This window comes from Elgaria multicarinata, chromosome 20, assembly GCF_023053635.1.
Source record: "Elgaria multicarinata webbii isolate HBS135686 ecotype San Diego chromosome 20, rElgMul1.1.pri, whole genome shotgun sequence".
Lineage (NCBI taxonomy): Eukaryota > Metazoa > Chordata > Lepidosauria > Squamata > Anguidae > Elgaria > Elgaria multicarinata.
In genome coordinates this window covers 9,981,331-10,124,866 of record NC_086190.1, presented here as the reverse complement: position 1 = coordinate 10,124,866, position 143,536 = coordinate 9,981,331, and the positions used below count along the sequence as shown (strand labels likewise).

General features: G+C 46.5%; 3 protein-coding genes across 4 annotated transcripts; 2 read left to right on the top strand and 1 right to left on the bottom strand.

The window, feature by feature from the left end:
* The first annotated feature begins 17,718 nt into the window (after positions 1-17,718).
* Positions 17,719-19,231, top strand: LOC134411460 (transcription factor HES-5-like). The gene is made up of 3 exons (XM_063145279.1): positions 17,719-17,802; positions 18,304-18,484; positions 18,952-19,231. The coding sequence occupies exons 1-3, from the start codon at positions 17,737-17,739 to the stop codon at positions 19,182-19,184; spliced, it is 480 nt and encodes a 159-aa protein (XP_063001349.1). The 5' UTR covers positions 17,719-17,736; the 3' UTR covers positions 19,185-19,231.
* Positions 19,232-37,526: 18,295 nt separating this feature from the next.
* On the top strand, positions 37,527-67,463 carry TNFRSF14 (TNF receptor superfamily member 14). Its single transcript, XM_063145536.1, has 8 exons — positions 37,527-37,735; positions 48,588-48,696; positions 49,916-50,041; positions 56,019-56,177; positions 56,968-57,058; positions 59,906-60,087; positions 61,313-61,329; positions 64,878-67,463. Exons 1-8 carry the CDS (start codon positions 37,688-37,690, stop codon positions 64,971-64,973), a joined length of 828 nt encoding a protein of 275 aa, XP_063001606.1. The 5' UTR covers positions 37,527-37,687; the 3' UTR covers positions 64,974-67,463.
* Positions 67,464-80,369: 12,906 nt separating this feature from the next.
* On the bottom strand, positions 80,370-126,968 carry MMEL1 (membrane metalloendopeptidase like 1). 2 transcript variants are annotated; one of them, XM_063145024.1, is made up of 23 exons: positions 126,839-126,968; positions 126,499-126,662; positions 120,182-120,241; positions 119,290-119,451; positions 115,007-115,087; positions 112,506-112,601; positions 110,310-110,428; positions 107,794-107,859; positions 106,894-107,028; positions 103,756-103,845; positions 102,436-102,572; positions 101,532-101,625; positions 100,649-100,777; positions 96,287-96,385; positions 95,015-95,098; positions 93,869-93,972; positions 91,213-91,271; positions 88,439-88,558; positions 87,572-87,705; positions 86,014-86,079; positions 82,553-82,648; positions 82,107-82,183; positions 80,370-80,612 (listed from the first exon to the last, which is right to left on the bottom strand). In XM_063145024.1, the coding sequence occupies exons 1-23, from the start codon at positions 126,886-126,888 to the stop codon at positions 80,513-80,515; spliced, it is 2,322 nt and encodes a 773-aa protein (XP_063001094.1). In that variant the 5' UTR covers positions 126,889-126,968; the 3' UTR covers positions 80,370-80,512. The 2 variants fall into 2 exon arrangements, with proteins under 2 accessions (XP_063001094.1, XP_063001093.1); XM_063145023.1 differs by lacking the exons at positions 82,107-82,183; positions 120,182-120,241; positions 126,499-126,662; positions 126,839-126,968 and having other exon boundaries at positions 119,290-119,441.
* Positions 126,969-143,536: the final 16,568 nt, after the last annotated feature.

Genomic DNA, 143,536 nt, shown 5'->3' with positions numbered 1-143,536 from the left:
GGGCGGGAAGACTCTGCACAAACGTGCCTCTAGAAGCCGTCCCCCCACCCCCAAGCCCACCCCGCCTTTTCTCTGCTGCCTCGTGGAAATTCCCACAAGTCCCCTCTATCGGGTGCACAAGAGGGATTTATTATTTCCTGGTTTATTGACTCTGAAAAGCTCAAGGGATTATGGCTGCTTTGCACATGAATCGCCGGAGTGTGTTGTACAAAGGGCCGGGGCTGTGGGATAATGTATTTGGATGTGGGAAAGAGCTGACCCTCAGGGATAGCAGGCTGGTGTCTGATGGTAGGGATCAATTACCTTTCAAAGGAACACACATTGCCCTGGGTGTACAGGCCAGGCCAGGCCCCAGCCGACACACTCACAAATGGCGGGGAAGGGGGGCTACCCCCATGCCCCCCCCAACTACAAAAAAAGAGAAGAAGACAGGTACACATAAATTGCAGGATCTCTCAAAAACTCTACTGAAGCAAAGCTGGTGGAATATCACATTTAAACTAAAAAAAGTAAAGATGGACAACCCAACGCATCCTAAAGAGCTTGTTAGACTCCCCCATCCCTTCAAATTCATAATCTAGCCTGTCTCATAGAGTTACAATATTTATGTGTGATGGTGGTCCAAATACCAGAACTTGACGACAGATGTCAAAAGAATGTGGAAGCTCAAGAGCATGTACAGCAATACCAACATTTATTTTTTTAAAGAAAGAAATCTTTATTTCTTTTTTATCCTATTGCAAATAGGCCTTGGTGCGCCAGAAGGTTTGTATTTGTACAACCCGAGTCACTAGCCAAAAGCTGAGGTCTTATAAAAGTAGAAACCTTTTATAAGACCTAAGCTTCTTTGGAATTTAAGATGAACTTTGCTAAACCTGAGAAGTATCGATACAGATGTAGATAAAAGCTGCAGTCTTAAAAAAGTAGAAACCTTTTATAAGACCTCAACTTCTTTGGGATTTAAGATGAATTTTGCGAAACCTGAGATGCATCAATACAGATGTAGATAAAAGCTGCAGTCTTAAAAAAGTAGAAACCTTTTATAAGACCTCAACTTCTTTGGGATTTAAGATGAACTTTGCGAAACCTGAGATGCATCGATATAGATATATCTTCATCCTAACTAGTTGCAGCCTTTTCCCACCTAGCACCTTGCAGATGAATCGGACAAAAACTCTCACCATCTTCTTCCAGCATAGCAGTTGTGGGCTATGAGGTTGGGGATGTTGTAAGAGAGAAGTCTCTTACAGTCTGGTGAAAGAGAATAAGCAATGTATGATTCAGCCTAAAAATATGCCAGCACACAACTTCTTACCATTCTTGCCTTTTAACACGCATTACGGAACAAACCAATTAATGCAAATACTTACGTATCCAGAATAACAGTCTATCTCAAGGCATGGAGCAGATATTTGTGGTGGAGGCGGAGGGTGAGAATCACACCTAGAGTCCCAAAAAGACGTTTATCAGGCAGTTTGAAGCATTCTCCTCACCACACCCCATCAGCTAAGACATAGGTATTTGGGGACTTCACAATTGATTTTGGAAGCGCATAGTTTCACACAGCGCATAGTTAAGTTATGGAACTCACTACCACAGGATGTGGTGATGGCCACCAATCTGGATGGCTTCAAAAGGGGGTTGGATAAATTCCTGGAGGCAAAGGCTATACATGGCCACTAGCCCTGATGGTTGTGTGCTATCTCCAGTATTTGAGGCAATAAGCCTGTGTGCACCAGTTGCTGGGGAACATGGGTGGGAGGGTGCTGTTGCACCATGTCCTGCTTGTTGGTCCCTGGCCGATGGCTGGTTGGCCACTGTGCGAACAGAGTGCTGGACTAGATGGACCCTTGGTCTGATCCAGCAGGGCTCTTCTGATGTTCTTATGAAGAGCTATCCCCACTTGTCCCTAGCACAGGATGGAATGCCTCTTCTAAGGTAGGGTTGGAAAAGGTTCCTGCCTGAAATTCCCAGAGAGTTGCTGACATTCAGTGTGTTGGACTACAACTCCATCACCTCTGGTCTAGATAATACCAAGACAGATGTATCAATAGTCTGACCTGGTATAAAGCAGCTTCCTATGTTCCTTTTAATCTAGATCAGAGAGATTCAGGTGGGATCAGCAACAAAATGCTGTAGTGTACCTAGAGTCCCCCTTCTTCAGACATCCAGCCCATCATTCCCTCCAAGAAGAGAACGTTATTGTCTCCATTTCTTTGATTCTACATTCTGTGGCTACTGAGCATGCTCAGACCTCACTGGGCTCTATTTTGGGAGGGAATCCCCTTACGTTTTTATTTTTAAACTGCGGGTTTTCCAACGCACGCTAATACTTCCCTTTTATTTTTCAATGGCCTTGTTTTGGCTAAAATCTTGTCGGTACTCACTGCCCGAGTTAGCAATTAGAAGGAGGGATAAGTGTGTGTGCATGTGTGCATTGGTAAACTGAACCTGACTTATCTCCTCATGCTCCTCTTTGGCCTTGCTGGCGTCTGTCTGGGTGTTTGTGTGCGTGTGAGTCTCTGCGTCCACGTTCTGCGCTTGACCATCAGCACGCCAGCCAGAACAAAAGGTATGCGTCTTGGGTAGGGTGACCAACTGTCAGGATTTCCCCGGATTTGTCCTGGTTTTTGTTCTTTCCATGGTGTCAGGGGGGATTTTCTATAATTTTCAATAATGTCCTGGAATGACACACCTTCCCCTTTAAGGCTGCCATTGGCATGGCAGGAGGGAATGACATGCTTTCTTGAGGCACATCATTCCCCCACCCCGAGCTCCAATTGAGGTCTTAAAGGGGAAAGTGGGTCATTCGTGGACATTATAGAAAAGGCCCCCATTGGAGTGGATGGTGGTGGTGCAGAATGAAATCCTTTCCCCTCCTCCACTCCAATCGGGTTCTTTAAGGTGGCGGGGGAAGAACGTACTTTCTGCAGGACTCAGAAAGCTGCTTCCCCACACACACACTAGGTGTCCTCTTTTTGGGTTTCCCAAATATGGTCACCCTAGTCTTGGGAAACCATCTTGGGGTGCTGGGAGGTGATGGTTTCTGCATAGCTGGACAGGTGGGTCTTGGAGGGACGCTAAAGAATCTGTGGATGTGTTCAGGCATCAAATGGCAAAATGAATCCCATTAAAGCCAGCTGATGGCCACAAATGAGAGGCCTTTAAAAAAAAAAGTCAAAAACCTGATCCTGAAGAGGGCCAAAGGTACGACACCACAGGATGAGGACAGGGAGGTTATCTAGCACAACTCCTTATTTTCTTCCGTGCTAAAAATGGCTGACTGCCTTTTTAAAAGAAACTCCCCAAACCATCGCTTTTGCCGATTAAGGGCAGAACCCTATGCATGTTTAGATGGGGGGTGGTGGTGAAACACTGCCTGACCAGGGAATGCTGGGTGTTGTAGGACTTTTTCTATCTAAACATGCCCTAAATCGTCATCTTCCCTCATCACACTCTGACGCCGTTGTTTTTTTTTAATTTTGGTGACGTTTTTATTTTATATTTGTACACAGCTTTGGAAGCCTCTCAGCTTACAGAAAAACAAGAATAAGCAAAGAAATGAAAACAGTTCTGCCGGTATCTCAAAAAGGCCCACTTCATATTAAGAATGTTGCTAATATGATCATAAGCAAGTTGACTCTGAAGTAAATTCCCAGTGGGCTTATTACCCCCCACACACACACCCCACCCCAGTATGCAGGGGTGTCTCCTACTGAGGGGTCATAGGCACTTTCACCAAACATTCCCCATCCCGTGGCCCTAATTTCTTTCCCCGCTTACACTGGCAGTGTCCCACGTATCCCCTAAAAATAGTTTTCATTCCCCCTTTGACACCCTTGTGCCCCCCAAGCAAGTTTTTTCCGGAGTCATCCCTGAGCAAACATGCTCAGCAGGTTTTAAGATGCTTTCTAGTTCAACCAAGTCAGACCATTGGTGCGCCTAAGTTCAGTATTGTCTGCACTGACCGGCAGCAACTCTTCAGTGTTTCAGGCAGGATTATTTCCTGGCTCTACCTGGAGATGCCAGGGATTGAACCTGAGAAGTTTTGCATGCAAAGCAGGTTGCTGTTAATTAACATAGGAAGCTGCCATTGGTCCACCTAGCCCAGTATTGCCAACACTGACTGGCAGCAGCTCCCCAGGGATTTCAGGCAGGATTCCTTCCTAGCCCTACCTGGAGATGCTGTGGATTGAACATGAGACCTTCTGAGTTCAAACCATGTTCTACACCTGAGCTATGGCCCTCCCCTTAAAGATTATTCATTTGATTAATCATCCAATTAGCAGATTGGTTCAGTTGATTAACCTATTAATTGGTTAGATTAATTTAGGATGCATCCTTGAACACAAGACAGCAATTAGCTAGCGAAAGTCACACTGGCTAGTCCTCCCCTGCCACCATGGATGGGCGCACCAGTCATGCTCCCATTGGCTGCACATTCAGCACCCGTGGAAAGAGGCCCTGTGCACATCCGGCGCGTCCCACAAGGGGGCATCTGTGCCAATCAGGTTTCCCCCTTGTGGTAGAGAAGCGCAACGTTGCACACGGCCACCAAATGCACAGCCGGCAGGGTCTGTGGCCAGTGCCCCTAATTCTAGCAACGGGCTATGCAGTGCAACTCCTCAACCCCCATGGGAGCAGGTTCGATTGCAGCGTGCTCCCATCAGGCAGCCTCACATGGTCATGATCAATCAGCACTCATGTGGGGCTGCCATGTTGGAACCAATCCTGTACCTTTAAGCTCAACTGATCTGATGCCTCCGATATGTTGTATCGATAGGCCAAGAATTCAGGCTTGGCACATCCCTTTTTGACAACACCTGAAATCTAAAAGAACCTGTTAAACTGTTAATGGATCTTTCTTTCTTTCTTCCCCCCCTGTACCCGGCCAGATGTTAAACCCTCAAGAGATAAAGGAATTACTTTGCTAAAATGTCTCAGCCTGGCTTGACAGCTCTTGATCAATGCCTCTTGCCCTGCCACAAACAGTAAATGCTATGCAGATGGCCTGCCCCAAGTAATGCCCCCCCCCTTCCCCGGCACAAAGGAAAGTCAAATAGCATTTCTAATTCAGCTTGTAGCTTGGCACACTTCCTTTCTCCCCAGCCTTCAATGCCTTGAATAGGGACGCAGTGTGGGAAACTCAAACCAACGCCACACTCACAGTCCACGTCTCAGCCCCACATCTGCCTGCGGCTGACAGACATGGATTGGGGGGGGGGGGGCGGGAGGGAGAAGGGGGAGCCAGATTAAACGGGCAACGGGGGAGAAGGGAGGCTCAAGAAGAGAAAGGGCACCGCTGTTAAAAAGGGAAATGGAACTGCAGAGGAACCTAGCAAGAATCATGATGGCTACTAAACTATAATGAGTTGTTGTTGCTATTATTATTACACAACACTTTTCACATACATGTATTTCCCCCCCTGATGTTTAAGATTCCTGTTGTGTTTTTCTAATTGAGGTTTTTTTTTAGTGTATATTTTTCTGCTGAGTGCATCACTTGGTAAAGTAGAAGCACACTTACCGTATTTCTTCGATTCTAAGACGCACACTAATTTCAGTACCACCAACAGAAAAAAAAAAGCTTTGATTCTAAGAAATAATAAACGCATCTGCGATTCTAAGACGCACCCCGGTTTTAAAGATGTTTATATGGGGGGGGGGGAAAGTGCGTCTTAGAATCGAAGAAATACAGTAATCTTGTTTGGTTCCCTCCTTTCTGTGCAGTAGGCCTGTGTTCTTATTTATGTATTGCAGATGGGAGGCTGAGGCCGCCTAGCAAATTTGTAACAGAGGTGAGATTTCTGTAAGAATATTCTGCTTGAGTGATTACTCACTGCCATAATGGTATATACCCTTATATTATATGCAGGAGATCTTAGTATTAGCCTGTATTTGAAGGTTAGGTGAAGAAGGCACAAGCAAAGTGCCTCCCTTATACCACCTAGGATATGGACTGAGGTGTAGGAGTTTCCCATCCTAATGATGGGAAAGGCCGTAGGTTAGTCCCAGAGCACCTGCTTTGAATGCAGAAGGCCCAGGTTCAATCACTGGCATCTTCTGGTAGAGCTGGAAAATCCAATATACTGAAACCCTGGTAGGTTTGCCATGTGTCTTAATTTATAGAAGACAATCCTCTATTGGAAGCAGGGATAGGTGAGTCAGTCTATTTTCAGGCCATGTCAGCTTTGTACGTGTTCAATCATAACGTGTTCAATCATAAGTTTACTCCACCCTGCTTCTCCATCAGACTGTGATTTTTTTTAAAAAAAAAAAAAATTGCATGAAAATTCGTTTATCTTTGTACGCGCTTTCCTCTAAATTCCCGACTCCCCAATTTCCCTTTTTGTCTGCAGAGGCCACCAGTGAGGGAGGAAGCAGCAGCCAGGCACCTCTCCACCGTGCCTGGGTCCAGCTCCAGCTGAGAGCCCCCTCCCTCCTGCTACCAACTGTCTCTGCAGAGGCCACCAGTGAGGGAGGAAGCAGCAGCCAGGCACCTCTCCACCGTGCCTGGGTCCAGCTCCAGCTGAGAGCCCCCTCCCTCCTGCTACCAACTGTCTCTGCAGAGGCCACCAGTGAGGGAGGAAGCAGCAGCCGGGCACCTCTCCACCATGCCTGGGTCCAGCTCCAGCTGAGAGCCCCCTCCCTCCTGCTGTCATCTGTAACTGCTGAACTTTACAACTAAGATTGTAGTGCCTGAATTTGCTTTCCTTTTCCCCCTCCTCCTCCTCCCTCCCAGTCCCCTTTCCTTTTGTGTCATGCCTTTTAGATTGTAAGCCTGTGGGCAGGGACTGTCAAGAAATACTTTTGTAAGCCGCCGTGAGAGCCTTTTTTGGCTGAATGGCGGCATAAAAATCCATAAATAAATAAATAAATAAATAAATTTTGTTTTTGTGCTGAGAACGGCATCACAAAATTCTGAGAAATGTGCAGCCTGAAGGATACCTGAATTCCAGTCAAATTTTGGTTTGATTAAAAATGAGGACCCAATAAAACCCTGCCCCAACCCTAATTTGAAGTGCTGCCAGAGGGCATCCTCTGTCCAGCCCATGTTTACTTTAAAGATAATGAACTCAAAGGAAGGGCACTGAAGTTACCCAGCAACAATTAGCATCTGGGCTGAGCAGGTTACCTGGTGTCTTGCCCTCTGTGGTGAGATGTGTTGCCTTCCTATTTGAATTATAGTAACGGATTCCAAATTTGCTCTCTGCATATAAATTAGCAGATGCAATTTTCATCTGTGCCCTCTTATCTGAGGACGTTTCCTCTTTTTTTTTTTTTTTTAGTGAGGAGTGTGTGGCCACCGTACACCCCAGAGAACCACTACCAGTCAACAAAGATTAGGGATATTGAAATTCTGTTTCAGAGAAGCTCTCAGAATATTATGGCCTGTAACCCAGGAGGAGAGACATTTCTGCCTTTTAGAATGGGGGAACAACTGCACAAAATTCGGTGGAAGGGAGAGGAGCCAGAGGGGAATCCCAGAAGAACAGATTGGGACCCCAGGAGAGCAGCGCTGCACCCCTGGAGTAGACATTCTGAGCTGCATCTGACTCAACCTAAGATGGCTTCCCATGTTCCCCCTCCCCCAAATCGTAGATCCTTAGCTTCCAACTGCCCCAGCCACATGGCTAAGTAGCTTATTCCTCTCCGGGCTGAGGACGTTTGAAATCCTCTGAGTTTCCCACACATTTTCTTAATGACATTCACCCTCTCCACAATGGGCGTGTGCCTTCCCACAAAAAACACATTAGCCATGGTCCTTGACTAAGCATTGTGTTCAGTGGGAAAGACCCTGCTCCCAGAAGGCCATCTGGGGAGCAACTCCCAAGGCGCCAGCCGCCCAGTTAAAAAAATGTGCGGAAAGTCTTCTTTTTAAAAAAAGCCAACATCTGGCAGCGACTTTGCAGAGGTGCCTTGCGAGGCCGGTATCTCTCTCTCACACACACGGCCCTAAGGAAGGATGTAATACTGAGACATCACTCTGAACAAGCTAGTTATTCAATTATTGTTATTTATTACTTTTATATCCCTCCTTTCATCCAAGGAGCTGCAGGCAACACGTCAGTCACCTCATCGGGTTGGACTCGATGGCCTTGTAGGCCCCTTCCAACTCTGCTATTCTATGATTCTATGATTCTATGATCTCCGGTCCTGCTCCGTTTTATCCTCTCAACAACCCTGTGTGGTAGGTTAGGGGGAGAGAGGCTGACTGCCCCCAAGGTCACCTGGCCAGGGCGATTTGAACCTGGCTCTCCCATAGCAGTGCACACTAGTAGTATTTATTATTATTTATTCAATTTATAATCCGCCTATATATACACAGAATACCCTAGACGCCACCAACTACTGGAAATCTCAAAACAATAGCAACACCCACATTTAAAAAGAAAGAATAGTTAAAAGGTGGGAATTGCTACGGCTGAATGGATGAATTATATAAAGGTTAAAAAGAAAAAGACAGGCCAAACTGGGATCATAATTTTTTAGTGACTGGTTATAGCATTTGTCAATTTTCTACCATTAATCTTTTGCGTACAACTTTGTTTTAAGATGCTATTAAATCTTTTTCTGTTAATGCCGACGTCTGACTATTTTGTAACAGAAGATCCTTCTTTGCTGTCTTTGCTGTGCAGTGCAATTCTGCATATCCAGATATTGTTCAACTCCCATTGGGCATGTTGGCTGGGGTTGATGAGAGTTGGAGTCCAACAGCATATAGAAGGCCACAAGTTCCTGACACATACGATACACACTTCCCTGAATTCAATGGGGCTTACTCCAGAATAGGCAAGTATAGATTTGCACTGTGAATCATACTTGTGATACATTTTTCTTTTTAAAAATTTTAAAAAATCACACAGACACACCCCAAGTCCATTTCAAAGTGAACCAAAATCTGCAACCTGAACAACAATTCTCCTTAATTTGTTCTGCTTTTCTTATTTTGGCTAGCCTAGGGAAGAAAGACTGCTTCGCCATGGCTTCTGGTGGTGTATCAGTCCTACAGATCGAATCTGTTTTAATAATCATTCTTCTCCCTAGGGAGCCATGGGAACTAGGGCCGGTCCAACCCTTAGGCAGAGTGAGGCAGCTGCCCGAGGCTGCGGCAGGTGCTAGGGAACAGTGAGGTGTTAGAAGACGGGGCTCTGTACCCTCTCCGCCCACCCAAGCTAGCTGTCTGTCCTCAAGTGAGGTGGAGGACACTAGCCCATTGGCAACGTTGACCCAAGATTCCACAGTCACCCTCTTTGGCTTCTGTATGTGGAAAGGGAGCGGGTGCCATTTTATCCTTCGCTTCAGGGAGCAAAATGTCTTAGGCCTGCCCAGCTGGGAACTATAGTTCTGTGAGGAGAGAGGCTGGGGGGTCTTTGTTGAGAACCCTCCGCTTCCACAAGCTACAACTTTTTTTGGGGGGGGGTCTTTGAGGGGCCTGCTGCCAGCAGAATAGGTCTAAACCCAGTTAAAATTCATAGTATATATTAGGGATGAGGCTAAGGGATCGACTTCAGGCAAGTTGCACCAAGGGTCCCTGACTAACTGTACCAATAGCAACCCAAAAAGTGTTTCAGTCCTGAACACACTTACTTGTGGTAAGTTGTATATTTTATTTATTTATTTATTTATTTATTTAAGGATTTTTATGCCGCCATTCAGCACAAAAAGGCTCTCACGGCGGCTTACAAAAGTATTTCTGGACAGTCCCTGCCCACCGGCTTACAATCTAAAAGACATGACACAAAAGGAAAGGGGATTGGGAGGGAGGAGGAGGAGGAGGGGGGAAAGGAAAGCAAATTCAGGCACTGCAATCTTAGTTGGAAAGTTCAGCAGTTACAGTTGACAGCAGGAGGGAGGGGGCTCTCAGCTGGAGCTGGACCCAGGCACGGTGGAGAGGTGCCTGGCTGCTGCTCCTCCCTCACTGGTGGCCTCTGCAGAGACAGTTGGTAGCAGGAGGGAGGGGGCTCTCAGCTGGAGCTGGACCCAGGCACGGTGGAGAGGTGCCTGGCTGCTGCTTCCTCCCTCACTGGTGGCCTCTGCAGAGACAGTTGGTAGCAGGAGGGAGGGGGGCTCTCAGCTGGAGCTGGACCCAGGCACGATGGAGAGGTGCCTGGCTGCTGCTTCCTCCCTCACTGGTGGCTTCTCCAGAGACAGTTGGTAGCAGGAGGGAGGGGGCTCTCAGCTGGAGCTGGATCCAGGCACGGTGGAGAGGTGCCTGGCTGCTGCTCCTCCCTCACTGGTGGCCTCTGCAGAGACAGTTGGTAGCAGGAGGGAGGGGGCTCTCAGCTGGAGCTGGACCCAGGCACGGTGGAGAGGTGCCTGGCTGCTGCTTCCTCCCTCACTGGTGGCCTCTGCAGAGACAGTTGGTAATAATAATAATAATAATAATAATAAATGTATTTCTTACCCGCCTCTCCTTTTAGATCGAGGCGGGGAACAACATTAGAACAGGAATCAATACATCTTAAAAATTCATGATTTAACATTGATCTGGATAGGCTTGCCGGAAAAGGCTAGTCTTTAAAGCTGCCTTAAAATCACACATAGAGTTAATTTTACGAATCTCCTCCGGCAGGCCATTCCACAATCTGGGGGCGACAGAAGAAAAGGTCCTCTGGGAAACTGATGTCAGCCTAGTTTTAGCTGACTGAAGTAAGTTCACCCCAGAGGACCTGAGTGTGCGGGGCGGACTATATGGGAGAAGGCGATCCCGCAAGTAACCTGGACCCAAACCATTTAGGGCTTTAAAGGTAATGACCAACACTTTGTACTTTGCCCGGAAACTAATTGGCAGCCAGTGGAGTGATTTTAATGTTGGTGTAATGTGGTCATCCCTAGGTGTACCGGTGACCAACCTGGCTGCCATATTTTGAACTAGTTGAAGTTTCCGAACTAGGTACAATGGTAGCCCTATGTAGAGCGCATTGCAGAAGTCAAGCCTTGAGGTTACCAGCGCGTGCACTACTGTCTTTAGGTCTTCTGACTCTAAGAAGGGGCGCAGCTGGCGTATCAGCCGAAGCTGATAGTAGGCACTCCTGGCCGTCGCATCTATCTGGGCTGTCATTTGGAGTGACGGATCCAGGAGCACCCCCAAACTGCGAACACAGTCTTTCAGGGGGAGTGTAGCCCCATCCAGAACTGGCTGACACACCTCCAAACCTAGGTCAGAGCCCTTGACAGCAAGCACCTCTGTTTTGTCTGGATTCAGCTTCAGTTTGTTTTTCCTCATCCAGCCCATTACTGCCTCCAAGCATTCATTCAGAGGAGACACACTATCCTTAGCTGATGCTGTTACTGAAGGCATAGAGAAATATATTTGGGTGTCATCAGCATACTGATAGCACCCCGCCCCATGCCTCCGGATGATCTCTCCCAGCGGTTTCATGTAGATGTTAAACAGCATTGGGGATAGGATGGCACCTTGTGGTAGCAGGAGGGAGGGGGGCTCTCAGCTGGAGCTGGACCCAGGCACGATGGAGAGGTGCCTGGCTGCTGCTTCCTCCCTCACTGGTGGCTTCTCCAGAGACAGTTGGTAGCAGGAGGGAGGGGGCTCTGAGCTGGAGCTGGACCCATATATTGTATATCTCCGAGCTTCAGTCTTCCCCAGTTGTTAAACAGAACTTTGTGCTTAATCGTGCCGACATAACTTGCTGTTCCTTAATTCTGCAAATAAATATAAAACAAATCCCTGCCCTGGCTTGTGCTAACCACTTCTCACTCAGACTCCTCACCTATAGAATCTGAGTGTTAATTAGTTGCCTTTGACGAGGTCTTTGTGCAGCTCTCCTGGCCAGTTGTATAGGTATCTGCCTATGCAGTTCACCCTATTGTATGGTATCCAACATGATGCCATTAAATCCCTCTACTGACTTTCTGACTGCTCCTAGATCTAGCAGTTATGACCCCAGAAAAGAGCGGATGCCCTTTCTATGCCGCTATTGGCAGAATGCAGAAATAGCCTTCTGGAACACAGCCCACATTCAGTCCATCATTACCAGCCTTCCAACATGGGACACTATTGATTGATTGATTGATTACATTTTTATACCGCCCAATAGCCGAAGCTCTCTGGCCTCAGCTAGATGAGGGGGGTCGGAGGGAGGCAATCTCATGATTTTATGATTGCGAGATCGTCGCCCTGGTTCACACGCGGCGGACAACATCGCGTCCGCCATTTTGTTTTGTTTTTGTTAAAGGGGATGGAGCACACGCGCACTCGTGCACAAATACCGTATTTCTTCAATTGTAAGACGCCATCGATTGTAAGACGCACACTAATTTCAGTACCACCAACAGAAAAAAAAAAACCTAAGACAAACCTGTGATTCTAAGACGCACCCCATTTTTAGAGATGTTTATATGGGGAAAAAAGTGTGTCTTAGAATCGAAGAAATAGGGTAGTATTTTTTTTAAAAAAAATAATAATTCCCCGCTCCCCCCCCACCCTCAATGCCTGGCTCCTCGAGGTTACTCACGAGGAGCTGGGGCAAACCGCGACACTGGACCACACATTCCACGGTCTCAGGATCATCCCGAGACCGCAGAAAAAGTGGCCAACAACTGTAGGGCGATATCCTGGGCCAAGGGAGGGATCATCCCTCCCTACTCCCGGGATGCCCTGTGCGTCATTTGGGCATGCTCAGGAGCCATGGTATGCTGAGTATCGATCGGGGGGGGGGGGAAGTATGCAAATAATATGGTATATACATGTTAATACATAAGGAGTGGAGTGGGGAGTGGACCTGCTCATAGTGTGTCTTGCTCATAAAATTTTGAGTAAGAGTATAATTGACTGATGGCCTTAACCAGCCTGGACAGTGCTGGGAGATGAGGATAAACTGAAATGCTGTGTTCTGATCCTAGTTGTTTTATCATCATCGCTATTCCACTCTTTATCTAGGAAACTCCGGCCTTAGCTAGACCTAAGGTTTATCCCGGGATCGTCCTGGGGTCATCGCTGCCTGCTCCCGGGATATCCTGTGTGTCATTTACATGAACAGGGATGACCCTGGGACGATCAGGGCCTCAGGCTGAGATTCATAGTTCTTTCCCCCTTTTATCCTCAACAACAACCCTGTGAGGTAGGTTAGCATGAGGGATAGGTCCTGGCCCAAACAAAGTCACCCAGTGAGCTTCGTGGCTAAGTGGGGAATTGAACCCAGGCCTTGTCAATCCTAGGCTGACTCAACTATGGCACCACTTGGGGTTATATGAATGCCTGGATAGGGAGGGAGGATTGCAAGAAATTCCATACATTCATCATAAGCGCTGAAAAGACTTACAAAGTCACATACAGGCTTTTGCAACTTGGAGGTTCTCTGCACAATTCCAGTGGGCCAACAACGCATGGTAGAAAAATGCTTCCTACTCTTGCTGTAAATGTATCAAAGTGGGTTTAGAAATGTGTGTTTTGAAAGAAAACACATTTGAAAATACATATGTAGATAAGAATTTTGAGAGAAAGGACAGATTTAAATATGTATTTAAATGCAGGTTTTCATGGTGATTTTTTTAAAGGTAGTGGATGAAAGCAGCAGGACGGAACCAACTTCTGGGTGACCATATGTGAAAATGACATGGACCAGAAATAGGATGACCCACCAATTCCTTGCTTAAGTTTAAATAAGACGAGCCACTGAATAGAACACCTTTTCTTTCTGTCTTCTTTCTCCTCTCCTCCATCTTCCTTCCTCGCCCACTGTGGCCAATTTTTGATTGTAAGCTACTTGAGGGCAGGGACCTTTTTGCACTGTTAAATATCGCACACATTGATGATGCTTTATAAATAAAGCACACAAATAACAACTGAACTTTCCTTCTCTTTTTCCATCTGTCTTCTCTCTCTCTCTCTCTCTCTCTCTCTTTTTCTCTTACAAACATCACATCCTAAAGGAAAAACACCTCAATGACTTTTATTTGTTAAAAAAAAAGTTACAAGATTCCTGTTCTAAAGTGAGGCAGGGGAGAATGGAGGGTAAACAGATTCTGGACGTGTCCCCTAAATAAATAATAAAATGCACACACGCACACAACCAGAACACACGCACAGGGAGATTATCCGCGTGCTTTTGGAGGGGGGACATGGGAGGTGAGGTTGTATCAACTTTCCCACCACTTGACATAAAAGCCTTTGAGCGGAACAGCTGCCGCTCTATACAAAAGGTGGCCAGGCTTTTCAAGGCAAAAACAATTGGGGTGGGGGTGGCGGGGGGGGGGGCTGAGAGGAAGGAGGAAGGAACCTACTCCAGAGAAGAGACACATGCTACCTTTTCTCTTACCTGAACTTGAGGGAGAAGAGAAGAAAAGACCAAACTAGAATGACTAAGCTTGTAACTTGCGTGCAAACAAGGCTGGTGCTGATGTGGTGCCATGGGTCGAACCTGGACCTGGGTTCAAATCCTCCTTTCAGCCATAACATTCACTATTATTTATTATTTATTTATTTATTTATTACATTTTTATACCGCCCAATAGCCGAAGCTCTCTGGGCGGTTCACAAAGATCTGATGGGGGACATCAAACAGAGCTGAGGAGGGCACAGAGCTTAGCTGAGGGAGACACTGAGCTTAGCGAAGTGGGGTGCCTAGCCGAGCTGAGGGGGGGTACCGAGCTGTGCTGCTGGGACACCAACATCACACCTGCACCATTATTATTATTATTATTATTATTATTATTATTATTATTATTATAATAGAGACCCTTGGGCAGGTGAGAAACATGGCATCAGAGGAGCGAAGAGCACGAGCGGGGCAAGAGTGTGAGATGAGAGAGGAGAGATAGGAAGGAACTAGACCGTGAAAAGCTTTGTAGGTCAACAGGAGAAGTTTATATTGGATTCTGAAGTGAATTGGAAGCCAATGAAGAGATTTCAGAAGTGGAGTAACATGGTCAGAGCGGCGAGCCAAGAAGATGATCTTAGCAGCAGAGTGGCGAACAGAAACCAACGGATTGATGTGAGAAGAAGGAAGGCCAGTGAGAAGAAGGTTCCCATAACCAGGCCCCATAAGCCTTCTGGGTAGCCCTGCAAAGGTGACCACAGTGGGGAGTGGGCATCAAAGACACTCCTCGCCCAGAGTGCAATTTATCCTAAGGCCGGCCTTCAGTGACTCCCTTGGAAGGGTCTGTTTACTGCAAGCAGCACTTTAGGTGGGTATATAACAGTGGGGTGACGGAGGATTGTTTGGCCCTGAGATGAGATTTGAACGAACAACTTTCTAGATCACAGTCTAGATCAAGTTATTTTGGAGTGATTTCTCATTGAAATCAACGAGAGCTATGAAATCATTAAAAAACACACACACTAAGCAATAAAAGTAAAAAATATAATTGACCAAAACAGCAGTAAGTATTAAACCATTTCACTTCATTCACGAACAAATACAAAGTAGTAGTGACAGTTCAAACTATAGCTTGTAAAAGGCCTTAAAAAAAAAAGGGATTGGACAAATTCCTGGAAGACAGGTGGCTATAACTCAACAGAGCTGCCACGCTTGTGAGGACTTGCCATCACTTTCCTTCTGAGTGAATGGTTTCGTAAAAGAAACAGGTAAAAAAAAATACAAATCTGAGCCGATCTTAACAGTTGGAAACTGTAACCAGAAAATAGTAGTAAAAAATAACTTTTTGAATGCACAAAGTGCACCACATCTCAGTCATCCTTGCATCAATCCTACAGGGCAGGCCGCTACGATGACTCTCAGGCTGCAGCAGACTAGGGTGGACTTGCTGAGAAACAGCAACCCACTTTCTTGGCTACTGTACTTCGCAAGGGCATAATCCTTATTGAGAGTAACTCTGCTTATTGGCTGTGTACTGGGGTGGTGGTGGAAGGGTTATTATTATTATTATTATTTTATTATTACTATTACTATTATTATTATATTTGTTTGTATCTCGCCTTTTGCCCAATACTGGGTTCACTTGATTGAATTGCTCCTCCATACTGGGGGTGGGGGGGATCCACCTAAAACCAAATTCAAGGTGCTGGTTTTAACCTATAAAGCCTTACATGGCTTGGGACCACAATACCTGATGGAACGCCTCTCCCGACATGAAACTACCCGTACACTGCGCTCAACATTTAAGGTCCTCCTCCAAGGTCCTCCTCCGAGGGAAGCTCAGAGGGTGGCAACAAGGGAGAGGGCCTTTTCAGTGGTGGCCCCCAATTATGGAATGATCTCCCCAATGAGGCTCGCCTGGCGCCAACGTTGTTATCTTTTCGGCACCAGGTCAAGACGTGATAGCACTCTTCAAATACTTAAAAGGTTGTCACACAGAGGAGGGACAGGATCTCTTCTCGATCCTCCCAAGCAGGACACAGAATAACGGGCTCAAGTGACAGGAAGCCAGATTCCAGCTGGACATCAGGAAAAACATCCTGACTGTTAGAGCAGTACGACAATGGAATCAGTTACCTAGGGAAGTTGTGGGCTCTCCCCACACTAGAGGCCTTCAAGAGGCAGCTGGACAAGCATCTGTCAGGGATGCTTTAGGGTGGATTCCTGCATTGAGCAGGGGGTTGGACTCGATGGCCTTGTAGGCCCCTTCCAACTCTGCTATTCTGATTCTATGATTCTTTCCCCAAGCATTTAACAGCATTTAACAACGCTAAGTTTGTTTTTCAACGTACCCCAGAACTGTCGTTTTTAAATGGATACCGTTGTTTTTATACTGTTTATGTTGTTGATGGTTTAAAATGTTGTACCCTTTTTAATGTTCACTGTTTTTTTAACTTTAGTAAACCTAGGGTCACCATATGAAAAGGAGGACAGGGCTCCTGTATCTTTAACAGTTGTATTGAAAAGGGAATTTCTGCAGGTGTCATTTGTATATATGGAAAACCTGGTGAAATTTCCTCTTCATCACAAAAGTTAAAGCTGCAGGTGCCCTGCCCTCTTTTAAATCTGGTCACAGTTTAGCTGCAGTATAGCTCCTGCAGCTTTAACTGTTGTGATAAAGAGGAAATTTCACCAGGTGCGACATGCATTCAAATGACACCTGCTGAAATTCCCTTTTCTATGCAACTGTTAAAGATACAGGAGCCCTGTCCTCCTTTTCATATGGTCAACCGCCCAGAGAGCTTCGGCTATGGGGCAGTATATGAATGTAATAAATCAAGTCAAATCATCCCCCCCTAGACAGCACGGGGATAGAAGTCTACTCCCTGACACGCTAGCTTTCTACGGGCCGTGATGATGGTGACTGCAGACCGTTTACTGCCTCGGTGAGAACGAGGGGTTTGTCCAAGCAGTCCGTGGCCTGCATTTGGGCGCGTGCGTCCCCTTCGGTCAAGTGAAGGCTCTTTGCTGCCGGCTTGGCATAGCCCCCCCCCAATGGCTTGCGATGGCTTGGAATGCGGTGGCTGTTCTGCAGCCTTGGCGAGCGCAGGGCCAGCCCGTTCCCAGCGCCCTTGCATGCGCACGAGCGCGTGTGCGTAATCCCCGGCTCCGGCCTTTCACGTACCACAGCCTCCCCACCTGCTCGTTTTTTAAAAAGAGGTTCATTATCCCGAGGCTATTCACCGCCAATGGAGCATGCAAGAAGAGCCGCTTCTTCTATTGTGTTTGCCGACTCCTTCTGATTGGCTCCGGAGTGTGGGAAACTGGAGTGAAGCAGAGACCCACAGCGTCTCAGGGAGCCAGGGCGGTATAAATAGAGGGGTGGCGGCAGCCGCCAGGCACACAGCAAGAGCCCTCGGCCCCCGGCTCCTGAGCCCCAGCTGCGGCCTACGAAAGGATGGCGCCTTCAAGCATTATTTTCATGGATCAAAATGGTCTCCTCACCCCTAAAGAGAAAAATAAAGTAAGTATCTGGACGGGCGTGCTTCAGTTCAGCTTCTGATGATGCATCTCCAAAACCGGCTTAGGGTGCCATCCTGTGCCTGTTTAGACAGGAAAAAGAAGAAGTCCTGCAACTCCCAGGAATGCTAGGAATTGGAGGACTTTTTCTGCCCGAAGATGCAGAGGGTTGCATCTTTAAACTGGTTTAACAGTCATTTCCACCAGAGGACACGGGGGATTGTAGTTGTGGTATGGAAAAGAGAAGATTCACTCTCTTTAACAGAGAATTCTCAACACCTTTACCAAACTAACATTCCTAGGCTTCTTTGGGACAAGTTGTGACAGCTAAAAGTGGCAATGCAACTGATATAAGTTTGTCCTGGAGATGCCATCTTCACTCTGATGAATTCCGTCAACTGCCACAGATGAGCTGGGAATCTCTACTACAAGATTACGCAGGAAACGGGGCTCTGTCTGAATGTCTCCTAAAGGAAACCCCCTTTTTTCCCCTTTTTCTTTGCAGCTTAGAAAGCCAGTGGTGGAGAAAATGCGTCGTGACCGCATCAACAGCAGCATTGAGCAACTGAAACTCCTGCTGGAGAGAGAATTCCAAAGGCACCAACCGAACTCCAAGCTGGAGAAAGCCGACATCCTAGAAATGACCGTGGACTATCTGAAACAGCAAAGTCAGCTGCAGGCAAAAGGTGGGTAAAGCGATGAAGCTTGGGGGGGCCTAAAGTTTTCTTTGATGATAGTGATTGCCAATGGGACAGTCAACAAAACATTGCAGTGGATCCTCACCCCCTAATAGAAGTGGGGTTTTTTCTGGATGCCAGACACACCCTTCTCCAGAATGCCATTCCGTCATCACCTGCCACCATTTTTCTTGGTTATTTCCCAATCAACAGTTAACTTTCTGTGCATACTGAGCCTTAAGCTCTTTTTGTCTCTGTGTAACCCCATTGGAGATGTTTTAAATTATTATTTTTTGTACTTCCACAAACTCCAGGCATACAGATACTTGCCTCTTGCTTCCTTGTGGCCCCATTTTGACTACAAGTCCTGTTGGCACACACTGACTGACTTTGCTATTAGACGGAGTGCTTTAAGGGTGTTTCAAGCCGTAGTATGCCTATTAAATGGTCTCTTCTTTTCTCTCCTCTTTCTCTAGTGGTAGGACCTGCTCATACAGACACGCAACTTGACTTCAAAGAGGGCTACTCCAGGTGCCTGCAGGAGGCCTTCCAGTTCATGTCACTTCACAAAGTCCACACTGAGACTCAAGCCAAGCTAGTGAGCCATTTCCAAAGGAACCAGGTCTCCACACCTGAAGTTATCGGCTCGCCTTCCACCTTGAAGCACTCGTCGTCCAAGAACGTCCACACGCTCTGGAGGCCCTGGTAGACAGCTGGAAAAGGACGGCCAATGGACTTTCATTCCAGAGGGAGGGTTGGACCTCATCCAATCATCCAGCCCTGTTCCTCTTCTTTGTAGGGAATATTATTTCCCCCTTTTAAAATTATTTATTTGGGGGTGGGTGGGTGGGGGAGGATGGACTACTTTGGGCTCATGGAGTCTGTCGAACGGTATTTGGGCTGCACTTCAGTGAGGTGAAAGCAGCACGTGGCCCTGGTCCAAATTCAGGGGAGGGCAAGTACCTTCATAATGAAGATGGTGTGTATATGTGTGTGTTTAACAGCACATTATATGTTGTCAGAGTATAACAGGATGTTCACATCTTGAGGCTGCTAGAGGTTGCAGCGGTAAGAGGTCATTCTCCATACACCTGTAAAAAATCTTTTGGCTTTGCTCTGACGAATCAGGTGCCTGGTTTCTTGGTGGGAAGTTTAATTTTCATCTGGTCAGAAGACTTCAGGGCCTCTATTTCTTTAGAGAAGACCAGATCGAATACTCTGACATTTCACTGATTCCACCCCCAACCCTAATCCTACCCCAGTACTGTTTCTTAGGGAAACCATACCCCCTTGCTTTATATTAAAGAAGAAAAGGTTTGCCTCGTGAGGGGTCCTCATGATTTGATGTCGTACATTTTGCGAGTAAGAATGATCAGCTCTTTCTGGTTTTGTGTTTCATTGAAATAAGGCGTGTTTCCTCTTGAAGGGGGATTGTTGCCATTTGCGATGGGTGGCATATATTTTTTATGTTCTCCTGGACTGCCGGGATCTTCGTGTGGGCTGCATACTGTGTATGCCTTTTGTATGATATAATTGAATTTACTGAAATAAACACATGCGGTGCAATTTTCTGGACTTGCTTTACTGTGACGGCTGAGGGGAAGGGAAAGGCAGCCTAACCATGATGCAACTGTGTCACTGCTGCCCTACTACTTGCAATAAAACTTTGCAATGGGGAGTGGTCCTCCCCAGGGCTGCAGGTAGACAGACAGACACACCCATGCTATCCCCTCTCAGACACTCAGTGATCAGTCCCCATTGGGCTGTTTTGCCCCCACTACTAGGTTTTTCCCCCTAAAGTTTTTTTTTTTTTGTACTTCAGCAAAATTTCAAGCTCCCTTGAGCCTGTTAAGACTTCCCTCTCGTGCATGGATGGTGCTGTTTTGGCTATTTAAGTATCAGCACTCAGAGAACATAGGATAAATGTTTGTTGAGCAACATTTATTACTATTATTCCATTTATATGCTGGCTTTTTTCTTCTTGCAAAGAACCCAAGGGGGCTTATATAGTCCTCCTCCTCCCCATTTTATCCTCACAACCTTGTAAAGTAGGGTAGAGGCTGAGAGTCAGTGACTGGCCCAAAGTCACCCAGTGAACTCCTTGGCTGAGTGGGGACTAGAACCTCGATCTCCTGAGTCCCATTCCAACACTCTAACCACTACACCACACTAATGGAGAGCCATAGCTCAGTGGTAGAGCCCTTGTTTTGCATGCAGATGGTCCCAGGTTCGATCCCCGGTTTCTCCAGGTAAGGCTAGGAAGGGAATCCCGCCTGAAACCCTGCAAAGCCACTGCCAGTCAGTGTCAACAATACTGGGCTCAATGAACCAATGGTCTCTCACTGAATAAGGCAGCTTTCTATGTTCCTGCATGCTACGATGCCATCAATGTGTTAAAGAGGACAGGTCCCTGCCCTGAGATGTTTACAGTCTGGAAAGAAAATAGGAGGGGAGGGAAATGGAGGCAAGGTAAACAGGGAACTCATGTGTATGAGTGCCAGTGGGTTGTGCCGAAGGCTTTATGGCAGTGTTCTTCACTGCAAGGCCTGAGGGCCACTGGTTGCAGTAGCTGCTTACTCCCAGCAGGGGCTCCTTAGCTTGCCCCTGTTGTTTGCTTTAGTCATGGGCCGTCCGCTGTGATCTGGGCTACTGGAGGAAGCTTTGGGGGTGGGGAGCCAGGAGATGAGGGGAGAGGAGAGGGCAGGAGCAATCAGCCAATGAGCTGTAGTGGCGGAGAAGTTTAAGAAGCAAAGAGCGATAGGATTGGCTAGCTGCAGTGCCCCCACATGGGCACATGCTGACATTTTTCAGGGTGTGTGTGGCAAAGCTGCACAGCAGTTTGTGGTGGCAATTTACGCACATAGTGTGCACCCTTACAACACACCTGTGCACTTTCCTTGTGCCTGCCCTTTGTTCCTTAGCAGCATGCTCAGGATTTTCTGCCGTGTAGAAACCTACACAGAGTAGTAGAAGGTCCTGGGACCTCAATGGCACTGAGGCAGGAGAGTGTTATATTCAACAAACATCAGGAACTCGAACAAAAGTTTATTTGGAGTGAGGGATTTACAACGCCAAGGAAGAAGTGGCGGGCAGGGTGGGGGAACGACACGAATACCCAACACAGTACAGCTGTCTTTAGAATACCATCTCGTATATTTTATGTCATCGCTGCCCTTATCGTAACACTGACAGCTTCACATGACTCAACCTAGAATGATTTCCTTCCTCTTGGAAACATTGGCGAACACTCTCTAGAACAGTCTTCCCCCAACCTGATGCCCTCCAGATATTTTTGACTGCAACCCCGGCAGTCCAGACCATTGGCCATGCTGGCTAGGGCTAGTCGGAGTCACTTTGCCGGTCATCCCCTCAAATCTCCGCGGCATCACAGCTCCAGAGTGGGAGCGGCAAATCTCCATGGCAACACGGGCTTTCTGGGCAGTGCTGGTGGCCATTCAGCTTATTGAGCCTGCCCCCGGCCCGCTGCCCAGCCTTCCCGCGAGTCCCCCCCGGCCTCCCCTGGGCCTCGATATGCCCCTGGAACGCCCCCAGTCTCAATACAAAGTGAGGTCGCCACCGACAGACAGAGCAAAGTCAAGGAAAAAGCTGCAGTAAGTCTGCTGCTTTATAAAAGCGCAGTGCTGGGGGGGGGGGAGGAAGCCTGTGGTGCCTGCGAGTTGGTGGCTGAATCGTGTAATCAATCATAGAATCATAGAATAGCAGAGTTGGAAGGGGTCTACAAGGCCATCTAGTCCAACCCCCTGCTCAGTGCAGGAATCCACCCTAAAGCATCCCTGACAGATGCTTGTCCAGCTGCCTCTTGAAGGCCTCTAGGGTGGGAGAGCCCACAACCTCCCTAGGTAACTGATTCCACCGTCGCACTGCTCTAACAGTCAGGAAGTTTTTCCTGATGTCCAGCTACAGGAGCCCTGTCCTCCTTTTCATATGGTCACCCTATCTGTACCCAAATGACCATAACCTAGAGTGACCATATGGAAAGGAGGACAGGGCTCCTGTATCTTTCACAGTTGCATAGAAAAGGGAATTTCAGCAGGTGTCATTTGTATATATGGAGAACCTGGTGAAATTCCCTCTTCATCACCACAGTTAAAGCTGCAGGAGCTATACTAGAGTGACCAGATTTAAAAGAGGGCAGGGCACTTGCAGCTTTAACTGTTGTGATGAAGAGGGAATTTCACCAGGTTCTCCATATATCCAAATGACACCTGCTGAAATTCCCTTTTCTATGCAACTGTGAAAGATACAGGAGCCCTGTCCTCCTTTTCATAGGGCCACCCTATTTTTACGTTCGAAAATGTCAACACTGACACCGGGTCATCAACTCTCTACTCTCAGTTGGTGCCAAGGTAGTCATGGCAACATCTTGCTTCCCTTAACGAATATCCAATGCTGTCCTCTAGTGGCAAATGCTGGGATATTAAACCTGATTTCTTCAATTTCCATGGGGCTTTGATGATGATGATGATGATGATGATGATGATTAGGGTTGCCATATCTGAATCCACAAAACTGGGACCATTTGTAGGGGGTAGGATTTTTTTTTAAAAAAACCTGAGCAATATGTAACGAAAGAAAACTATCTAAGTTTTAGTTATCTAACATTGCAATCCTATGCGTGTCTACTCAGAAAGAAATCCTATTAAGTTAAATAGGACTTATTCCCCGATAAGTATGTATAGGATTGCAGTCTAAAGTACTTAAGCACCTGCAAATAAATAATAGGCAAAGAACAGTTTAAGCAAGCAAACAGAAAAAAAATGACACTAAATTACATTTCTCTACTATTTATTTATTTATTTATCTATCACATTTTTATACCGCCCAATAGCTCTCTGGGCGGTTCACAAAAATTAAAACCATGAAGAGCATAAAAACAACCAACAAATTTAAAACACAAATACAAAATACAATATAAAAACTTCTCAAAAGCTAGAGGAGACTTCAGTATGGAGACCTACACTCCACTGAGCAGGCTCAAGGCACCATTTCGGAGGGTGGGATTCCTCCAGCCAGCTGGAACAGGAATCCGGGATTCTTGACTGACTGGCCGGGGCATTTTGGAAATGCTTGGAAACCGGGACATTCCTGGTTTCCCTGGACGTCTGGCAACCCTAATGATTTATTTATTTGAAACCCCCTTTTCAAATAAAATTATGCCATCCTTCCTGCAAAGTGCTTAGAGCAGCATGCCTGGTTCTTTCTACCCTTTATCCTCAAAACAACCCTGTGAGGTAGGCTGAGCTGGGAAACAGGTCTTGGCCCATGAACTTCATAGATAGGTGAGAATTTGAGTTCAGGTTCCCTGCTCCTAGACCAGCACTCTAACCGCTACATCACACTTCACTCCCCCACAACCTTCAATCACACACACTCCCACCAATAACATGAAGTGGATCCTACCCTAAAATATTACTGCCGCTTTATGGTCTATGAGCAAATCTGAAATGTACCCAGTAAGCTGTGACGAAAAACGGAAGTGCCCTCAATGCCTCATCAAACCAAAACAAAGAATTAAGAAGATGTTTCGGTTTCCACAGTGAAATGAGCTAACCTAGATTTCCACGGATCAAATCCTGACTGTAAAGACTGTATGTTTAGTCCATGTATATACTTCCGTCACCATACTATCCTCCCAACATGAAGATTTGATCATGGGTATCTCGGATCCTAGTCTGACCCTCCTCAAAGTGGCCTTTGACCAAGATGAAATAATAGGCGGCATAGGACAAATAACAGGGAAGGGAGAATGCTTCCATGTCTTTGCTCAAGGATCATTTTTAGGAATCAAATAGGTTGGGCCACAAAGTCATTTATTTATTTTTTGCTTCAAGCCGCTATACCTCATGATCAGAGAGGAGTATACTTTATCTTCGCTCACAATGTCACAAAAGATTTTGGGGAACGCCACTCGGCCTTCACATTGTTTTGTTGCTACCCGTAAAAAAGCCTTGCAGTCAATGGAGTGGATTACTTGGTCTAGATCTAGCAAGGTACCTCTTAAGTTCTTATGACAGTGAGGACCTGTTCAGACACACTAAGCTATGGTTAGGCTGTTAACCCTTTTGCAGCAAATGGTTAGTGGGCATGTTTAGCCTGGAGAAGAGAAGATTGAGGGCAGACATGAGAGCACTCTTCAAATCCTTAAAAGGTTGTCACACAGAAGAGGGCCAGGATCTCTTCTCGATCATCCCAGAGTGCAGGACATGGAATAATGGGCTGAAATTACAAGAAGTCAGATTCCGGCTGGACATCAGGAAAAACTTCCTCACTGTTAGAGTAGTATGACAATGGAACCAGTTACCTAGGGAGGTTGTGGGCTCTCCCACACTAGAGGCCTTCAAGAGGCAGCTGGACAAGCATCTGTCAGGGATGCTTTAGGGTGGATTCCTGCATTGAGCAGGGGGTTGGACTCAATGGCCTTCCAACTCTACTATTCTATGATTGCATGATTCTCTGTTTAAACCATGTTTATGTAGCTACTATGGTTAGGAATGGTTCACATGATACACTAAATCATGGTTCACACGACATGCTAAGCCATAATGTTTGGCTCAAAATGCTTAGCGTATCTTCTGAACAGGATCTGACAGAGTAACCAAAGGCATGACTGTAAAAAAGCTGGAACAAAAACTCACATGTATTCTAAAATAGAAGAAGTTAGAGAGAAATTTCTCCAGCAACCCAAGGTCATAGAGGAGAGTATCTATCTCACTCCGAAATGTCCCCGAGGAGGAAGTACAATGAAAGGGAAATTATTTTTACATACTCTGGAATGCCCTTTCAAGGCTAAGATGACTGGTCACAACCTTAATATGACTGGAGCCAAATCAAAACATTCCCCTTTGCCCAGGAATTTTAAATTTTACGTTTTTAAAAAAGCAATCCATTTATTCATTACTTTGTTTGCTGGTGGCATAGATTTTATGTCTCTTATTTTGTATTTTGGTTGTTATGTTTTATTTGCCTTTTTATACTGCTATCTATACTGCTAACAACTCCTTGAGGGCGAAAGGCAGTTTATGTATTTTGAAAATAAATTTAATTTATTTATTATTGCATTTATATCCCGCCTTTTTTCCTCCAAGGACCCCAAGGCGGTGTACATAATCCTCCTCCTCCTCCTCCTCTCCATTTTATCCTCACAACAACAACAGCCCTGTGAGGTAGTTTGGACTGAGTCTGTGACTGGCCCAAAGCCACCCGGTGGGTTTCCATGGCCGAGTGGGGACTGGGAGTCAAGAGATCCGAGGCCGTCAAGGTGGGGGCCAGTTCTATAATTTGATGGTTCTAGGTCCGCATAGTTAAAGCAATGGTATTCCCCGTAGTAACCTATGGCTGCGAGAGCTGGACCATAAGGAAAGCTGAGCGAAGGAAGAGAGATGCTTTTGAAATGTGGTGTTGGAGGAAAATGCTGAGAGTGCCTTGGACTGCAAGAAGATCAAACCAGTCCATACTCCAGGAAATAAAGCCAGACTGCTCACTCGAGGGAATGGTATTAAAGGCAAAACTGAAGTGCTTTGGCCACATAATGAGAAGACAGGATACCCTGGGGAAGAGGCTGATGCTGGGGAAAGTGGAAGGCAAAAGGAAGAGGGGCCGACCAAGGGCAAGAGGGATGGATGATATTCTGGAGGTGACAGACTTGACCTTGGGGGAGCTAGAGGTGGCAATGGCCGACAGAAAGCTCTGGCGTGGGCTGGTCCATGAAGCCACGAAGAGTCGGAAACGACTGAACGAATAAACAACAAACAAATTCACCACTGGGTTTTTCTTCAGTTTGGCCAGCAGATGTCACAAAATTCAAAGATCCCAAGAAGTCACAGAGTGCGTTCAGATCTCCTCGCCTCTATCCTCGTTTGCAAGCTGACTGTCAAGTGGGACAAGTGTTTGAATGTTGCTGCAGATCCTTCCTGAAGAGCCCATTCCCCACCCGTCACGTTTGTTTATCGTTCCTCGATTTACTCTACCCAGGGTCCCAGTCCTCCTCAATTCCGGAAATTAATTCCAGAGGCAGTGCATTAGGTCTCTCTCTCTCTCTGGAAAAGAAACGCTAAAATTCATGAAGAAATCAGGATGAGAATTTAATTTCCCACAGTCCATGGCATTGCAGGTAATTAAAATGGCAGCCCACAGACCAGCCTGGTTCAAAATGCTTTGCTGCCTGAGGTCAAGGGCAAGTTGGCGCCTCCCTCATGCCATGAACAAAAGTTGACCAGACTGGCTGTTGAATCTTACTTCAACAAGGCAGTGCCCTCCACTGCACCTGAAGGCAGCAGGATAGCTTAAGGGACACAGGGCAGGCTCCATAGTTACACAGCTTTGCTGCTCCCTGATCTTCAGGATCTACCACCTGAAGTGGCGGCCTCATTCTGGTTAATGGTAGAGTGCCCCAGACCCATCCACCTACTGTGCACACTCAGAGCTCCATCAGATGAGTGTTTTATTGCACGCTTGTTACTGGGCACTCATGGATTTTCATAGGTCCCTCTCGCGCTATCGTCTGTCTTCTGGATGCTTCCTGTCCCTTCTAGACTTCTTCGCGCCACAAAAAAACACCCCAGTAAGTCCGATTTATTTTTAAAGATGGAAGTTGCCTCTATCTCCTGCTGTGTGCAGGAGAAGCAGTGGGAACAAAACGGCCCACTGAATGGGCCATGTGAACGTTGTTTACTTCCTCTTTCAAAAGAGGAAGTCATGAGGGACAAACGTGTGGGCCGAGAAGTGATGGTATGGAAGTGCGATTTCCCCGTGTGTGATGCTCTTGCACACAGGTACTCCCAGCACAGGCATTAGTTGCAGGCCCTATAAGGACATTTATTTATTTATTGCATTTCTGTACCACCCAGTAGCTGAAGCTCTTGTACCTTGACAGCTGCCAAAGACCAGACGTTGCCACTGGCCTGACTGATACACAGCATGAAAATGGCTGCAATCACAGGCGCCATTTTGGAACTCCTTTTCCAAGGAGTGGGCCACACAGATCATGACCCACCGGCAGGCCTATCCAATGAAATTTTAGGATGTTTGAAAGATGTTTTAATCATGTATGGTATGTTTTTAATCAGTTTTTAATGTGTATCCGTTTTTAATCATGTTTTTATACTGTTTGTTTTATACTTTGAATGGTTTTAGTTTTTGTGAACCGCCCTGGGAGCTTTGGATATTGGGCGGTATACAAATGCAATAAATAATAATAATAATACCGTATTTCTTTGATTGTAAGACGCCATCGATTGTAAGACGCACACTAATTTCAGTACCACCAACAGGAAAAAAAAAACCCTAAGACACACCTGCGATTCTAAGACGCACCCCATTTTTAGAGATATTTATATGGGGGGAAAAGTGTGTCTTAGAATCGAAGAAATAGGGTAATAATAATAATAATAATGACTCATATAATGGGGCTAACAACAGAGACCTTAGCTAGACCTAAGGTTTATCCCGGGATCGTCCCGGGGTTGTCCCTGCCTGCTCCCGGGATATCCTGTGTGTCATTTACATGAACAGAGATGACCCCGGGACGATCCCGGGATAAACCTGAAGTCTAGCTAAGGCCAGAGCCACCATAACGGTGGGACCCCAATTCTTACTTGCAGACATTCTTGTCACTGCACCTGGATGTGCCAGCTCGGCCCTCTGTTTCCGCTTGCCCCTCTGTTTCAGCACAGCCACCCCATCTAAACATGCAATAGGCAGCTGCTGGGGGTAGGAATGAGAGCTAGCAAAAGGACCAGTCCCAGAAGGAGGAACATCCAGTGTGTTGGGAGTAAAGTTTCCTCTCGCGCACAGGGATCAGATCTACACCAAGCAGGATATGGCACTTTGAAAGCAGTTTGAAAACTGTAAGCGTCATGGATCCCAGTTTTGTCAGGTTTTGCTGTACCCCACGTTTGTGGTGGGCTTGGGGAAGACATCTGGCAGCTCCCACAACCTCCCCTTTAGAGAGAGCTGGAGAAGGCCACCTCAGTAAGCAGCAGCCATGTGGATGAGCGTCCTTCAGACAAAGGAACTTGAGTCATAGCTGGGGCAGCACTGCGACTCTGGGGAGGAGTTTCCTCTCTCGTTTCTTACTCCCCCCTACACACACATCCCGGAAGCCTGGGTCAGACATTGAGCTAATTGAAACTGTTGAGTCCTCCCCACCCACCCCACACACTTTTTGCTTCTGTCAAATAAAAGATGCAGGAGATTCCGCCTACAAAACGACTCTAGGGTGACCAGGCGAAAAGGAGGACAGGGCTCCTGTATCTTTAACAGTTGCCTAGAAAAGGGAATTTCAACAGGTGCCATTTGTATATATGGAGAACTTGGTGAAATTACCTCTTCATCACCACAGTTAAAGCTGCAGGAGCTATCCTAGAGTGACCAGATTTAAAAGAGGGCAGGGCACCTGGATCTTTAACTGGTGTGATGAAGAAGAAATTTCACCAGGTTCTCCATATATACAAATGACACCTGCTGAAATTCCTTTTTCTATGCAACTGTTAAAGATACAGGAGCCCTGTCCTCCTTTTCATATGGTCACCCTATCTGTACCCAAATGACCATAACCTAGAGTGACCATATGGAAAGGAGGACAGGGCTCCTGTATCTTTCACAGTTGCATAGAAAAGGGAATTTCAGCAGGGGTCATTTGTATATATGGAGAACCTGGTGAAATTCCCTCTTCATCACAACAGTTAAAGTGCAGGAGCTATACTAGAGTGACCAGATTTAAAAGAGGGCAGCTTTAACTGGTGTTATGAAGAGGAAATTTCACCAGGTTCTTCACATTTACAAATGACACCTGCTGAACTTCCCTTTTCAATACAACTGTTAAAGATACAGGAGCCCGGTCCTCCTTTTCATAGGGTCACCCTAAGCAACTCCAAGTTTCTCCTTCATAGGAATATGGGGAGCTGCCTTATACTCAGTCAGACCATTGGTCCATCTAAGCACAGTATTGTCCCCACTGACTGGCAGCAGCTGTATAGGGCTTCAGGCAGGAGTTTCTCCAGCCCTGCCTGGAGATGCCAGGGATCGAACCTGGGACCTTTTCCATTCAAAGCAGGTGCTCTACCACTGAGCTATGGTCCTTCCCCAGGCCCCCTCCAGAATACAAGCAAAGGGAAACCACACACACAGACACACAACCACCTCTCTCTGAAGCCAGGGCTACTTGGCCCACAAAAACCTTAAAGGCCTTCCTGGTACAAAAGCTCCACCATTTTTATACTGGGTCAAAAGCCCACAGTCTATGCGACCGAATGGTAGGTTTATAGACAGGGGAGCCCACACTCCGGAACCACTGAACGGGGGTACCGGTGCCAGAGGTCACATTTTGGCCATTCCTGTTATATACTATTGGTGTGAGTGAATGGGGAACTGGCTAAACTAAGCTTTGGTTTATTACTATCTACTGTATCTCCTGCATACACACAGCCATTGGGAAGAGATTGCTTGGGGAATCCCTAAAGCGTGTGTGCTTCAGTGCTAAGAAGCAGCCCTGGAAAAAGTGGACATACCCGGGCGGTGCGGCTGCTTCTTCTCCTTCTCCTTCTCCTTCTCCTTCTCCTTCTCCTTCTCCTTCTCCTTCTCCTTCTCCTCCTCCTCCTCCTTCTCCTTCTCCTTCTCCTTCTCCTTCTCCTTCTTCTTCTTCTTCTTCTTCTCCTCCTTCTCCTCCTCCTCAAGCTGTGTCAGCAACTTTTAGTATTTCCCTGCTCTCAACTAAAAGAACAGACAAAGCAAAGTTTCCTGAGCAGATAACCCCGTTCTTCTCAGCAGAATTCTGAAAGAAGTGTGACGTCAAGTGTGAGAGAGGTGTCAGTGCATGTCACTCTGCGGTCTTCAGTGCAGATGTGACAGGTGCTACTACCAAGCTGCAGCAGATTACTTTTGAACAAAAGAGGCACCCAAAGAAACACCCAGAGGCACCCACCAGTCCTTCTGTTTATCAGGCTCTAGTAACAGAGTAGGAAGGACCCAGACCCTCTAACAGCATGCCACGCAGCCATTGTTGTGACAAGGGTGGCCATGTGTCCTACTTTAGAGAAGTCAGTCCTCTAGTTGAAGGGCTGGCAAATGACATTCCTCTGTTAGAAGGCATCCTCTGTCAGAAGAGCTGTCCAGTCCAAGTCAAGGTTAAAGATAAAAAAAGGTAAAGAAGCATCAGATGGAATGAAAGTTGCCCATCAACAGCACCTGGACAGAAGCCTGAGGAGACACATGGATAGGAGGACAGGGCTCCTGTATCTCTAACAGTTGCACAGAAAAGGAAATTTCAGCAGGTGTTGTTTGTATGCACGCGGCACCTGGTGAAATTCCCTCCTCATCACAACAGTTAAAGCTGCCGAAGCCCTCCCCTCTTTTGTATCTGGTCAAAAGGACCATTTAGGGTGGCCTGGAGGGCAGTGGGCAGCAGGTCGCCACCGCCCCACATCAGGCCAAAGCGCTTCGCATCCGATCTGAACGGCTTCTGCACAATTTGGTCCCAAAGCAGGGCATAGCACTTATTTCAACCTTCTAGAATGGAGAGCAAACTGCACAAAAGCCAGGGGAATCTGTAATGTGCAGTGCTCTTGATCCTAATCAGGGGTGGGGCAGTTTAGTTTAGTTTTTTCTATAGAGGAATGTAGCTAGACTTAAGAAAGAACAAAAACAAATAATTTATTTATTTATTTATTTATTTATTTATTTATTTATTACATTTCTATACCACCCAATAGCCGGAGCTCTCTGGGCGGTTCACAAAATTGACCACCAGAGATAGCCTAGCTACAGTTATCCATGCTCTGATAACCTCTCGTTTGGATTACTGCAATGCGTTATACATGGGGCTGCCTTTGAAAACGGTCCGGAAGCTTCAGCTGGTACAAAACAGGGCAGCCAGTTTACTGACAGGGACTGGCCAGCGAGATCACATTACGCCAGTCCTTTTACAACTTCATTGGCTGCCAGTCCAGGTCCGGGCCCGATTCAAAGTGTTGGCATTGACATTTAAAGCCCTAAACGGTTTGGGGCCAGGTTATTTGAAGGAACACCTCCTCCCATATGTACCTGCCCGGACCTTAAGATCATCCACAGGGGCCCTTCTCCGCGAGCCCCTGCCAAAGGAAGTGAGGCAGGTGGCTACTAGGAGGAGGGCTTTCTCCGCTGTGGCACCCCGGTTGTGGAATGAGCTCCCCAGAGAGGTCCGCCTGGCGCCTACACTGTACTCCTTTCGTCGCCAGCTGAAGACCTGTTTATTCACTCAGTAGTTTAACACTTAATTTTAACTTAAATTTAAATTTTACTGTTCTAACTCTGTTTTTTAATCTTATATCCATTTTGCTGCGTGGTTTTATCCTGGTTGTGCTTTTCATACTGCATTTTGAATTTGTGCTTTTAACCTGTTGGTTGTTTTATTCTGGTTTTAATTTTTGTGAACCGCCCAGAGAGCTTCGGCTACTGGGCGTTATAAAAATGTAATAAATAAATAAAAAATAAATTATCAGTAAGATAAGCTTGTATGTGTGTGAATATTTCTCAGAATCTCCTCTCTCCTGCCTAAAAAAACCATAGGAAAAACAAAACAGACTTTTTTTGCCCATGGACAAATGGTCACATGAAATGGGGTATGGACTTTCAGCCCACCATCAATAAAATATATTTACACATGCATATTCCATGATAAAATATCCAGTAATATTAAAAACACACACCACATTTCTTTGTTTGTTTTAAAAGAAAAATCCAATTCACAGATTAATATGGATACAAGCCAGAATCCATTGCTGGTGCCAATTAAATCCATTCATGTAGGAGGACAATTTGCAGAGGGTCCCCCAAATCGGAACCTGACCCTACACCTAGAAATGTGGCTCAAAAGTAGCGCAAATGTGCACAGAGCCTTGGAGCAAAACGGATCTGAGCGGCGGTGGGTGGGGAATCTCCCCTGGAACTCAAGAATAACAGCTTGCAATTTTGATGGCGTCCTTGGCAACAAAGCTATGAATGTGCGACTAGAAGCTGAAATATAACACCAGAGCAAGACTGGGTCAAGTCAGGGAGTTGCCAAGGCTTCCCGTTCGGTAGGATGTTGTGAAATCAAGTATTCCACCAGCAAGTGACAAAACGTCGCTGCATAATCGCTACGTAGCAATTAGCCAACTGATTGCAAAAAATGGGAATTTTGGGGGTGGTGGGGGAGGGATACACTGATTCTGACTATCACCACCTCTGAAAATGAAATAGAAAACTTTGAAGTATTTTGCGTGACCCTTCCATCTCCCAGATACTTTAAAATATAATGTCTGTGCATGTGTGTGTTTTAATTCTCCCCTTTTCATAAGTGCAAAACTTCCCCTCTAAACAGTTGCTTCTCAGGAGTCTGTGTTAAGATCCAGAAGAGAGGTTTAAATTCATCCTCTCTCAGAGCTTCATCCCACGTACCTGTTTCCCTAGAATTATCCCCTACACAGCGCTAAGCTGTTGCCATTTTTGTTTTTGTTGCTACTGGGCGGCTAGATCCTTTGCATACCAGGAAATGGGTTTATGGGGGAAATGTAAAAAAATCATTAAAAAATCAACGGATTACCCAATCCGATTCAAATTTGGTATGCTTAAAACTCTCCTTAATATCTATTACTGTGCCAATTTTGATGTCTTTAACTTTAAAGCTTACGCAGATGTAAACATTTGTTTAATTTTTCTTAAAATCCTGCTCCTGCGCCCCAGGGGCCGCTCGGAAAACAACAAATGATACACTCGAAAACTAGTAGCAAAATATTGCACTTCTTTTGGTTAAGAAGCGCAATTAAAGCAGGATGCATGGGAGTACTTCACAATAAAAGCAGATTATAAGCTGGAAAACTTCGGAGTCCTTTGCACGCAACTCGCAGTGATTGCACAGTATAATGCTGGTGTGATAAAGCTCTTATTGAACTTTGCTGATTCTTCCCTCCCTTGCACATTTAAAAAATGTGCATAAAAATGCACGCCTTTAAAAATACTGTGTGCACAAACACACTTTAAGCAATGGGGAAAATGTGTAATTTTTTTTTTTTTAAATGTGCACGTTTGGAAAATCTGCATGAGCACAGAAACATGCATGTACATACGTGAAACAGAACTCCCTCCCCACAAAGCTTGCAATCTGATACGGGCTGAGTCAGAACAATCTTCTAGGTGGAATTCGGAGAACTTCAACCAGCTCATTTTTTTGCTGATTTGCACAACCCTAGGTCGGTGCTATCAGTACCAAGTGGGGCAATGGAGAGATAAGTCCACCTCTTCCCTCAACCACACACTCTTTTCTCTTGGTAAACAGGGTGGACAAATTAACTGCAAATCTAGCTCTTTTCCTCATGTCTAGGCTGGCTGTCATATGCACATTCCTCGCTCACAGAAATGACAACTAATAGTTACCTATTCATCTCCTGCCTCTCCCTTTGCTCTGTTCCTTTGATCTTTGTTCAGGGTGCTGTTGCACCACGTCCTGCTTTGTTGGTCCCTGGCCAACGGCTGGTTGGCCACTGTATAAACAGAGTGCTGGACCAGATCCAACCTTCCTCAACCTGGGGCGCTCCAGATGTGTTGGACTACAACTCCCAGAATGCCCCAGCCAGCTGCTGGGAGATGCAGTCCAACACATCTGGAGCGCCCCAGGTTGAGGAAGGCTGAATAGACCCTTGGCCTGATCCAGCAGGGCGCATCTGATGTTCTCTTCTTATCTCACTTTGGGCTAAGCCAGGGTTGGGCCACTAACGCTTTTGCTGCAAAGGATTAGTGAGCGTGTTTAAATCATGTTTTTGTCGCCATCCACCTTGGAACAAGCCCCCACCCTACGCCAGAGTGAAGCCACAGGGTAACCTCGCTTGGAAGGAAAAAGTTAGGGTAAATCCCCAACTTTTTTAACATACAACTTCAGGGTGGGGGGAAACCCTGCAGTGACTGCGAGTGGTGGCTGCATCGTATAATCAATGCAGCGCCACTGCACAGCCACTGCGGGGGACACAAGGCCTATAGCCAACAAGCCCCAAGAGGTGCTGTTGCCACTCTGGTGTGGAGGTGCCTGGGCGAGCTGCTGCCGGCTTCTGCTCTTTGCCTTACGAGGTGCTCCCTCCCAGAGCTGATTAAAATCAAACGCACCCTCCTCTAACAGTGCATCTAACTTATAATTTAGCATAAGAACATAGGAAGGTGCCTTGGGTCAGACCATGGGCTCCTCTACACCAAGCAGGATTTTGCACTATGGAAGCGGTACGAAAGCGGTGTATATAAAAGGCAGGAGCCACACGACGGCTTTATAGCGGTAGTGAACTGCACTGACGCCTGTTGGGGCCCACTGACACATCTACACCGAGCAGGATATAGCACTATGAAAGTGGTATATAGCCTGCGTCAATGGGCCCCAACAGTCGTCAGGGCACTTCAATACCGCTATAAAGCCGTCGTGTGGCTCCTGCCTGTTATATACACCGCTTTCATAGTGGAATAGATGAGCCCCATTGGTCCAAATAGCGCAATATTACCCACACTGACTGGCAGCCACAGCTAGCCGGGGTTTCAGGCAGGATTCTTTCCTCGCCCAGCTGCGCCTGTTCCTAGAGATGTCGGACTTGGCCACGGTGACGCATGCCTTGGTTACATCCCGATTGGATTACTATAACGCGCTCTACGTGGGGCTGCCTTTGAAGAGTGTTCGGAAACTCCAGCTGGTTCAAAGAGCTGCAGCCAGATTGTTGACCGGGGCTGGTTACAGGGAGCAGACAACTCCCCTGTTAAAACAGCTCCACTGGCTTCCAGTCTGTTTCCGGGCACCATTCAAAGTGCTGGTTATGACTTATAAAGCTTTATATGGTTTGGGTCCAGGTTATTTGAAAGACCGTATTCTCCCTTATGAGCCTGCCCATGCTTTGAGATCTTCTGGAGAAGCCCTTCTTTCAGTCCCACCTTCTTCACAGGCACGCTTGGTGGGAACACGGGAGAGGGCCTTCTCGGTGACTGCTCCGGTGCTCTGGAACTCTCTTCCCGGGGAAGCTAGACTGGATCCCTCCTTGATGGGCTTTCGGAAGCAGGCTAAAACTTTTTTGTTCCAGCAGGCCTTTGGAGAATAATCCAGCCCTCCATCTATGTTAATGTCTTATAATTTTGTGGTGTATTTTTTTTAATTGTTTATGGTTTTGTTTCCCTCCCCCCCCCCCATGTATATTTTAAACTTTGTAAGGCCGCCTTGAGGCCCAGCATTTGACAAAAGGCGGGATACAAATAAATATAATAATAATAATAATAATAATAATAATAATAATAATAAATGTGCCTGTTTGGTGCATTATCTTCCCCTCCTTGTTTTATTATGATTTTATTAGAATGTAAGCCTATGCGGCAGGGTCTTGCTATTTACTGTTTTACTCTGTACAGCACCATGTACATTGATGGTGCTTTATAAATAATAATAATAATAATAATAATAATAATTTATTTATTTATTTTATTTAAGGATTTTTATGCCGCCATTCAGCCAAAAAAGGCTCTCACGGCGGCTTACAAAAGTATTTCTTGACAGTCCCTGCCCACAGGCTTACAATCTAAAAGACATGACGCAAAAGGAAAGGGGATTGGGAGGGAGGAGGAGGAGGGGGGAAAGGAAAGCAAATTCAGGCACTACAATCTTAGTTGCAAAGTTCAGCAGTTACAGTTGACAGCAAGAGGGAGGGGGCTCTGAGCTGGAGCTGGACCCAGGCACGGTGGAGAGGTGCCTGGTTGCTGCTTCCTCCCTCACTGGTGGCCTCTGCAGAGACAGTTGGCAGCAGGAGGGAGGGGGCTCTCAGCTGGAGCTGGACCCAGGCACGGTGGAGAGGTGCCCGGCTGCTGCTTCCTCCCTCACTGGTGGCCTCTGCAGAGACAGTTGGCAGCAGCAGGGAGGGGGCTCTCAGCTGGAGCTGGACCCAGGCACGGTGGAGAGGTGCCTGGCTGCTGCTTCCTCCCTCACTGGTGGCCTCTGCAGAGACAGTTGGCAGCAGGAGGGAGGGGGCTCTCAGCTGGAGCTGGACCCAGGCACGGTGGAGAGGTGCCTGGCTGCTGCTTCCTCCCTCACTGGTGGCCTCTGCAGAGACAGTTGGTAGCAGGAGGGAGGGGGCTCTCAGCTGGAGCTGGACCCAGGCATGGTGGAGAGGTGCCTGGCTGCTGCTTCCTCCCTCACTGGTGGCCTCTCCAGAGACAGTTGGTAGCAGGAGGGAGGGGGCTCTCAGCTGGAGCTGGACCCAGGCACGGTGGAGAGGTGCCTGGCTGCTGCTTCCTCCCTCACTGGTGGCCTCTGCAGAGACAGTTGGCAGCAGGAGGGAGGGGGCTCTCAGCTGGAGCTGGACCCAGGCACGGTGGAGAGGTGCCTGGCTGCTGCTTCCTCCCTCACTGGTGGCCTCTGCAGAGACAGTTGGCAGCAGGAGGGAGGGGGCTCTCAGCTGGAGCTGGACCCAGGCACGGTGGAGAGGTGCCTGGCTGCTGCTTCCTCCCTCACTGGTGGCCTCTGCAGAGACAGTTGGCAGCAGGAGGGAGGGGGCTCTCACCTGGAGCTGGACCCAGGCACGATGGAGAGGTGCCTGGCTGCTGCTTCCTCCCTCACTGGTGGCCTCTCAGTATTAGTATTTAATAATAATTAAATACCTGGAGAAACCGGGGCTCAGACCTGGGCCCATCTGCATGCCAAACAGGGACACTCTCTCGCCCTGAGCTATGACAGATGGCGCCTCTCCCCAGCTCTACCCCCACCCACCCCTCGCCCTCGCGTGTCCTCTTCCACGCCGCGCTTGAGCTGGGATTGCCTTGCCAGGTACTTTTCGGCCGCAGGTCAGGGCTGCTTGGCAGCTGCTTCCTCTCTCGCAAACGGAGCAGAACTCCTGGCTGCGCTCTCACAGAGCTCCGCCGCCGCTTGTGCGGCACCGGGGAAGGCGAGCCGGGCGGCGGGGGAGGCGCTGGAGGGGAAGGCTCACCTGCAAGGCAAGCCCAGCCTTGCGCGATCGCGGCCACGTGAAGTCGAGCCCCGGCACCGTTTCTGGGAACTCCTGTTTCACTTTCGGTGTTGCGCTCCCTGGTTCTGCAGCAGCGAGCCGGAGCTGCCTGCGCTTCCCCCTTCCTGGCTCCCTTCGGCCGGAGCCGGAGAGGCCCTGGGAGGGAGGCCAATGCCCGGCCGTGGCAGAGCCCCGCCGCGACCTCCACCCGTCCGCTGGCTCTATGGACTTCGGGACCTTGCTGGAGGCCTTTATCGGGACCATGTACCTGGTAAGTCGGATCGCATTGGGCCAAGTGGGTGCAGCGGGGCGACCTGGGAGCGGGGGAGAGGAGAGGAGTCCGTGCATCATGGGTGGGGTTGTCAGGCTCTTGCAAAGCCACTTCCTAACCCCCATGGTTAGGAACGCCAGTGGAAGGTGCATGGCTGGTTGATATACTATTATTATTATTATTATTGTTGTTGTTGTTGTTGTTGTTGTTGTTGTTGTTGTTGTATTTATTTATTTATTTATTTATTGCATTTATGTACCGCCCCATAGCCGAAGCTCTCTGGGCGGTTTACGAAAGTTTAAAACAGTAAACATTAAAAAGAATACAAAATTTAAAAACCATCAGAAACATAAAAACGACAGTATCCATTTAAAAACAACAGTTATTAAAAGCAACAGTTTATAAGAATGTAAGCCTATGCGGCAGGGCCTTGCTATTTACTGTTTTACTCTGTACAGCACCATGTGCATTGATGGTGCTATATAAATAAATTATTATTATTATTATTATTATTATTATTATTATTATTATTATTATTATTTTATATAGCGCCATCAATGTACATGGTGCTGTACAGAGCAAAACAATAAAATAGCCAAAACCTGCCGCATAGGCTTACATTCTAATAGAATCATAATAAAACAATAAGGAGGGGAAGAGAAAGCAAACAGGCACAGGGTAGGGTAAACAGGCACAGGGTAGGGTAAAACTAGCAGTATAAAGTCAGAACAAAATCAAGTTTTAAAAGCTTTAGGAAAAAGAAAAAGTTTTTAGCTGAGCTTTAAAAAATGCAGTTGAACTTGTAGTTCTCAAATGTTCTGGAAGAGCGTTCCAGGCGTAAGGGGCAGCAGAAGAAAATGGACGAAGCCGAGCAAGGGAAGTAGAGGCCCTTGGGCAGGCGAGAAACATGGCATCAGAGGAGCGAAGAGCACGAGCGGGGCGATAGTGTGAGATGAGAGAGGAGAGATAGGAAGGAGCTAGACCGTGAAAAGCTTTGTAGGTCAACAATAAACTATTGCTTTAAAGCGCTTTATAACAGTTTTGACAACTGTATGTGGTGGAGCTCTGAGTCCTGGGCTCCAACAGTTGTCAAAACTGTTATAAAGCGCTTTAAAGCAGTAGTGTAGCGATCAGCTGCAAACTAAAGCTTAGTAGGGAGCAAGCAGTGCTGGGCGCGGCTAGTTCGCAAATTCCATTTGTTTGCTTTAGGTTCTTGCAGTTCCAGTAACAGAAGAGGAAAGTGAAAATGTTTTCCCTACTGGCAGTGACTGTCGGCCTCTGTTTGCTCCCGCCGTGGAATTGCAAGCCAGGCTCCCTGGAGTCTTTTGCACAGAGGTTTTGGCAATCCCCGCATTTGTTTTAGCTTCGTTGACTTAGGGAGCATCAGGGAAAAGGTTATGGAATAATCAGCTGTCAGTGCAGTCCTGCACTCCAAAGCACATCCAGTTACTGCCTGTTTGGTGCATTCTCTTCCCCTCCTTATTGTTTTATTATGATTTTATTAGAACGTAAGCCTATGCGGCAGGGTCTTGCTATTTACTGTTTTACTCTGTACAGCACCATGTACATTGATGGTGCTATATAAAATAATAATAATAATAATAATAATAATAATAATAATAATAATAATAATCGAGGCATATTCCCAGATAAGTGGGTCTTTGGGTGACCGTATGGAATCCTGGAGCTTTAACAGTTGTATTGAAAAGGGAATTTCAGCAGGTGTGCTTTGGATGCATGCAGCACCTGGTGAAATTCCCTCTGCATCACAATAGTTAAACCTGCAGGAGCCCTGCCCTCTTTTAAATCTGGTCACTCTAGTATAGCTCCTGCAGCTTTAACTGTTGTGATGAAGAGGTGATTTCACCAGGTGCTGCATGCATACAAAGGACACCTGCTGAAATTCCCTTTTCAATACAACTGTTAAAGGTGCAGGAGTCCTCCTTTTCATAGGGTCACCCTAGTGGCTCTAGGGCTGCAGCTTTAGAGTGTTTTTGTCTGACAGGCCAAGGATGTGAAAATGCAGCTTATTTTAGGTTGTATGAACATGAGAAATATAATACTGCTTTTCAAGATTATGGCAATATCCCAAGTGCTACTTGGGGGTGTCTGAAAGCACACATGTCTCTGGACAGTGCCCTGGTGTGCCTGACTATGGATTACTTTTGAAATTCCCAAGAGTTTCAAAAATGATTCTCCCAACATGGCATGAAAAGTGTGTGTGTGTGTGTATCTTTAACAGTTGCATAGGAAAGGGAATTTCAGCAGGTGTCATTTATATATATGGAGAACCTGGTGAAATTCCCTCTTCATCACAACAGTTCAAGTTGCAGGAGCTTTACTAGAGTGACCAGATTTAAAAGAGGGCAGGGCACCTGCAGCTTTAACAGGTATGATGAAGAGGAAATTTCACCTGGTTCTCCATAGATACAAATGACACCTACTGAAATTCCCTTTTCAATACAACTGTTAAAGGTACAGGAGGCGTGTCCTCCTTTTCATATGGTCACCCTAGTGTAGGGTCTGATCTTCAAGAACACAAATGCTAAGGCCTGCTGGATTCACCAAATTAGTTGTTAGGGGTTAGTGTGTGAGTGTGTGCATCTTCTTTTAATGCAACCATGACACCAACGTTACTCAGTCAGTGTGTAGGATCCAGACATACTTCCTCTGTGCGGTTCTTTTGTTGTGGTGGAAAATAATGTGGCTCAGAGGCGGAGGAGTAAGACCTTTTTCCTCTGCTAGTGCGTAGATTGCAAGCCTGGATTCTGTGTGGTTGTCACGGACACCTATTGGCTCCTGCCTGTGACGTCTGCGGTGGTGGCTGACTGAGCTTCCCTCTCTGCTCTGTGCCGTTCTTTGTACTTTTAAAGCCATATTATTTTTCAAAATAAGCACCCTGAGAAGTGAACACTCACCAGTTGTACCCATCTTTATAGTACAGGAGTGCTCATCCGCTGACATAGCTATCAACTTCCTACCTCCCTGTTTCTAAGCTGATTATTATTAAAAAATGATTTTTAAGCATTGTGCGATATTATATGGCTTGGGACTGCATTACCTGCACTGTTAGTTGTACCCAGACACTACGATAAACATCTAGGGCCTTTCTCCAAGTGCCTCCTCTGAGGGAGGCCTTGGAAGGTGGCAGTAAGGGAGAGGGTCTTCTCAGTGTTGGCCCCCTTGACTGGGGAACGAGTGCTTCACTGAGGCCTGCCTGGTGCCAATGTGTCATTTTTTCGGCGCTAGGTTGAGACTGCCCTTTTCTTGCAGGCATTTGATAGCATATGATGGGGGCACTTACGTCAGCTGACTTGAACAGGACTGTTATTGAAACTGTGTATTGAAATTGTTTTTAGCTATTTAAGGCACAATTCTAGGTGGATAGTCTGCAGCCTCCAAACCCGGAGGCTGGTGAGTATCCAATGCAGGGCAAGAGGACAGCAGAAGTGATCTTTGCCTCCATGCTCCAGACTCCCTGCATTACTGCTAGACAGGCGTAGGGCGATTTCACCTGTCTAACAGTGATGCCTTGGAGGGGAAGAAAGGAAGCTGGGGTAGCCATAGGGAACGGCATCCTGAAGCCATCCTGGTTTCCTCCCCTCCCTGCCCCCAGGAAAGCCCCCTTCTCCTTGTCTGTTTTCTGTGTGTGGACTGGTAACTGGCACGGTACTCTCTGCACTGGCTATCAGGGGGAGGAAGGTGCAGGGAGTGTGGTTTTCTGGCTCCCAGGTCTCTGATCTCACAGCCAAGGAACTAGGGATGTGCACGGAGCCCCCGATCCTCTTCGCGCCCGAGGGCTCGCCAGCCTCCGCCCCGCCTCGATCCGCCTAGGGGTTGCTCTGCTCCACTGCGGAGCTCCGGCTCCGAATTGGAGCTCTGCAATGGGGGGGAGTGGCGCCAGGTAAGGCCCCCCTCCCTCCTCCCCCTTACCTGTGTCCGTCCCGGCCACGGGCTCTAGTGAAGCTGGGATGGGCCACGACGGGCACAGGTAAGACCCCCTTCCCCCTTACCTGGCTCTGCCAATGTCGCCGCACAGGCGGCGGCGGTGGCAGGGCCAGGTAAACCCCCCTCCCTCCTTTCCCTTACCTCCATCCGTCCGCGGACCCGTGGCTGCTTCAACGGAGCCCGAGGACTCGTCTTCCTGTTTGAGTCCTCGAGCTCCGTTGAAGCAGCTGCGGGATGGATGCAGGTAAGACCCCCCCTCCCCCTTGCCTGGCTCTGCCGCCGTTGCCACACGGGCGGCAGCGACAGCGGCAGGGCCAAGTAAACCCAACCCCCCTTACCTTTTTTGCGGAGCTCCGGATCGAGGCAAAGGATCCGCCTTCACCTCGATCCGCTCCGCAACACTCTGCGGCTCCCCCGATCCTCTTCGCCTCCGCCTTAAGTGGAGGCGAAGCCCCCCCCCCCCGATCCGCTCCTGCTTCTCCGGTCCGAGGAGAAGCGGAGCACGTCCCTACAAGGAACCCAACGATCCTATGGATACACACACACACACTGTCTAGAGGCCATAGGATTGCTCCCCTTAATTGTTTGAAATTTTATGTCTTAAAATGTTTTAGACCATGTTTTATTATAATGTTGTTTTATAATGTTTATAATGTTTTGTATTTGTGTGTGTGTGTGTGTGTGTATGTGTGTGTGAATTATTGGGCTGTATAGAAATGAGTAATATTAAACGAAAATCGGAATGAACACAATGGGATAAAAAGAAATTAAACATATCGCTAACCAACAGAGCTTCATTATCCTTTGCCGTTAGTGGGCTAGTGGGGGAGTAGCATTTTCCTGTGCAAGGGTGTTGATGCACAGGGGCAGCCAATTGGGATGGGTGGTTGATGGTTGGAGGACCTAGCGCCCCCAATGGGAGGATTGCAGCACTCTTGCCCTTTCCGGCCCCACGGCCATCCCCTCTTCCTATCTACCTCTCCCACACACAGGAAATGGGAGGGGAAGCAATCCCTGGAGGGGCAGCCTGCAGCATCCAGACAGCCAAATGTCACTGAAGGCTGCGGATTCTCCAGCCAAGCCTATTTTTTTTATATATCTCCCCCTGTTTCTGCCCCCCCCACCCCAAAAGGCATTCAAGGCTCCTAACAAAACACAGGTTAAAAAACAAAATTGCAATTAAAATATCACATAAAGACAATTAAATTAACAACACCCATACAAAACGAATAAACAATTAAAAAAACACCTTCTGCCACAGACCAGCTTGTATGCCAAAGGCCTGTCTGAATAATAATAATAAAAATAACCTTAGCCTGCCAGTGGAAGGACAACAGAGAGGGGGCAGCCTCCCTCAGTAGGAAGTTTCAGAGCCTGGGAGTAGCCACTGAGAAGGCCCTGTCTCATGTCTCCACTCACTGTGCTTCCATCAGCAATGGGACCAAGAGAAGCATCTCCCCTGAAGATCTTAATGCCCAAGCAGACTTAGCTGGGAGAAGACAAGGGTTGTTTCCTCCTCAGCAAGAGATCTTCCCCAACTATATCCCAATCCTATGACATGGGAGCCACATGATAGAATCATAGAATAGTGGAGATGGAAGGGGCCTACAAGGCCATCCAGTCCAACCCCCTGCTCAATGCAGGAATCCACCCTAAAGCATCCCTGACAGATGGTTGTCCAGCTGCCTCTTGAAGGCCTCTAGTGTGGGAGAGCCCACCACCTCCCTAGGTCATGGGTTCCATTGTCGTACTGCTCTAACAATGGACTGTTGGATAGCGTGCTCGATCCCACTGTGGCTTTGATATGAATCTCACTTCCACAAGATCTTGTGGTAGGCGTTCTGAAATGACAACATCTTTTACAACCCCAAAGGGACCTTTCCTGCCAGGCCATCTGATAACATTCTGGTCAAAGTGTTTTTCACTTCTCAACTCCTAAGATGTCCACAATGCAGAAGTACCCACTCCCTGTCAGAAAAGACAAAAAAGTCAATTCTTCTAGGGCAGCCATGCAGCCAAAGCTCTCCCTCCCCAGCCAGGAGACACTCCACATATCCCTAGAAGGCTGAGAAAGCCGTGGATTTTCCGACAAATCAAAGCCCTAAAATGGCAACGTTGCAGAAAGCCAGGGGAAGAATATTTCTCCCTCCCTCAATGGCCTTGAAGTCGACAAAACGAACAAGCAAAAAAGTCAAGGACTCAAACATGGAATTGCTGAACTAGGATTTAACGGGAAATTTGTTCCTAATCACTTTGGGATTATTCAGAACCATGGCACAGTTTGTAAAATGATATGAACAGTGATGGTGTGGTCGTGGTTCCTCCACTGTACGCAGTTGTTGGCTTTGCTGCTGTTTACATTTCATGGGTTTTTAGCACCGCTGTTTACATCTCTCTCTCTCTCTCTCTCTCTCTCTCTCTTACGCACGTACGCACCATCTGTGAATATATCTATTATCCAGCTGAAAAAATAATACATGATGCATGTGATGAAGCTTTAGGGTGGATTCCTGCACTGAGCAGGGGGTTGGACTTGATGGCCTTGTAGGCCCCTTCCAACTCTGCTATTCTATGATTCTGTGATTCTAAGTGAGTTTTAGGAGCAGGAAGTATGGAAGCCATAAGGCTGCTTGTGTTTAAGCTGACACAGGACTAGTGACTGCTTTCCCTGAATTCACTCCAGGAATTCCCCATTGCAGAGGTCATATCTTTGTTTACTTCTTCTTCTTCATGTTTGATAGACAAGGCGCTGAGCTCCATCTTGTGGGAAAGCAGAAGTACAGCATCCGTTCTGAATCCCATCCCACCCTTCTTGTAAAAACGGGAAGCACTTTCCAGCGTTCTGTGCATTACTCAGAAGTAACTCCTCCTGTGTTCAAAGCGGGGCGGGGCGGGGGGCAGGTGTTCTCCGGGAACTCTGCATAGGATTGCATGTGTTTTATAATAATAATTTATGATTTGGCGTGGGTGGCATTGCATGGATTTGCTTCAGTCAGATGTCTTTGCATGGATTTATGTTAAAATCATAAGGAGGAGATTAGAGGAGGCTCACTCCTCCAGTTCTTCTGTTGAGTCCTGACTCCAGGTTCTTTTTGGGGGGAGTGGGAGTGGACCCACTGAGAGGGTCCTCAGTGGTGGAGTGGTAAATTTTGAAGTGCAGGACCTCATAACGGCAGCTCCCATATCCTTGCCCACAAGGAGGATCCATCCATTTCTTTTCTATTACTTATATAGCTTCATCCCATGTTCCCGTTTCCCTTGAATTATCCCCTACAGCGCTAAGTTGTCATTGTTGTTGCTAGCTAAATCACACCCCGGGCAGCAGTGCTCATAAGATCCTTTGCATACCAAGAAATGGGTTTAAGAGGGGAAATGTAAAAAAATCATTAAAAATCAATGGATGACCCAATCTGATTCAAATTTGGTATGCTTAAAGCTCTCCTTAATATCTATTACTGTGCCAATTTTGATGTCTTTATCTTTAAAACTTACGCAGATGTAAGCATTTGTTTAAGTTGAGGCTTAAAAGTATCCAATCCTGCTCCTGCACCCCCAGTGGCCACTCTGAAAACTACAAATGATTCGCTCCAAAACTAGTAGCAAAATAGGTCGGGTCTTTTGGCTTTATAGCACAACTAAAGCAGGGGAGCACTTCACAATCAGAGCAGATTATAAACTGGAAAACTTTGGAGTCCTTTGCACGCAATTCGCAGTGATTGCACAGTATAATGCTGGTGTGATAAAGCTCATAGTCAAAGGCACAAACACCCTAGTTAAAAACTCCTTCGTAACAAAAGATTAATAAAATTAATTGTGAGATTAATAAAATCTCACAATGAAGCATGGAGAGAGAGAGCCTACCACTGAATGCCTAGGTTTCTGGGAGTCCGTTCCACTGAACCTAGTGCTGCTCACTTCAGACTAACTGCATAGGTTCAACCAGCGGAGGCTGGTGGCTCCGATATCAGGGTGGTAGTGAATCCACTCCGGGTTTTAGTCAAAACGATCCCTGTCGTCCAGGCCGCACATGGCGACAACAGGAAATGCCGACTGGGGATATTGGCGGCGGCAGCGGGACACAGCAGGTGAGGACAGGAAGGGTGGCGGTGTTAGAAAACATGTTCTTTCTCCTGTGGGCGAAGACCATTGAAGCCCCAAGAAATCAGCCAGCATGCAAAAGTGGAAGCCAATTGAAATCGATTTATTGATTATCTGCTTTGCAAAACAGGGTACGGAAGCATATAGCAGACCGGACAAAAGGTGTAGGGTGCGGTCACTTTTTATACCTCGAAGTAAACAACACTCTGGTGGTCAGCATTTGTCTATACTACGCATGCCCGTTTTATCTTAGCTTAATATGTTGCTATTTCTACATTCCTTCTAGTCTATGCTGCTAACTCTTCCCCCCTCTGGCGAACAATAGCTCTGTTCTATGCATGTATCTCTTGCTTTTGCTACGTGTCTCTCTCGCTTAGAGCTAATGGCGTTACTCTGGCTCTTACAGCGGGACATGGATGTGGGGACAGAGGGGGATCGGAGGCCAGGGGAGGTCGTGGAGGGGGAAGGGGGGCGGGAGCGCTGCGGCCCGTCTGCCGCTTTTCCCGGCTACTGGTGCGTAAGTAGCTGGGGAAAGCGGCGGAACGGTCCATGCACCCGCGGTCCCGGCCTGAGGCCGAGACCGCGGGAAGAACCGCGCTACAAGTGGTTCTGGTTAGCGCGGTGCCAGGACGGCTTGAGCCCTGGCTGAGGCCGGGATCCCCTGTGCATCATTTGGACGCACAGGGACGCGCATGGACCTCGCACCCTGCTAACCCCTGGTCTAGCAAGGCCCTATGATTGTAAGTCACCCACCAGGGCAGGATCTACACTACTGCTTTAAAGCACTTTAAAGCGCTTTATAACAGTTTTGACAACTGTTGGGGCCCAGGACACACTGCATATACAGGTTTCAAAACATTTTCAAAGCGCTTTAAAGCAGCAGTGTAGATCCCGTCTCTCTGCTGCCCACCCACCCTCCCAGCTGGAGGACAGGCCTGAGCAACAACAGGATGAAATTTAATAGGGATAAATGCCAAGTTAACTAACCTTTCATGGAATTATGAACAGACCAAAATGACCCACTACGTCTGTAATGCTGTGACTTTAGGAAGTGGCTCCGGGTAGTGCTGGTTTTGGTTTTCCTGAGTAGGAAATTTTTTTAACTTCCGAGTAATCATATCTTTTGCAGAACTAAATAATAGCCTTGTTTGGAAACAGCAACTGGGCCAAACAGCTGCCTTGTGACTGCCATGGGACATTAAGAGCCAGCCTACACATACATTACCATCAAGATTGGAGCGGGAGGTAGTGTGTATTCGCAGGTGCACGTTGCATAGATAACCCCGTACAAAACAAAATTTGCTGAATTCATGCATATAATCACACCAAGATTATTTCGTTGCTTTTTTCTCAGTTTAAAAAAATATTATTGACTAGTGCTTTGGACTTGGATGAATCTAGAACTGAATCCAGCTGATTGGACACATTCAGGAGAGGAGTGAATCAAAGCGAGGCGCCTCTGACATAGACCAAACCCAAATCTAAACACCAGTGTAAATGGAGGAAAGGAGAAAAGGCAGAGCGTCTCCCAAAAATCATGCGTTTCTCCCCAGGCTCTCCATATAAGGAAAAGCAATGTGGTGTAGTGGCTAGAGGGTTGGACTGGGAGTCAGGAGATCTGGGTTCTAGTCCCCGCTCGGCCCTGGAAACCCACTGGGTGACTTTGGGCCAGTCACAGGCTCTCAGCACCAACCTACCTCACAGGGTTGTTGTTGTGAGGATAACCTGGAGAGGAGGAGGAGGGTTATGTACGCTGCCTTGGGTTCCTTGTGCTGGGCTGAAAACAACAGAATGAAATTTAATAGGGATAAATGCCAAGTTCTACATTTAGGGAATAGAAACCAAATGCACAGTTACAAGATGGGGGACACTTGGCTCAGCAATACTACAAACGAGAAAGATCTTGGAATTGTTGTAGATCACAAGCTGAATATGAGCCAACAGTGCGATATGGCTGCAAGAAAGGCCAATGCTATTTTGGGCTGCATTAATAGAAGTATAGCTTCCAAATCACGTGAGGTACTGGTTCCTCTCTATTCGGCCCTGGTTAGGCCTCATCTAGAGTATTGCGTCCAGTTCTGGGCTCCTCAATTCAAGAAGGACGCAGACAAGCTGGAGCGTGTTCAGAGGAGGGCAACCAGGATGATCAGAGGTCTAGAAACAAAGCCCTATGAAGAGAGACTGAAAGAACTGGGCATGTTGAGCCTGGAGAAGAGAAGATTGAGGGGAGACATGATAGCACTCTTCAAATGCTTAAAAGGTTGTCACACAGAGGAGGGCCAGGATCTCTTCTCGATCCTCCAAGAGTGCAGGACACGGAATAACGGGCTCAAGTTAAAGGAAGCCAGATTCCAGCTGGACATCAGGAAAAACTTCCTGACTGTTAGAGCAGTGCGACGGTGGAATCAGCTACCTAGGGAGGTTGTGGGCTCTCCCACCCTAGAGGCCTTCAAGAGGCAGCTGGACAAGCATCTTTCGGGGATGCTTTCGGGTGGATTCCTGCATTGAGCAGGGGGTTGGACTAGATGGCCTTGTAGGCCCCTTCCAACTCTGCTATTCTATGATTCTATGATTCTATGATCCTTGGAGGAAAATGGTGGGATATAAATGTAATAATAGTAATAATAATAATGGGTAGAAAGAGGAGGGGCTGCAGTTTTGTGATTGGCAGATATAGCTCTCATCACAGTGAAGGTTGCCCACCCTTGTTTTAGGGGATGGGATAAATCCCCCGAGAATGATTGCCGAGATGCGTTTTGCTGAGCATAGCACCAACAAAGTCTCTTTCTTCTTCCTTTTCTGAAAGGTTTTTCACCTTTTCCTTGCAACGCAGCTGCTGCTCCACCAGGAAGCATTTGCCTGCGAAGACTGGGAGTATGAAATCAAGCGTGTATGCTGCCGCACGTGTGGGATAGGTACGTAAAGCATGTCAGCGGCAGGAGGCTCTGCCTTGTAACAGCAAGAGCTTGGTGCTTTTGCAAATAACCTTGGGCCCCGATCCACTTTCGGAAGATCGGTGAGTTAAATGACACAACATCTGGGGAAAGGCAATCTAGTTGGCCAGGAGATTGCAAACCTGCAAAGCAGAAAAACGTCTGAACGTTGTTTGCTTCTGGCCAGCAAGATTGAGCTCTAGAGAGGTGTTTCTTGCTTTGGAGGGGTGGGGAGAGGGGAGCTGATGCTGTTTTAAAGACTTGTGCTGACACTCTAGGTGTTAGTCTGCACCTCCTCTCTGCTAACCCATGTTTCCACTATGTCTTCTTCAATGACTCTGGAAAAGGCTGCCCTTCCTGGTGACTGGGTGGGTATGCAGATCTGTGTGGAGCATCCTGTATCCTTTCCTCCTCTAGATCTTCCATTGGGGCAGTGCAGGTGCTGAGTTCATGGGTCCTACACCTGTGATTCGAGCCGTGCTCTTCCCCTCAGCTTCCCTAAGCTCTGATGGGTATCTCAGGCCAACGCAAGGGAGAGATTCCCAGCTGTCTCCCCATCCATGAGCCCCCAATGAGGAAACATGAACCAGGCAACCAATCTACTTTCCCAAGAGGCGTGGTCAGCCAGATGACCCTCCCCTTTTTATTTATTTATTTATTTATTTATTTAAGGATTTTTATGCCGCCATTCAGCCAAAAAAGGCTCTCACGGCGGCTTACAAAAGTATTCCTTGACAGTCCCTGCCCACAGGCTTACAATCTAAAAGACATGACACAAAAGGAAAGGGGATTGGGAGGGAGGAGGAGGAGGGGGGAAAGGAAAGCAAATTCAGGCACTACAATCTTAGTTGTGAAGTTCAGCAGTTACAGTTGGCAGCAGGAGGGAGGGGGCTCTCAGCTGGAGCTGGACCCAGGCACGGTGGGGAGGTGCCTGGCTGCTGCTTCCTCCCTCACTGGTGGCCTCTGCAGAGACAGTTGGTAGCAGGAGGGAGGGGGCTCTCAGCTGGAGCTGGACCCAGGCACGGTGGAGAGGTGCCTGGCTGCTGCTTCCTCCCTCACTGGTGCCCTCTGCAGAGACAGTTGGTAGCAGGAGGGAGGGGGCTCTCAGCTGGAGCTGGACCCAGGCATGGTGGAGAGGTGCCTGGCTGCTGCTTCGTCCCTCATGGTGGCCTCTGCAGTATTTTGTATTTCTTTGTTGTAGGATACCGAGTCTTAAAACACTGCACCCCCAACTCAAGTACAACGTGCATTCCTTGTACGAATGGGACGTACACAGAACATCCCAATGGACTGAAAAATTGCTTTAGCTGTCGTGTATGCGATTCAGGTAAAAAAAAAATGCACGAGAAGAAGACGAGGAATGCATGTATTCTGTTCTACGCCAATAGAGAGAATAGTTAGGGTTGCAATGCTTAAATGTTGACTCCAAAGGAAGGATTTAAAAAATTGTTTTCCCCAGGATTGGAAAAAAACATGGAACAATCAAAGGGTATCAATGTTTGACGCTAACTCACCTAAGGTGTACGTTGCAATTTTACAAAATGGCGCATTGGCTGGAGCCAACTGTTCATCTCAAAGAACTGTGGATCCAACCTACAGAGATTGATGGACTTCCAGAAGTTGTCAAAGCTACCCATGTTGTGAATGATCAGTCAGGGCAGGAAGGTTTCAGGGGCCCTTGGCACAGGTCTCCCGGGGTGGTGTCCCCAGCTGGGACTTTACCTGGTGGTGGCAGTGGCAGGCGGCCATTTAAATTTCCCACAATGTCCTGGTGTGACATTATGGCCATTTCTACACCAGCGTGGTGTAGAGGGAGGGAGGGGGGAGGATCTCGCAATATCCTGATCGTGAGATCTTCCCCTTCGTCCACATGTGGGCAGGACGTCCTGGGAGGAAGGAGGGTGTTGTGCACGCCTTTTTAAAAAAAGGAGCTGAGCGCACGTGCGCTCCAACTCAAACGTAAGTAAAAGAAGAAGAAGCCCCGACCCCCCCCACCCCTGATTCCTCCCAGCCTGGTTCCTTCCCTCTGCTGCTCCCCACTACATGTGGGGAGGAGGGAATAAGCCGGGACAGGTGGCCACACATCCCGTGGTCTCGGGATGATCCCGAGACTGCGGGAAGAATCGGATTTTCTCAGGGAGTACTTATCCCTGGGAAAACCTGTTCTCGCCCCTCTTTCCTCCCGGGAGTCCCTGTGTGTCATTTGGACGCACCGGGACTTGGCTGTGACCACCCCACGTTTTGGGGCTGGTGTAGAAATGGCCTAAATCAGGGGCATTGTGAGAAATCAAAATGGCTACCTACCACTGCTGCCACCAGGTGTGCGCGTCATGCGTCAGTGGCAGAACAACCTGCTTTGCGTGTGGAAGCTCCCAGTTCAATCCCCAGAAAGCTTTGGCTATGGAGCAGTATATACATTTAATAAATAAAAATAATAATAATAAAAATAAGTATCTCCAGGTAGGGCTAGGAAGGAACCCTGGAAAGCTGCTGCCAGGGCTCTGACTCAGGGCTTTGCTAGACCTGGTCGAAATCCGGGGAAGAGGAGGGGAGAACTCGCATTATAAATAACGCGAGATCTCACCCTTATTTACACGTGAGCTGCAACGAGCTCTGGAGGAGAGCTGTTGTGGCCGCCATTTTTTTTATTTTTAAAGAGGCAGCAGCAGCGCAGGAGCCAGGAAAGGTAAGTAGGTTTTTTGGTTTTTTTAAGTCTCCTTCTCCACCCTCCAGGCCCCGTTCTCCTTCCCCCGCCCGCCCCCCGCCCGCGATGTCCGATCCCCCGCCCGATGTCCCCCCCCCACAATTCCCCCCCCCATGTCCCCGGCCTCCGTTTCCCACCCCCCCGTGTCCCTGGCCTATGTTGGCCTCCGCCGCCGAGTCCCCGGCCTGTGATGCCGGGCTGGGGGATATGGCAGCACCGGGCATCACAGGCCGGGGACTTGGCGGCAGAGGCCAACACAGGCCGGGGACAGGGGTGGGTGGGAAATGGAGGCTGGGGACTTGGTGGTGGTGTGAGCGCTGCGGCCCGTCGGCCGCTTTTCCTGGCTACTCGCGCATAAGTGCGGTAGCCAGGAAAAGTGGCGGACCGGTCCACACGCGCATGGTCCCGGCCTCAGCCCGACCTGAGGCCGGGACCGTGGGAAGAACCACGCTACAGGCGGTTCTGGTTAGCGCAGTGCCAGGGTGGCTTGAGCCCTGGCTGAGGCTGGGATCCCCTGTGTGTCATTTGGACGCACAGGGACAAGCACGGGCCTCACACCGCGCTAACCCCTGGTCTAGCAAGGCCCTCAGTAAAAGGCAGCTTCCTACAGGCCTCAACCAGGCAGCTCATCATGCTTGGCTGCATCAGCAAAACAGAAGCTCTTCATTGTGTCTTAGCAAATTGCCGTGATAACAAACACAGAATAAAACATGATACAATTTAAAACCCCACCAGCAAACCATTAAGAGTTGAGTCGTTTTCCATACAGCTTTTAGACCTCGTGGCATGTATTTGTCGAGCATTGACAAGGAATTTAGAAGTTCTAACAGGTACGTACTTCTCAGCATCCGACAATAGGAAACAAGCCTTAACAAGGGATGGCCTTCCCTTCAACGATCTTAACAATGGATGAATGTATTTGGTTCTGAGATCATTATAAATAGAGCATTCTAGCAGTACATGAATAGTCTCTTCAATTTATACAGAATTGCAACTGCATACTCTATCCTTCTTAGGAACCCCTTTGTGCCGACCCACCCAGTCTGTCAGTAGAAGAGCATTTAATCTTGCCTGAGTGAAGGCTACCCTCATTTTAATATTTGGGAGATCTACGAGGTATTTTGGAAAAGATAAATTTTTTGGCAATTTATTTTTTGGCAACCAAATTGAATCTGAGCCCTTTAGCTTTATTTAACCCATATGGGGGAGCTCATATGGGAACCATGCAATTACGGTAAACATAAAAATATATAAATTAGGGTGACCCTATGAAAAGGAGGACAGGGCTCCTGTAGCTTTAACAGTTGCCTAGAAAAGGGAATTTCAGCAGGTGTCATTTGTATATATGGAGAACCTGGTGAAATTTCCTCTTCATCACAACAGTTAAAGCTGCAGGAGCCCTGCCCTCTTTTAAATGTGGTCACTCTAGTATAGCTCCTGCAGCTTTAACTGTGGTGATGAAGAGGGAATTTCACCAGGTTCTCCATATATACCAATGACACCTGCTGAAATTCCCTTTTCAATACAACTGTTAAAGATACAGGAGCCCCGTCCTCCTTTCACAGGGTCACCCTATATAAATAAATAGGAGCAACGAGACGAGTTTCTCCCCCCTCTGTGACTGATGTTGGCCGGGCAGCTGAGTCCAGGACGGGAGAAGCATCCTTGGGTGCGGGAGGCGGCAACGAGAGGCTGCAAGAGTGCCGGGCCCTGCTCCAGCACTGCGCACCCTCGGAAGCCCAGCAGAGGGAGGGGTGGGTGGACAACGCTGCTTCCCCCTGACAAGCAAAGCGGAGCTTGGAGAGGGGATGGTGGCAGGGCTAGCCGGGCTCCCCAATTCTCCCTCCTCAACCATTGCAGGGAGCAGGAGGAGTGAAAAAATGGGAGGAACAGGGTGCACTTTAAAAAGTAGGAGAGGTGCGTGGGCATGCCCCGGCGCCCGTGCAATGCCGTGTGTGGGTGCATGGGGGAGGCAGCGGCGGCAACCTCTCCTTCCAGCAAACCCCACACTTGCACTCCTTGCCGTGTAGATAGCGGGAAGGAATGCAAATGCGGAGGAGCCAGGGATCGTGGCGCCGCTGTCAAGACCCGGCCCGGTCATCTTAAGTCTTCCTCTGGCTCAGATCTTATGCCACTTGCCAACGGGACAGCAGCTCCAGCACCACCACCAAATTTGGGCTTCATACGAGGCCCCAAAGCTGCACCCGGTCTTGGTTCAAACGGAGGAAAGTATTGCATTGAATTCATTAATTTGTTTCTATACTTGACGAATCCAGTGGTCAAACACTTGAGGCTGCCACTAGGCTGTTGTAGGTGGGGAAGTTGAATACTTCCTCTTGAATAAAGGTCTATATATAGAAAAATAGCCTAAATGGCACACTAGGGGCTTTTTTTTGTTTGTGCAGGGAATTTATGTTATTTCGCTTTTATGTGGGGAAGCATGAAAACATACCGTCCTCTTCCGGCAGCCTGAAGTGGTACAGTTCTGGCAAAGCCTGATCAGTCGGCCATCGTGAAATGTACGACGTCAGCTTTTTCCACTCTGGCATGCTCTAAGTCAGGGATTGCATCTTCCAGATTATTTATTTATTTATTTATTTATTTATATCCCGCCTTTTTTTCAGTACTAGGTCTCAAGGCGGTTTACAAGATTAAAACACGTACAATTCAAACATATAAATATAAATTACAAAAGTAAAAATAGAATTAAACCTACAGTAAAATTAAAAACATGTTAAAAAAATTTAAAAGCTGATGTCTTGGGCTACAGATGTGTTGGCCTACAGTGACCATCAGCCCCAGTCAGCATGGCTAATGGTGAGGGATGATGGATGTTGTAGGCCAAAACAGCTGGAGGGCAACACAGTGCCCACCCTGGCTCTAGATGTTTGGGATTTCAACTCCCATCAGTTCCATCCAACACGACCGATGGTCAGGAATGCTGGGAGTCTAATATTTCTGGAGGGCACAAGGTTAGGGGTTATATGATTGCAAGACGAGGTCCCTAGAAGAGGACTTCTCAACTGGTGGATGGGCTCATCTGGGAGAGAAGTTTTCTGAGGTATGTCAGCCCTGGGCAATGAATGGTTTTCCACAGAGCACCCCTTCCAAGAATTTAGAGATGTTCCCTGAGCTCAGGTTTGGAAACAGTCTTCCAGAGTGTGTAAAACTTACATCAGGATGAGCTTTAGAAACTCAGAAGTTCTTCTCTGGCTCAGATTAAAATCCAAGCTGCAGAAGACTTCTCCAGCTTCCTTCATCCGTCTTGGCTGCTGTCCCTCATCCTCAAAAGCCATCCTGCCACTCCCAACGTACCATTGCAGGAGCCCTTGAGGGAACGACATCTTCCATCCGCCCCTGTGCATTGGAGACACTTCTTGGTGTCAGAAATAATGACCTTAAGAAGCCCGATCGTATTTTCTCATATATGGCTAAGTTGGAAAATGGTCCCAATTGTGCTCCATACAAGAGCTGTGCTCTCGATTTTGCCACAAACAGTTTAATTGCAGCTGGAATAAAATTTCCTCCTCGTGTACGAAAGAACCTCAGAATGGCCCCTGTGCAAATTATGGCTCCCCACAAATAAATTATGCGAAATCGATGAACTGGATGCCGATCAGAGATGTTTGTCGCTGAGAAATCCGGCCCTTTCTGGGCTCACCGGATTTCTACAAACATCTCTGATCAGCATCCAGTTCATCGATTTCGCATAATTTATTTGTGGGGAGCCATAATTTGCACAGGGTCGTGTGGAAGATGTCGTTCCCTCAAGGGCTCCTGCAATGGTACGTTGGGAGTGGCAGGATGGCTTTTGAGGATGGGGGACAGCAGCCAAGAGGGATGAAGGAAGCTGGAGAAGTCTTCTGCAGCTTGGATTTTAATCCGAGCCAGAGAAGAACTTCTGGGTTTCTAAAGCTCATCCTGATGTAAGTTTTACACACAAACCTGAGCTCAGGGAACATCTCTATACTCTTGGAAGGGGTGCTCTATGGAAAACCATTCATTGCCCAGGGCTGACATACCTCAGAAAACTTCTCTCCCAGATGAGCCCATCCACCAGTTGAGAAGTCCTCTTCTAGGGACCTCGTCTTGCAATCATAGGAAGCATAGGAAGATGAAGGAAGCTGGAGAAGTCTTCTGCAGCTTGGATTTTAATCCGAGCCAGAGAAGAACTTCTGGGTTTCTAAAACTCATCCTGATGTACGTTTTACACACTTGGCTGACAAATTACACTAATTACGTCTGCAATTTGCACAACTTCTATTAACAATTTTAAAAAACAACCTGGAAAATCCACAAGCTGCCCTGACTTGATGCAGATCGATTTGGGCCAGTTTGCGGGGAAATGAGCTAATGTCCAAGAGGCTGACCTGATGAAAGTTGGGTGAACTCCACTCCCAGACGGATTCCTCCTACATCTCTGATGCAGATCCATTTAGGGTCTGGAACAGAAAGTGGACTGAAGTCCAGAGGTGGTGGTGAATCAAGGGGAGCTGCTTGAGCTTCACCCACCAACCCCCAGAACTCACCAATATCCAAAGCTTGAGAAAATGTTGGTGGTCTGCCAACTGCAATCCACCTTCGCAATTGTGCTCTGCAGGAATCCAGCTGCAAGTTAAAGAGCAATGCAGCTATACCAAGAACACGGTGTGCGTCTGCCGAGGAGATTACTTCTGCGCTCTTCTCAATGACCAGGGATCCTGCGAGCACTGTGAGAAACACACGGTCGCCCCACCTGGTACCCGGGTTACAGAGCCTGGTAAGACAAATCTAGTTGTGATGAGGTCGTTGATGCCTAGCATCTCTTTTGTGCAAACGGCCTGTTGAAATTCTTCACCCTATTTGTTATAGTAGAGAAATTGAGGGGGCGGACATTTCACCAAATTTGCCAAAATCCGTAAAGGGGCTGTGAATGAGCAGACGGTCATCTCGTCTTGCTGCTCCGCCTGGAAAGGACTGCGGCATTCCCAAAGGAGGGGGGAGCCGGCTGTCCCGTGCAGCTCATGAGCCCAAAGCCGCACAGGGGAAAATATAAAAACAGACTAAAGACAGAAGAAAAGGTTGGCGAAAGGAGGAGAAGCCAGAAGGAGTACTGTGTGAGGAACTGTACAACAGGCAGGCAAGGTTTGTTTGGAGAGACTGATTGAACTATCTGTGAAAACCCCGTTAACCTGCTAAGTTCTTCAGTTTCAATTCCCGGCATCTCCAGTTAAAAGAATTTCGGGTAGCAGGAGTGACAATAAATCTGTGACCAAGACTTTAGAGAGGTTCAAGTTACAGGGGAAGATGAACTAACTGCCTGATTCAGTATAGCGCAGATTCATGCGGAAATACCACTCATAGCCACATTTAGAAAAGAAAACCTGCTTGAACTTTGAGCAATATGAATGTGGAGGGTGTTGGTTTTTTTTTTTTAAAAAAATATTATTTCTGCTCTAGCAGCCCTCACCCTCTGTGGCTAATTAGAACATTTCATTTGAGTTCTGGCTTTTTGTTAGAAATGCCTGCAGTCGTAAAAAGGACCCTCTGTATACCCTGTTCTTTTACAGGCACAGAAATCAAGGACACCAAGTTCGAACCTTGCCCACCTGGAACTTTTTCAGAGACCGAGATGTCGTCCTCCTGCAAGTCTTGGATCAAGTAGGTGCCGCTTCTCACGCTGCCGCCATCCCAGTGCAGGGCTGATACCACATCACTTTAAATTCTATACCCTCCTCCCAGTCTTGTAATTGCTTGCCTCGGCATTTTTTTAAAAAATAACTCTAATAGGCCCCTGTATTATTTATTTATTTATTAAATTTATATACCTCCCTGTAGCCGAAGCTCTCTGGGCGGTTTAGAAAAGTTTAAAACAGTGAACATTAAAAAGTATACAAAATTTAAAACCATCAAAAACAAAAAACCAACAGTATAAAAACAATGGTATCCATTTAAAAACAACAGTTCTGGGGTCCGTTAAAAAACAAACTTAGCGTTGTTAAATGGTGATAAAATGCCTGGGAGAAGAGAAAAATCTTGACCTGGTGCCGAAAAGATAACAATGTTGACGCCAGGCGAGCCTCATCGGGGAGATCATTCCAAAATTGGGGGGCCACCACTGAAAAGGCCCTCTGCCTTGTTGCTATCCTCCGAGCTTCCCTCGGAGTAGGAACTCAGAAGAGGACCTTAGATGTTGAGCGCAGTGTACGGGTGGGTTCATGTCGGGAGAGGCGTTCCACCAGGTATTGTGGTCCCAAGCCATCTAAGGCTTTATAGGTTAAAGCCATCACTTTGAATTGGGCTCGGAAACATTTCCTCTGGGTCCTAAAGCTTAGAAGTCCAGATAACATTTTTTGGGGAGAACAGATATCCCAACATCCAGAGTTCAAGTGGATTGGAACTGAAGTAGTGTCAGAACAATCACGGAATGGAGGGGATCCTTTCATCCCTGCCGTCGATGAGGGATTTGAAATTGGGGGTGGGGAGAGGGAGAAATGGAGCCATATAAGTGTCCTGGAATGAAATTCTAAGAATTGGTAGCAGCAAGAGAAAATGGGTAGAGCCAATGGAGAGAGCAGGAGTCTTTGGGGCAGGTTAAGATGGAGGCTTGGTGCAAACGGCATTCCAAATCCGCCATCATATTTGTCAGCAGAGAACGAGGGGGGACATTTCATCAGAGTTCTCCAGGGGGAGGAGAAATTTAACAAGAGTTTTTCAGGGGTTCGGTGCGCCAGTAGCAGCGGCAGGAGCTTTGCTTCTCTCTTTTTCCCCCCTAAAGGCTGTTCTGCTCCCACTATGGGTGGCAGCCACCACAAGTGCGTTGGCAGCCTGGCAGCCATTTTGCATCTCCCCCAATGCTCTGGACCTAGTGACCTTCCAGGGCATTGTGGATGGGTGCGGAGGAGAGGGCATGGCAACTGCCACACAACATCATAGTGTGCACATCTACGGATGTGGAGAGAGAACAGAGAGCTCTCAGAATCTTTCTCCAAAAATGTCTTCTGAGAGAGAGAGCTCAGCCCTGTGGAGAAGTAAGTGAGCAATAGGGGATGAGAGAAAGGAAGGGCGAGGTAAGGCCATGAAGACAAGGATCTTGGAATTGTTGTAGATCACAAGCTGAACATGAGCCAACAGTGCGATATGGCTGCAAGAAAGGCAAATGCTATTTTGGGCTGCATTAATAGAACTACTGTATAGCTTCCAAATCACGGGAGGTACTGGTTCCTCTCTATTCGACCCTGGTTAGGCCTCATTTGGAGTATTATGTCCAGTTCTGAGCTCCACAATTCAAGAAGGACGCAGACAAGCTGGAGCGTGTTCAGAGGAGGGCAACCAGGATGATCAGGGGTCTGGAAACAAAGCCCTATGAAGAGAGACTGAAAGAAATGGGCCTGTTTAGCCTGGAGAAGAGAAGATTGAGGGGAGACGTGATAGCACTCTTCAAATACCTAGAAGGTTGTCACACAGAGGAGGGCCAGGATCTCTTCTCGATCCTCCCAGAGTGCAGGACACGGAATAACGGGCTCAAGTTACAGGAAGCCAGATTCCGGCTGGACATCAGGAAAAACTTCCTGACTGTTAGAGCAGTGCGACAATAGAACCAGTTACCTAGGGAGGTGGTGGGATTTCCCACACTAGGCTTTGTTTCCAGACCCCTGATCATCCTGGTTGCCCTCCTCTGAACACGGTCCAGCTTGTCTGCGTCCTTCTTGAATTGTGGAGCCCAGAACTGGACGCAATACTCTAGATGAGGCCTAACCAGGGCCGAATGGAGAGGAACCAGGATCTCGCATGATTTGGAAGCTATACTTCTATTAATGCAGCCCCAAATAGCATTTGCTTTTTTCCTTTGCTTTTTTTGCAATGTCATCACACTGTTGGCTCATATTCAGCTTGTGATCTATGACAATTCCAAGATCCTTCCCGTTTGTAGTATTGCGGAGCCAAGTATCCCCCATCTTGTAACTGTATTTGCTTTATTTTTCCTAGGTGTAGAACTTGGCATTTCTCCCTATTAAATCCCCCGCTCTTTACCCATCTATTTCTGTATATCAAATCCTGTGTAATGGTGGGTGTAAGGCAGTTAGTGACCCAACCTTATTACTGCTGTAATGTTGCATAAATGGCTGCTTTAGGGCCACCATTTGCACCGGATTTGTTTTATGGGAAAGCCTGAGTGAGTCACCCTGTTTAAAGAAAATCATGACTCCCGTGAAGGGGCGGATGGCTGCCAGCGCTCGATACGGGTCTGGGGAAGCAGCAGGCGGCACTTAGAAGTCTATGCACATAAAAAATGCATATAGAAGTCTATATTTTGAGGGAAATGCTTTCAAAACCCATATTTGATTGTGAAAGTTCAAGCTATAAATTTCACGCAGAAATTTGTTGAAAAGAACCGGAGATGAATGCAAAAATGGAACAGATTTATGAGTGAACCCATGTGAGAGGGACATGCCGGATTCATCCGTCTTGCAGTTAATCCCGCCTTTCTTTTAATCATCACTTCAGTTGCAGTCAGGAAGGCAAGAGAGAAGTTCAAGCTGGAAGCTCAACATCTGATGCCGTCTGCGAGCCTCACAGTCCGGCTCCAGGGAGCACAACAATATTATCGGCCATTCTCGTTCCGCTTCTCGTTGTCTGTATTATTGGTGGCATACTAATATGGAAGAGGAAAAAGGGGAATATAAAGGGTAGGTATGCAACCCAAAAAATCCGCCTGGCGCCTACACTGTACTCCTTTCGTCGCCGGGTGAAGACCTTTTTATTCTCTCAGTATTTTAACACTTAATTTTAACTTAAATTTAAATTTTACTGTTCTAACTCTGTATTTTAATCTTCTGTCAATTTTGTTGCGTGGTTTTATCCTGGTTGTGCTTTTTATACTGTATTTTGTAATTGTGCTTTTAACATATTGGTTGTTTTATTGTGAACTGCCCAGAGAGCTTCAGCTATTGGGCGGTATAAAAATGTAATAATAATAATAATAATAATAATAATAATAATAATAATAATAATAATAATAATTACATGACGTAAATAAGTAAAAAAGCAGCAGCAAGCTCTGTATGTAGTGAAAATGAAACAAACTTAAGACATAGTCTGAAACTAAGAATGGTGCCCGTTCCAATGATGTGCAAGTCAAACACTGCTTTGAGCCATGTGTCACATCTTAGTGAGAAACTACACATGGCAGCAGCTCGATGTGTCTTTGCATCTAGCCAGGATTGATGTCATTTCTATCTTTTCTTTGAGAAGCAAGTTGCATCAACTGGGCGTGATAATTAATGGGATCAGAGCAAGTGTGGAGAAGGGATTTAATCCTTTCCTTTCGTCGTTCGCTGTGGTTGTGAGAAACATCCCTCCTCTGGGGTTATTTGCAATGCGGGGAGTGGAAAATCTCCTACGGACTCTCATATTAATCTGCCCATTGTTATCACCGTCCTCTTCAGAGGATTCCTCAAGCACCCCTCGCCCTTGGAAGCAAGGCAGGTGGTGATCAGAGGGCGATTCTACACGTCGTACTGAGGGCGCTTGCATGCGCCCCCAGTGCGCCCCCAAAGCGATCGTGTAGCTTGCCTGTTCGAAGAGACGAGGAAGAGGCGGAGCAGGAGGCCTCCTTTTCATCTAGGTGACACACAGGGGATCCAGTGCTCAGGCAGGAGCGAACCCTGGATGATCCCAGGATAAACCTTAGGTCTAGCTGTGGCCTGAGTGGTAACCACCAGTCAACATCTCTCTGTGATGTCTCATTCATACAAGCAAATTGGCCTTTTGATAACCCACATGTGACATGCGAAGCATAAATGGGCGTATGTGTGAAGATGCCCCAAGTTTCCCCTGAGTCTGATCCTCAAGTCCAGGTTCAGTATGCCATAAGGAATGTTTCTGAGAAATCTCTTTCCTTCTTGTTTGCAGGTGCTGCTAGAGAACAGGTGAGTGGATTTGTAATATGAGTCCTATACAATCGTTCCTTTATTTTTTAGGTTGCCTTTACAGCAAAACGATGGCGCTCAAAGCAGCTAACCGTAAAAGGCAGATCAACAAAATCATAGTTTTTTACATGGTTTTATACTGTTGTTGTTAATTTTTGTGAACCGCCCAGAGAGCTCTGGCTATTGGGCGGTATAGAAATGTAATAAATAAATAAATAAATAAATAGTTAAAACATAGCATAAAACCAATAATTTCAAAACACAGTTAAAAGCACAACAGTAAAAGAAACTATCAGCACTAACCAACTAAAAACCCCTTCAGCAACAGACCAGTGTAGCTGCCAAAGGTTTGCCTAAATAAAGTGTCTACGCCTGGTGGCAAAAGAACAGAGAGGGGGGTGAACCTAGCTTCCCTTGGCAGAGAGCTCTAGAGCCTGGAAACGGCCATCAAGAATGACCTCCCCTGCATCCCCGCCAAAGGGTGAGAACCGAAAGTACCGAGAGAAGGGGTCTCTGCAAGGACCTCAAACCCCAGGAAGGCTCATATGGGGGAAGGCGCGATTCCTTTTTAAAGCACTCCTCCCTTCTAGATGAAGCATATCTTAGGACTGATGATCTGCCTGCTTTCTCTCTCTGCTCTGATTTCCCATTACATCCAAGGATACCAAGGTGCGCTTCCCATAAAAGGCTCCACCCCTTTCCTCTTGCTGCCCCCTATGCCTGCAACACCCTCTCAGAATATCTACCGATGCGGCCCCCCCTCACTTTAAGTAGAGAAAAAGAGTTGTCCTGGATGAGACCAAATGCCTTATCAAGTCCAGTTTTCTGTTCCCAACCACATGCCCCAATGGGATGTTGAGTTATGGCTTTAGAAGCTGTTTAGTTATTGCACAGACTGGGTTTCTGGCACATAACCTTTTGTGTTAAGTCTCTGTCTGGGCCCTACAGAGACTAGCAGAGATTACAGCGGTTCTCAGCCAAGTCAGCAAAGACGTGAATTAAGACAGAGATTTTTGTAGGTTAAAACAAACCTTTTCCTGGCAAATAAATATATAATTTAGTTATGGCAGTACAGATACAAATACTTACAAACGGTCAGTCAATACAGCTCACATCAAGTTGGGTAAGGGACATGAAAGTTATACCTTCTACTTGCACATGAAAATACATTTACTTTTATAGACAACCTGTACAATGACGCAACTCCTTTCAACCCTTAATTGAAGACAACCAGTTAGACAATTATTCAATTATGACACTCAATGTCTAGGTGTAGAGTTGACCTTTAAGTTTCTGCTGAGTCTTCTATTCCTCCAGATTCTCAGCAATTAACAAATCAATGGAAAACATAACCAGGATCCATTCCAGGATCTAACATGGGAAACCCACAGGCAGGGCTTGAACATAGTTCCAGCACTCTCCGTGTATGTGTCACCCCAAGAATGGGCATACCAGTTCTGATACTGGAGGCCATATATAGCCATCATGATTAGTGGCCATTAGTGTTAGTCCAATTTAGCGAAAAACCATTGAAACAAACATTTATTTAATTTGTACCCTGCTTTTCTACCAAAAAATAGCACTCAGGAGGGCTCTCACAGATGATTAACATTGGATAAAAACAGAAAAAACTTTCATCCCATGCATGCCGTCCTGAATCTCCCACCACTTGGCTTCTTGCGGTGGTTGTGGGTTCTAGTATGATGAAAAGAGGAGAAAAAGGCTCACTATCTACTTTCTCCACACAATACATAATTTTGTACACCTCTACCATGTCTTTTGTACTCACCTTTTTCCTAAGCTAAACAGTCATAGACCTGCCCCTTGGTCATTTTCGTTGTCCTTTCCTGCACCTTTTCCAACTCTAATAAGTCTGTTTTGAGATACATTGACAAGAACTCTACACAGTATGGTTGCACCATAGATTTGTTTAAAGGCATTATGATATTGACCATTTTATTTTCAGTTATTTTCATTTTGATATTGGCCGTTTTATTTTCAGTTATTTTCATTTTGATATTGGCCGTTTTATTTTCAATTATTTCCATTATGATATTGGCCGTTTTATTTTCAATTATTTCCATTATGATATTGGCCGTTTTATTTTTAGTTATTTTCATTTTGATATTGGCCGTTTTATTTTCAATTATTTCCATTATGATATTGGCCGTTTTATTTTCAATTATTTCCATTATGATATTGGCCATTTTATTTTTAGTTATTTTCATTTTGATATTGGCCGTTTTATTTTCAATTATTTCCATTATGATATTGGCCGTTTTATTTTTAGTTATTTTCATTTTGATATTGGCCGTTTTATTTTCAATTATTTTCATTTTGATATTGGCCGTTTTATTTTCAATTATTTCCATTATGATATTGGCCGTTTTATTTTTAGTTATTTTCATTTTGATATTGGCCGTTTTATTTTCAATTATTTCCATTATGATATTGACCATTTTATTTTCAATTATTTTCATTTTGATATTGGCCGTTTTATTTTCAATTATTTCCATTTTGATATTGGCCGTTTTATTTTCAGTTATTTTCATTTTGATATTGGCCGTTTTATTTTCAATTATTTCCATTATGATATTGGCCGTTTTATTTTTAGTTATTTTCATTTTGATACTGGCTGTTTTATTTTCAGTTATTTTCATTTTGATATTGGCCATTTTATTTTCAATTATTTCCATTATGATATTGGCCGTTTTATTTTCAGTTATTTTCATTATGATATTGGCCATTTTATTTTTAATTTCTTTCCTAATGATCCTCTGGATCTCCCTTCCTTTGGAGTTCTCCTCAGTCCCCACCTTTTCTTTGGTTCAACTTTCAAGTCCTTCTTCCCAATAGCTATAAAGCCTAATTATTGAGGTTATGCCAGAAGCTCTGCTACTGCAATTGCTAATGGTGAGGCCCACTCCTGAGAACCTCTTGGATAGGGTGACCATATGGAAATGAAAACGGCACTCCTGTATCTTTAGCAGTTGTACAGAAACGGGGATTTCAGCAGATATCATTTGTATGCATGCATCACCTGGTGAAATCCCCCCTTCATCACAACAGTTAAAGCTGCAGGAGCCCTGCCCTCTAACCAGATATAACAGAGGGCAGGGCTCCTGCAGCTTTAACATGTGATGAGGGAATTTCACCAGGTGCTGCATGCATACAAATGACATCTGTTGAAATTGACTTTTCTATACAACTGTTAAAGATACAGGAGCCCTGTCCTCCTTTCCCTAGGGTCACCCTACGCTTGGAGATCTTCCTATCCCTCAAAAAAAATGGTCCCCCCAATTTCCTTCCCCACAAATAGGGTGGAGAATTTCAAGAGGCCATCTGCACAGAGCTCTTAAAAATATCCGTTGATTATCCAGTAAAGCATCTTAACCCTCAATGACGCGGTGTTGTCTGGACCTGGAATCCAGGGTTGGGATGGGAGGATTGTTAAACAATTGTCCTTGTTCAATGTTTCTTATGAATTAAGTTCTTCAAGATGATATTGTCTTTGCTTCCCCCCCTTCCAAATTACCTTTGTCTAAAAGGAACGTTTCCCCGTTCAAGAGAATGGCCACTACATGATGGCACCTATGCAAGAAACTACTCAAAACCTTGGAGAACCAACTTTCAGGGTTGCTTGAGAAACTAAAACTCTTGGTTGGGAATGCATCAGCATGGATAAGACTTCTGTAATGGTTCCCCTTCAGTAGACATGAAACACTCTCCTTTCCTGAACATCTTGGTGTACTACTTGAAGCAGCAATTCCTGTGCATGGCTAGAGAGAAGAAGTGGAAGAAGGTGGAAATGCAGGAGGAAGGTCAAGAGGAAGGCGTAAGAGAGGACATTTCTGGTGGGAAAGGACAAGAGAGGTTGAATGCTTTGGACACAGGAGGTTCACTACAAAAATAAAAGGAAATACTCCCCATGGTCTTTAACGAAGGGGGTTGATCTGAACTGAACCCTTGACAAATCATGACTGTACTGGAGACCAGCCACCAGGGTGCTGTGCACTCTGCCAATGTAACCCAGATGCCCAGGCGATGGGACCGCAAGGCAAGTCGTGTCGGGAGCTGCTGTCTGCTGAGAGGCCTACCAGAAAGGCTTTCAAGCTGGTCAGAAATGGGCCAGAGAGATCCGTGCTGCATCTGTTCAAGGCTGATGCCTGGAGGGGGTACTGGTGAAGGTCAGCTGGAGTCCAGGCTAGCTCAGAGCGTGCAAGAGTGCAGTCAGGTCATTGGAGAGCAGAGACAGCACCCACCTGGACACCAGGAACTCGTGGTCCAGCAATGTTGATCCAGCAATAGCCTAGAAGAGGGGTGGGGAGCCTTTTTTTAATGTTGACAACTGGATTCCCTTGTGGGTAATCCCTGAAGGACTGCATGCCAGCAGTGGGCAGCATCTGGGGCTGGAAGGAGTCCCCTTTGACTTAAGGGGATGCCTCTCCATGAAGATTGGGAGGGGCTGGTTACATGCACTGCATTGACATCATTTGGAGGCATGGTCAGGCTGAGGCAAGCAGATGATAACACCACCCAGGTAGGTAAGTTGAGCTAGGTATGGCAGGTAAGGGAGGACATTTCTGGTGGGAAAGGACAAGAGAGGTTGAATGCTCAGGTTGGGCTTGAGCAAGTCATAGCTCAGATTGAGGCGGAAGGCCAGGATCAGAAGCTTTATGGGACTGGCTGGAACCCAGTTGTCCTCTTAAGTCACATTACACCCTTCTGAGCCGGATGCTGCAGTACCACTCTCTGGCCAGCTTCAGTGATGGTGCTGTGGAGTAGTGGAACTACAGTGGAGCACAAAAGCTGGACATCAGGAAAAACGTCCTGACGTTAGAGCAGTACAACAATGGAACCAGTTACCTAGGGAGGTTGTGGGCTCTCCCACACTAGAGGACTTCAAGAGAGGCAGCTGGACAACCCTCTGTCAGGGATGCTTTGGGGTGGATTCCTGCATTGAGCAGGGGGTTGGACTCGATGGCCTTGTAGGCCCCTTCCAACTCTGCTATTCTATGATTCTATGAAAGCAAGCCATTGAGGCAGAAGGTGAGGCATCTGGATATCACCTCCAAAGACTCAAATTCAAGACCCCAAAGCCTTGGGATTCCTGATCACATGCATTCCCTAAGAACACAGGGACCTCTGGAAGGGCATAACATAGTTTCCGTTGATTAGCTGCAAATAAGGATGTGTAAGAATTTCATTTCACTTCGCAAATGATTCAAATGCTGTATTCACAACCCCAAACAAACGGGAGCACGTTCTCCAATAACGTCCACAAATTCCCAGACCTGCATCCATGTTTGCAAAATGCACATGTTACAGATGCACACTTTTTGAAGATTTAATGGAGGAAAGTGTGCATGTTTAAAAATTCACACTTCAAATCGTGCATTTTTAAAGTTGTGCATCTTTTAAAAATCCACATTTTCATCCTTGGGTCAAGGATGGGGCGGGGACACATGCACACACTTCTGAAAAAATGTTCAGTGTTCCCATTTGAACAACCCCCCCCCCCCAAAAAAAAAAACAGGTTGCAACTCAGAATGGGAGAGAGCTGAACCAAGTTTGGAGAATTCCAGCAGGCAGAAGCGTCCCTGGCTCTCTCATCCCCAGCTGCAAATATATTATGGGAGAAATTGTCATTGAAAGGTAACCAACTAAGGGTCAAAGCACAAGTTATGTTAAAGACGTCAATAGAAGCTAAGTCTTCCTTTTTTATTTACAGTTGGGGGTTTGGCACAGTGTCCAATCTTTTTATGGACCCCCCCCCCCCCCAGCTTCGGAAGGGGAGTTTAATACTTTCCTCCACAAATCACACACACACACACGGCTATGGAGCTTAGAGGATCACAATAAGAAGGGAAGTATTAAACTTCCTGCATGGGGGGAGGGGGTTAGCTATAAAAATAGGACATCCTCTCCCCAACTGTAAGAAAGGAAAAGATGAGGCTGCCAATGAGTTTTGACCCTAAATGTGACCCTAAAGACGTGATGAGATTTATCAGGCCTGCACCTACCATCTGTACTTGTCTATAATTCCAAACTATTCATTATTTATACTGCCACGTTCCGTAGATTCATGCAGTTCTACTGTGTATAAATAAAACCTGTATTTTTACCCTGCTAAACTTGGCATTTCGTTGTTTAGATACTGTGCTGATACATGAAAATGAGCATAGATTAAGTGGGGCTAGGGAGAGAATTTTATTGGAGGTTTGCTGATCAAATTTGCAGATGACACAAAATTGGGTGGGATAGCTAATACCCTGGAAGACAGAAACAAACTTCAAAGTGATCTTGATAGGCTGGAGTGTTGGGCTGAAAACAACAGGATGAAATTTAATAGGGATAAATGCCAAGTTCTACATTTAGGAAATAGAAACCAAAGGCACAGTTACAAGACGGGGGATACTTGGCTCAGCAATACTACAAACGAGAAGGATCTTGGAATTGTTGCAGATCACAAGCTGAGTATGAGCCAACAGTGCGATAGGGCTGCAAGAAAGGCCAATGCTATTTTGGGCTGCGTTCATAGAAGTATAGCTTCCAAATTGCGTGAGGTACTGGTTCTCCTCTATTTGGCACTGGTTAGATTGTAAGCCTATGCGGCAGAGTCTTGCTATTTACTGTTTTACTCTGTACAGCACCATGTACATTGATGGTGCTATATAAATAAATAAAATAATAATAATAATAATAATAATAATAATAATAATAATAATAATAATAATAATCCAGTTCTGGGCACCACAATTCAAGAAGGACGCAGACAAGCTGGAGCGTGTTCAGAGGAGGGCAACCAGGATGATCAGGGGTCTGGAAACAAAGCCCTATGAAGGGAGACTGAAAGAGCTGGGCATGTTTAGCCTGGAGAAGAGAAGATTGAGGGGAGACATGATAGCCCTCTTCAAATACTTAAAAGGTTGTCACACAGAGGAGGGCCAGGATCAATTCTCGATCCTCCCAGAGTGCAGGACACGGAATAATGGACTCAAGTTAAAGGAAGCCAGATTCCAGCTGGACATCAGGAAAAACTTCCTGACTGTTAGAGCAGTGCGACAATGGAATCAGTTACCTAGGGAGGTTGTGGGCTCTCCCACACTAGAGGCCTTCAAGAGGCCGCTGGACAACCCTCTGTCAGGGATGCTTTAGGGTGGATTCCTGCATTGAGCAGGGGTTTGGACTCGATGGCCTTGTAGGCCCCTTCCAACTCTGCTATTCTATGATTCTACAATTATTTTATTACATGTATATTTCCACCACCACCCTCCATTTTGCCCTTACAACCACCCTATGAGGAAGGCTGGGCTGAGAAATAGCGACTGGCCCGAAGTCACCCACTGAGGTTCATGGATGTGGAAATTTGAACCTGGATCTCCCAGGGCATACTATAAAACTCTAACCACTACACCGGCTGTCATAAACCCAATGTATTGAAGAAAAAAAAACCTCATTTCGCAACTGCAACAGACACTTTATGTTGATACAGCTAAGAATGTGTTCGCTATTCAGTATATCCCACCTTCAGGAAGTTTGGAAATAAAAGAAAAAGTGCACCGTTAAAATATTCGGGGTCTCTGAGACCCCACAGGTATTATCATTGTGGGTCATTATAGACTAGGACACTGTCTATGGATAGTTGTACCCCTATGCCATGCATCTAAATCCATATTTTTACACTAAAATTGGAGTCATCATCCAGAAATTGCCACCTCCTTAAAAGCTTCCTTCCTTTCTCCCCTATAATGCTAGAACTCCCACCCACCCACCCACCCTGATGCCGCCTCTCTTACTTCCTTCAGATCCCTCCTCAAACCCCACATTTTGTGTGAAGCCTTCGGTTGAATGCAAGTTTTGTTTTCTCCTGCATCTTGACTTTTTTTAATAAATAAATAAATTAGTTTTGATAAATTTTGATCAAAAACGAACTGGAGCTAAATTCTCATCCATCTGCGCTGGCCAAATTCTAGAGATTCCCAGCACGGAGATAGCCATATTGTACCTGCCTGCCATAAAGATGAGGGACTTTGTCAGAAAAAGGAGGCCCGGGCATGGCGGAATATCCAGGAATGCAAATCCAGACTTTGAGGAGCTAAGCATTTCAAGTTCTCCCCCCCCCCCCCCCCCAGATGTGGAGAACTTTGTGAACTTGGGGTAAATTCCTATCGGTCCCACTCCTCTCCAGACCCATTCAGACTATAACTGAGCCTAAGCAAGTGAGACTGAAGTGACTCTAGGGTGGATTCCTGCATTGAGCAGGGGGTTGGACTTGATGACCTTGTAGGCCCCTTCCAACTCTGTTATTCTATGATTCTATGATTCTATGATTACATATTGCTCCCGTTTATGTCCCCATCTCTCCTCTTCCTCTGTTGATTCCTCTGCATTGGTTTTTTGACTGTAAGCACCTTGGGGCATGGAATTTGACCTCTTGTACCCTGTAAAGTGGCATGTGGACTGATGGTGCTTAATCAATACCATATGCCCAGGTAGGCATGCGTGGGATTGGGTTGCATAAATCTTACCAAACAAGCTCAGAAGTAAATCTCATTGAGTTCAATGGGACTTACTCCCAAGGAAGCACCTATAGGATTGCTGCCTTAACGTGTTTCCAATATTAATTAGACTAGTGAAGTGCCTAGGAGTCTTAAGCTGCAGTGTAAAGGTATCTCCCCCCTCAAAAAAATCTCTTTCTTTTGGGAAAGGCCTGAAGTAAAAGCATTAGCAGTGGACTATTCCTTTCTGGGGAAGCAAGGTAGATACAAAGGTCTCAAAACGGATCAAATGGTCTACTGAATGATTCCATTCAGCCATACTGCTTTAATTGGGCCTAATTATTAGCCATACTAATTAATGTTGGGAAACCATTCCAAAATCTGGTGACAGTGCCCATGGCTACATTTTATGGGCTATAATGTGCAGAAATGTTAAAGAAGAAAGGGTGCCTGTGAGCATGTGCAGAGTTCCTTTATCCCATGATCGCAGCCTTCACTGCCACTGAAAAATTAGAACAAATGCAGACCCTCTATGGTTCTTTCCCCACCCCTAAATCCCCTTCTGAATAAATGAGAGTCTTTTTCTAGATCCCGAGTGAGTTCTAGATCGGTCTGAGCCACAGATTTTTCATATTGAAATTAAGCTCTCTATCCCTATAACTGCTGCTGCACAAATGCAACTGACACAGCATTTCACCAATATGAATTTGGAATGGGGAAAAACACTGCCGGTTGGATTTCAACCTGTATGAAGCTGACTCAGGCCCTTTCTACATCTAAGGGTGTAGAAAGCGGGAGTGGGGGGAGATTCTGGACTTACCTGTTTCCGGGTTCATCCCAGGGTGTCCAGGGGAAAGGGCATCACGCCCATCACAGCTGCCTTTTTTTTTTAAAAGAATAGGAGCTGGTGCATACTTGCACTCCAGCAAAAACTAAGGTAAAAAATAAACACTGGATCCTGCTCCCTCGCCCAATGTCCCTGCATTCCTCCTGGCTCAGTTCTTTCCCTCTGCTGACCCCCGTTACTTGGGGGGGGGGAGGGAAGAAGCCAGGACAGATGCCCACAGTCCACGGGATGTTCCAAGGACCGAGGGTAAACCCGGGTTTTCCTGGGGTTCCTTTATCCCTGGGAAAACCTGTGCCCGTCCCCCCCTGCCTCCAGGCATCATTTGGCCTCACAGGGACTCAGCCGTGACCAGTCCAGTCACAAAGCTCCTCTAAGAGAGAGGCAAGGGAAAGTTGGCAATCCTATTAGGGTGGATCAGAAATGTCATCTGTGGGGGCTTGTATAGGGAAAGGGCAGGCCATGTTATCTAGCATATCTGTTCCTTATTAAAAATATCCAGAAAGCACACACGCTACCAATAGTAATAAGTATGAATGTGTTAGTTTTACTCCACTGCAGCCCAAATCCAGTCATGCACAAAACACTTACCTCTGTTGCAGACCTAGAGCATCTCTACATTAAGGGAAATTGTGTTGCTTACCCAGGGCTTTTCTGCTTTCTGGTTCTTTGGTGAGATTGTTATGGGCTGCATTACACGGGAGGAGAGGGGCGACAATGAGTTTGAATTAAACACTTCCTCTCCGTTTAGTCCCATTGAGACAGCGTCATCGAGTGACGGTTCTTTTTATCCCAGGATTTCTAGAGGATTTCACAGGAGACAACCTGGTTGTTGACATCATGAAATCAACCCGAAAACTTCCTTGAGTGGCCAAACGTGAGCGTGCGCTTAATCGCTCTTTTAGAGGAGCCCCAAGTGAGTTTTTCAGCTACCCTCAAACAATGGTGTCTGGGGATAAAGTTAAAATGGGAACAAAATGCATTAATTAGGCTCCTCTGTCTGCAGATAATAACCTAACTTAAGAACAGTGGTGCTTGCTGAAGTTAGTTGCACAAAGACTACGGTCTCCAGAAATGGAATAATCTTTTGAATCCCCAGCAGCCGATAACACAGAAAGGGAAAACTGAGTTATACAAACTTTTAAGATCATACATGCAAGGCAGGCAGATGGGCGGGCTGCATTCAGCCACACAGAAGAATTCCTTTGGACCCATGTTCTCCTGTTCCAGCAACAACTCCCATTGCACAGGGAATGAAGTGACTTAACACAGAAGAGATTCCATAGAGATGAATATTTCAAAGAGCAAATAGGAAGGATTCAAAAGAGGGCAAATCAATGGATTTTAGTGTCACTTTACAGCAATAGCTGGCAAGCGTAAGGAACGGCTCACTATATGAAATGCTGAGACAAGCTGCAACAGTTCACAACGAGGTCATCACAAGGCAAGCTTTTGGGATTTTGGCAGCACGCAGAGTCACTTGAAATAGAGTAGGGAAATCGGAAGGGACAGAATCCACCAACTCCTGCAATTGTGCAGCCTCTCTAGTCATTTCTCTTGGACTTGCATGGATAGAGAGCTCAAGAAATCGAAGATAAATGTACTTTGACGCTGCATCAGTATGGGCTGAGGAGTAAGGGAAAGCTGAGCCACACCAACCCTGCCATATTGGTTGTGAAAGTCCCCCGGCTTCAGCAGATCTTAAGAAGGAGGCTCAAAGTGGAATAACGGTGTTAGTAGCACGGCTGTGCTCCTGCACCCCCTCCCCAACGTTCAGGATCTCCTTCCTGGTACCTGATATGCAGGTGATGGCACGTCAGTGCAGGTGTCTTCACTGCTGCTGCTATAGCAGCATTAAGCAACATGCTAGAAACAATAGAGTTAGGACCTACCACAAAGTCCATCCTATTTGGATATGTGATGATAGGGCTGCAGGCAAATAATAAACTAATTCAGAGCAAGGGCAACCTAGGGTTGAAAAGTTTTGGCTGTAGATGTAAGTGATAAGTCAACACTACTTAAGTGTACTTCCAGTGTGTGTGTGTGTGGGGGATTGGTCCTAAGACCCCAGGAAGTTGCCCACCCCAATATATAGTATAATATAATATAATATAATATAATATAATATAATATTGCCAGGATTCGATCATTTTTGTCTGTCTCTTCTGCCAAGACTCTTGTTCATGCCTCATCTTTCTTTCTCTCCCGTATACGAAAAAAATAATGAATTTTGGAAATTCTCTATATTAAAACAACAACAACACTGAAATTGTTGGACTACTGCAACCTTCTTCTCACTGGCTTTCCTTCTTCTCACATCAGTCCGTTGGTTTCTGTTCACCATTCTGCTGTTAAGTTCATCTTCTTGGCTCGCCGCTCTGACCATGTTACTCCACTTCTGAAATCTCTTCATTGGCTTCCAATTCACTTCAGAATCCAATATAAACTTCTCCTGTTGACCTACAAAGCTTTTCACTGTCTAGCTCCTTCCTATCTTTCCTTTCTCATCTCACACTATTGCCCCGCTCGTGCTCTTCGCTCCTCTGATGCCATGTTTCTCGCCTGCTCAAGGGTCTCTACTTCCCTTGCCCGGCTTCGTCCATTTTCTTCGGCTGCCCCTTACTCCTGGAACGCTCTTCCAGAACATTTGAGAATGTAAGGAATGGTGAGTTGTCTGAGGATGAGGACTCTGGGGATGAGCAGCCACAGGCGGGACCCAGTACCAGCTTGGCTGATCAACAGCCAGCAGAGGCCTCATCCAGTGCAGACTTAGAAGAGGAGCAAACAGACTTGTTACACGTGCCCTCGTTCAAACAGCAAAGGGCAGAGAAGGAGGCGTTACGTCGATCTAAGCGGATTGCTAATAAACGCCAGCTGAACAAGGAACAGCTGTGAGGCTGAGCTGGTGTATTTAGATAGCAGTCTGCAGACCAGGAAATTGTCAGAGCTTATCTGGTTTGCCTGGGAGAAGCTCTGGACCGTGTACCCGTGACCGTGCCGTGTTCCTGCCGTGTTGTATCGTTTTGGACTCTGGACTTCTTGGACCTCGTGACTCTCTCCTGCCCTTTGGAATCTGGACTGGCTTATGGATTTTCGTGACTCTCTCGTACCCTCACTGACATCTGGAATGCTTTATGGACTGCCTTTGTGTTTTGCGTAAGCAACCAGCAATTGCTCTATGTATTTCTGTTTCAGCTGTGTGACCAATACACCTTATTAGTTACTTCTTTAATTGCTGTGTTTGCTGTTTCTTGGCGTGCTTCCCAGTCTGGGCACTCTGCCCAAAGAGATAAGCAAAAGTGGCTGGTTTCAGACCGGCTTCTTCAGGACAGAATAAGCTCTGACCAACGTTTTACCAGCACTTTTTCTGTTAAGAAAAATAAGAATGGAAAACCTTTTGGAGCAGCAGAAGCAGTTAGCTACTCAGGTGATCCAGCTCACGCAATTAATCACCATGCTCCAAGCGCAAGTGAATCAGGCAACGGCTGCAGCTTCTCAGCCTCCGCCGCTGCCGCGTAGGAGTAAATGCTTTGCAACCATGCCAGAGAGGTTTTCCGGAGAAAGGGGAATGCTGGACACTTTTCTTGCAAACTGCAAATTGCATTTCAAGGTCCGCCCGGAGGATTTTGTTACAGATGGGCACAAAGTAGCTTTTATTGTGTCCTTATTGTCTGGGTCTGCAAGCAAATGGGTTACACCTTATCTCAATCAGGATAGCCCTTTGCTTGACAACCTGGATGCGTTTCTGAAAGAAATGACAGCCATCTGGGGAGATCCGGTGAAAGCAGAAACAGCTGAGCACTGCATAAGGGAGTTGCGTCAGGGAAAGGGGTCAGCGGCTGAATATGCTACTCAGTTTCGTCTCCTGGCACAAGACCTGACTTGGAATGACAGTGCACTTCAGTCACAGTTTCGTTATGGCCTGGCAGAGGAGCTGTTGGACGAATTGGCACGCTCAGCACCGCCTACATCATTGGCTCTGCTCATCGAACAGGCCACCCGGATGGATGCTCGCTTATCAGCTCGTCGTTTGGCACAAAAAGGAACAACAGGATGGAGAGTACAGCCAGTGGTGGAGCCAGCAGCAACACCTGCAGTCGTGGTCTCGCCCTGTACTGGGGAGGAGCCCATGCAGCTGGGAGCTGTAAGAGCACATCTCTCTGCGGCGGAGAAGCAGCGAAGGAGAGCGGCTGGCGTGTGCTTATATTGTGGACATGGGGGGCATTTTGCTCGAGTCTGCCCTGCCAAAGGACAGAAGGGGTCTTTGTCGGGAAACGGGACTTCCCAGGCTTAGGAGGGGTCGCTAGCCTGGGAATTTTGGGGGCAGAGGCAGGTGTGCCTCATGCAGAACCTAGAAAAGACCCTCTACTGGTCTCAGCAACGTTGTCAGAGGAGCAGGCTCAGGGGTGTGCAGTGGGAGTTATGGTTGACTCTGGAGCATCCAGCAATTTTATGGACTGGGCATTTGCTTCCCAACACAATTTCACACTAGAGCCGCTGGCAGAGCCGAGGCAGGTGGAGACAATTGATGGGCGACTTTTAAAATCAGGGCCAGTTACACACCAGACCACTCTGTTGAGGCTGGAGATCCAGGGGCATGTGGAGCGCCTACGTTTCTATGTGGCAGCAGTACCACATTTTGCAGTGGTTTTGGGGATGCCATGGCTCACGCAGCATGATCCCCATATTTCATGGGGTCGGCGGGAAGTACTTTTTGCTTCACCCTATTGTCAAGAACATTGTTGGCCAGAGCAGGTGCAGGCAGCCGTGGCAGTGGTTCCAAGATCTGCGGCCGCAGATCTTCCAGCAAAGTATGCTGAATTTGCGGATGTTTTTGACAAAAAGGAGGCGGATAGGCTTCCACCGCATAGGCCATATGACTGCACCATTGATTTGTTACCAGGGGCCTCTATACCAGCAGGGCGCATTTATTCCCTTTCAGAACCAGAGTTGGCGGTTTTACGGGAATTTTTGGAGACCAACATACAGAAGGGGTTTATTCGCCCTTCTAAGTCGCCTGCAGGCGCACCCGTATTCTTTGTACGCAAAAAGACAGGGGATTTGCGTCTCTGTAATGATTATAGAGGTCTGAACCGCATCACAGTGCGTAACCGCTACCCCTTACCATTAATTCCAGAACTTTTGGAGCGCCTGCGACATGCGAAGGTTTTTACCAAATTAGATCTTCGCGGGGCTTATAATTTGGTGAGAATCAAGGAAGGGGACGAGTGGAAGACTGCTTTTCAGACCAGATATGGGCACTATGAATATACGGTGATGTCGTTCGGATTATGCAACGCCCCAGCCGTATTTCAGCATTTTGTTAATGACATTTTCAGGGACTACCTGGATCGCTTTGTTATTATTTATCTGGATGATTTTTTGATTTTTTCCCCCAATCAGGAGGCGCATGATGCTCATGTTAAGGCAGTCTTGCAGAGACTTCGTGAGCACAGGTTGTACGCAAAATTAGACAAATGTGCGTTCGATCTCACGGAAGTGGACTTTTTAGGTTATAAGATCTCTGCAAAAGGAGTGGCGATGGATCACGCCAAGGTCGAAGCGGTCCTGTCCTGGCAGTCTCCTAGGACTCGAAAGGAGGTGCAGCGCTTTTTGGGTTTCGCGAATTTTTACCGGCGCTTTATTCCAGAGTTCGCGACTCTGGCGGAACCCATCACCCAGTTGCTGAGGGGCAAGACGGGGTTTCGGTGGACACCGGCAGCACAGGTAGCTTTCGAGCAGCTGAAGCAGCGGTTTACGGCAGCCCCAATTTTGCAGCATCCAGATCCACGTAAACCGTTTGTGGTGGAGACGGATGCGTCAGATGTCGCCGTAGGTGCAGTTCTGCTGCAGGCAAGTACAGCAGACTGTGGGTGGTTGCCTTGTGCGTTTTTTTCTAGGCAGCTTACTCCACCAGAAAGAAACTACACCATCTGGGAGAAGGAGCTCTTGGCAGTAAAGGCGGCCTTCGAGGTGTGGCGTCATCTGTTGGAGGGGGCGGAGTATCCAGTAGAGGTTCGAACCGATCACCGGAATCTGGAGTATCTACAAACAGCCCGGAAGCTGACACAAAGGCAGAAGCGCTGGGCTTTGTTTTTTGGGCGTTTCAACTTTCGGTTGAAATATGTTCCTCGGGCCCAAAATCGCCAGGCTGATGCCTTGTCCCGCAAGCCGGAGTATGCAGCGCAGACGGAGAGGGAGGAGCGGTCAACGATCCTGCGACCCGAACATTTTGCAGCAGCGCAGGTGCCCCCGACTTTGAGGGAACAGATTCGCCAGGTGCAGGGGCAGGACGCGTTGGTGCGGGAACAGGCAGCAGGAGGGGCCAAGGCACCGTTTCACATAAGAGACGGGCTCCTATATCACCGAGGTCGTTTGTATGTGCCAGCAGGGGTGTGTAGGGACTCAGTGTTACAGCTGTGCCATGACAGCCGACCGGCCGGACATTTTGGCATATACAAGACTTTGCACCTGCTATCTAGAGACTTTTGGTGGCCGAGGGTGCAAGCAGATGTGGCTCGGTACGTCCAGAGCTGTCCGGTGTGCCATCGGGCAAAGGACATAAGGGGGCGACCGGCAGGCTTGCTACATCCGTTGCCTACACCTGTGGGTCCATGGCGGGTGATTTCAATGGACTTTATTACAGACTTGCCATTGTCTGCGGGACACACCACTATATTTGTAGTGGTCGATCTTTTTTCAAAGATGGCACATTTTGTCCCGTGTCCAGGGTTACCAACCGCCCAGGAGACTGCTCGATTGTTCGTGGACAATGTGTTCAGGTTACATGGACTGCCGGAGGGGATTGTCTCGGATCGGGGAGCGCAATTTACGGCACGTTTTTGGAAGGCGGTGATGCAGGTTTTGGACATCAAAGCGCATATGTCATCAGCCTTTCATCCGCAAACAGATGGCCAGACAGAGCGGACAAATGGCACGTTAGAGCAATACCTCCGATGTTACTCTAACTATCAACAAGACAATTGGGCGGGGTTGCTTCCCTTGGCGGAATTCGCCTATAATAATTCTGTGCACGCCTCAACGCAGCAGACACCGTTCTTTGCAACCAGTGGTATGCATCCACGGTGGTTTCCGGCGGTGGTGCCCGCTACCAAGGTTCCTGCAGCAGATCAATGGTTGCAGGAATTACAGGCAGTGCAATCCATGGTGCAGGAGCAGCTGCAGGTGGCCAAAGAGGCCTACAAGGTGGGCGCTGATCGGAGGAGGCAGGAGGGGCCGGCAATCACGGTTGGTGACCGGGTGTGGTTATCAACACGGAATCTTCCACGGCATCGACCCTGCCGGAAGTTGGATGCACGCTTTATGGGTCCATTTTTAGTAACAGCACAGATTAATCCGGTGGCGTTCCGCTTACAGCTGCCTCGGACTTTCCGGATTCACCCTGTGTTTCACCGTTCTCTATTGGTTCCAGCAGCAGGGGTGAGGCCGGATGCTGGGTCAAAGGCTCCTCCAGTCCCAGTGTTAGTGGATGGGGAGGAGGAGTATGAAGTGGCACAAGTCTTGGACTCACGGAAACATCAAGGGCGTTTGCAGTACTTAATTGACTGGCTGGGTTATGGGCCAGAAGAGCGCTCCTGGGAGAATGCTGGGGATGTGCATGCTCCTCTCTTGGTGCAGGACTTTCACCTTAACTACCCTTCCAAGCCAGGCCCAGCTAGGGCGGCAGGAGGGGATTATGGAGAGGGGAGTAGTGTAAGGAATGGTGAGTTGTCTGAGGATGAGGACTCTGGGGATGAGCAGCCACAGGCGGGACCCAGTACCAGCTTGGCTGATCAACAGCCAGCAGAGGCCTCATCCAGTGCAGACTTAGAAGAGGAGCAAACAGACTTGTTACACGTGCCCTCGTTCAAACAGCAAAGGGCAGAGAAGGAGGCGTTACGTCGATCTAAGCGGATTGCTAATAAACGCCAGCTGAACAAGGAACAGCTGTGAGGCTGAGCTGGTGTATTTAGATAGCAGTCTGCAGACCAGGAAATTGTCAGAGCTTATCTGGTTTGCCTGGGAGAAGCTCTGGACCGTGTACCCGTGACCGTGCCGTGTTCCTGCCGTGTTGTATCGTTTTGGACTCTGGACTTCTTGGACCTCGTGACTCTCTCCTGCCCTTTGGAATCTGGACTGGCTTATGGATTTTCGTGACTCTCTCGTACCCTCACTGACATCTGGAATGCTTTATGGACTGCCTTTGTGTTTTGCGTAAGCAACCAGCAATTGCTCTATGTATTTCTGTTTCAGCTGTGTGACCAATACACCTTATTAGTTACTTCTTTAATTGCTGTGTTTGCTGTTTCTTGGCGTGCTTCCCAGTCTGGGCACTCTGCCCAAAGAGATAAGCAAAAGTGGCTGGTTTCAGACCGGCTTCTTCAGGACAGAGAACTACAAGTTCAATTGCAGCTTTTAAAGCTCAGCTAAAAACTTTTCTTTTCCCTAAAGCTTTTAAAACTTGATTTTGCTCTGACTTTTATACTGCCTGTTTAGTGCATTCTCTTCCCCTCCTTATTGCTTTATTATGATTTTATTAGAATGTAAGCCTATGCGGCAGGGTCTTGCTATTTATTGTTTTACTCTGTACAGCACCATGTACATTGATGGTGCTATATAAATAATAATAATAATAATAATAATATAGAAACGGCCCTTCTTACTGTCCACTTCTCACATAGCAATTTTCGGTTAGTGCAGAATTTCCAGGCAGGCTTGTGCCCATCAGTCCCTCTGGCAGTGAATTCAGCTGATCAGTGTTGACAAGATTGTAGCCAAAATAGGGCCAGCGAGAAACAAAATGAAGCTATTAGCATGCCTGGGGAACCTCAAGATTCCCAAAAGTACAAAAAAGCGTTGGGGATGGGGAATTAAAGGAACACCACCCAAAAATCCCCAATCAAATGAGGATTGAGCATGCTCAGTAGCGAGAGGATGTTGAATGTTTCTTGGGTGGGGTGATGGAACACAAATGGTTTGGGCAATGGAATAGAGCAACCTTGAAGAGGGTATTGCTGGCTGGCTGGCTAGAAGACTGAACAGGATTACTTTATACTGCAACATTTTTTTTTTTGCAGCTCCCATTTCTTCTTAATAGACAATGCTGTGGAGAAGCAATCGAAGGCTATTAATTTCATGTCCTGCTTAAGTCCTTTCAGAGGCATTTGGTTGGGCCATTCTGGAAGCAGATCTAGATGTACTCTTGCTGCAGTCCAACAAGGCTGTTCTTACGGACTGGAGTTCAAAGAAAAAGAAAAAGGAAAGTGGACGGCTGGGTTGGTTCAGGGTGGAGAAGTACATAAATTGGCTTTTGGCTGAAATGAGGTTGCACAGTGTGTGTGGATTGATCCCGTCATTTGTTAAACTAAGTGGGGGTTAAAAATCGTCAAAGAGGCGTTGCCAACTACCCCAAAAGCGTATGACATACCAATTAATTCATTAATGCTCCTTGATAAAAAATAGAACTGTCTTTTTTTTTGTTCTAAATAGCTAGCCTTTTTTAAAACCCTGATGTAACTTAATAACAGTCAACGTCTTTAGAAACAGTCTCTTCCTTCCTTCCTTGCTTCCTTCCTTCCTGAAGGATACTGAAGCTTTCAAAACTGCAGGCAACATTTCAAAACATTGGTCCCTGTTCCAGTTTGAACCACTGAAGTCTCAATTGTAGCTTGACCTGTCGTCGTGGCGATAGCTGCACTGTAAACTGTGGCTAAGACCAAATTAGGAGAAGAAGGTGGGGGCCGGGGGAAGCACCAGGCACATCATTGGTGCAATCCGAATGAGTTTGGTGTTTCAGACTGCCGAGGTCTAATGAGAAAGCTTGAGTCTCTTTGGAGGGCTACCAGACCCTGCATTTCTCTGCGGGATGCATGATGGTGCCTTTCTTGCAGTGGAACACTTCAGAAAACGCTTCGAAGTTTTGCAAAGAGCCCATCACCCTGGGAAAAGAACAAGAGAGAAAGAAACTGAGGATTGGCGAGCGGATTAGCAGAGAACCACCACTTTGGGAAATAAATAAATAAACTAAGAGCACAATCCTATGCATGTTTAGACAGAAAAAAGTCCTACAACTCCCAGCATGCCCCAGCCAGCCAGGACAAACGCTAGGACAAACAAGAGCATTGCTGGGGTAGTGGTGGTGCAGGCACTTTCTGATGACATCATCATTGGCAGACCTTTCTCACCTGACTACAGAAGACTGCCTTTTGGGTATATTTGCACTTCGGCTGACATCCTATACCTACTTACCTGGGTGTAAACCTCCAATGAACTTGAGATTTACATCTGAGTAAGCATGCATAGGATGTTAATAATAATAATAAAAAAACACCTTATGCTTAACGCTTACCATCTATTTCTCCACCTCCCAATAGCCAAACGTCTGTTTCTGAAGTCAACACATGCTTTTTAATAACTATGAAAGTGTTACTACGGTCAGAGAAAGACAAAGTATCTGATTTGAAGCACAGAATGTGGAGCTAAAGGAAAGCCCCGTTGTGTCTGCCATTTTTTATTTTTAAAGGGCCGGGTGCGCAGGAGCGCACGATCGACAAAAGTGAGGTGTTTGGGTTTTTTTTTAAAAAAAAGTTTCCCTGCTCCCCCTGCCCCCGATCTCCCCCCCTGCCCTGTGTGTGGCTTCTCCCGGCTACATGCGAGTAAGTTGCATAGCCAGGAAAAGCAGCGGAACGGGCTTAATTTTAACTTTTGTAAACTGCCCAGAGAGCTTCAGCTATGGGGCGGCATATAAATTTAATAAATAAATATAGAAGAGAGGGTTTATTCCTTTTTACTCTTATTCTGGAATGCCCCCCTTGCTTTGTGAGGAGGCCTTAGAAATTTCTCCCTAGAGTGACTTTCCTGATCACATTATCTATTTGTTTTTAATTCTCTTTGGTTTTATGATATTGCAGTTTTATCCGTCACCTGCCATTCTCAGCTGCTCTGAACACAGAAATATGTTTAAGAACATAAACATGCCCAGTCAAAAGGAAATCATATTAAATCCAATAAGTTATTCCCAGCTTAGTATATATACATATAGGATTGCAGTCTAATTTTTAACCAAAATGCTTAACAAAACCACACATCCCACAATTTGAGATAAATGCAGGCTGTAGGTTTTTTGAAAAAATATTCCTTGCTATTGGCTGTTAGAGCTCTACTGGATTAAAATGAGTCCTTTCTAGCCATTGGTTCAACTGTTGAGGTGTTACGGAATGCTTATAAACATTATAACAGCTCAGATTTTGCTGGTTTTAAAAACAAGCGCAGAAGGCCTAGGAATAGACAAGGCTGTTGGTGAGAACGGGTACAGAAAAGGGAATAGGCAGCAGTATGGCAACGGCAGTCAACTGTTAAGCGGGGTGAGTGGTATGTGTGGAAATAGCATGTGAATGGCAGAAGGTTGGAAGAGAGGCTCACAAGCGCTTTACCTGTATTTCAGTGGACTGTGACCATCTGTCTTAATAGATTGGCTCGCAAACTCTGGCCTGTAGGAACCGCACCATACCTGGGACACAGACAATGAATTGAATACGCTTGAATCCAGAAGAACTTCATATAGCAGTAACCCAGATAAAACGTTCAAAATTGATATTGGCTTGAATCTTAAGATTCTGGTCTCAAAAGCTTTGTGCAGAGACAACGGAACAGCCTATCCTACATTCACCTCTGGCCTAGACCCTCATTAAGAGTGTTCCCTACTTTCCTAGCCCTGTAGTGGGAGTTCCAGACCACAATCCTGAAGATCTCCTTTAATGCCTTTAATGCCAGTTGTCCACCCAGGTATACTATAGAGCAAGGGGTGCACAATTGGTGGTCCGTGGACCTCATGTCCCCCTGCCCCCATAAAAACTCCTCTTCCCCCACAACCAACAACCTGTGCAAAGTTGAGGAAGAAGAGCTGCTTATGGGTCAGATCCAGTCCAGGTAATCTCGGCTCCTTTCCTTCTTTTTCCACCCATTTTAAATAGGCCTGTTAAAAATAAAAATAAAGAACAGATGACCAGTTTCAAGCATCATATCCTCTACCATTTCATTAACATAAACAGTAGTACCAGGGCCCAGCCCAGCAGGGGCGGCTTACCACGTTTCAAAGTTAGATGAGCATGGGAATTACTTCACTTTAGAACCCTCCACAAGGCTATTAACTAAATGTGCTACCGGATGTATGACGGACTCATATGCACTTGTTACATCACCGTCATTGCTGATCATGGATGTACCGGATTAGACCATGAAGTCCACCATCTTATTTTTCACAGCGGCCAATCATGGAGGAGAATAGGGCGCTCAACGGCTACATGTGATGAGGTCTATAAGCTGCTTCTAGATTCAAAGATGGTGAGCATCTGAATACCAGTTTCTGGGGAAGAACTGCAGGAGGAGGATGCTGTCCTTGTGGGCTTCCTGGAGCCATCTGGTTGGCCATATGGGAACAGGGATGCTGCAATAGGCAAGCCTTTGGTCTGATCCAGTGAGAGTCTTTTGGCCTTGAGCATTCCTATGCTCTGGGAACTAGGACATAAGAGCCTCCTCCTGCTCTCGTTCCCCAGAAACTGGCATTTTCTTAAGTTAGGCACTGGGCTTCTTTAAATGAGCGATTCATAGCATGTTTGTGACTGGCCACTCACTGAAGTGTGTGGATCATTTTGATGACGTTGTGAGCCTCCTGCACATCTCCGGCTCCTTCCCCTGGTCATTCCGCTTTAAAAAAAAATCTTGGCTATCCCGATTCTTCTGAAATATCTCGGGATTTCCTACCGTGTGCAGCCAAAGTTGCACTACAATACACCCACTAGAGGGCAATGTCCCATTCAAGTATATGAGTAGGGAAGCTTTCAATTATAGACCACGTGGTCCCCCTTCTCCTCTTGTGTAATTTAGCTCATTACGATTGCAGAAGAGAAGCAGGAAGCAAAGTACTAGTAAGCAAATACGATTTCCCCTTTGATCTAAATAAGCTTTCCATCCCCAGACTGTGAGATTGGGAGTCCTTAATAGGGAGAGGCTTGGAGTAAATGCTGTCAAAATGGCCATTGAAAGATGACAAGTATGACATCTTGATTAAACTGTGAGGAAAACCCAGCAGGAAGGAAAGCTGGCAGTGAATCCCCCCCCCCCCCCCCGGTGATGATGTCTTTCTATCTCTTTCAGTTCCTTCAAATGATAACAACCTTGCTCAATGTCAAACTCATTACCTGGGACTGCTTGGCGCTTAATTGGCCAATTTTGCTTTTTATGGCTGTTGCTATTACTGGAGAACAGCATAAAGTGTCTCTGTACCAGTGACTTTTGAACACATTCCTTCCCTCCTCCTTACATTGTGGGCAAGGGGCCCTTCCCAAATACAAGAGATAACTTCGGAGAATTGTCAGCCTAGAAACCTTATCTCAGAACCTCAAGTTCAAGCTCACCCTCCTATTGGAGAGGTGTGCATGGGGCGGGGAGACTCCAACTGCAGCCTCCTGTGTGAACAGAATAGATTCCCCAGCCGCCGCCGCCTCCCCGCCGGCCTCCTGCTGCTGGGGTAAGAGCGACCCGGGTCGGAGAGCTTGGCGGAGGCAGAGACCGAGCTCTCCGACCTGGGTCGCTCTTACCCAGGCAGCAGGAGGCCGGCGGGGGGGAGGCGGCGGCGGCAAGGACGCGCCCGGATTCCCCAGCTGCCTCCTCCTCCGTCTCTTCTGGCTGTAGTCCACACTATCGTTTTGGGGTTGTACTTGGGGCGCATGCATGCGCCTTCAGTACGGCGTGTGGAAGGGCCCTAGGTCTGATCTTGCATCGCTCTTCTTATATTCTTCTTCTGAAGATTACTTCTTTAACTCAGTAGGTGGCAAACCTCAGGCATAACAGTACGGTAAAACATGCCCCCTCTCACATTTCACCTCACAGTTCACAGGCAGTAAAATAGAGGAACGTGCTTCCATTTCCTCCCAGAAATCCCCAGATGTTAGGTTGGTTCCAGGACATTCTGGGAAAAATGAAATGGTGACCGTTTGGCCACCAGTTTGACTTCCATTCTCACCCCCACATGATGCTATATTTGGATCATTCGTGTGTGTGTGGGGGGGGAATGGAATACCTCAGCTGACAGCCACTGAAACAGTGGCTCACCCAAGTGACATTGCTGAGCTGGGATCAGGGCAAGGTATCCCTTTGTGTAGGGTGACCTTGTGAAAAGGAGGACAGGGCTCCTGTATCTTTAACAGTCGCATTGAAAAGGGAATTTCAGCAGGTGTCATTTGTATATATGGAGAGAGAGAGAGAGAGAGAGAGAGAGAGGAACCTCTCCTGCAAAGCACTTGAGTCATTGCTGACTCCTAGAGGGACGCCAGCTTTCGCTGACGTTTTCTTGGCAGACTTTGTAGCGGGGTGGTTTGCCATGGCCTTCCCCAGTCACGGTTGTCTTTCCCCCAGCTAGCTGGGTACTCATTTTACCGACATCGGAAGGATGGAAGGCTGAGTCGACCTGAGTCGGCTGCCTGAGAACCAGCTTCCGCTGGGATCGAACTCAGGCCGTGGGGAGAGTTTCAGTTGTAGTAACTGCCTCTTACCACTCTGCGCCACACCTGGTGAAATTTCCTCTTCATCACAACAGTTAAAGCTGCAGGTGCTCTGCCCTCTTTTACATCTGGTCACTCTAGTATAGCTCCTGCAGCTTTGACTGTTGTGATGAAGAGGGAATTTCACCAGGTTCTCCATATATACAAATGACACCTGCTGAAATTCCCTTTCCTATGCAAGATACAGGAGCCCTGTCCTCCTTTTCATAGGGTCAGCCTACCTTTGTGGGAGAACCTGTGCTCTTATCCAAAACACATCAATAGCAGCGTTTGTTGTGATAATGCCTGTTGAATTTGTTCTAATAATAAAACATTACTCCGCAAGCTAGCTTCCTGGATCAAGATGGGGAAAACAGAAGCAGAGGTATCTGGATAGTACCATTTAAGTCTGCATGAAATTTGTATGCATTTCTGTGCATCTTACTACGAATATGTACATTTTTGCAAATGATTTTCTTTAATATAATGCATTTGTATGTTTTTTCACTGGTTCACATTTTTATGCACACTTTCCACTGATATATACATTTTGTACATGTTTTTGTTTGAAGGACTGCATTATGGATACTGAAGGAAAACCTCCTTTCAGTTTGTGTATTGTTTCAGGAGGTATGGATTAAAATGTGAAGCAAACAAATTTCTCCACCATCCCTAGCCAGGATATTCATTGTGCAAGTTTCCTTTTACATGCATATTTTTCGTCCCCTAGATCCTAGAAATGACTATGTAAACTCCCAAAACATCTTAAGGAAAACTCACACAATTAATTAAAACTTACCTTGTAGGCCTGACGGACGCCTCCATTGTCAGCAATGTTTTCTCCCAGTGTGTTGATTCCACTGACCTGTAAAAGCAAATACTTATTGATTCTACCTATAGTCATAAAACTCTCTTTTGAAATAGCCATAAACACCATAACCGTTGCCTTGTACGTTAAAGAACCTGAGTGATAGACAGAAGCAATTGTACATGCTTTGGCTTCAATTAATTTCCCTTCTTAAAAATCCTTTAGTTGTCAAATATTCAGATCCAGAAGTGAATAGGGACAGTCCTTTTCTTTCTTGCATTGAGCAGCGGGTTGGACTCGATGGCCTTAGAGGCCCCTTCCAACTCTACTATTCTATGATTCTATGATCCCTCAGTTATTGAGTTTATCATAGAATCATAGAATAGCAGAGTTGGAAGGGGCCTACAAGGCCATCGAGTCCAACCCTCTGCTCAATACAGGGATCCACCCTAAAGCATCCCTGACAGAGGGCTGTCCAACTATACGCATCTACCCAAGTAAACCCCACTGAATTCAGTGGGCTTTACTTTTAAGTAGACATGCATGGAATTGTGCTGTAAGCCTACATATATATTTATCCGAAGCCATCACATATCCTTCTGTTCACCTGTGGCTCAGTCCCCTTCCCCTTCCTCTTCCTCTGATGCATCCCATGTGTCCATTTCTAGATTGTAAAGCCCCTCAAGACAGGGAGAGGCAACCATCTTTATCTAGCCATCATTTAGCTATTATTTATAAGGCAATAGACAGAGAGAGATGCACAGTCAAACCCCCTGCTCAATGCAGGAATCCACACTAAAGCATCCCTGACAGGCGGTTGTCCAGCTGCCTCTTGAAGGCCTCTAGTGTGGGAGAGCCCACAACCTCCCTAGGTAACTGATTCCATTGTTGTGCTGCTCTAACAGTCAGGAAGTTTTTCCTGGTGTCCAGCTGGAATCTGGCTTCCTTTAACTTGAGCCCGTTATTCCGTGTCCTGCACTCTGGGAGGATCGAGAAGAGATCCTGGCTCTCCTCTGTGTGACAACCTTTTAAGTATTTGAAGAGTTTGAAGATAAGTTTATCTTATCTTACACATTTTTTTAAAATCCTAATTAAGTAAAAAAAAAAAATCCCTCCAAGATAGCTCCCCAAAAAGCAAAAGAACAGAACAACTAAAAATTACACCGAAATCATAGAATCATAGAATAGCAGAGTTGGAAGGGGTCTACAAGGCCATCTAGTCCAACCCCCTGCTCAATGCAGGAATCCACCTTAAGTACACATCAGCTAAAATCTAACCAAAAAGCTAGAAACAAGAATTAAAAATCAATCAGAAAAAGCCTGGTGGAATTAAATAAAAGGTTTTTAAAGCCCATAAAAAACAGGAAGAGGGAGAAGTCAGGGAGAGAGTGTCATAACCACAGAGCCACCACTAAGAATACCCTGCACCAATTAATTAATTTTGTCCTGGAGAACAGGGTGTGTGATGCCGCCCTTACAGATTTCCATTTGAAAAATGGATGTGAGAAACTAGGCTAAACCCCTTCCTTGTCCAGATGATCATGCTCACGTTTTGACCCCCTGCCAGGTCCCAGGTGTAGTTCCCATATTGGTAGACCATGCAGCGCGACTGCTCCTTGAAATGCATGGCAGAGAAGTTGCTCCACCAATCAAACATATTGCCGTCTTTGTCAAAATTTCTGCCTGTTTGGGGGAAAATACAAACAAAGAACACATGAGGACCACTTCCCAAATTAGAGGTTCTAGACTAGGGTGACCAACTGTCAGGATTTCCCCGGATTTGTCCTGGTTTTTGTTCTTTCCATGGTGTCGGGGGATTTTCTATCATTTTCAATAATGTCCTGGAATGACACACCTTCCCCTTTAAGGCTGCCATTAGCATGGCAGGAGGGAGTGACATGCTTTCTTGAGGCACATCATTCCCCCACCCCGAGCTCCAACTGAGGTCTTAAAGGGGAAAGTGGGTCATTCGTGGACATTACAGAAAAGGCCCCAATTGGAGTGGATGGTGGTGGTGCAGAATGAAATCCTTTCCCCTCCTCCACTCCAATCGGGTTCTTTAAGGTGCCGGGGGAATAACGTACTTTCTGCAGGACTCAGAAAGCTGCTCCCCCCCCCCCACACTAGTTGTCCTCTTTTTTGGTTTCCCAAATACGGTCACCCTATCCTAGACTGGCGCCCTCCAAATGTGCTGGATTACAACTCCCATTCTCCCCAACCAACATGGTGGTCATTGACATCCTGTACAAGCCTTAGGTTGATTTGGTATCAGGACTTGAGCTTGGAGTGGGTTTTGACATTAAACTATGGAACTCACTTCCACAAGATGTAGTCATGGCCACCAATTTGGATGGCTTTAAAAGGGGGTTGGATGAATTCCTGGAGGAGAAGGCTGTCAATAGCTACTAGTCCTTACCGTTATCATCGAAGCCATGCGTGATTTCATGTCCAATTACCATCCCAATCCCTCCAAAGTTGAGCGCTTGCGGCTGGTGCTTGCTGAAGAAAGGAGGCTGCAGGATACCAGCTGGGAATACTGCAAAGAACGGAAAAGAGAATAAGGCCATGCTGGAGTGGGGCTTGCATGATGCAGCCTCTCCGCAGTGTAGGCACAAAGCAAGCATTCTGAGCCTACAGAACTTGCCCCCCTAACGGTGGTGTTCAGTGCGATACATCTTGAGGGAAGCTTAGCAAGGGCACCCATTGCCTGGATAGTACAATCCCATGTATTGTTATCTAATGCCTTTGGGTGGAAATCTGGTGGTTCCACATGGACCTATGGCCTGGTTGGAGTCCACCCAGAGGAGAGCCTTCAGTGTGGTGGCCCCCTTCCTATGGAATGCCCTGCCTTTGGAGGTCAAGCAGGCCCCAACATGGACTTGCTTGTAGCAGCTCCTGAAAAACATTGTTATTTCAGGAAGCCTTCCTTGAGTGACCAGCTGCAGTGTCTTTTAAAAATTGGAAATTTAACACGTTATTTATTTATTTATTTATTTATTTATTTATATAGCACCAACAATGTACTTGGTGCTGTACAAAATATGCAAATAAAACAGCGATACCCTGCCTAGAGGCTTACAACCTAAAATCACATTAAAACATATGAAGGGAGAAAGGGGTTCACAAAACAGAAATAAGAGAATCATCATAGTAATAAGAACAGTAAATCAAGCTAAAATACCAAAAGCGATTGAAAACAATTGAGTTTTCAAACGCGTTTTAAAATCTACAGTGGAACTCGTGGTACGTAGTTGCTCTGGAAGAGCATTCCAAGCAAACGGGGCAGCCAGAGAGAATGGGCGAAGCCGGGCAAGAGAGATAGAGACTCTTGGGCGGTAGAGCAACACTAGGGTGACCATATTTGGGAAACCAAAAAAGTGGACACCTATAGTGTGTGTGGGGAAGCAGCTTTCTGAGTCCTGCAGAAAGTACGTTATTCCCCCGCCACCTTAAAGAACCCGATTGGAGTGGAGGAGGGGAAAGGATTTCGTTCTGCACCACCACCATCCACGCCAATGGGGGCCTTTTCTATAACGTCCACGAATGACCCACTTTCCCCTTTAAGACCTCAATTGGAGCTCGGGGTGGGGGAATGACGTGCCTCAAGAAAGCATGTCATTCCCTCCTGCCATGCTAATGGCAGCCTTAAAGGGGAAGGTGTGTCATTCCAGGACATGATTGAAAATTATAGAAAATCCCCCCTGACACCATGGAAAGAACAAAAACCAGGACAAATCCGGGGAAATCCTGACAGTTGGTCACCCTAAGCAACACAACATTAGAAGAACGGAGGGTACAAGGGGGATGGCAGAGTGAAACGAGAGAGGAAAGATAAGGAGGTGCAAGACCATGACACGCTTTGAATGTCAGCAAAAGAAGCTCACACTGAATTCTATATGGGATCGGAAGCCAATGAAGAGATTTCAACAAAGGAGAAACATGGTCAAAACGACGAGCCAAGAAAATCATCATCATCCTATCTCCTGTTCACCGCTCAAAAAACTTGGATGTGGAGCAGTATACAAATATTGTAAATAAATATATAAATAAATCTATGCTTTGAATTACGCATTTGCCTTCCACTGCTTGTCGTCCCGTCCCCCCCTTTTAGATCCCTTGAACATGAATTTGTTTTCTCTTTGCAGCATCTGTCAGTATTCTGGGAATCATCTCAGCCCGTGGCGGTATGAGCATCTTGCGTCACCCTCCAGGGACAGCCAGTCAATTGAACCAACCATCCACCATTTCCACGGCGGGGTGGCCGCTTTGCCTGTGGCTATCCTTTCTGTTCAGCTTTCAGCGTTCTTCTTGGTCCCTCCCATCAGGGCCCCTGATCCTGAATTTGGGGGACCAAGCAAGCCAGCCCCCCCAAGCTTTGATGATGATGATTTATGCTACTTTCATCATTCATATTTCCAGGAGCCATGGGGATGAACACTGAGAACGCATTTGTCTGTTCTACCCTTCCTCCCCAAATCCCTTTGCTTGCCCTGCTCTTCTGGAAGAACCAAGCAGTTCAGCTCATGGCACCCAGGCCCTCCTGCCAATCCTGTTCCTCTGTGGGCAATATGGCAACTTGGGGACGATCTACACGGCGTTGTGAAGTCGCTTCCGTGCGCCTCGAGTGCGCCCGAAAGCGTCTCGAGACACACAGCCTTACTTTCAAATCGCAGTTTCCCGGAGTTATTTACTCCGTCTTAAGTGAATTTAATGCGTTCCTTCCTCCAACGTGTGTGACATTTCTTCGCTGTTTCCTCACCGCCCCGCTCCGCCCAGATTTTTTGTTGCCTTTCCACTTCCAATCCCAGCCAGGCTCTTTCCCCGCACCTCAGCCTGGTCAATCATTATCACCGCTGGGTAACCTTCAACTAAGGACACAAGCTATGAGAAGCAACCTTAACCTTCCAACACCTGCTTTCCTCCCCCCGCCATCACGTTTATATCAGGTCGACCCAGCAGGCTAATCCATGCAGCCCCCCAGGCCTATGGGGAGGAGAGAGGGGGCTACCCCAGCTGTAACCCAACCAAGCTGGCTCTGTGTTTGGGGATGGGGCTAATTATAGCAGGGAGGGAGAGAGAAAAAGGACACACATGGAGACATTTCCGGGATTTGAGGAAACGACGTAGAGGAGGTGCTGGAACTCTTGAGGGTCCCCCATCTAAATGCATTAGGATACTTTTTGGACCTACCAATTTGGTTGCGGTTAGCAGAGTAGAAAGCATTGATTACTGCCGCACCAATTAGCCATCTGTAAGGAATTGGAGAGAAGAGCCAACATCAGTTCCTATTTCGTGTGAACTACGATTTAGCATGCCATGTGAAACATTCCTAAGCATGGTGGCTACACTAGCACGGTTTAAATATGCTCACTAACCCTTTGCTGCAAAAGGGTTAGCAGCCTTACCACGGCTTAGCGTGCAGTCTGAACAGGCCTGGTAGCTGTCTTCACCGGGAAACAGAGGTCTTCCCTCGTGAACGTTTATTTTGCACTTTCTTTCTTTTTAAAATGGACTTTTAATTATTTTGTTTCCATTCTATTTTATTTTGTCCGCTGCTCCGAAATTCTGAATGGGGAGCGGTATATAAATACTGTAAATAAATAAATAAATGTGCAACCTACCATGCTAATTAATGGCATTTGCTTCAATCTAACGGTTCCCCAGACCCTATAACTCAATACCTGAAGAGCAAGAAACAATGGGCAGCTTCCAGACTTAGTTATACTGAGAGGAGAACCATTGAAATCAATGGGACTTAAATTAGTCATGACAAAACTGGCGATGCCGGGGAATTGAAGCTGGGACCTTCTCCGTGCCAAGCAAGTGTTCCAGCTCTGACTTACGGCTTCTGTGCAATTATTTGTTTTTATTGGACTCCAGGTGGTTGTAATATTCCTCTCACTCTCGGGGTATTTAAAGCCAAGCCACTGGCTCAATTACGATACGGTATCCCTCTTTGGACTGAATTATTTATTTATTTTTTTAACATTTATCTATTTGTCGCATTTATCTACCACTGAATGTAACGGAATCTCTCAGCGGCTCACAACATTATATTGACCAATTCTGCTCTGCGTGCAGCACTGGCATTTTTCTTGCCTCATATTCTGGAGGCCGCGAACTGTGTTGCCGATGCAGCCGTACTTTTGGAAAGCGAGTTCAGGCACTAACGTTTTGGTTACATCCCATTTTTCTTTATCTATATCTAGCATTTTATACCTTATGCTAATGGACTCACAATCTAGTAAAAAGTCCCATAACATTACACAAAATTAGCTCAACTGGGGTTGCGTTTGAATCCCTTCTACCATTTGAGCAACAAGAAGCTTTTAAAATTCTGACTCAAAGGTTATATGCTATTGAAAGACTGAGGGCCTTCCTAGACCCGGTCGAAAATCCGGGGGAGAGGAGGGGAGAACTCATGTTATGACTAACGCAAGATCTTGCCCTTATGCACACGTGAGCCGCGACGAGCTTTGGAGGAGAGCCGTTGCAGCCGCCATTTTTTTTTTAAAGCAGCAGCAGCAGCACAGGAGCCAGAAAAGGTAAGTGGTGTTTATATTTTTTTTAAAAAAATTCTTCCACGCCCCCCCGTCCCTGATCTCGTCACCCTGGTCCCGTTCTCCTCCCCCCCATACCTGATCTCGTCGCCCTGGCCCCGTTCTCCTCCCCCCCATACCTGATCTCATCACCCTGGCCCCGATCTCATCGCCCTGGCCCCGTTCTCCTTCCCCACGTCCCTGATCTCGTCACCCTGGCCCCGTTCTCCTCCCCCCCATCCCCGATCTCATCACCCTGGCCCCATTCTCCTCCCCCCCATCCCCGATCTCATCGCCCTGGCCCCGTTCTCCTTCCCCCCATCCCTGATCTCATCACCCTGGCCCCGTTCTCCTTCCCCCCCATCCACCATGTCTGATGCCCTCCCTGCCCGATCGCCTGCCCGCCTGCCATGCCCGCCTGATCACCCACCTGCCATGTCCGATGCCCCCTCTGCCCCCCGTCCGTGATCTCCCCACCCTGGCTCCACTCTTCCCCCCATCTCTCCTGCCGGGTCTCCTCTTTCCCCCCAGGCCCCATCTCCCCCCCCGTGATTTCACCCCCCTAGCCTGATGGGCACAGCGCTGTGGCCCGTCCGCTGCTTTTCCCAGCTACTCACGCGTAAGTGCGATAGCCGGGAAAAGCAGCGGACCGGTCCCCACACCTGCGGTCCCAGCCTCAGCCCAACCTGAGGCCAGGAGCGTGGGAAGAACCGCACTACAAGCGGTTCTGGCTAGCGCGGTGCCAGGGCGGCTCGAACCCTGGCTGAGGCTGGGATCCCCTGTGAGTCATCTGGACGCACAGGGACGAGCACGGGCCTCGCACCGCGCTAACCCCTGGTCTAGCAACGGCCCAAATCTATACTTTCTGGCTAATAGAACCTGCTTCCCTCCATGGGATTTCACTCAGTCACGGCACTTTATCTTCTTTTTTTAAATTTCTGTTATGAATACACAAGCTCATAGAGCATTAAAACTTGCAAGATGCAACGTTCTACCAACAGCAGAACTTCAGAGCAGATGTCTGAAAAATCCTTTCCAAAAAAGCGCATGTCCTTGCATGATAGACGTGCCCAAAACCCCGACACATGTATATTTTACATTGTCATTTCTATTCTGCTTTGAGAAGTCGTGTAACTTACGATTACCTAATGACCGTATATCTAAGAGTTCAACTGACTGTATTAGCGAAACTGGAGAAATGGTCTTTCTTGCGTTCTATTATTTCTGTTCTGTATTTTCACTTGAACGGGTCTTATGATTGTAATAACGAACGGATGCTGATGAGATCAAGCATCTGAGACACTCACACATCTTGATCAACCTTTTCCCGAAGCTTCCGCAAGCTTTTCTGTGCTGCTGCTTGGAGGTTTTGCAGGATGTTTTTGAAGTACTCGTGCTCACTGAAGTTCAGCTGAAGGAACACAAATTTTGTTGAAGGCACAGAGAGCCGGGGCTTGTGCACCTCTTTCCATATAAGCATTGTCACCCATATAAACAAGAGGAACCAAAGAAAAGTCTGATTCTGTAAAATTACTCAAATTGCAAAATGTCTACCAGTATTAGAACTGTGTGCAAGTGGCCACAACAGACCTAACATCATTCCAGGAGACAGTGTGTGTGTGTGTGTGTGTGTGTGTGTGAGAGAGAGAGAGAGAGAGTAGTGGGGGGGATATGATGGCTACCACACACACACACACACACCCAAAATGATGGAGAGTATTCACCAAAGTGGGTTTCTTTTCTCATGAGTGAGAAAAAGAAAAATCATTTTTTTTCCTGAGAGAATCATAGAATCATAGAATAGCAGATTTGGAAGGGGCCTACAAGGCCATCGAGTCCAACCCCTTGCTCAATGCAGGAATCCACCCTAAAGCATCCCTGACAGAGGGTTGTCCAGCTGCCTCTTGAAGGCCTCTAGTGGGGGAGAGCCCACAACCTCCCTAGGTAACTGATTCCATTGTTGCACTGCTCTAACAGTCAGGGAGTTTTTCCTGATGTCCAGCTGGAATCTGGCTTCCTTTAACTTGAGCCCGTTATTCCGTGTCCTGCACTCTGGGAGGATCGAGAAGAGATCCTGGCCCTCCTCTGTGTGACAACCTTTTAAGTATTTGAAGAGTGCTATCATGTCTCCCCTCAATCTTCTCTTCTCCAGGCTAAACAGGCCCAGTTCTTTCAGTCTCTCTTCATAGGGCTTTGTTTCCAGGCCCCTGATCATCCTGGTTGCCCTCCTCTGGACACGCTCCAGCTTGTCTGCGTCCTTCTTGAATTGTGGAGCCCAGAACTGGATGCAATACTCTAGATGAGGCCTAACCAGGGCTGAATAGAGAGGAACCAGGACCTCTCTATTCTGCCTTCCGAGAACTTTCAGCTCAGCTCTAAATTTTACACAAAACCAGCTGCCCGTATAAATGAAAATAAACAAGTCTATGTCCGGAGATAGGTTTCATACTTACATTTGCATATTCCCTGTCCAGTTTTTCATTCTGATCTTCCAGAATATAATCCGGGTAGCCTATCTGCTCTTTAATTGCCATAACCTATGAACAAATGGCAGAAGCTCCTCAGTCAGAAGTTTCCTGCTAGGACCCAACAGTGTTACAAGTCATTAAGTTTGTTTTATTTCATGTACAATGGGCTGGACCCAGAATAAGACTGTTTAATTTGGGTCCTATTGAAATCAATGGGCCAAATTAGTTAGGACTTAACTGCCAATGATTTCAATGGGAGCTAAGTGTCACTACCTTACTCTGGATCCAACTCGATATTTGTATACCACTTTTCAACCACAATGGCTCTCAATTAATTTTGCAAAATTTATTTGAATTTCACGCTACCTTTTGCTTAGCCTAGGGCAGGTTACAACACTCTCCTGCAAGCCAAAGCATACCAAGATCCTAGCTCCCACTGAAGTGGTAAACCCGTGTCTGAGCTCTCCCACTTCACACAGGGAGCTTCTCTAAATGGACGATGTATAGCACTGGCCACTCACGGAAGTTGGCAGGTTCATTTCATGACATCGTCAGCATCCAGGGCTGCTCCCGTGGGGAATAACTGAGAAATCGCACCATCTTCCAGGGTGTAATGTTGGCGTTGCACTATAATTACGCCACCAGATGGCGATGTCTCATTAAAGTGAATTGAGCAGATGGAGCAAGCAGACAGAGGAAGTATTCAACTTCAAATCACATGGCCACCCAAGTAATGGCGCTGATCACATCCCAGAAAGAAAGCCACAGTAAGGCAGTGCAATTTTTAATTTTTTTTTTAGGGAATCCTCGGAAGTAGGTTCTGATAGAATTGGGTACTTCTCTATACAAATCAAAAACAAACTTACTTGCTGTTACTAGAACTAGAACTAAAAAATCCATTTGTACCTCCCTCCAATTCTCTTTTATATCTCCCAGAGTGAGTCCCAAGCATCCTTGTAATATATAGGTTGAAGAGTAGTGTTTCTTGTTTTGTTTTGGGTGAAGAAAATGACATATGGTGGCACATCCTAATTACCCTCATGTTTAGTTTTTAATTGGTTTTTAATGTTCTATGTGTGTATGTACTGTGTTTTAGAGTTTTAAAAATTTGTATTCTTGTTTTAGAATTTCTGTAAACCGCCCAGAGAGCCCTGGCTATGGGAGCGGTATATAAGTATAATAAATAAATAAATAAAATAAACCTCGTGAAATTTCACCCCTAAAACCCGGCCCTTCCACACACTCATTTTCTCTCACCTTCTCCCGAGCCTGCCCTTTAGAGGTCTCATCCATCCACTGCAAATCATCCAGTGTCTCGATAAACACCTCGCGGATTTTTTCAATAAGGTCTCGGACCTGAAACAAAGATAGATGGGGAGCTGCAATTCTCCTGCAGCTTCTAATAACAGAATGACAGGCTCACAATGAAGATCAATTGGGTGTGGGCTATGCAGGCTAGTTAGGCCCAGTGCAGCAATCGAGCAGTATAATGAAGTTGTTTCTTTGCTAGCAAAATCCATCTATCCAATCATCCATGTATAGCAATCTTTCAGCAATTTATCACACTGTCCTGTGACCAATGGACACAACCATTGCACAGCCTATGCAGCCCTCCCCGACCTGGTGCCCTCCAGATGCTTTTGTCTCCAACTTTTATCATAGAAACATAGAATCATAGAAAAGTAGAGTTGGAAGGGGCCTATAAGGCCATCTAGTCCAACCCCCCGCTCAGTGCCCAGGCTAGCATGGCAAATGGTCAAGAATGCTGGGGGTTGTAGACCAAGACATCTGGGGGGCACTGGTTGGGGAAGGTTGGGCTATGTTGATAGGAACATGGTTGGTTCATAATGTCTGGGTTGATCAGGGGAGGAGTAGATTTCCCCTCCATGTCAATTGTGTTTGCTGAGGGAATCCCCAGTTAATGTGTTCCATATCACAATGATCGGCTACTGTACCACCAGGGGGAGGGAGTTATTTGCTGCATTTGGAGACAGTACCGAGGGGGTAAATGGAGCCCGCCTGGCAAACCCTTCCCATTCCCATTGGACACTTCCAAGCGGACGTTGAGACATTAGAGTTGTGCACGAATGTTCTTCTTGAAATTCTCCAGCTGATTTGTGGACAGAGAAATCAGGAGGACCATTTCACCGAATTTCTCCAGGGGGACGAGACATTTTCCAGCAATTCCTTAGAGACTGTGGGAATTGTACGGAATTGTGTGTGTGGGGTGTGTGTGTGCAGAATGGTGGCCACCACACCCACCAAAAATGGCAAAGAAGGTTTAGAGGAAAGTCTGCCTGTCATGACTAGGCCTGTTCCCCCTAGGCTGGGGGAAGGAGTTTCAGGTGATCAATCGGAATCAGATTCTGAAGCAGAAGAGACGGTGCCAGAAACATACGAGCCTACATGGCGAGTAGGGGAGGTGACTCTCACAGGCTCTTCAACAGCTGGGAATGAACTTTCGCCAGACTTTATCACTGAAAACATTAACAACAGTCTGTGGGGAAATCAGTATCCTTCAGAGGGGGAGGAGGGCACTTCAGGGCAAGATGATCCTAGAGTACGCCGCAGACTCAAATGGGCGGAGCTAAAGGAAGGCGAGAGAAGGTTGGCCCAGCTAGCTTCTCGCCAAAGGCTTCTTCAGAACCAGCCTCCTTGAAGTTAAAGCGTTCTGGAAAAGGGCTTTCCCTTTTTCTGGAAAGGACAATTGTCTCACTGAGTTTGCATAGTTTTGCCTAGAGGAAAGTTTCTAGAGGTTAGACTCTCTTCAAGTGGAAAGAGACGTTTATTGCATGAATAAAGCTTTGTGAAATACATGGAAGACCTCTTTATTGTCTCCCAATAAGGCGGGAGGTTTGGGAAAACACAACACTGCATTTTTTTCCCATTGGGAAAGGGAGAGGGGAAGAAAAAGAAAAGTCTCAGAATTTCTCAGGGGGAAAAAGTCTTTTGAGAAATTTTAGTTCAGCTCTAGGTGAAACAGGTTTAACACCAGGTATTGTGGGCTGGGCGGGGAGCAAGAAATGCAACTGCTAAAGAGGGCTGGGGGAGAAATTTGATAGGTTCACATTTTAATGCAAACATAACTTAATTTTGCACTTTCAAATCACTGTATGAATCACACTTCTCCGAATTTTGCAATGAGTTCTCTAATTTTAAAAAAAGTGTACAAAATGTGTATATTGGTGAAAATAACATTAAAATGCTTATTAGGAAAAGTTTGTTGCAAAAAAAATTTCTACGTTAGGCAAAAATTGCATAGAAAAAAACATATATTAAGAGAAGTGGGCACAAAAATGTTCATTTTTTTTAAAAAAATAAAACTTCTTAAAAATTCAAAGTTCAGGGCAAACTGAACTTAACATTTGAAAATTTTTCGCAGTTCAGGATGAACCAAAAAGTTGATAAAAAATGAGCAAAATGAGAGAAATGTTCATTATGGTCTGGAGCTTGTATTTAGTTTGGACGAACAGGGGCAAGATCAGATCCCAAAATTGTATGCTTCCCCTAGCATCTCCCTTGCCAGTCAGACTTCACAGCCAAATAGTAAATATTTCCCCCCCCCAAAAAAAAACAATCCCAGCCACAAGTCAACTTGGGGCAACTTTGGACACGGCAATGCAAGACAGACAGCTTAAGAGATAGGCACCTCTGTGTTTGGCTGATGGTGTCTCCTTCTCACACCTGTACTTAGACAGGGAAGTGATGAACATGTGTCACTGGTCACTGAGGCTGATGGGACTGAGAGTCCAGCAATATGTGGAGACCACAGGTTCCCCTCTCCTGCACCCCAGCTTAGGCTGAGGGCTGAATAGAATCATAGAATCATAGAATCCTAGAATAGCAGAGTTGGAAGGGGCCTACAAGGCCATCTAGTCCAACTCCCTGCTCAATGCAGGAATCCACCCTAAAGCATCCCTGACAGATGCTTGTCCAGCTGCCTCTTGAATGCCTCTAGTGTGGGAGAGCCCACCACCTCCCTAGGTAACTGATTCCACCGTCGCACTGCTCTAACAGTCAGGAATCTGGCTTCCTTTAACTTGAGCCCGTTATTCCGTGTCCTGCACTCTGGGAGGATCGAGAAGAGATCCTGGCCCTCCTCTGTGGGACAACCTTTGAAGTATTTGAAGAGTGCCATCATGTCTACAAATAGACAAAATACAAAACTATTTGTAGTCATCACCATGAATACAAATAGTTTCTTCATGGTGATGAAGGGGGAGACATTTGGTCAGTTTTCAGAGGTGGGTGAAGTGTGGTAATATTTTCAGCAGGAAAGTTACCCTAACAGTGAAGCAAGCAGGGATGGTGACTCCTGTTTTGCCCCTCTGTTTTAAAGGGGGAGGTCAATTATTTGGTCTTTTTTTTCTTTTGGTCATTTGTTATAGAAGAAAGAGCAGAAACCCAGCTGCTGCCCATTGCAAAAGAAATAAAAATAAAAATGGCCCTGGTAATGATGGATGGGATCCAACTGTGCTCTTGCATGGCAGGACAGGTCCACTGGTTGTGGCGTGCACGTGGCCAACCCCGCTGTCCCTGAGGTGTGCAAGGCTCCTCCCAGTGGCAGTTGCAATGCAGTGCTTCCAGGGGCAATCCCCAAAACAGGTGGAAAGACTTGTCTCTGGCAGGGGCACAACCTGCCCCTTCCGGAACTGAGCACGTCCGCTGATTTCAGGACTTGCCCCCGGAAGTGCTACATCATGGCTGCCTTAGGTAGGGGCTACGCACGTACTGGGTCTGTCAAGGGTGGCTGCGTGCACACTGGGGCTAGCGGTCCTGGTTGCCCGCACAAGGGCATGATTGGATCCTGCCCGATTGTCATATCTCCAAGCCCTCCTGCTGCTGTGCAAGACAATAAAGAGGTCTGCCAAGCAATCCAAAAAGCTTTATTCAGCCAATAAACATCTCTTCGCACCTGAAGAGAGATGAAACACTAGGAACTTTCCTCTAGGCTAAACTTGGCTAACTCCGCGAGATTATTGTCCTTTCAACAAAAGGGAAGGTCTTTTGCCTGAGTCCCTTTCACTTCAAGGAGAATTCCTTTGAAGAAGTCTTTGGCGAGACGCTAGCCGAGCTGATCGCCTCTCACTTACTTTTAGCTATGCCCATTTGAATCTGCAGCGGACTCTGCGGTCGATCAACTCTGAAGTCCCTTCCCCCTTTGAGGGTTCCTGGATTCCACAGACTCTGAGTTGTTAGTATTTTCACTGATAAGGTCCAGTGAAGATTCATCCTTGGCGGGTGAAGAGCCTGGGAGAATCACCTCCCCCACTTCCTGTGTAAGCTGGGATGTTTCTAGTTCTGTTTCTTCAGCTTCAGAATCTGATTCTGATTGATCGCCTGAAACTCCTTCCCCCACACCGAGGGGAACAGGCCTGGTCATGACACTGGTCCTAGCAATTTTGGTGACTTTCAGTCCACCTCTAGTTTTGCACATCTACAGTTGCCAGTCAGTGTGGCCTTGCGCCAAAGGAACATAACACAGCCTTAAAAAAGGGGGATAAAATTCTGAACAATTACTGAAGAACTATGTGCAGATACATATATCTAGGCTAGCAGGAATGAAAGCATAAGAGTGTGGAACAATGAGAAAGGAAGGAAGGAAACAGAACAACGTACCATCCTTTTGCTCTTGCCAGCAAATGTCTCCCTAACGTACAGCGCTCCTACTGCGTTCTCCATGTTCGTGTTGACGTAGCTCACGCATTCCCGCCACTGGGCTTCTTCCAGCATTGTACCATAAAGCGCCTCAGAGAAAAACGTGTCATCTTTCATCATCCAGCCATGTCACAACCCCTCCAGACATCCCTGCATTGTCTCCCTGTCCCCTTCTTCCCTGGCACAAACTCCTTCCAAAGCTCTCCACGGCCCAGACTCACTTTCCCCTTCTCATACCCTGCTGTAATTATGGCTGAAATCATAGAATAGTAGAGTTGGAAGGGGCCTACAAGGCCATCGAGTCCAACCCTCTGCTCAATACAGGGATCCACCCTAAAGCATCCCCGACAGAGGGCTGTCCAGCTATACGCATGTACCCAAGTAAACCCCACTGAATTCAGTGGGCTTTACTTTTAAGTAGACATGCAAGGAATTGTGCTGTAAGCCTACATATATATTTATCCGAAGCCATCACATATCCTTCTGTTCACCTGTGGCTCAGTCCCCTTCCCCTTCCTCTTCCTCTGATGCATCCCATGTGTCCATTTCTAGATTGTAAAGCCCCTCAAGACAGGGAGAGGCAACCATATTTATCTAGCCATCATTTAGCTATTATTTATAAGGCAATAGACAGAGAGAGATGCACATGCAACGCTCGACATTTTTTTTAAAGAATGGACAGCCTGCCTGAAACGTGGACTATTCCTTTATTTAATTGGTGTATTTATACTCCACCTTATAACATGCAGTTTCAAGGCAGATCACAATATCTCATCGCGTAGAACGCCTACAAATTACTAACAGCAAAACAAAGAACTGTGAGCGAAGTCGGGAGAGGGGTTACCTTTCGGTAGCTTGCCCGGGCATCTTTGAAACGCCGGCTCAAGCCGCTGACCCTGTCGAGCACTAGGCGCCAAACCAGGTAATTCTGGATAGTGCTGGGGATGGAGGCAGAGCAGAGGTTAGCAACTTGAAATGGAACACACTTCTCTGTTTCTCCCTTACTTCCCCCCCTCTCTCTTTTCATTTCACAATCTCTCTTTCACTTCTTGGGGCTGTCTATGCGAAGCCAAAGCCCAGTGCTCCGTCAGTTATATGACGCAGCCACAGATTCACAGCCACAGCGGGGCTTTCTCATGAAGCCGCGCACTGAAGAAGTCAGGAACTTACACCCGACTTTTACGGTAGGAGCGAAGTCAGTATGGCTCTTCCGCCATCTGACCTTGCTCCAGGGCCGATCCAGTGATGGGTCACTGGAAACCAGGAAGGGGGCAGCCCCCCTCCATTACCCAGATGACTTCCAGAAATCCTTGGTGTCAGAATTACATGACGCAACCCTGGGTAAAGGCTTGTTTCTCTCTTTCTCTTCCTTTGTTTCTCTTTCTCTTCTCTCCCACCATTTCTCCCACTCTCTCTTACTGCATCTTGTCCTGTTTTTGTTTCTCTCTTACTATTCCTCTCTGTTCCTCATTACTGTTGATCTTCCTCAATCTGTTTCTCTCCCATTCTGTTTTGCTTTGTCTAACTGTTTTCTCTCTCTCTCCGTTTTCCTCCTTCCCCCTTTTCCTTACTCTGTTTCTCTCTTTATCATCCTCTCCTTTTCTCTGTATGTTTCTTTCTCTTTCCCCCTCTCACTCATTGCTTCTCCCTCTTTCTCTGTCCATTTCTGATTTTCTCTCTCCATTGCTGTCTCTCCTTGTTTCCCTTTCTGTTTCTCTAGCGCTCTCCAAGACTTCCGATGTCTCTACCTGGCTGGATACATGGAGATGACAGCTTTTAGCTCCTGGAGATAAGGTACTCCGTGCACCACCACTTCCTCTTTGGGGCTGATCTCAATGTTTACCGAAGACATTATGCTTTGGATGAAGAGTGTCCAATTAAAATTCTAGGAGAGAGAGAGAGAAAGAGGAATGAGCACAAAAGAAGTCTTGATTCTAAGGAGATCTTTGGAGATTTCATCTTCATCTCACCATGGTCTTCTTGGGATTCTTTCCCCAAGACACAACCAAAGCCTGTAATCCATAGATTTAATTCTTCTCCTTAATGGCCCAGTGTTGCATTCTTGAATTGTGGAGCCCAGAATTGGACGCAATACTCTAGATGAGGCCTAACCAGGGCCGAATAGAGAGGAACCAGTACCTCACGTGATTTGGAAGCTATACTTCTATTAATGCAGCCCAAAATAGCATTTGCCTTTCTTGCAGCCATATCGGCGGCGGCAAGGACATCTCTTCCTCGGCTCTTCTCCAGGTAAGTTACATTATCGGTTTGGGGCCGCACTGGGGTCGCTTAGAAGCGCCCTGGGAATGACGTGCAGATCCCCCCCAGGGTAAAAATACTTTAAATAAATAAATAAATATTTTGACACATTTTTTTAGCCAAGAATTGCACCGAGAAATTTGGGGAGCATGAAAGGCAGTGGATAACTAAATTCCGACCCACACATTAGCCCAAGAGATGCAGGTTGGGTCAGTTTGTATTGAATTTGACAAAGGTGGAGTTCCTCAAGCATCCCTAGATGACAAATTCACTATGGAGCAGAATGCAACATTGGAAGAGGTCCCACGTGAAAACCAGGCCACGTGAGGCTCACCTCATGACAGAGCCACGGCCTCCTTCCCCACCACCCCACTCTACTCCCAACAAACCCAACTCAAACTGCACTTTATATTAAACAGAGGAATTGGTTAGAATCTATGTTGTCATTCATCGCAGGTGAGCGACAGAGATTGATGAATCTGTCTATTTTTATTCCTCTCAATCTCCCATTTTTCCAGTCTTCAGTTCATCTTGAACTTTGAGAGTTTCTCCAGTCTTCAGTTCATCCTAGATTTTTGACAATTGTTTTTAATAAGTTTGCCTAAAAAATCATCAAAAATTTCTCCAAACACATGCATTTTTGTATGAATTTTGCCTAATATATACCTCCTCCTCCCTCCCTCCTCCTCCTCCTCCTCCTTCTTCTTCTTCTTCTTCTTCTTCTTCTTCTTCTTCGCAAGCAATTAAAATGTAAACTGAATGAATTTCTCCCCTATCCCTAGTTAGGGATTGTGTCTTCAAATACTTACGCTCAACTCAAACCTTTCTTGGAGCTTGGAAACAGTCATTTTGTTGTAAAGCAAAGTCACGTCATGCCTCTCCTCTATCGGAAGTGAAGCCTAAAAAGCAAAGATCACAGTTGGCATGGAGGATGGGGGAGAATTTTATTTGGTTCATTTTTTTGTAGAAGAAATTGAGGGGAGACATGATAGCACTCTTCAAATACTTAAAAGGTTGTCACACAGAGGAGGGCCAGGATCTCTTCTCGATCATCCCAGAGTGCAGGACACGGAATAACGGGCTCAAGTTATAGGAAGTCAGATTCCAGACATCAGGAAAAAAATTCCTGACTTTTAAAGCAGTATGACAATGGAACCAGTTACCTAGAGAGGTTGTGGGCTCTCCCACACTAGAGGCCTTCAAGAGGCAGCTGGACAACCATCTGTCAAGTATGCTTTAGGGTGGATTCCTGCATTGAGCAGGGGGTTGGACTCAATGGCCTTGTAGGCCCCTTCCAACTCTACTGTTCAATGATTCTACCAAGTTCCCCAATGTTTCATAAACAGGACAGAAAGAATAGGCAGCTTTAGATCTGATTAAGGAGAGATGGAAGAAAATAGAGAGAGAATGGAATGAGGTACACTTAGCTTATTAACCAGGATGTTAGGGTGGGATATTAATAATTTTCAATGTTTTAAAATGTCTTATGCAGGAGGGGAGCATTAATTAAAAAAAAATCAAGTGTGGTGGAAAGAAGAACTGATAGATCACCCATCCAGGCACAGGACTTTGAGTGCTCTGCTCTTATAGTGTCTGGCGCTGAATCACTGTGAAATTCTACCATGTTTGTGGTGCTACTGAATTTAAGTTGTCAACTCTTATTCTGACCACCTTATAATCTTTAACAGCAATGCAGCAGGCAGAGGCAATATTGTCCCCTCCATGCTGGGATTAGTTTTACCTATGGAATTTGGTCACTGCACAGGAATGATTAATTTCATTTTTGTAAGAGCTTAACAAAATTTGCAAATTTCTTCATAAACAGGATGGAAAGAACTTGAGATGATAAAAAAAAAAAAAAAATGAATGTGGGAGAAAGTGAAACTCATAGATCCGTCCATCCCTAGTTGCCACCCGTTTTTCCCCAGAAGCAAAATCAAAAGACAATTGAGATGTTGCTGCTTAGACAAAACACCCAGGGGTTTTCAAAGGAAGCAAAGGTATTTCTTGATAGCACACAGTTTCTATAGGGGTTTTGGGCAGCTGTCCAACAGAGAATCTAGGGTATTGTTTTGCAAGAGCATGTCAGCTCATTGTCTTATGCCAGTCCCTTAAAAAATAAGACCTTTGAGTCAAGTGCTTATATGACCTATCTGACTTACCCTAATTATAGAAAAGTTTTTACTTTGGCCAGATTCAATGTTCTGCCCTCCAACCTTTTGGAGGGGAGATTCCAGGGAATACCATTCCAAGACCGTCTATGCCCCTGTAATAACGGGGATGTTGAAATGGTGAGTCATATACTTTTATACTGTTCTTTTTATCGGGATCTTCGGAATGATTTTATTCTACCTATTTTATATAAATATCCGGGTAGAGCTGCAAAATTTTATATTTCCTTATTACTCTCGGATAAGATTCCTTATATTACCAATAAAGTAGCTAAATTTTGTGCAATTGCAATAACATGCCGTACGTTTTTAGCCCCTGAGTGTACTCTGTGATTTTAGACGGATTTGTTGATATAACTGTTATGAACTCTGTCTGTCTAGATGTTGGTAGATTTAATGTGTTAACGTATTTTATATAGAGTGTTTGTTAAATGTACTGTTGGTATTGGTCAATGACCATAATAATAAAATATATTCATATAGGGGTTTTGCACATTCCTAATAAAGAAGGAGGCAGCATTAGAACTGACTAATGAGAGATGGAAGAAAGAATAGGAATGAGATATACTTAACCCAGCAGAATGTTAGGGTGGGACATTAATAGTTTTCAATATTTTAAAGTGTCTTACATAGGAGAGGGACAATAATTATTTACCCCATCCTCTGCGAATAAGAGAATTAGCTCAGGTTTAAAACATCAGAAAGAACATTCTTAATGAAAGAGTACTTTGGAGGTAGAGTACATTCTTGAGGGAGGTAGTAAAATTCACCCAGTTCTGCTTCTGTTCCCATCATTCTTTGCTTTCCTCAGTTGTTTGATGTAACCTACATACTCAGTGCCATCACAAATGCTGATTGTGGCTGCACGGATTTGTGGTCATGTGAATATTTCACCTGATAACACACTTCATCATGGGTTTCGCAGTGTCAGAACAAGTCATCCTTTGCTTGTGCAAGATGATATTGCAGGATTTGTTGAAACAAAAGGTTACAATAGTGCAAGAAGGAAGATATGCTAATGAGGATGAGGGCTAATAAACTGAAACTCAATCCAGACAAGACTGGGATGCTGTTAGTAGGTGATTCTGCTGACAGGATGGGTGTGTGTGTGTTCTACCGGTTCTGGATGGGATTGCACTCACCCTGAAGGAGCAGGTTCGTAGCTTGGGGGTTCTTTTAGACCCATCATTGTCACTTGAGGCTCAGGTGACCTCGGTGGCATGGAGTGCCTTCTACAAACTCCGGTTGGTGGCCCAGCTACGCCCCTTTCTGGACAGGGATAACCTGGCTTCAGTTGTCCATGCTCTGGTAACCTCCAAGTTAGACTACTGCAATGTGCTCTACATAGGGCTGTCTTTGAAGATGGTTCGGAAGCTGCAGCTCGTGCAAAATGCAGCGGCCAGATTGATTTCGGGAACCAGAAGGTTCAACCATATAACACCTGCTCTGATCCGCTTGCACTGGCTGCCTGTATGTTTCCAAGCCCAATTCAAGGTGCTGGTTTTGACCTTTAAAGCCTTACATGGCTTGGGACCACAATACCTGACGGAACACCTCTCCCAACGTGAATATACCCGGTCACTGCGTTCAACATCTAAGATCCTCCTCTGGGTGCCTACTCCGAGAGAGGCTTGGAGTGTGACAACGAGGGACAGGGCCTTTTTTAGTGGTGGCCCCCAGACTATGGAATGATCTCCCTGACGAGGCTCGCCTGGCACCAACGCGATCTTTCCGGCGCCAGGTTAAGACTTTCCTCTTTGCCCAGGCTGTACTTACATTTGCAATATTTGTCTCAAACTCCATAACTTTTCTCATTTCTTCTAGGACAAAGTCATCATCTCTGGACATATTCATATCTTCCCTAATCATCTTGGCAATGGTGACCATATATTGGAAGTAGGCGTCCCTCACCTAAGCAGAGGGGGACAAAAAGGATCCATTAAGAATCAGCATTTAAACACAACCCTCAAGCAGTGCTTCCTGTCGGAAAAGATACAATGGCTAGAAGCACAGAAGAAAAGAACAGCAGAATCATTTGTGTCATTTATAAAGCTCCAAACAGCATTGGACCGGCATCTCGGAAGGGCCACTTCCTCCCTGTTGAGCTTGGCTGTCAGTAGAAATGTTGGAAAAGCTTGCAAGACTCGGGCAAAGGAATGATCCTTAGGGGCTCATAGTTCTAGTCTCAAGGACAAGAGACCATCAAGAACTTCCAAATTCTTCTGTGTCTCAGATTAATTTTATGTTATGAATGCATTGTGGGAAATAGTATGTAATGGGGAGAAGGGCTTTCCAAAAATGAGTATGTTAGGGAAAATTGCAGACAGAACATGCATGCATTCATGCATACTAAAATGCATATGAATGTTTGTGTGGAAGTTTTTAAAAATGCAAGCTTATTCAGAAACTGCATGGAGGGAACTTGTGCTTAATACAATGCAAACGTTATAGAAAGTGAAACAGACGCATGTCGAAACCTAGATAGCACCCATGTATCTGAAGTCTGCCTTTTCTTGCTTTAAGGAACATCTCTGGGGCCAGGACATAGACAGTGAATGAGGAAGAGAAAGAGGAATAGCAGCCATTCTGTTGACTCTTAAGGAGATATGAGGGACCCCCCTGACACAATAATTTTGAAAAGATAAACTGCAGCTTGGAAACAGTAGGAAAACTCACTTTTTGGTAGTTGCCGTCATTAAAGTAGTAATCTCTAGAGGGCATCCCCAACCCAGGCTGGTCGATCTGGAGGAAAATAATCTCTCTTAGTGAGTGGGAAAAGATTCAATAGCGATGTCAATATCAAAGGCCCATAGCTGAGCAGGACAGAAAATGCCTTGCATGTCAAAGGTCTCAGTCAATCACCAGCATCTCTGGTTAAAAAGGATCTCCAGCAGCAAACGTGGAGAAGATCTTTGCCTAAGATGCAGAACAGCTGTTGCCAGCCAGAATATATTATATTCTGATCTAAATGGGACATTGATCTGTCTTAGCATAGTGTAATAAGGTTTGGGGTTGGTCTGCATGATCTCCTAGAAACCCCCTCCAACCCCATGATGATAACAAGACAAGCGTTCACTGATTAAAGTGGGCCATCATCTGGACACCTCTATTGTTAAGCAGATATTTGAATGGGAGGTCTCACCAACAAGGAACCTGATTTGGCCAGTCTTTGCCCGGACAAGTCCTGAGTTGACTGAATGGTTATCAGCTGGAATCTTTTGTGAATGGGGAAAGGGTCAGCTAGATTCCCTTTCTTCCCTTCCACCAAGGAAGGCACAAATTCCATTTGTGAAGATGCATTGAGTTGCAGCTGGAGACAAGATATGGAGACAAGAGCCAGACAGCTGGAGGCATCTTTAAGGCGCAAAAGTCCCTCTAGAAATCTGAAGGGGGAGCATTGTCTATTGGGGTGTTAATGTTGTCAGCCCAACCTGCACATGTGAGCGTCAACTAAGCATATATCACGGAAAAGTCATAAGTGGCCTCATTCAAAGGAAACAAAACCCTGGGTTCAAAGCTTGCACCCGTGGAGTTCTCACCCTTTGGAGGATTGGGGTACGATGGCACAACAATACAATATCGTTGGGGAAGGGGCCATAATTCAGAGGTAAAGCACATACTTTGCATGCATATGGTTCTAGGTTCAAGCCACAGTACCCCCAGCCTTAAAGAATCTATCTATCTATCTATCTGGATGCTGTTGTGAGCCGAGCTGTCTGGTTTCCCCGAATTTCAGGGGACTTCTAATGCATTTTATTTGTTTGTTTTAGTCTTAATTTGCACAAACAGAGATTTCCACTAATCACAGCCACAGTTGCACAAATCTGCAAATTCTCAGTGGCAAATTGCACAAATTTGTCTTTTGCGCAAAATCCAGCTGCAAATTACGCAAATTATGCATATTTGTGCATTTTCCATGCAAAAATGTACAGACATTCCGCCAGCCGGCCCGACTCATTGCGCACTGAGTCAAGCTACTTGTTGGAAGATGGAATGGAGTACGGGGGGGCGAGCTGACAAAAGCAACTCAAGCTCTACCGCTACAACTGAATTCTTCCGACATTCTTAGACCAGGCAAAGATGTTGCCTGTCTTTTATTACAGCTTACTGGTGGCGGCACCTTTCACTATTGCACACAAAGGGCATATGGCACAGTGCTTCCTGGTGAGGCCATTTCATTCCTGAAACTCAGTATGTCACAGACGTAGGCCTTTGCTAGACCACGGTTTAGCCCAGGTGGCACACAGATGACGCACAGGGGATCCCGGGCTCAGGCAGGGGCGACCCTCCCTTGGCCCGGGATAATGGGGACCACGTTTGGCCTGGCATTTCCTGTGGTCTCGGGCTGAGCCCGAAACTGCGAGCGTGTAGCCCGTTCCGCCGCTTTTCCCAGCTACTGCAATTACTTGCGAGTAGCCAGGAGAAGCTGCAGATGGGGCGCAGCGCTCCACAGGAGCGCTGGGCCCATCGGGGCAGTGGGAGAGATCGGGGGGGAGAGATCAGGGCTGGGGGGGAGTTGGTAAAGTTTTTTTTTTTAAAAAAAACCTTACTTTTTGTCGCTGCAACACTCCTGCGCTGCGCCCCCTTGAAACACCAAAACAAAATGGCGGGCGCGATGGCTCTCTACTAGAGTCGCCTTGCCTGACGTCAAGACGAGGGCGGGATCTCGCGTTAGTTACAACGTGAGATCACCCCTCCTCCCATACGGATTTGCAGGTAGGTCTAGCAAAGGCCATAGATATTAGCACAGCTTTCTTCCTACTTCTCCAATTTTCTACTTGGGGGGAGGGTTGGGTTTTTTGTTTGGTTTTGTAGCATTCAAACATCCATTATTATTTATTTATTTAAAATATTTACAGACTGCTCCTCATCGACTCACAGGGTGGTGCACAAAATTCATTAAAAGAATTAAAATATAATGCAAAAATAACAAAATCAAAACCAGCATGCAGCTTCCCTGCCTACAGTCTGAAGTGGTACAGTTCTGGCCAGGCTGTGCCATGCGCTCTCTCTCTTTCTCTCTCTCTCTGCGTGAATCAGCCCTTAAACTTGGGGGCAGGGAGTAGCTTGGGCTCAACACGCCGAACGCAACTAGCACCAATGTTTAATCACAGCTTGTGGACGGAAAGAAATGAGCAAACAAGTGTCATGGCATATGCAAACCATAGTTCCGTTTCTTGATGCTTTCTTACATAGATTATATTTCTGCTGGAATCCCGGTCATCGTGCCATACAAACATATCAATGAGGACTCGTGCGTTAAATCGGGAATTCAGTAAGGCGAGCTTTTCTTCCAAGCTCCAATTGGGCTCTATGGCAAAAAGATTTATATAAAAAGGACATATTATTTTCCTTTCCACAGAGGACGGGATCCCAAGAGGGCTGCATTTGGCTCTAAGCCAAAAGTTCCATACCCCTGCAGCATAATAACAACAATAACAACAATAACAACTACCATTTTATTTCAGTTGTGTGTGCTGTCTGAGAATCTGGGCAGGAAGGAGAATCATCATAGAATCATAGAATAGCAGAGTTGGAAGGGGCCTACAAGGCCATCGAGTCCAACCCCCTGCTCAATGCAGGAATCCACCCTAAAGCATCCCTGACAGAGGGTTGTCCAGCTGCCTCTTGAAGGCCTCTATAGAACAGACCCATAACAAAGTTTGTCTTGCAATAGACCTTCATTTCGGGATAATAGGAGTAACGGCAATTAGAGTGGAAAATATTATTTTTAGTTGGCCGTTCTTGCTTTCCTAAGGAATCCAAACTTATGAGCGAGAGCCTTTTGGGACAGACATAATTGCAGAAGAAATGGCTGTGAACTGTTCTTAGACCATAGGATACAGGAATAATTTCCAGAGCAGTATCCGTGATAGTCTGTTGCAGCAAAAACAAGAGTCAACATTAAAATTAACTTGGCTAATCACGTGATCATCATTCTCTGTACTTTTTGCATTTCTGGTCCCTCTGACCCTCCAACCAAGTTTGTAACTTAGGAAAACACTTCATGTATCTGATGAAATGGACCATAATCCATGAAAGCTTATGCCAGTAGAAATGCGTAAGTCTTCAAAGCGCCACAAGACACTGTTATAAATGAGGAGTGGGCTGTGGGCACATTTGGTAATTTGAGAAACAGTCTTGAGCACCACCACAAAATGGCTGCCATGGGAGGTGTGGCAAAAGACAAGTAACCTGCCCAAAAGACTGAGTACCAGGCAGAGATGGGGCTTGAACCTCAACACACTGAGCAACTCCTTTGAAACCACAGTTTTGAGCACCAACAGAAATCTTTTTCAATGCAGTATCAGTGGCTGATAAAGGAATGTGTTAATGTCTTTAAAATGTAGAAAGGGTAGGGGCACCTTGGTGGGTGACAAGAAAGGTGTTTTGAGGGCCTATTTGTGTCCATGGTTACCATGTTGCCTCCCCTGATATAAATAAATATTCCTAGGCTGTATGGGTAGAATCCAACTTAGATAAGGTGACGCTATGAAAAGGAGGACAGGGCTCCTGTACCTTTAACGGTTGCATAGAAAAGCAAATTTCAGCAGGTGTCCTTTGTATGCATGCAGCACCTGGTGAAATTCCCTCTTCATCACCGCAGTTAAAGCTGCAGGAGTTTTGCCCCCCCTTTTTTTCTGGTCAAGAGGGCAGGGCTCCTACAGCTTTAACTGTTGTGAAGAAGAGGGCATTTCACCAGGTGGTGCATACATACAAATGACACCTGCTGAATTTCCCTTTTCTATGCAACTGTTAAAGATACAGGAGCCCTGTCCGCCTTTCCATATGGTCATCTTAAACTTAAAATACACCCATTGAAATGATTGGCATTTAAGTTAGTCCCATTCTTTTCAATGGCCCTGCTTTAAATAGGACTTATGTTGGCTTTTACCTTATATTCGGATCATATTTTCAGTTCTTCTGTCCAATGACGAGGATGGATATGCCAATTAGGGCCCCTGAATACTCCTCCGATGTTAATCTGAGCTGGAGAAGAATTCTCCTCTAATCCCCTCCTTTCCTACTAATGAACAAACCTTTTAGGCAGCAAAATGTCCTGAGCTTGACACCCTTCTATGCAAATACAGATATATGCTCAAATACCTACTTAGGTGCCACGTTTTTTGAATCAAGCAGGGGCAGAAGCTGAACCTCTTGAATTAACATGAACTTCTCAAGAAACATGGGGTTGCCAAATGACCCCGCTTTTGGGCCAGTTGTCACAGAAGGCTTTTTTTGAAGTCTCTAGCTCCACCTCCCAACTTACTCTGAGCTCATCCACTGACCCACTCTCAGACCCTGCCCAAGGTCAGTGTTAGCCTCCCTGCTGAAGGACGAGTGGTTCCCCCCCTCACCACCACCACCCAATTTGGCCTCCACGCTACCGTTCGTGATATTCCAGTCTGCAGAAGTCACCGGCCACCCTCCGATCGCATGCAGGACCTCCAGCAGAGGCAAAGAATCATATTGCTCTATAAAGCCTGTAGACAAAACAAAAATATAAGCAACAGGAGTAAACAAACTGAATGGGCTTGAGGCCTCATACTTAGAAATCTGTACGGCCATCATATCTTGATATGTGATATGTGAGTGCACATCCCTACAGAGGGCCAAAGATATTTTGCCGCCTGAAGTGAAGGATAGGATGGTGCCCTCCTCCATTCCATGTACAAAACCCATCCTAGCTGGCAGCTGAATCTTACTTCAACACTGGCAATGGGACAGCATCCTCCATCTTAGGAAGACCAGGGCAGCAAGGTGCACAGTACACAAAGTTCTGTTCTCCAACACCTCGCTGCCACCCCCCAGCAACTGCCGTCTGAGGCAGCTGCCTCACTCTACCTAACGGTAGGGCCGGTTCTGAATCCCTAGATGAATATACGAAGCTGCCTTAAGCTGAGCCAAGCTATTAACTCATCAAGCCCAGAATTTTCTTCTTGGACTGGTGGCAGTGCTCCGTAGTCTCAAGCAGAGGTCTTTCCCAGCAGCTGTTGCCTCATCCGTCTAACCAGAGGCTAAACCTGGGACAGAGGCACTTCCGGGGTCTTGCACTAGAGAGTTTTGAACTGGAGATGTTTGGGACCTAATGCAGGCCCAGCATCAGCATTCAGCACCCGTGAGTAGCTGCTGGATCCACACATCCCTGATGGCTGCCACAGGCCTCCCTTTTACTTTCCCCTCGAGCCTTCTGAGCATGGCAGTGATCTCTGGTGACTCCACTCCTACATTGGTGGATCTGGTAGGCCTATCTGCTCGTGAGAGAAACGGTCCTATTTGCGGTGGTGCTGGGACAGAGCATCAGGGAATTTGTCAGGGTCAGAGGCAAGGCCAGTAAACCAAGTTGTTGTTTTTAGTGTGTAGTTGGACACAAAATGGGCAGTTGGGGAAAAATGGGCAGTTGGAAATCCAATAATGTGCAGTTGAAAAAAGTGGTGAAAAAAATAAGACACGTGTTATGTGTATGTGTTTATTAAGACAAATAGACAAAGTCCGGGATGGCATGTGACCCAAATTATATAAGGATGCAGGTGAAAGAGCCCTTGATGGAGTGACTGGTGTTGTTGGGTCCTGTGACAGTGCTGCCTGAATAGATGTGGGGGCAGAGTGGGCCCTTGGGTCTATTGCATGGTCTGGTCCCTCTGTCTGTGTCTCTGTCCTGTGTACTATTGCTGGTTGGCATCTGCTTCGGGTTGGGAGGTTGTCTGGAGGCCCGGACCGATCTGCCTCCCAAGGCTTGCGAGAGAGAAGCGTCTGGGCTGATGATGGGCTGGAGTTCACTGGTGATCCGTTGTAGTGGTTTCAACTGGGGGCTGTAGGTGACAACCAGGGGTGTACTTCTCTTGGTCTGTCGTCCTTCCTGGGTATCCGCATGGCCCTGTCAGACTGTCTTTAAGTTTAAGGTGCTACTAGTGCTGGTGATAATCTGTCCAGTCATGAAAGAGAAATAATGTGTTTGGCTGGGGCGGGTGTCTGACAGGGTATTTGTGCAGTTGGAAAATTTGCGTTAAAACCCCCCTGCAGTAAGCCATCCAAACACAGGGCATTCCAGAGAAAACTAGTGTATCAGGTAATACATGCAGCTATCTACAACCTAATACTCAAATTTTATTTCTGCACCTAGAACCGAAGGGTTTTAAGACTGAGCCTTCAGAGCCCCACTCAGAGCACAGCTGTAGGCCATCATTGCCAGGTCAGAAATGGTCTACTCACCAGCACAACCTTGAGTATACATTTGCTCATGTGGAGTCCTTATTCCTCAAGTGGGCAATTCTGCATCTGGCTGAGCCTCACCTTTAAGTGCCCCTGTTCACTATAGGCTGGTGCAGCTATAACATTTCCCCCCATGGATATGTCTTTGGGTAAGAAGTCCACAACAGTATCTCCATCTCCCTGACCATATAGATGCCAACAGATACAAAATCAGGCAAGGGTCCTTCACAAATAAGTCCATCAGGGAGGCAGGGCTAACTACAGTACAGGCTGTGTTAGTCTGTGTTTCAGCTCTCTGCTGAAACAACATCCCTCTGTAGTTCCAATACGAGGGAGCACTCCAGCCAGGAGGGTCTACTGAGAGGTCTCCATGGCTCTGACCTCTCCTCAAGGGACTTCACTGGACATTGCCTGACTTGGTCTATCCAGAAGAGACTTGACCTAACCATATCCACTTTCCCTATAAGAGCCCCAACAGATCAGGATATCTGCAACTATGAAAATCCAAAGTCCAATTACTGATGAAAGGAACTGAAGCATTATGGCTTTATACTGTATTTGTAGAAATTCCTTTTAATGTAAGAGATTCATAAATATTGGCAAGCAAATAATAGATAAGAGAAACAACCAGAGAAAACAACTTGTGAAGCAGGTGAAGAAAGAGGAAGACACTCACTCTCGTTCATACAAGATCTGTACAGCACTTTTGCCTTCAGAAAGGCTTCCCTATCTTCCTGCTTGGGTGTTTCCAACACACCTGGAGAGTAAAAAACCCAGAAAAGAGTTCATGATGACATAACAGATAAGTAAGCATAAAACAACCATATGCCATACTAGCACCCACCCATGCCTGGAAGGGTCTCTCTCCCATTCAGTTTTGCAACGAGCTCACTGAATGCAGGAACGGTCACTCCAAGGGAAGATTCAGCATCTGTACTTTTGATAATCATGATATAGAAAAGGGATTTTTTCTGGTGCAGCTCCTCACTGCTACATGGCTTGCACTTTTTTGCACAACTATTAAAGGCACAGGCGCTCTCTCCTCCTTTGCATCTGATCTTGTGACTATGGCCATAGCTAGACCTAAGGTTTATCCCTGGATCGTCCAGGAGTCAGGAATCAAACCTGTTCATCTAGGTGACACACAGAGGATCCAGTGCTCAGGCAGGGGGAGAACCCTGGATGATCCCAGGATAAACCTTAGGTCTAGCTGTGGCCTATGTGAAAAGACAGGAATGTTTTAATCTAGAAGGTAACTGACACTCGTTCGATCTGGCGGTTGGTCTAGGGTGGCCATATTTCCTACTTAGCACAGCAAAGTCCTTTATTTGAAGGAGTTGTCTATTGGAAGCCCCCCCCCCCCAGGGCCATGGTAGGTGCCCATCACAGTTAACACCTGGACAGCAGTAGCCACACCAGTCTCCTGGTCACAAGTCTTCTGCACTAGGATGAATTTATTGTATTTCTATTCAAATCATAGTCACTATTTCTAAATATATACACTGGCACATTTTATTCAAAGCTGTCTCCTCTTTTGTCTTCTGCTTTTTTTCTTTTTTTTGGGGGGGAGCAGTGCCTAAGTGGCCAGATGAAAGCAGGTGGGAACTAGGGGTACCAGGACCAGAGTCTCCTGGGCTGGGGCATACTAATGTTGTGGGCCCCTTCCAACTCTACTGTTCTCTGATTCTATGTCATGGGGCCGTCAAGACTTAAAAGATTGGGCCTAGTGGGAAAGTAACAAAGAAGAGGCACGAAGGTCCAGGGAAACGGGATTGGGGAGGGGGGGAGGAATCCAGAAGAAAACAGACCCACCCCTATATTTTTCATTGGAAAAATTGAACATTTAGGGAAACAATGTAGGGGAAAACCACTTATACAATACTTTTCCTCATTCAGAATGGGAATTGGCGAACAAGACTACTGCAAACTACAAGACTATAATGGCGAACAAGACTACTGCAAACTACAAGACTATAATGGCGAACAAGACTACTGCAAACTACAAGACTATAATGGCGAACAAGATTACTGCAAACCTAGACTGAACAGCAAGAATGTGAGAAGAGCTAATAGGCCTAAGATTTAAAGTTGCTGCCCTGAGAATGAACCCCCAAACCGGAGTCTGAGGGCCAAAACTGGGGGCCTTGGCCAAGCTAGCAGGAATAGGCAGGTCTCCTGGTGTCCTGGGGCGGAGGTGGGCATGGAAGCCAGCGATAAAGAGGCAACAATCACAAATCAGATGTTGTCAGTGCCGGGCAACTAGAACTCATGCTGGAATGGAGCAGCGGGAAAGACGCCCCACAGGAGGGCTGAGACAGACCTTAGAATGTGGGGCTGCATGGATCGGGGCCGTGGGTTCAATCCAGGAAATTCGATCCAACGGTAGGCCGGGGTCTGAGCCGAAGAGTCTGTCCGGAGGAAGCTGGTGCAGGGATGCAGGGAGCGGCAAGCAGGAACGCAAGCAGGCAGGCAGGCAGGCAGGCAGGCAAGGGAGCTGAAAAATGGGAAGGGAAGCCAGCGGGCAGCCATGGAGATCAGCACATGAGCCAAAAGCAGAGAGGCCCAAGGGAGACCAGGCAGCTGCACAGCCAAGCCCAGAACGCAGCTATTGCCCATGTAAAGGTAAGAAGTAATTAGAGCAACTCATAGAGAAAGGGATCTTCCTGGTTGTCTTACCACCACCACCATCCCTTTTCTCCTGCCCCTGGATGTGAGAGATGCCCATTGAAAACAATGGAGACATCCAGGATTTTAGTGTAGCTTAGGGTGACCATATGACCGGATTTGCCCGGGTTTTTGATGGCAAATCCGGGTGGGGGAGGGGAAATCCGGATATATATTTTTCAAAGAACAACTCTAATGGGAATTAACAAAAATGCTTAAAACTCCATCATTTTTTAAGATAAAGACATGAAACTTGGCACAATGGTAGCTCTTAGGAAGGGCTTTAGTCATACCAAATTTGAAAGAGATCCGTTCATCCATTGATTTTTTAGGATTTTTTTTAAAATTGAGGTTTTAAAATTATTATTTTTTAAGCTGTCATTTTTAAAGATAAAGAGATGAAACTTTGTACCATGATAGGATTTAGGTAGCGCTTTAGCCACACCAAATTTGAAACAGATCTGTTCATCCATTGATTTTTTAGGATTTTTTTTTAAAAAATGACATTTTAAAATTATTATATTTTAAGCTGTCATTTTTAAAGATAAAGAGCTGAAAGTTGACACCATGATAGCTTTTAGGTAGCGCTTTAGCCATACCAAATTTGAAACAGATCTGGGGCCAGTAGCAAACCCTGTTAACAACAACAGCAGCTTGCAATGAGTGAAGATACAGTCAAAAAAGATATTTGAGGGAAGGGGAGAATGTAACACACAGAGTATAGCAGAAGCTTCAAAGTACAGCAAAACCTACAAAAGTAGGAGTGAGTGAAGTTAATTTCAGATACATTGAATCTCTCACTTGCTATGTAGAACAGATTTGTCTTAAATGTGTGCTGTAAAATCAGACATGTGACCAAGGCTATGTTCAGGTGGGCACACCCCCTTGGTACTGGACACGCCCCCTTGGGGCGACCATGTTGTCCTCCTTTTTGGTTTCCAAAATATGGTCACCCTAATTCATTCAGTCAAACAACCAGGCATCCCATTCAGACATCAATACACTCACAATGCCAGCACACGTGCATGCACACACTCAGCATCACTCACTCAAAAAACATGCACACACACATGCATTCACTCAAAGACCCCATGCACTCACACACAAACACACAAACTTCAGTCTCTTACCTCCTGTTGCTGCTCCTGCTGCTGCTGCTTCTGCACTGGGGGGGGGGGCTGGAGGCTGCGTTGCTGGAAGTTCCTGCACGCACGCAGCCCCCAAGCACTCACCCCACTCACTACCCACCCCTTGCGGTGTCCATCTTGAATCTCGCCCAAACTCACGCGAGATCTCGGCTGCTGGCTGGGTCTCACTGAGTTCCCAGCCAGCTGCCGAGATCTCGCGTGATTTCAGGTGAGATTCAAGATGGCCGCCACCACTCACTAGGGAAATTTAGGCCTGGTAAGTTGGGGTTTATTAAGGCTCCCCCGGCTTCCGTTGGGGCCGGACAAAAGGGGGGGGGAAGGTATTTCCAGCCGGAAGCAGATTCCCCCCCCATTTCCCGGGCGTGTCCGGATGAATCCGGACGTTTGGTCACTGTACCCATTCCTATAGCTACATTAAAACAGGGAGCCAGTGTTGCAGTTAGAACAACAGAATAAAACCAACACACAACAACAACAGTTGTGTAGTGCTTTCAAGCATTCAGAGCATTTTACATGCATGATTTAATTGTAATCCTCAGAAGGTATGTCAATATTATTAGCATCCCTATATCGCAGATGGGGAGGACTGAGGCAGAGAGAGGCTTGCCTAAAGCCACCTTGTGAGTTCATGGCCGAGGTAGGATTTGAACCAGCAGCTTCCTGATTTTAACCACTGTGCCACACCGGCTCTCAGGAACCTGTGTTCAAATCCCCACTCAGTCTGACCTACCTCATAGGGTCACTATGGGAATGAGCAAGAACCATACATATGTCCTGGAAAAAAGGGCGAAGTAAATGAATACGATGCTAGGCCCCCTCCCCATTTGTTTTCTATAGCAACTCTCACTTCCATCCCCCAAAAGACCAAAAATGGAGCACAAAGCACACCCAGCAACAGCCCCTGTTTGTGAGTCTAGCAGTTACAAGCCTATGAATGGCCACACAATGGACCAGGCCTCGCCTGGAAGCATTTTTCAGCTAGGCCAGGTTGGAAGCCACGAACAACCTGGGGACAATGCCATACTGCAGGGAAAGAGAGTGGATTGGCCGGAGAGGAAATGCACAAGGGAACTGCGGTATATATTCCAGGTGGGTCCCAGTTTGAGCCGTGGCAAAGGCTGGGAAAAGTACAGGAAAAGATGCTCACCTTTGAGAATAATCTCTAGTTCGTCCCGCAGTGTGTCGAAGATGCTGTACCGGGAGCTGGTTTCTGGGATGACGTGCCGGTTTAGCCAGCCTCCACAGGCGTACTGGTAGAAATTCTGGCAAGGCTCTGCCGTCAGGTCCATATTCTGAATAATTCGGGCAGCTAACACGTCATGGAAACATAAAGCCTCCATTATAGGGGAAGGGCCACGAGTGCCCTCGTGTATGTAGTTCAACATTTAAACTACAACATTTAAAATAATTTAAACAGCTAAAAACATTTTCAATGAAATACTAGACAATAAAATTCATTTGATACTCATCCAGATGTGCTAAATGACACTACTTTCATGGCAATAAAAAAGCATCTTGGATGCACTTGGATTCACACGACGTCATCTTTATTTCACTTAATCTAATCCCCCCCCCCTGCACCCAATTATGTAATAACTTGAATTGCAAGTTCCTTGGGGCAGAAATGTTAGCCTTTGAGAAAACCACCATAAGCCTGCGATCCTAAATCCTATTCTCATTTACCTGAGCGTAAACCCCATTGAACTCAGTGGGGTTTACTTCTGAGTAGCCAATGTATAGGTTTACACTGTAAATTGTTTGGAGCAGACTAATTAAGCTCATTAACAGTGCAATCTTATACATGTCTACACAAGAAATAAATCTCATTGTTTTCAATGGAGTTTACTCCCAGATAAATCTGTATGGGATTGCAGCCTAAAGTCAGTGACCAGAACATAAAGATAGTTACCTTTGTTGCGTTAGGCTTTTTTATGGTCTATTTATTATTAGAAGTAATAATTTATTTACAGTTGTCGAGCCAAGGTAATTTTATAATTTTGGACTTTTCCTCATTAAAAAAAAAAAAGGAATGAGATTACCTGCTATAACACATCCACGAGTGGTGCATACATTCTCTGGGCTGGCACCATACTGCACATCTGTGAAGATAACAAAGGCACATGAAACACCGCTATTCACAGGGATGGTGGTGCAAAATCCCTTGTGCTGTGTTTTTCAGAAGACCTTTGCATCAAATGGTTAGTATCTGCGTTTAAACCGTGGTTATGTAGCCACCATGGTTAGGAATGGTTCACATGACATGTTAAGCCATAATGTTTAGCTCAAAATGCTTAACCACTTTGGCTTAGCACGTTGTCTGAACAGGGTCATTGACAGATTCATTAAGTTATGCACATCAAAACACTCCTTAGAGAGGCTCAAGAACAGGTCAAGCCAATGTTGGTTTTCTTCAGGTATTGGTGTCAGTTGGCAAACGTATGGGCATCACCTTGAAGCAATGAGTTCAGCAGGTGTGGGAGTCCCAGGGAACCCAGAGAAAAGAAGTACAATTCTTAAGACTTCATTCCCAGGGAAATTTGGGGGCATTGATGGTTGGTTATTTAGATATCTGGAAAGATTCTGAGCATCATCCCAATCATTTCCTGACTCTTGGATTGGAAGAGGGCTCATGGACTAGAACCCAGGAAATACACCCAAAATATGTATTTAAATAAGAATTCTCAAGCTTTTTAAGAAAAAAACAACCCTGTATATTGAATTGGAAATGGGGTGGAATCCTTACCAATCTCCTGCCACATTGGAAGATGTAAACTAGGGCTGTGCACTGCCTTGAGCTGAGGCCCCGAATACGAGCTGAGGCGGGCTGATTTGGCTCACCTCGCCTCGGTTCCGAGGTGGTTCTGGCTCAGCCCGAGGTGCCTCGAAGACAAAGCCGATCGGCTCCAAAGATTTGGGGCACTTCGGAGTGGCACTAGGTGGGCCTTACCTGCTGCCATTGCCACCGCCGCTTCGCTCCTGCCAGCTTCCACCACCACATGTGAGAAGAACCAGGCTGCGCTCGATTTTAAGATATCATGAGGTCTCTAAGTGATTAGTACCTCTATGGCCACCGTAGTTTGTGGCCATAGAGGTACTAAACTGCTTATCCAGAAGTTCTTCCTGAATGCTCATTGGAGAGGGTGAGGTCACATGGTCTCCAAAAGGCATTCACTAAGAAGTGCTGGGCTCCTCCAAACGCCTGGGGAAGGGGGGGTGCTTTTTTGAAAAACTAAAAAATAGGGGAGGGAGCCCTTCAGCAACTGGCTACACTTAAAAAAGGTATGTGGAAACTCCCCAAGGAGGATTTCCCTTTCCCCAAGGAGATGATTCTCCAAATTTTCCCTCTCCCTGCAAAAGAGGCAGAAAAACCAATGCCTCTTTCTCAGGGAAAAAGATCCCAAAAATAGGGGTCAGGATTCGCCCCAGTACTACCTTTGACCAGGCAAACAGGCTCAAGGTTGGAGACAATGTCTGCCTTGGGCCTCTGCCAGCTTAGGGATGGAGGAATGTTTTATAGTTTGGCATTGGTCCACACTTCTAGCCCCCACCCACCGCCTCCCAAAATATCCTTAGTCCCCCTGAGGCAAAAGGCAGTATCCAACTGTGTCATTCCATTAGCACTAATGTTGTTTCACTATCACAAGAGAAGAATCCAATTAAAGTTATGTTTGTGCAAGTATAGTTGAACAAGCGTTTGCATTATGCTTGTGCAACGGCTTGCACAACGTTGCACAATCATAATAGGCAACTGCTTGCACAACCGATTGAGCGGAACTCCGCTAGCACGATTTTAGTTTGTGGAATATCACAGTTGGATACTGCCCAAGGTTTGCAATTTTGGAAATGTCTTAGTCCCTTTGGAGTCAAACCCTAAGAACATCCGTGCAATCCTTGAACACTCAGCAATGCTCCCGACAAGGCAGCGGAACCCCATTACTTTTCCAGCAAACAGGAGACGATTCCCCCCTCCCATCCCTGCCAAGAACGTTTGTAATCTGATACCGCTTGATGGGTCCTTCCGTTCCAATGGGCCTTGCTTATGCGTAGGTGTGAAAAGCACTGGGACCCGGAATCACTGGGATATTTTTACTCCCATCACCATGGGAAATGGATATAAATAATATGTGTAAACTGTCTGCAGTGTGTTACTGAATGTGAAACATTTGGAGGGTTTTGTCGACACTGAAAACATTGTTTTTTTGGCCAATGGGTAGAGTTTTGTTTGTTCTTCGTATTTGGAATCTATGCTTTTACAAGTTCTGCTATTTTTAGTTGGAACCCCACCCTCTCTAAGGGCTCCTTCCACAGGCATTTATGCCAGCGTGACCCTTCGCCATACGCCGTCCTGAACAACTTCAACCAGGGTGCTCAATCAATACCTCTTTCCATCAGTGGTGCATTTAGGCAATTTCAGGTTCTGGACTTAATGGTCTGAGGGCAGGACCCTCTTTAGAGGGGAATGTATATCACTTCCCTTCCTAAGCCAGCCCTTTTGCATCCCACTGTGTGGGGCCCGGGACCTCTGCCCCAAAGCTTTGCCTTGAAGGAACCGTTGCTTTCCCATATGTATCTAGGGTGACCAACTGTCAGGATTTCCCCAGATTTGTCCTGGTTTTTGTTCTTTCCATGGTGTCAGGGGGGATTTTCTATAATTTGCAATAATGTCCTGGAATGACACACCTTCCCCTTTAAGGCTGCCATTAGCATGGCAGGAGGGAATGACATGCTTTCTTGAGGCACATCATTCCCCCACCCCGAGCTCCAATTGAGGTCTTAAAGGGGAAAGTGGGTCATTCGTGGACATTATAGAAAAGGCCCCCAATTGGAGTGGATGGTGGTGGTGCAGAATGAAATCCTTTCCCCTCCTCCACTCCAATCGGGTTCTTTAAGGTGGCGGGGGAATAACGTACTTTCTGCAGGACTCAGAAAGCTGCTTCCCCCCCCACACACTAGGTGTCCTCTTTTTTGGTTTCCCAAATATGGTCACCCTATATGTATCCCTTATCCCTGCAGGCTCTAAGATTTGGGGAGGCCCTGTTTACTCCCATCACCATTTTCAGAAGTGGCTAGGAAATGCAAAACGTTCTTAGTGTGGGTAGAGCCAGGGAGCTGGGTAATTGCCTGGGGCACCAAGCTGAGGGAGGGTGCCGAGCTCACCTGAGGGGCAGGGAAGGCCCTACCATAAGGCAGATTGAGGCAGTCACCTCAGACAGCAGATCATGGGAGGGAGCAGCAAGGTGTGGGGGGAAAACCCGGGTCCCATGAAGCCTGCCTTGGGCTCCCTAAGGCAGCGTGTTTCCTTCAGGTGCAGTGGAAGATGCTGTACCATTGTCAGTGTGGAAGACAGATTCATCTGGCAGGCCAGTTGGCTTTCGTACATGGAATTGGAGAGAGCCCCATCTTGTACTTTGCTTCAGGCAACAAAAAGTCTAGGGCCTGCTGGGGGAGGGCATTGCCCAGCTGATCTTAGGGGGGCAGCAATATCACACCTGCACCAGGTCCCATAAGCCATCTGGGTGGCCCTGCAAAGGTGGCTGGGCTGGGACCAAAGGCACCATGGGTACTATTTACCTTAAGGCTGGCCCTGAGTGTATGTGCATGTGCCTTTTGGGGCATACCTGCACAAAGATGCCCATCTACCTTGTAATTAGTCGTGCCGTTGGTTGAAACCTGCCCATTCGCAGTGAACAGAAGAACATAGGAAGAGCCCTGCTGGATCAGACCGAGGGTCCATCTTGTCCAGCACTCTGTTCACACAGTGGCTCACCAGCTGTCGTTCAGGGACCCACAAAGCAGGGCATGGTGCAACAGCGCCCGTCCACCCATGCAAACCGGGCATGAAGGCAACCCACTTACCCAAGAGGTTGCAAGTGGTATTCAGAAGCATATTGCTTCTGAACCTGGAGGAGACAGCCTATAGCCATCATGACTACAAGCTAGTGATAGCCTTGTCCCCTGTGAATTTGCTTGATTCCCCTGTGAAGACATCACCACACCTTAGGGCAGTGAGTTCCATACATTAACTGCACTCTATGTGAACAAGTCTTCCTTTGGCTCTGCCCTGAGTTTCCCACCATCCATTGGATCACCCATTGGGTTCTAGTATTATATGAGAGAAATAACTTCCTATTAACTTTCATTACACCATGCCTAGGGGTGGGCGAACAATGTTGAAGATGGCCAAGATTCTCCGAACACTGTCTTGCCGCTCACTTCATGCTTGGTTCCTGTTCGCGCTCGCTCTGAAGGAAAACTGTGCAAATTGACCTGAGATCGAACATAAAATGGATGCAAATTTCTTGTGCAACTTTCCTCAGTAGACTAAAACAGGACTGATTCAGTCTACAGGGAAATGTGTGCAAATTAGGAAATTGAACTGGGGAAATTGTGCAAATCACACATGAGGACATTCGGCAACTTACGAATGTTTTCGGCAAACATGTGCTCATGCTCCTGATTACGTTTGGGGCTTTGGCCAGGCCATTTTTGTGAGGAAGAACGAAACGCACATCCCTCCAAACCTGGAAGCAAAATGCTCAACAGGCACTTTACTGGCAAAAGAGCCAGCGACATGAAAACTATTACTTAATTCATATTCTCTCTCTCTCTTCCCCCTCCCCCCCCCTCTCTCTCTCTCTCCAATATCTCACCAGCACCTTTCAAAGAAGCTTTTTATGGGAGAATAAATACAGTGTGTCTCCCAACTCTGTGTGGGTGTTCTTTTAAAACGTCCTCTTCTAGTGACAGACTGCATTTGAGCTTTCTGCAAAAGATACCAAATTATACTATTCGCACACACTTGGTGCACTCTCTGCTCTACCGTGTTGGGTTTAATGGATCTCTGGCTGTCTAAATTCAAACAAGGACTTGACACTCAAAAAGCTTATAGGCAACACACTCAAGGCAATCACTTCACACAGACAGACAGAAACGTATTTTCTATGGACTACTAAGGATCTTGTTAACTCAAGCAAGCTTCCCAAGATTGTTATAATGGTGTTATTTCAAACCTATATATATATTTGCTGTGGGGTTTTTTTCCCTCCACATCTAAGTGGCTCACAAGTGTGTGTGTGTGTGTATAAAAAAATAGATTCTCTCTCTCTCTCTCTCTCTCTCTCTCTCTCTCTCTCTCTCTCTCTCACACACACACACACACACACACACACACACGGCCTGCAACAAAATGTTGCAGTGTGGATATTCCGTTCCATCCCCCCACAAAAGTTAATTGGCATTCTGTGTCTACTGAGCACACGCAGGCTTCATCGGGTAGAGGGGCTTGTTGGGAGGTGATTCTAACGCATTTTTGTACTTTTGAAAACTTTGGGGTTTCCCTGAGCCAGCTGATACTTCCCTTTTGTGCATGGGGAGTTCCATTTGGGCTACACAGGCAACAATACTCACCTCTGTACATTGGAAATAGACGGAGCAACATCTGACCTGCACAAAACATAGGAAGCTGCCTTATACTGGGTCAGACCATTGGTCCATCTAGCCCAGTATTGTTCACACTGACTGGCAGCAGAGGCTCTCCAGGGTTTCAGGCAGGGCTCTTTTCTTGCCCTACCTGGAGAAGCTGGGGGGTCGAACCTGGGACCTTCTGCATGCAAAGCAAATGCTCTATCACACGGAGCTACGGCTCCTCCCTGAACAAAGATTTTGACTTTCTCAGAGACAGATAGTAAATGAGTATTTAAGAACCTAAGAAGAGCCCTGCTGGGTCAGAAGAAGGGTCCATCCAGTCCACCATTCTGTTCACACAGTGGCCGTCCAGGGGCTGACAAAGCAGGACGTGGTGCAACAGCACCCTCCCGCCCCGGACTCAAACCTGGCTGTTCTGTGACGGTATCCGAGCTCAACGTTTAAACTGTTCATTTATTTATTTGCAATATCTATATACTGCTTCTTATTTGAAACTTCACACACCACACCAGGACATCTCTTTTTGCCTGGCATCTGGGGGGTCATTCTCAACCCACGGTAAGCCAATGTCAGGAACTGTGGGTGGAGCTCTTGACTGTACAGGCCCCCTTTTTCCCTTTTAACTCCTTTCAAGTGGAGAGCTTGACAATTACACTTGGTGTTGATGTGGATTAATGGATACTTCCTCATTTAAAAGGAAAACGACACTTCAGGCCAGCTTGCCGGGGCTGCTCAGCGCTGCAGCCCTGCAACATCTGGAGGCCGTTCATTCCCCACTCCTGCTTTACAGGTACTGAACTTGCAAATAAGCCCAGACAGAAGAAACAGCAGCAAATTCTGTCCCCATTTCTTTTTAGCTCTGCAAACGCCAAACCCAAATTTGTAGTTAAAAGATATAGGGAAGCCACATACGGTCACGCTAATCTCTTACCTCTGCTGCTTGAGTGCAGAATTACAAGGGCAACCACAGCACAGGTCATAAGGACTAGCAGCACAGACAGACTGATAGCTACCAGGCTCCAGGACTTCTGCCTGGATCTGTTTGATTTTTCCACAATATCCATTTGGCTTTCCGATTTCCCCATTATGGTCACTCTATGGAAGAAGGGGACAAAATGATTAAAAACGTGTCTGATTCCCTAGGGGCGGCAGAAGTATTACAAATCCAGAAACTGTCAGAAGAACCGTAGGCAGGGGAGTGAGGAAGACAGCGGTGCAAATGCAGAAGAAGCAGAGAAAGAAAATGAGCAAAAAGACCTAGAAATAATTACATGTATTTATCCATTTGGTCATCCACGGATTTCCCAACCTCATTCTCCATCTCCAGTGTTTGCAGGACCAGGTTGCACTTTGAGCAGCAGGGGCGGCTGCGGAAACTTCCCTGTGCAGACCTACATCCGAAAAGAGACGCTTCTGCCCTCTCTTTCAGTGCCGCGTCTTCCTGAGACTTGGGATCTTTTCTCTCCAAGGAAGAGACCCAGAGAGTCCCGTCAGCTTCTGCTAAAATCCAGCAAATCTAAACCTGGCTCCACCAGAGGCTAGGACCACCCCTGTGCTTGCTCTCCCTTCGGCAGAAGATGTGGCAGCTGCCGGGTATGGCAAAGCTCCGGACGGGATGCCAGCCTGGCGGTGCACTGGGGGCTCCGACCTCCGTCTTCCCAAGTCCATGCCAAAACTTCTCCACTCAGCCTTGTGCTGCTGCTTTCTTCCAGCAAATGAGCCCAAGGAAAAGGAGGGGGAGGAGGCAGAGAGGAGAGATGGGGAGGGAGGGAGGAGGATTCCCCCCCCCAATCGCACACCACATAAACAGCAAGCAGAAGAAGAGAAGAGGAAAAGACACTGCGTCTGCCGAGTTCTCTCTCACTGGCTCATGGATGCTCTTTTCTCCTTCTCCAGAGGATCAAACTGTTCTGTCAATCATGCTGCCGTTGCAAGAAGGGCCTGCCTACTAAAACCCTACCGGGAGCAGTGGAGAAGGCAAACAACCCAGCAGGCCACCGCTCATTTCATCTGGTCTCGTCAGTTGCAGAAAGCAGCAAATGCTCCATACCTTTTCGGCCATTCACGCGCCCGAATTACTAGCAACCCTCATTCTTTCTCCCCAAAACATCACTCTAGGAGCCGGGGGAGGGGGGCTAGGGGAGGCAGGAATGGCAGTGGCTGGTGCTTGGGAAGACTCTAATGATGAATGGAGCCCGAGGGTCCTGCAAGCATGAAGGGGCAAGCGGGAACGTGCTCCACAATGGCCCAGAGCCCACGTCCCTCTGAGCATTTTGTGTGTGCAGGTGTGTTTCTCATTTTGTGTGTGCAGGTGTGTTTCTCATTTTGTGTGTGCAGGTGTGTTTCTCATTTTGTGTGTGCAGGTGTGTTTCTCTGCCGTTTGGGCAGAGAAAGTAACCTCCTTCTTTATTCTGGGTGGGTCGGTGGGAGGCGAGGAAATAAAAATCTCATACATTTTCTTCAGGGGGAAAAAAAGAGGCTTTTGAGTAATTTTATCTCAGCTCTACAAATCTGAGCCATCCTTTCCCTTAAGTCCTAGGACATGGACTGGAGGCACATGATGACCTTCGCTTCAGCCACTTTGCTGAAGCGAAGCAGGTCTGGGACTGGTCGGTGCTTGGAGGGGAGGCCACCTGGCAATCACATGTAGCCATGATGGAAGAAAGGTGGGGTATAAGTGTAAGAAATAAGTGAATTCCTTAGGTTTCTCAAAGTGGGCTGCAATCTATATAAACACTTGAAGCTCCCTTAGAGTCAAAGCATTGGCCCATGTAGCCTAGTATTGCTTAGCCCTTGGCTGGCAGCGATTCTCCAGTTTCCCAGGCAGTGGGTGTTTCTAGTGCTGCAGACGGCGTAGATGTTTCACTGACAATGGCAAAGTCTGAACCTGGAACCTTCTGTATGAAAAAAACATGCGCTCTACTTCTTCAGCTATCGCTGAAAAGGAGAAAATAGGAGCCACATGCAGAAAACGTGGGTATAGAAAACAGAAAACTTTGGTGCTGAAAGGACAGAAAGGCAAATGCTATTTTGGGCTGCATTAATAGAAGTATAGCTTCCAAATCACGTGAGGTACTGGTTCCTCTCTATTCGGCCCTGGTTAGGCCTCATCTAGAGTATTGCGTCCAGTTCTGGGCTCCACAATTCAAGAAGGACACAGACAAGCTGGAGCGTGTTCAGAGGAGGGCAACCAGGATGATCAGGGGTCTGGAAACAAAGCCCTGTGAAGAGAGACTGAAAGAACTGGGCATGTTTAGCCTTGAGAAGAGAAGATTGAGGGGAGACATGAGAGCGCTCTTCAAATACTTCAAAGGTTGTCACACAGAGGAGAGCCAGGATCTCTTCTCGATCCTCCCAGAGTGCAGGACACGGAATAACGGGCTCAAGTTAAAGGAAGCCAGATTCCGGCTGGACATCAGGAAAAACTTCCTGACTGTTAGAGCAGTGCGACGGTGGAATCAGTTACCTAGGGAGGTTGTGGGCTCTCCCACACTAGAGGCCTTCAAGAGGCAGCTGGACAAGCATCTGTCAGGGATGCTTTAGGGTGGATTCCTGCATTGAGCAGGGGGTTGGACTCGATGGCCTTGTAGGCCCCTTCCAACTCTGCTATTCTATGATTCTATGATTCTATGTTTCACCAGAGCTATAAACTCATTTAAAATAAAAAAAGAAGTGCCTTGAATTTGGGGTGTGTGTGTTTAGCTAGAGTAGGAATGCTCAAATTTGCCTCAAAATATCACTTTTGGCACAGCTATGAGTTATCCCAGAAAATTAAGATCTCCTGTTTTGGAAGGCAGCAACAGGGAAAACACGCCTGTCGCTCGGCTAAACCCGTTCCATTGGAGCTCAGGGGTTTGGGGGATCCAAAGCATGATGCCGCAGTGTGAAGTGTTCCTGTTCAGGGTTCCAGCCAGCCACATACGCTTCCAGGGGCGGATCCGCACGTCAGCCCCAGAGCGCATTTATGCGACCCCAGGGCACCCCGAAAACAATAGTCTGTACTTGCCTGTAAAAAGAAACGAGGAAGAGATGACGCCGCTGACGCCACCCAGCTTCCTGCTCCCTGGCCGGGATGGAGAGCTGGGTGGAGAGCGGAAAAAGCTCTCTACCCCGCCTTCTTCAAAAAGAGCTCTCCGAGCCGGCCGGGGAGCAGGAAGCTGGGTGGCGTTGGCGTCATCGTCGTCGTCATCTCTTCCTTGTTTCTTTTTACAGGCTAGTACAGACTATCATTTTCGGGGTGCCCTGGGGTCACATAAATGCGCTCTGGGGCCGACGTGCGGATCCGCCCCAGGACACTCCATCCCATTCCCCCTCCTTCCAATTTTTCATTCTCCTCCTGCATCAGGATTCTGTGCTCAGTCAGCATATGGATTCCCCCCCCCCTTGGATTTGTTTTTTCTAAGTTTTTTTGGGGGGGAGAGGGGCTACTTCTGCAAACCTTGGGGGTTTCCTCAAGCCTGCTGATACCTCCCCCTTGTGCACGGATAACACTGTTTTGGCTTTCTTTCATTCACGCTCATGGAACGAGTTTGCCATTAGAAAAAAGTAGCCTTCCCCAACCTCTCCAGTTTTGTTGTGGGGTAGAAAGACAGGGTACAAAGAAAATAAACAAACTCACGATTCTCAGCCAGCATTAGCATGGGAGTGGCAGTCCAAAACATCTGGAAGGCATCTGGTGGCAGAAGGCTGGTTGACAGGGCTGATCACAACACCTTGGAAGGTGCAAATATCACCATCTCACGGCATTCCTGCTGCTGTACAGGTTCAGCAAGTGCAGACCCCAGTGGGTTTCTCTCCCAGCACTGTTTAGAAAGCTCCAAACCTTTACAGCTGATACTGATATACAGTTAAAAAATGTGCACCTTTCCGGAGGTTCCTTCCTATCTTTCCTCTCTCATCTCACACTAGTGCCCCGCTCGTGCTCTTCGCTCCTCTGATGCCATGTTTCTCACCTGCCCAAGGGTCTCTACTTCCCTTGCTCGGCTTCATCCATTTTCTTCGGCTGCCCCTTACGCCTGGAATGCTCTTCCAGAACATCTGAGATCCACAAGTTCAATCGCAGCTTTTAAAGCTCAGCTAAAAACTTTTCTTTTTCCTAAAGCTTTTAAAACTTGATTTTGTTCTGACTTTTATACTGCCTGTTTGGTGCATTCTCTTCCCCTCCTTATTGTTTCATTATGATTTTATTAGAATGTAAGCCTATGTGGCAGGGTCTTGCTATTTATTGTTTTACTCTGTACAGCACCATGTACATTGATGGTGCTATATAAATAAATAAATAAATAATAATAATAATAATAGGCAGCAGAATACCAAGAAAGAAAAAAGAATTCTCAACAGGGGCTTTTAAAAACTCCTAGGCTGCCAAATTCTGGGCACGCAGCTGTACATGCACACAGATATATGCGCACATTATAACTAAGCACAGTTTTTAAGAGGTGGAGCATTCTTACCTGTGTCTTGCAAAATCCTTATTCAGAAAGTTGTGACCAAAGATGCCATGTGATTAGGCTGTTGATCTGACACTAATAGCCGCTGTCCGGAAACATCCAGGGTGTGGAAAGGACTGAGGAGACATCCGGCTTGTCTCCCTCTTGCGTGCTCATTCACAGGTGCCCTGGGATGCCCAAGGAATCAAAATGTTCTGCTGGGAGATCATTCAAGAGTGCTGGAATAAAACCTTCCACCACAGATCATCCAATCAGGGATGGTGGGTGTGGCCATTTGCTAATACAGTTCCTTCTGGTTCCTCAGCATTTATGCACATTTGGCCTTTAAAAAATAACGTAGAAGCCAATTATTGATGAGGTCAAATGGCATTTCGTCTCCCTTTCTTGTGAACTCAGCCTACAAGATGTTCCACTGAACAAACTCAAAATATAGAAACAACAATTGAACTTGCAAAGGCTTCCTAGGATTTGTGTGTGCGTGCGTGCGCTTGCGTATGGGTTCCCAATAGAATTTCTCAAATGTTTCCCTTGATGAAGAGACATCAAGTTTCACTTCTGGTGAAATCTGGTGACAGCTTGTGAACAAATCTGTCTGATATGGGGTGATCAGTCGCAATCAGTTCTGGGATCTAAAAAGAGGGAGTAATGAGGCTGCACACAAGAACTCTTCTAGGCCAGATCCACACACAGGCTTCGGGACGCCCTGAAGGCGCTTTAGGGCGCCCTGAAATCGATGATGTAGACCCTACCTTAACCGTTCCAAGAAGAGGCGGAGTAGGACGAGGAGGAGGAGGCGGCCCCGCATCTCCCCTCGCGGGGACGGGATGAAGAGTTGCCGCACCGGGTGGCTTCGCCGGGGAATCAGCTGCCGCCCACCTACCCGCCGGCCTCCTTTTGCCGGCGAAAGAGCCACCCGGGACCACCCGGGTTGGAGAGCTCGGCGGAAGAAGCCACCGGCGGCTTATTTCTCAAATTTGATAGGTCCCTGCAAGCATCCTGGGAGATGTAATGCCACAAGACCAGGACAGTTACTAAAAGCGGGGATTTTTTCACAGACACGCATGTGTGTGTGAATCACAACATGGTCCCAGGCCTGGAACACCGCCTGATGTGTTTTATCAGCTTAGGTTGATATACCAACTACGCCCTTATCTGGACAGAGGTAGCCTAGCTACAGTGATCCATGCTGTGATAACCTCTCGCTTGGATTACTGCAATGCGTTATACGTGGGGCTGCCTTTGAAAACGGTCCGGAAGCTTCAGCTGGTACAAAACAGGGCAGCACGCTTACTAACAGGGACTGGCCAATGAGACCACATTACGCCAGTCCTTTTACAACTTCATTGGCTGCCAGTCCAGGTCCGGGCCCGATTCAAAGTGCTGGTATTGACATTTAAAGCCCTAAACGGTTTGGGGCCAGGTTATTCGAAGGAACGCCTCCTCCCATATGTACCTGCCCGGACCTTAAGATCATCTTCAGGGGCCCTTCTCTGTGAGCCCCTGCCAAAGGAAGTGAGGCAGGTGGCTACTAGGAGGAGGGCCTTCTCCGCTGTGGCACCCCAGTTGTGGAATGAGCTCTCCAGAGAGGTCCGCCTGGCGCCTACACTGTACTCTTTTCGTCGCCAGCTGAAGACCTTTTTATTTGCTCAGTATTTTAACACTTAATTTTAACTTAAATTTAAATTTTACTGTTCTAACTCTGTATTTTAATCTTATATCAATTTTGCTGCATGGTTTTATCCTGGTTGTGCTTTTTATACTGCATTTTGAATTTGTGCTTTTAACCTGTTGGTTGTTTTATGATGGTTTTAATTTTTGTGAACCACCCAGAGAGCTTAGGCTACTGGGCGTTATAAAAATGTAATAAATAAATAAAAAATAAATTATCAGTAAGATAAGCTTGTATGTGTGTGAATATTTCTCAGAATCTCCTCTCTCCTGCCTAAAAAAACCATAGGAAGTCCTAGTTGGCCTAATGGTAGCGCTGGCCCTACATAGAATTATATCTTTAGTATGTCACAATGCTAGGAAATGCTCTGTTTAAAAGTTGCTAGCATTGAAGGAAATTCACTTGGGTACATGAGGTTTTACTCTCTGCCTTGTTATTCTCTTCTCTTGGAGAAATAGCCATTCTTTGTAGAGTACAACTTGCTTAGAGTTAAACACACACACACACACACACACACACACACACACACACACACACACACACCATACATTTTGGATACAATGCCCCTGGGATCATTTGCAAGTGGGGAAGTTTCAGTATTCGGCATCTCAGAAAAATTCTGCCTAAACCCTCTAGACATTTGCCACCCACCTGTCTTCTTCACCACTAGGAGGCCACACACTGGTCATTTGCTCCATAATAATAATAACTTTATGTGATATTGCAGCTCACCAGAAAGGTTTATTAAGAGAAACTTAATTGGATGGCATTAGCAGGCATTTAGTTGAGTCCCAGGCAGCCAATTGAGATCATAATGATCATACTCCAAGTTCATTAAGGGCACAGGCCATGGGCAACATTTGTAGAGGGCTAATTAGTCATTTTACGGAAGCTTTCAACGCACTTTGCTTACGAAAAATGAATTTCAAACGGACACAGTTCACTGCCACCGTCCAACACCTGGATAAGGCCACAGAGAAGCAGCAAACGATAACATTCAAGAAGGTATATTTGCTGCTAAGACGTCCTATTTTAACAACCAGCACCTTGGGTGCAGCACTGAGATGCTGAAAAACAGTGTGGATCTTAGCAGTGAGTGTGGGTCTGGATGGGGTGGGGTGGGGATTTGGATTGGGTTAATGATGTGGCCCAACAGCAACATCTGGCATCTTTGGGCAACTGATGGACACTCCATTGCTGGGGGAAGCAGTACCTTGGCAGCTGGAATTGGCATCCAGGGCAGGCATGGTGATAGAAATAATAGTTAACTAATAGTTAGCTGTTCTCTATCAGAACACAAGCAGTAAGGCAAATATGCAGCCTAGGCGCCTGGTCAGGAGAGGAGTAACTTATAGGTAACCTTTGCCTTGTCAAACATGCAGCCTAAGCGAAGAGACCACATACATAGCTGGGGTCAAGAGGTAAGCGCTTTATCTGGAAAGATCCAGCTCAGTCAACAGACCAAACACAATGGGTTTCTGCTAAGGGTAGTGGCTGCAATGCTATGAGTTTCTTGTGGAAATATACCCAATCATGACACTGTATGACCTAATACGTAACTTGTTTGCAATACAGTATAAAAGTCCTGGATGAGAAACATTCAGGACTGCTGCTGCTATTCCTAAATTTGAAGCAGGCAGTCTTTTCGCTGCGGAAATAAAGCCAAGGCTTTGATCTTACCCCGTGTCTATTTGTTATTTGGTTCCAGCGGCTAGACTCGATCCTAGAGAGAGAGCGCTCAATTTGAGGGCTCTTACCACAATGGTTAGGTACCTGTTGAGGGGCCACTGACAAGAGCCCCCCCCGGAGCTGTTTCTCCTCTTCACCATGGAAACCTGATTATCCACCTGTGTCTCACTCTGCCCCAGACAGCGAAGGAGGAGCAAGAGAGGTCACGGCCCACTTGCTCCCTGGCTCTCTGCCTGTCAAGCAAGCCAATGGGAGCAATGGTGTGGAAGAGGAGGGGGAGGAGCAAGAGCAGCCGGTGGCCATGGCGGTGGGAAGGTAGACTCACTGAGGGAGGTGGGCATGGAGGGTGTCTTGCCCAAAGGGCCTCCTCCCCACTGCACTGATGCCTGTGCTGGGGTGTAAGGTGGCCAGATGGGTGGGTCTGGGAGCCACCTTCCATTTACATTTCTGCACTCATCTCAGCATGGCTGTTGCCAGCCACTGCCAGGGAAGCCTGCTGAGACCCACTGATATAAGGGGAGGCTTACCAGTGCTGCTTTGCTGAGGACTAGGGCTGTGCACAGCCACCGACCCACCCATTCACCACAGAGGCTGATTGGAAGCTCCAAATCAGCCTCTGATTTCGCCTTGGGGTGCCTTGGAACCCCCCTCCCCAGCCCCCACTTCAGATTTGGAACCACTTAAATCCAAGGCAGGGGTAGCCGTTGTGGTTTCCTGGATCAACCAGGATGATCGGGGGTCTGGAAACAAAGCCCTATGAAGAGAGACTGAAAGAACTGTGCATGTTTAGCCTGGAGTAGGGTGACCATATGAAAAGGAGGACAGGGCTCTTGTATCTTTAAAAGTTGTATTGAAAAGGAAATTTCAGCAGGTGTCATTTGTATATATGGAGAACCTGGTGACATTTCTTCTTCATCACAACAGTTAAAGCTGCAGGTGCCCTGCCTTCTTTGAAATCTGGTCACTAGTATAGCTCCTGCGCCTTTAAATATTGTGATGAAGAGGGAATTTCACCAGGTTCTCCATATATACACATGACACCTGCTGAAATTCCCTTTTCTATGCAACTGTTAAAGATACAGGAGCCCTGTCCTCCTTTTCATATGGTCACCCTAGCCTGGAGAAGAGAAGATCGAGGGGAGACATGAGAGCACTCTTCAAAGACTTAAAAGGTTGTCACACAGAGGAGGGCCAGGATCTCTTCTCGATCCTCCCACAGTACAGGACATGGAATAATGGACTCAAGTTAAAGGAAGCCAGATTCCAGCTGGACATCAGGAAAAACTTCCTAACTATTAGAGCAGTGCGACAATGGAATCAGTTACCTAGGGAGGTGTTGGGCTCTCCCACACTAGAGGCCTTCAAGAGGCAGCTGGACAAGCATCTGTCGGGGATGCTTTAGGGTGGATTCCTGCATTGAGCAGGGGGTTGGACTCGATGGCCTTGTAGGCCCCTTCCAACTCTGCTATTCTATGATTCTATGATTCCCATGCACCCATGGGCACTTGGGAAAGCCAGGTGCAAGGCCGATCGGGAGTTCACAGGACTCCCCTCCCCTCCGGCTCACCTCCTGAACCCAGAGAGCAGCTGCTCTCCACCCACGGGACTTACCTGAAGCCTCCTCTTGCACCTCCAGGAGAGCTGCCCTCGCCTGCCAAAGATCTACTGTTGTAAACTATGGGGGGCTGCAGGCAGCGGCTGGCCATTGGCCCGAATTGACCCAATCCAGTTCCAAAGGCAAAGCACACAGCTGCCGAGGAGCTCCTCAAATCTGGACCTGTCCCTGATGATTTGGAGCAGGATTTAGGGATTCAGAGTCCCAAGGACCCCAAATCAAGATCAAAAAAGACCTATAGAGAGTGTTTTGCTGTGCATGGAGGGTCTCTTTTCTTAATTTATTATTCAAAGTATTTATAAGCCACATTTTAGGGCCAACCCCCCCCCCCCAAAAGTGATATACAAAGAGGAGTGATACCAGAAACAATTAGACACAGCAAATAGGCATAGAGTTACTAGGAGGAAATTTGCTGTGCATCACACTTGCCATTCACATTCTTAAGGAAAGGTTGCAGTGAAGGGAGAAGTTTTCAAGGACTTCTTAAAGGCCTTCACTGAAGGGGCCAAGCGTAAATCAACTGGAAGGGAGTCCCATTACTGTAGAGCCACCATCAAGAAGACCAACCTAATCATGAACACATGAGCAGATCAGAGTGTACGGAGAGGCGCATAAGGGTGAAAGAGATTCTTAAGAGAGTCTTCGGAGACCTACACAGCTTGGGTCTGGATTACCACCAACACATTGAACTGGGCCCAGAAGCAGACTGTTAGCAACTAGTGCAAAAGTGGAGTTGTGTGTTTAGACATTCTGGCACCCATTAGCATCTGGACAGCCCAATTCTGCACCAACTCAAGTCTCCAAACCATCTCCAAAAGGAATAGCATGTAAACTGCAAGTTAGTGGTCCAGCTTGGAGGGAACTAGTGCATAAGGGAAACCAAGGCAGGTCTGGCTATTCCAGATAGGGCTGCACTTTGAGGGCAAGTCTGAACTGGTCGAAGGCACCTCCCATCGTCACCACTATCTAAGCTTCTCCAGACAGCAGTGGGTCCAAACTGTGGACCTGGATGTTCAAGAAGAGTGCAAATCCATTAGGGCCAGCTCTGTCCACATCGGATAGCTTCAGAACCCAAAAAACCTGTCTAGAGAAGCTTTTCTGCAAGGTTAAGCAAGCAAACATGGAGCCCCCCCTTTCCTCTTGGTACTTAAAGGCTGATGAGGTTTCCCTGGACCCCTGGGAATGGTGCCACTGAAATAACACACTCTTTTACTTGAGGTGGCATTGACAAATGGCTTTGGTAAAACAGCAGATTCTAATGCAGACTGGTTGAGCTGAAATGTGATTAAGGAGCTGTGTCCCCAAAGGCAAAGCTGGGAGGCCAATGGTAATTTTGCATAACACATTAAATTAACGAGAACGGTGGCTCTGCAGAACCTCGGCAAATTGGAAATTGCTTGATGTGCAGGCAAGGCGAACGATAACACAGCTTCCAATCTTGCCCAGGGAGACGATAGTAAAACAAAATGGTTTTTAAATGAGCTGTCATTAAAACAGAAACATCTGCCTCCCAGATTCAAATTGCTGTCCTTATATACTCCCAGGATGATGATGATGATGATGATGATGATGATGATGATGATGATAATAATAATAATAATAATAGGCAAAGCTCGTCATGTCCGTCTAGAAAAACTGCCACAAGTGAGAAAAGAGAGCTTACTAATAATAATATGGATGACTATAACAAGGCGAAGGAACTCTGCACTCTTAACATGTAAGGAAAAATCAGAATTTGGTTGTAGGCAACCTTGAGAAACAAGCTGTTAAGGCAACATGTACATTTCCTTAATATACATCACTGATTTCCAACTTGCTAACTTAAATTCCATGGGTTGGATCTAGACTGGTGACAAATTCATCTGTCTGCTTTGCTTTCTATAATGGTCAGATTTTTTCAAGCACAAGTTTCTTGTGTAGTTTCCATATTTTGAAAATAAGTCTGTATACAAATTCATGTGCATTTCCTCTAATATATGCATGTTTTGCAAGCAATTTCCCCTAACATTGTATTCATGTATTTCCCCTAACGTATGCATATCTGTACACAATTTCCTCCAACGTATGTATTTTTGTATCGATTTTTTTTAATTGGAGAACTGCATTGCAAAATTTGGAGAAGTTTGAAAAATGAAAGATAATTGCATTCCAGTTCATATATTAGTTCAGAGAAGTGCAAATGAAGTCAGATTGTATTAAAATGTGAACCAAACAAATTTCTCTCACATCCCAAATCCAGATCAAGAGTGCAGTCATATAAACGTGGAAGTAAGCCCCATTGTGTTCAACAGGCCTTACTCCCAAATCAGCGTGTTTAGGATTACAGCTGGGTTAGTCGAATTTTATCCCCACTTGAAACCAATGGTGCTTAAGTCTTGATTAATTTGTTCAAAAGATTTCAATGGGTCAGACCAAGGATCTATCTAGTCCAGCGCTCTGTTCCCACAGTGGCCAAACAGCCATCAGCCAGGGATGAACAAGCAGGACATGGTGCAACAGCACCCTCCCACCCATGTTCCCCAGCAACTGGTGCACACAGTCCTACTGCCTCAAATACTGGAGATAGCACACAACCATCAGGGCTAGTAGCCATTGATAGCCTTCGCCTCCAGGAATTTATCCAACCCCCACTTTAAAGCCATCCAGATTGGTGGCCATCACTACATCTTGTGGTAGTGAGTTCCATAATTTAACTATGCGCTGTGTGAAGAACTCCTTCCTTTTATTTGTCCTGGATTTCCCACCAATCACCTTCATGGGATGACCCCGGGTTCTAGTATTTTCAGAGAGGGAGAAAAATGTCTCCCTATGCACATCCTCCATACCATGCATCATTTTGTACACCTCTATCATGTCTCCCCTTAGTCTCCTTTTTTCCAAGCTAAACAATCCCAGTTGATGTAACCTTCCCTCATTGGGGAGATGCTTCAGCCCCTTAATCGTTTGAGTTGCCCTTTTGTGCACTTTTTCCAGCTCTATAATATCCATTTTTAGGTGTGGTGACCAGAACTGTACACAGTCTTCTAAGTGTGGTCACACCATCGATTTGTATAAGGACAGTATGATGCTGGCCGTTTTATTCTCAATTCCTTTTCTTATAATGCCTAACATGGAGTTTGCCTTCTTTACAGCAGCCGCACACTGGGTGAACATTTTCATCGAGCTGTCCACCACAACCCCGAGGTCTCATTCTTGTTCCGTCACTGCCAGCTGAGATCCCATCAGGTTATGCTTGAAGTTGGGCTTTTTTGACTCAACGTGCATCACCTTACACTTGCTCACATTGAACCACCCTTGAAGACCCAATCTGTCACTTGGCTATAGCAATCAGAACAGATTAAGAAGTGGTGTGTGTGTGCGAGCGCACACACACACCAGTTTAATGGCCATGGGGAAAGAAGAGCAATGAGAAGATAAAAAGAACCCAAACAAAATGTTGGTGAAATCATGAATCTACTTCCTGACTAATGGACTGAGTCTTTTTTTTAAAAAAAAAAACCCACCCAGAAAACTGGGAAATATCAAGTCATCTTTAAAGTGATGGGGGAAAAGAGAGACATATTTGCTCAGGAGAAAAAGCTGTCAGCTGTTAGTTTGACACCTAGGCCATAGCTAGACCTAAGGTTTATCCCTGGATCATCCAGGGGTCAAACCTGTTCATCTAGGTGACACACAGGGGATCCAGTGCTCAGGCAGGGGCGAACCCTGGATGATCCCAGGATAAACCTTAGGTCTAGCTGTGGCCCAATTGTCAGAAGAGAAGAATCAATTAAAAGGAGGGAGAAGATATAGTGAGATTTCTGACATTTTGGGGAATATGATGAGTCTCATTCCTGTAGTCAATCTCATTTCTTCCCCAAATTTCTACAATAAAATTCTTAATCAAGCATCTGTTGCTGGAAGGGTGTGTGTGGTGTGTGTGTGTGAGGATAGAAATCAGTCTACACACCCAGGAAGAAACTATTCTAAGGTTTGCAGTGTGAATCGCCCAGAGAGCTTGGGCTATTGGGTGGTATAAAAATGAAATAAATAAATAATAAATAGTGCTCACTCGGCATTGAATATCACTGGGTAAGTTTGGGCCGGTCACTGACTCTCCATCTAACCACCTCACAGAATCTTTGTGATTCTTGTTTGGATTACTGCAATGCGTTATACGTGGGGCTGCCTTTGAAAACGGTCCGGAAGCTTCAGCTGGTACAAAACAGGGCAGCCCGTTTACTAACAGGGACTGGCTGGCGAGATCACATTACGCCAGTCCTTTTACAACTTCATTGGCTGCCAGTCCAGGTCCGGTCCCGATTCAAAGTGCTGGTATTGACATTTAAAGCCCTAAACGGTTTGGGGCCAGGTTATCTGAAGGAACGCCTCCTCCCATATGTACCTACCCAGACCTTAAGATCATCTACAGGAGCCCTTCTCCGTGAGCCCCTGCCAAAGGAAGTGAGGCAGGTGGCTACTAGGAGGAGGGCTTTCTCCGCTGTGGCACCCCGGTTGTGGAATGAGCTCCCCAGAGAGGTCCGCCTGGCGCCTACACTGTACTCCTTTCGTCGCCAGCTGAAGACCTTTTTATTCACTCAGTATTTTAACACTTAATTTTAACTCAATTTAAATTATACTGTTTTAACTCTGTATTTTAACCTTATATCAATTTTGCTGCGTGGTTTTATCCTGGTTGTGCTTTTTATCCTGTATTTTGTATTTGTGTTTTTAACTTGTTGGTTGTTTTATGATGGTTTTAATTTTTGTGAACCGCCCAGAGAGCTTCGGCTATTGGGCGGTATAAAAATGTAATAAATAAATAAATAAATTTGTGAGAATTAAATGGAGAGGAGGAGGAGGACCATATAAGCCACTTTTGGTTTCTTGGAGGCAAAAGGCGAGATAGAAATGTAATAATGAAATAAACAAAACGATCTCAGCACTGCTTCCAGGTACATTGTGTTGCAAGGTGATATATCTTGCACAAGCAGTTGTGCAAGGTTTTACAAAACAGCGCCAACTAGTGATGAATAAGCAAATGTGTACTCACCCTAAAAACAAAGCATTGGAATACTCTAAATCCCTTGACCGATTTTTGGAGCTTTTGGAAAGACTGCTCAAAAGACCCAATACCCTCTGCTGCCCTGCTATGCCATCTGAAATGTGGGGGTGGGTGGGGAGTCACGTTAGGGGGAAAAGCAAGGTAGCAGGTGACAGAGGGTGCCAACAAAATTGAAGTGGAGTGGTAGTGATTTGGAGCAGGCTGTGGCCTCTTACAGTTCTTCCCATAATTCTGCACTATTCAGTTCTGCTCCCAAGAATTGTGCAGGGGTGCTCAAATGGTTGAGTGGCTCTGCTGGAATTCTCGGCACCCGAACACCCATTCATTTCTCCTTCCTCTCGCAGTTCTTTAGATCAGAGTGGAAGAGATTTATCTTTATAGCAGGTGCTTTATTTTTATGAACCGCCCAGAGAGCTTCGGCTATTGGGCGGTATAAAAGTGAAATAAATAAATAAATAAAATCTGTCTTAACTGATCCATTTGTGGGGGGCAAATCAGTTGCAGAGATCAATCAGATTAAATGAAACAACTTTTAAGTAAATCCTTTTAAGTAAATCTTGTCAACTATTTATGCTCCGGTTGAGAGTGGAACCTTTTAACCTCTGCGCCAGTTGCAAAAGGGCAAACTTTAGGAAAAAGTCATAAAATAGGACTAGAGAGAGAGCTGCCATTAAGCACATAAAAAGCTAAGAAGAGCCTTGATGCTGGATCAGATCAAGGGTACATCTAGTCCAACACTGTTCACAAAGTGGCCACTAGTGGCCACCAGCAGGACATGATGCAACAGCACCCTCCCACCCATTTCCCCCAGCAATTGGTGTACATAGGCTGCTGATGGTCTTCTTCTGAGCTGCCATGGCAACTGGCCAGGCATTGTTCTTATTGGAGCGCACACATGCCCCACGCTTATCCCAATACGCAAGCATGGCCCTTTCAATTTGTGTGAGGTGGGGAGGGCGCGCATGTCTCCTGTGTCTCCAGGAAGTGCTCAGATCAGCTACGCCAGCACCTACACCTTTTGCGTAGCACCTACACCTTTTGCATAGCACATACGGCATTTGTAAATGGCGTAGCTGATCTGAGCTCCTCTGGAAGACAAAGAAGACGCGTGTGTCCTCTCCCCACCCCTGATAAATTGGGGGCCAGCCCTGGAGACCCCCGAATTTCTGGAGGTCTCCGGGGTTTTCCTGGTCCTCTGGACACCCTAGGTAACCTCCCTTGTGGACTGTGGACTATCTCTTGACTTCAGCAAAGCTTTTGACAAAGTGCCCCATGATATTCTGATTAAGAAACTAGCTCAAAGTGGGCTAGATGGAACAACTATTAGGTGGATTCACAGTTGGCTACAGAATCGGACTTAAATTATTATTATTATTATTATTATTATTATTATTATTATTATTATTATTATTTATTTATATAGCACCATCAATGTACATGGTGCTGTACAGAGTAAAACAGTAAATAGCAAGACCCTGCCGCATAGGCTTACATTCTAATAAAATCATAATAAAACAATAAGGAGGGGAAGAGAATGCAAACAGGCACTGGGTAGGGTAAAACTAACAGTATAAAGTCAGAACAAAATCAAGTTTTTAAAGCTTTGCTGAGCTTTAAAAGCTGCGATTGAACTTGTAGTTCTCAAATGTTCTGGAAGAGCGTTCCTGGCCTAAGGGGCAGGAGAAGAAAATGGACGAAGCCGAGCAAGGGAAGTAGAGACCCTCGGGCAGGTGAGAAACATGGCATCAGAGGAGCGAAGAGCACGAGCGGGGCAATAGTGTGAGATGAGAGAGGAAAGATAGGAAGGAGCTAGACAGTGAAAAGCTTTGTAGGTCAACAGGAGAAGTTTATATTGGATTCTGAAGTGAATTGGAAGCCAATGAAGAGATTTCAGAAGTGGAGTTACATGGTCAGAGCGGCGAGCCAAGAAGATGATCTTAGCAGCAGAGTAACTTAAAGAGTGGTACCTTCAATGGTACCTTCTCAAACTGGGGGGAGGTAACCTAGATAGATAAGAAAAAGGGTCTTTCAGTAGAGCTGAACTGAAATTTCTCAGAATTCTTCTCTTTCCCTAATGGATTCTCTGCACATTTTCTTTTTCAGGGTCCCTGTCCACTGCTGGACACTCACTACCTGGAGACTATTTGGTGAAATAGCCTCTGCCATTTCACCACCCATGAATGAGATGGGGAATTTCGATTTCTGACACTACAATGGATTGTTCCTATTGTTTCATATTGTTTGATTCTAGTTGAAGGAAGTAATGGGCTTCCGGTCCTCCTCCATTCATTCAGTGCTTCCTTTACTCAGTGGTAAGAGCTAGCATCAAAAAGAGCGAGTATTAACCGAGTCAATATATCCCAGAAGATATTTTTTGGAAAAATTTCTGTGAATTATTATTTTTGCACCCCACAATGCTTGTAGAGGTCCACCCCGAAAGAATACTCCTGCCTAATTTTACTGGAGGATTTGGGGAGGAAGGTATTGACACTCAGCCCTACG

Coding starts and splice junctions, on each gene's coding strand:
- LOC134411460 (XM_063145279.1), top strand. CDS start 17,737: ATGGCGCCTTCAAGCATTATTTTCATGGATCAAAATGGTCTCCTCACC. Junction 17,803..18,303: donor CCCCTAAAGAGAAAAATAAA/GTAAGTATCTGG, acceptor TTTTCTTTGCAG/CTTAGAAAGCCAGTGGTGGA. Junction 18,485..18,951: donor AAGTCAGCTGCAGGCAAAAG/GTGGGTAAAGCG, acceptor CTCTTTCTCTAG/TGGTAGGACCTGCTCATACA.
- TNFRSF14 (XM_063145536.1), top strand. CDS start 37,688: ATGGACTTCGGGACCTTGCTGGAGGCCTTTATCGGGACCATGTACCTG. Junction 37,736..48,587: donor TTATCGGGACCATGTACCTG/GTAAGTCGGATC, acceptor CTTTTCTGAAAG/GTTTTTCACCTTTTCCTTGC. Junction 56,178..56,967: donor TACCCGGGTTACAGAGCCTG/GTAAGACAAATC, acceptor GTTCTTTTACAG/GCACAGAAATCAAGGACACC.
- MMEL1 (XM_063145024.1), bottom strand. CDS start 126,888: ATGGAGAATGAGGTTGGGAAATCCGTGGATGACCAAATGGATAAATAC. Junction 115,088..119,289: donor ACTAGAGATTATTCTCAAAG/GTGAGCATCTTT, acceptor TTTACTCTCCAG/GTGTGTTGGAAACACCCAAG. Junction 82,649..86,013: donor GCGTCCGTCAGGCCTACAAG/GTAAGTTTTAAT, acceptor TATTTTTAACAG/GCCTATTTAAAATGGGTGGA.